We start from the raw sequence: 121,896 nt of genomic DNA, 5'->3' as shown, positions 1-121,896 counted from the left end.
CTTGACCTGCGGTGGTGGGTGTAAGGCTGGTGAAAGCCCCTAGGGTCCTTCAATATGATGCCAAGGTTAGCTGACAGGCTAACATAGACAGGCAAAATTCCATAAGAACCTACACTCAGATGAAGAGCTCCAGCTGGTCAATGGCTGCTGAAAGAGGAGAAGTCAGTGCCCCCAGTGACAAGCGCCCACATATGCTATCCAATCCCAAGGGCCTATATCCCCAGACACAATAGAAAACGGACCTAGTAGGTTGTATAGGATGTGTGCATCTGGGTGTGCCTGTATATGTGACCAAGTGTCTATTCTCAGTCACAATAGGAAATGGACCCAGTAGGCTGTATATAAATGTATGCATGTGGCTGTGTCGTGTATGTAACCAAGTCAGCTCAGCCAATAAGGTCTCAAGGGAGGGAGTGGGGATAAGTAAGAAAAAAGACAATTAGACAGCATTGTAACACGACCCCAGTCAGTTCTGAGGCTGAAGCAGGTTTATTTTTTTTCCAGTCTGCTTTTATATCATTCTGGGTGCACACAAAGAATATGGTAGTCTTAAGACATAAAGTAGTGAGGAACAAACAAGACATACACGAAGGTCCCATGATTACTGTATTCAGTCTTAACAAGACTCCTCAATTGACAAAGAACACATTTCTCAGCTGTGTTCATCTTGAGCCTACTTCTTGTCCTAGCCCAATGTCAAATTCCTGCCAAATTCCTAGAAGGCGACCCCCAAAGCTCTCCATACTACTTAACAGTAAAAAGAGTAGAGGTCAAGAATTTGGGAGGAGGGAGAGGACTTGAGAGTTGGAGGGGGAAGAAGGGCTGGGATTGATGTAAATGTATTGCTTATATGTATGGAGTTCTGAAAAGAAAAAAAAACAAACAAACAATCCCCAAATTAAGAATAATTTTTAAAGAGAAAAACACAAGACCACAGAAATATCTAATAAGCATGGAGATGGTTTTTGGATATTACAATGCTTAGTACAATCAATAAACCAATGAAGTGCACACATTCACAGTGTGCATGAGATGATCAACATGATGAAACAATACGCACATGGAAGAAAAATGTCGGCATCATAGGAATTACATTCTCTGACACAAAGCAAGGAAGTTACAAATTAGCAACAGAGGCAGCATTAAGTCCTCCCACACACTGAGCACTGCTAGTCATTCCTGAGTAAATAAATTAAAAACATCACAAAAGAAACCATCAGATATCTGACCATAAACACCAATACTTATAAAAGCTGTAGAATGAGCCAGCTAGACGGATCAGTGGGGAAGGGTGACCTGTTTCAAGTCCGAGGACCTGAGTTCAAGACCTGGCATCCATGCGGTAGGAGAGAACTGACTCGTGCAAATTCCCTCTGACCTCCACAAGCCTGCCATGGCACACGAATACCAAATCAACAAACAGAACCTGTTATGTTGAAACACAGGGGATTCTAATTTTAAGACTTTATTTTTTTCAAATGAGGAAAAGTTAAAGTTACTTATGTAGTCAATAAAAGAAGCTAGAGAAGGTACAACAGCGTAAACCTGAAGAAAACTAGGGATAGTGAATGGTGGAAAAAACAGACGTGACTGAAATAGAAAACAGAAGACAGGAGATTAAAAGGCAGTTCACTGGAAACAAAAGAGGCTTGGGCTGGGGAGGTGGCCGAGTGGAAAAAGTGCCTGCTACGTGAGCACAAGGACTTGAGCTTGGTACCCAAAATCCACATAAAAAACCAGGCACAGTGGCTGGTACCTGTAACCCAGCACTGGGGTGAGCTGAGTCAGGCAGATCCCTAGAGCTCATTGGTCAGTGAGAAAGGAGAGAAGAGTGATCTGGAAAGAAACCTGATGTCTATCCATGGTCTCCAAATGCGCATAGACACACACATGCACACACACATGCATGCACATGCATGCATATGCACACACACATGCATGCACACACGCTGACACATACCTACCACACATGCAACGTACCACACAGAACACACTGCACAAACTGGATCTAAGCCAACTAACCACCAAAACAAGAAAAACCCAACACAACAGACACATTTATGAGATTTATCAAGAAATAAAAGACCGAGGGAGGAGCCTTGCTCCGAGTTTGAGGTTCATATAAACTACATAGTGAGTTGAAAGACCTCCTCCCCCTGTGGGATGGTTTGATGGTTTGCATATGCTCTGCCCAGGAAGTGGTACTATTAGAGGTTGGACTAGGCGTGTCACTGTGGGTGTGGACTTTGTCCTAGCTTCCTGGAAGCCAGTGTTTTGTGGAAACCTTCAGATGAAGACGTAGGACTCTCAGCTCCTCCTGCACCATGCCTGCCTGGATGCTGCCATGTTCCCACCTTGATGATAACGGACTGAACCTCTGAACCTGTAAGCCAACCCCTGATTGCTGTCCTTATAAGACTTGCCTTGGTCATGGTGTCTGTTCACAGCAGTAAAACCCTGAGTAAGATGTGAGAGATTGTGCACGTTCAGGGTGGTAGGGCAGTAGACAATACCCTCCTCTCAAAAGGAGAAAGTCTTCAGGAAGCAGTCCTGGGAAGAAATAAGAACATATCAGGCATAATTACACACTTTAGAGATAAGGAAGAGGGAGAGTAGCCCTATCAATGAAACAAAGTATACAGGACACACTTGGCTTCTGCAGAGCATAAATCATTCAACTTGAAAGACTGAGTTAATCAATAGTCGTGCAATTAATGGAAAAGCTTCCAAAACACCCAAGGGTTTTATATAGAGATTTCAAAGAGACTTTTCAAAAAAAGTTACTTTAGTGATGTGTGTGTGTGTGTGTGTGTGTGTGTGTGTGTGTGTGTGCGCGCGCATGTGTATGGTGGTGGTGATGGTGGAGCACACCTTTTATCAGGAGGCAGAGGCAGATCTCTGATTTTAAGTCCAGTCTGGTCTACAGAAAAATTTCCAGGACATCCAGGGCTACAGAGAGAAACCCCGTCTTAAAAAAACAAAAGTATCACTTTAAATATATGGGTGATTTGCCTTTGCGGATGACTATGAATCATTGCTGTATACTGCTGTGTCAGCATAGGCAGGGGAGGCCATCCGTTAGAACCTTGAATCTGGAGTAATTGCGAGCCGCCCTGTAAGTGCTGGGAGCTGGACCTGGGGCCTCTGTGAGAGTAACCAGTGTTTTTAACTACAGAGTCATCTCTCCAGACAAGGAGAGATTCTTGAGAGAATTTCAAAATGGGAAAATTAACCTCTCAGGTTTCTGTTATCGTTTTAAAGATTTTTATTTGTTTTATTTTACCTGTATGGTTTTGCTGGCATGTGCACCATCTATGTGCCTGGTGTTGATGGAGGTGAGAAGGGCATCCGAGTTCATAGAAGTGGAGTTACGAGTAGTTGTGAGCCACCGTGTGGTGCTGGGAACTGAACCCAGGTGCTCTGAAGAACAACATGCGCTTTTAACCCCCAGCCATCTCTCTAGCCCCGGTTTTTGAGGTTTCTACTGAAAGGAAAATTATACAGATTTAAGGTTTAAAAATATGAAGTTAAAAGAATATGTTTCAAAATTCACAACCTCAGGGCTAAACACTGTGAAAAGCAAGTCCAGGCAGCCCCGCCCTGCCGCTAGAACTAACAGACCATAAAAGAAAAGGAATGCAGAACAGACCAGGAGTACCGGATCTGACTCACAGGCCACCTGGCAGGAAGAGATAAGCCCCCAGCCCCCGACATTCAGGACGCCCCAAACCTGCCAATGTGTATAGCTATACCTTATTACCTCATCATGTGAAATAGCCAATCATATGTGAACATGTCTATGTGCCTCGTTTGAACCCACCAATCCCCGTAACTATGCATCTGCTTCTGTACGCCCGCTTCTGCTTCCCCAAACCCTATAAAAGCCCCATGCTGGAGCTGCTGGGCGCGCAAGTCCTCCGAAGAGACTGTGTCCTGCAGGTACCTGTGTTTTCTAATAAACCCTCTTGCTGATTGCATCCGAGTGGCCTCGGCTCGGTCATTGGGCGCTTGGGACTCCTCCTGAGGGAAAGGTCCTCTCCGGGGGTCTTTCACTACAGCCTCCATACAAAATTAAGTTTTAAGAAAAGAAAACTCGGGGCTGGGGATTTAGCTCAGTGGTAGAGCGCTTACCTAGGAAGCGCAAGGCCCTGGGTTCGGTCCCCAGCTCCGAAAAAAAGAACCAAAAAAAAAAAAAAAAAAAAAAAAAAAAAAAAGAAAACTCTGTTAACTCAGTCTGCGATAGCCAACCTCGAGGTATACTCAATCCTGCTAACATGATTCACTGAAGAATGATACCCCGGACTCGAATGTATGTAAAAGCCAAGAGTGTTTTATGCTGCAGAAATCTGCTGGGGTCTCCCATTACCAAGATAGACAACCAAGTGAGCTCTCAGGCCTGATTTAAACACATTAGAGGATTTTAGGGTAGGTGACCTTTATCTTACTCCAAATCTAGGAATATTCCATTACCAGGGCTCGGGGCTGGAGACTGTTACTGAGGAAGTAGTCGGGGAAGTCTGGAAACTGCTGCTGACCCATTGTCCTTGCTTCAGACCAGGTGGCGGGGCGGCTTCCGAGGACTGGACTTGTCTGGGCTTGTCCAGTTCTGAACAGCCAATGTGAAGCCTGTTGTGGAGTTAGCCTAGCCTTCTCAAAGGGAGGGGCTGTCCAGCAGAACTAATGCTGCAGGATTTCCATGACACAGGGCAACAACACCATATCAGAGCCGAGTCCCAAAGAGGATCCAGTGTGGCAGAAGCCAGAGGCGCCCAACTGAGCCAAAGACACCTTGCAATGAACATTTGCAAATTAAGCTGCTTGTGTTAGCATTTCCTCTAGGCTCAGCCCAATGTTACCCAGCAACTGTTAGGTATGAGCCTGGCCCTCTATAAGGATTGTTTAGCTTCTCTCTCTCAGTGTCTTTCTCTTTTTCCTTCCCACTCCCCTCCCTCCCTCTTTCCCCCTCTTTCCATCATTCTCTTACCCTCCCTCCCTCTCTTCCTCTCTCTCCATCATCTCTCTCCCCCCTCCCTCCCTTCCTCCCTCTCTCTTCCAGCTCCCCGTCTCTTCATCCTCTCTTTTCACTCCCTCCCTGTTTTTCCTCTCTCTGATCCCACATGTCCCCAGCCAACTTCTTCCCGTCTTTCTCTCTTCGTCTCTCTCTTTCTGTCCTTCTCTGTTTCCTTCTCTCTAAGGCCCGTTGCTTGACTTGATTGTTTAGGGGGAACCCTCAACAGGGCCTGCCAAGGGACCCCCTCATGCCGCTTTAAGACTGGAGAGAAGCCCTCCGAGTCTTACGTTTGGGATGTCCCACTCACAGAGACACAGAGACAGAGATCGATGTAATAAATGAGAGGTTTACTAATCCAGTGCACTGGGGTCGTTCTGCAATCTGGGCAGAGGCGACCCCCAGGAACAAAGGCACACACTTTTTATACCTTTTAGGGGTATAAAATTACATCAGCAAGGTTACTGGCTAAGCATATTGACCTTTAAGTCTATTGGCTGGTAAGAATGACATAGATTCAAGTTCCACGAGGTTGTGGATCCATGTGGTTGGGGTTGTGGTTGTGACACTTCTAGAACAGGATGTTTACCCAGCAAATTCTTGTGGAGCTCCTTGGCGGGAAGTCCCAGGCACCTGATGTTTTCTAAGATAGCTTTTGTCTGCTTGGTTCCCACATTCCACACCGCCATTTAAACACAGTATCTTGGACAAAAGGATGTACTGTGTGACACGCGGTGACACACGGCAGCTTCTGCAGGAGCTGGGGACCGAACCCAGGGCCTTGCGCTTCCTAGGTAAGCGCTCTACCACTGAGCTAAATCCCCAGCCGAAATTTTTCTTGTTTATGTTTTGTTTTGTTTGCTTTCTTTAGGTGGGGGAGGTTGCCAGGGCAGAGGGCATCTGTGGAGGGATGTGGGGCAATGAATAGAATTGGGATGCATGATGTGAAATTCACAAAGAACCAATAAAAAAAGTTTAAAAAAAAATGTATGTTAAGGGAATTCACACAATCTCAGAAGAAAAAAAAAAAAAAAAACAAAACCCCAACCCTGCAAGTCTGTTGGGTTGACCGACCCACACGTACAGTACTAAGTGACCCTGTAGTTCTGCCTCTGTATTTTCAGTTGTTAATTGCTCTGTGGGCAGAGTCAGGTGCTGAGGAAGGTGTAAATGCTTGTCACTTTCCCGCCTGCCCCAAAAGAGGCATCTGTGAAATTATCATGTTAAGTCCTGCCATGGAAGAGGTCACGGAAAGCCATGTCACCCTCAATCTAACCGAAAGACAATATTAAAATACGGAGTGGGCACAGTCCTGTGTTGATCGGCTCAGAATAAGTAAGCTGTGTGTTAGTCAGGGTTCTACTGCTGGGAACAGACACCGTGACCAAGGCAACTCTTATAAAGGACAACATTTAATTGGGGTTGGCTTACAGGTCCAGAGGTTCAGTCCATCATCATCAAGGCAGGAGCACGGCAGCGTGCAGGCAGGCATGGTGCAGGAGGAGTTCTACATCTTCATCTGAAGGTTGCTAAGCATGATACTGGCTTCCAGGGAGCTAGGATGAGGATCTTAAAGCTCACACCCACAGTGACGCACCTACTCCAACAGCGCCTGACCAAACTGACAGCTCGAAGCCTGGATGAGACCGGAGCAGGGAGGTAGAACAATGAGAGCCACTTGGAGGAATGCAGTGGCTGAGAAGTTGGTTAAGTCAGAAGCCAGCTGAGAGACTGCTTCAGCAAAAAACGAAACAAAACAAAACAAACAAAAAATCCCCACAAAAACCCAAACCAAAACCAAATGCCAACAGTCTTATACTATATTGAAGGGCATATTTTAGATATCAAAACAGACCTGGCCTCCAAGTTCTTCCAGCATCCCTCAGTCCCTACCTTGGCTTACCCAGCTCCCAACCCTGACCTTTCTAGCCCAGAGGCTCTTCCCTATATAATCCAGATGTTTTGGTCCTCTCTCCCTCCTTCTAGCCCTCCCTCCCTCTTTCCCTCTCTCCCTCTCCCTCTTCTTCCTCTTCCCCTTTCCCCTCCCTCTCCTTCCCTCTTCCTATCTCTGAATGTGTACCCTTTCTCTCTTTCTCTCCACCCCCTCTCTCCCAAAGGCGATTCTCTTGGCCTCAATCCTTGAGGCCAGTGAACTCATATCTCAATCAAACTGCCTTGGAATTGGATCCTTTCACTGATAGCAGAGAGAAAAGAAAAAAAAATATATATCTCCATGCCTTTATTACTAAACCACGAATGCCGCCCCTCCAATGCCCCACAAGACATGTCCTCCCTCATATGTAGAATCTGTTAATAGCACATGCACATATGTGAACATATGTACTTGTAGATGCAGTGTAACAAAAAGGGTTAAATAAGGGACTGGGGACAGCTGAGTGTAGGTAATGGGCACAAGTTATGAAAGAGGGGATAAGCTAATTGCCGTTTTTAGTTCTAACTCTGTCATAGATTTTTGGTTTTGGTGGTAGAACATGCAAAATAACATATTTGGTAGTGAAAGGATAAAATCCAATGTGAAGCTCATCCCCAAGGGCTGCTCTAACTTTGGGTCTGGCTAACTTCGATGTGATTCTTATTTATTTGTTTATTTTTTGCAACAATTTTATAATAAAAATTTAAAAAATAATTGGAAAGGGTGATAAATTATTCTGCACTGGTGAAATGAGCTAATTCAAGCCAGATTAAAGTATATAATTGCAGGTTTATTGGGAATCAGTTCTTGGGCAGTGCACTGGTCCTAAGGAACAAGACCAGGGAAGTCACCACCGGGAGGGGGACAGAGGGCAGGGGAGAACAGACAGAGAGTGAGTGCTGCACACAGGAGGAGAGAATGCAGGCTCTCAAACTTGCTGGCAGCTGTTTTTACCTACTGAGCTGCCCCACTGGTCCAAGGTAAGAAACGTTTTAATGGAGGAAATGACAAAGCCTTGTGAAGAAATTAAAAAGAGCAAAAATAAATGAAGAAGCATGGATCAGAAGACTTGGCATCCTGCAAACTCCTGGCAGGCAAACAGTTTGTAATCCAATTAAGATTCATGGATCAGAAGATTGAACTTCCTGCTGGTGCCCCTACCAAGTAATCTGCAAATCCAATTAAAATTCTACCCAGTGAAGTTTCCTTTGGGACGGAACTTGACAAGCTGATCTTAAAAATTCACAAAGAAGATCAGCAACCAGATAATTTTGGAAAAGAACACAAGGCAACGGGGTAGAGAAGACTTAATCTCCAGGCTAAGGGGACGCAGTGGAATGGTGGGGGAATGGTAACGAGAGAGTGGGGCGGTAAAACAGAACACAGAGCCCTGCGTGAGACCCACGCACATATGGAGGAGATAGAGACACAGCAGCTGGGACCTCAAATCACAGGAGGAAGAAATTACTTTGAGAACTAAGCAGTGCAGGGCTGGGGAGATGATTCAGTAAGTGACAGTGTTGGTTGCCAAGCCAGATGACCCGATTTTAATACCTGGGACACACTCCTGGGAAGGCAAAAATCAATGGGAGAAGCTTTGGCATGCATGACACACACACACACACACACACACACACACACACACACACACACACCACACACACACCACACACACACACACACACACACACTCGCATACATACGCACAATCACACACGTGCCAGACACTCACACACATATACACGCTCACATACATGCACACACACGCTATATAAATAAATGGTTTTTTAAAAAGTAATGCTTAGGAAAGTGAAATGTAGAAAAACATAAAATTAGGTTTTTAATCTCCCTATCCACAAAGAAATATCTTCAAAGCCAATATTTAAAGCTTTTAAAAGATGATAGAGAGATCTTCATTATGTTTGGGCAGAAAAAAAATATCTTTTTTCTTCCCTTTGAGATTTATTCATTTTACTTTATGTGTAATGTTTTGCCTGCATTTATGAATGTGCACTGCACACATGCTTGGTGCCTGCAGAAGTCAGAAGAGAGTGTCAGGTCCCCTGGAACTGGAGTTGTGGATGGTTGTGAGTCACCGTGTGGGTGTTGAGAATTGAGCCCTGGTCCTCCTCAAGAGTGACAAGGTCTCTTAACTAATGGCCCATCTTCCCAGCCCCAAAAGATTTCTTAAACAGGATGTAAAAAAAGAAATCACATAAGGAGAGGGTAACATTTTACCTGCTTCACTTAGGTGACTCCCATTGAAAGTGCTATCGGACAGAATCGGAGACAAAACTCAAGATAAAAAATGAGTGTGCTCATCTCTCAGAAGACTGGTAGGTGAACTCAGGTACTTGGATACAGGACTTCTTCCCAATAGGATGACAGGACAGCACTGGAGACTGTGACAGAGAAAGACACAGATCAAAGAGAATGGCAGCTCCATTAATAATGGAGGAAATGAATATTTAAACTACAGGAGATACCATCTCAAACCCTCACACCAGAGGTGGAACCAGATGCTACCGGGTATTTAGGTAGAAGATAAGCAGAAGACTGATCGCTGGTGAAAGTATACATTGTTATACTTTGAACAAAGAACACTTTGAAAAATCATCTGGTCATGATTACAATACTTCAGTTCCTTAGGTCCTTCATTTGCACAGCTGACTTCTGCATTAGCTACATTGTTCATCCTCTGCGAAAGCTACAAGGTTGTTCATCCTCCCCAAAACCTGAAAATTATCTACCCAGCTATCTGTCCGAGAGAGAATAAGCCCTACAAATGATAACAGATAAATTTCAAAAGCTTAATGTTTACCATAAAACAAAACAAAACAAAACAAAAACAAACTAAAAATGACACATAGAGTCAAGCATGATGGATGATGCACGCCTTTAATCTGAGCACTCAGGAGGCAGAAGCAGATGAATCTCTGTGAGTTCAAGGCCAGCCTGGTGGACATAGTGATACTTTGTCTCAAAAGCCAAACCAAACAAACGTTAAAACGACACATAGAATATGACACATTTAAGATTTGTCCTTCATTTTGCGCATGTGTGTGCGTGCGCACCTGTGTGAATTCTCACACTCCAGAGTGTGCATGTGGACACTAGAAAGGGGCGTCAGATCTTCTGCAGCTGGAGTTAAGGGAAGCTGCTTACCTGTCCGGGTGCTGAGAACCAAACTGTGGTCTTCTGCTATAGCAAATGCCCCCAAATGCTGAGCCACCTCTCTGGCAGGGTAGGTATGACACATCTTACATGAAGTTCGATGACATGTAATAGGTACAGAATTTCAAATACATTATACAGTAGGAAGATGCAGTAGAAATATAAATGTCAGGACGCCACAGCTCTGGATGATGAGTGTTCGGATACCAGATTTGTTAATTTCTTTACTTCTTTGAAATATTATACAGAGGCTGGATAGAGGGCTTGTCAGTCAAGAGTGCTTTCTGCTCTTACAGAGGATCAGAGTTTGCTTCCCAGTTTTCATCTCGGGTGGTTCACAACTTCCTATGACTCCAGCTCCGGGGACCAGATGCCCTCTTCTGGCTTCCAAGGCCACCCTGCATACACATGGCGTGGAAAGATGTGAACTTTTCAGTTTATTTATTTTTGTTTTTTTGATTCAGGGTTTCTCTATGTAGTCCTGGCTGTCCTGGGACTCTCTAGTGAGACTAGACTGACCTCAAACTCATACAGATCCTCCTGCCTCTGCCTCTCAAGAGCTGTGTACTACCAGGCCTGGCATACAGATATACTTTATTTTTAATGTATGTGAATGTACTGTAGCTGTCTTCAGACAACACCAGAAGAGGGCACTGGATCCCATTACAGATGGTTGTGAGCCACCATGTGGTTGCTGAGAATTGAACTCAGGACCTCTGGAAGAGCAGTCTGCTCTTAATCATTGAGCCATCTCTCCAGCCCCATAATATTTTGAAAGTATTACAGAACACATAGTCTAAATCTACATAGCTCTCAGTCTGACGAGAATGACTTCTGAGTTCATGTGTGTTAGCATTTCTTCTAGGCTCTGCCCAACAATTATGTGGGAACAGCCAGGTAGGCCTGGCTTGCTATAAAAGGGACTGTTTGGCCTCTCTGACTCTCTCTGCCCCTTTTCTCTCTCTGACCCCCTTTGCTCTCTCTCACCCCTTTCTCCTTCTCTCCCCTTCCCTTCCCTCCTCCATGTATTCCAGGCTGGCTTCTTCTCTTTTCTTTTTCTGTCCTTCTCTGTCTCCTCTCTTCCTCTGTTTCTACTCTCTTCTCAGCTCTCCTTCCCATGCCCCAAATAAACTCTATTCTACACTATACTCATCCTCCGGCAGGGCGGGGTGGGGGGTGGATACCTCAGCATGGGTCCACTGAGGTAGCTCCTCCCACCACACCATACTGCGTTCTACAAAATCTATCAGCAGTTTTATAGAAACACATGAATGGGACTGGAGAGATGGCTCAGCGGTTAAGAGCACTGGCTGCTCTTCCAGAGGTCCTGAGTTCAATTCCCAGCGACCACATGGTGGCTCACAACCATCTGTAATGGGATCCGATGCCCTCTTCTGGTGTCTGAAGACAGCTACAATGTATCCTATACCTGAAATAAATAAATAATTCTTAAAAAAAAAAAAAAAAAAAAAAGAAGCACATGAATGTGGTCTCACAGCACTGGAATTCCTAGTATCGTGTCATTGCATTGTGAGTTCCCTCATGACAGGGATTGTAACTTCTCCCTTTATAGTCCCAGGATCGAGCAGAGCAAGAGGTTCAACCTTTGTGCATTGACTGACTAACTGACAGATTAAATGAGTGGACGCCTGTTGTTGTAAAAATATAGAAATAAAAAGGTAAAGATGTCTTTGACCCCGCTAGCTCTGGCACCGTAGTGTCCTAAGATAATCTGCTAGATATCTTGGCGGAAACATATCCCCACTCCTTAGCCACCCAGTGTCTCTTGCTGCTACACACGTTCCTACACTCAAACCCTCACATAAAAGAACACACAACACAATAATCTTTGACCCAATTGATAAGACATAATTGCCCACTTAAACATACAAAGCCCGGTACCATCCATCCCTTAGGAACATTAATAACAACCTGTAAATAAACAGCAGAATCTTAATGTCACCTGCCATGGCTTCTCACTCTTTCCTCTTCCTTTCTCTCCTTTTTCCTCTAGTCTCCTCCTCTTCCTTCAAACTTCTCTCCCGCCCATCCTTCCTTCTCCTTCAATGATAGGCCTCCTTCTATCCTGTACCTGCCCCTCACCTGTACTTTACAAATTCAATGGGGAGGTGGTTCTGGTGAAGTCACCTGAGTTCTGAGTCTGTGACTAGGCAGCTGTCCTTGGGGCAGTGGAATTAGCATCAAAATACAGATAACCTCAGGGCAAACCATGACAGATGTCAGGAGAAAGAGAACTGTAGAGAGGGAAGAGGGAGGAGGAAGATGGATAGAGTTGGAGAGGAGATGGGCAAGCCCTCTACCGACCAAGCCACATCTCCAGCCAGGAGCTGTTATATGAGCTCTCTCATACAGATCCTGTAGCTAACAATGCCAGCACCTCTGCAGTGTGTTTGTGGGAGATCTGGGTGGTAGGCAGCAAGAGTATAGTGAGAGGAGGGGGGAGCACAGCTTCAGGAGCTGCCTTGATCTCTGGTTTTTGAGGTGAGAGTGGATGAAGTAAGGAGGTTGACTAGGGATTAATTGAGCTGGGGAAGAGTGAGGCTGGGATTTGAGGTGGGTTCAGCCAATAGCTTTGATTTCTTTGAGGAAGTAGAGAAATGGCATATTTGTCATAGGTGACACAGGTAATAATAAAAGAAAGAATATTTGAGTTCTAACCCCAGTCATATATAGAGCACAAATGTATAAGTATACATTCATTCATAACAAGGGAGGTCAGGAACGTAACGGGGGACCCAGACTTAGTAGGCCCCCAGACTTTAGCACAACTGACTCCATAATGCCATTCAGACTGTAAAACTCAGCCCATGGACAGCACCACCCACCAACACTAAAACAAGGGCCTATCCCATCCAAGTCCATAGATCTGAGAAAGTCTCTAAATGTACTAACCTTGTTTTTTGGCTTCTGTAGTTCCACTTTTGGCTAACTGTTCTTGTTAACTAAAGTATGTCAGTATAGAATGTCAACACAGAATATGGTTTTTGTGCTTTAAAGCTCACCCTGAGAAAGGCTCAGGGTTACACCGGGATCCTGAACACTCAGTGTAGTCATCCACTGGCCAATAAAGAATTTTCTACTGGCCTAGATCTATGTTGAGCAGTCTTCTCCGGTGAATATACCTCACACATCAAGGAACAGTCAAAATAAACAATCTGAGACAGAACCCCTAAGCCTGAAACCCGGAGTGCCAAGCAGAGTAGCCACCATGCACAGGAAAAATCGAGCGACTCCAGGCTTGCCTGGGAAACCCCCCACAGTCCCATCCTGCAGACACCCTGCTCTGAGGTACTGTGGGGAAGAAGGTGGGCAGTCATTTTTGCAGTGGGCAGAGGCATGTCTCTACAGATTGCCTCCTGAGAACGTTCAGACTAAGATTTACATTTAGCTCAGTCTCTGGTGGTCCAGCAACTTCCTTATTATGAACCAACTGTGTGTAAGAAAGAAACCATAAGCACACCTGCAAGTATGGAAGTACATTAAACACCCCCCCCCGTGTGTGTGTGTGTGTGTGTGTGTGTGTGTGTGTGTGTGTGTGTGTCCCCTCTGCCTTGAAGAAGGGCTCAAACACATCCTGGCTTCACAGACGTAGCTCCTACCAGAAGTGGGGCTGGTAACTGAGGGGAAGATTTAGCACATTTTGTTGTTTTGAGGTGGGTGTTACTCTGTAGCTGGATACTGTTGCTTGCAGGCTCTGGAGAGGCTAGGAGACGTTAGTGCATCAGTAACACCAGTTCTCCAATTGTCTGGGGAATGTGACAAGACTATGACTCCCTTTGTATTCGAAGGGTGTGGGGCAGCCAGCAGATCCCTGAGAGGGAAGTGGAAAAGATGTAACCTGATTGTTTTGTCTGCGGGGTGGTGCGCCCAGTCAGCACTGGTCCACAAAAGGACTCTGTCAAGCAAGAACACTCTCATTACAAAGAAAGGACCCTGTGTGCGGAGTCTTTACTTAGTAATGTATGGCAAATATCTCTCCTCTCATTAGACATTCCACACCAAGGTGTTTGTGAGCACTCTACGGGGCTGGGCTGATTAACCAACCTGTGCTGGGAACGCTTGGCACACCCAGGTGTTCTGCATCTGGCGGGTACTCTCTTCTTTTCCCTCTGGGACGGAGCAGCTGCACGAATGAACTCCCCCATCGTTAGTGGTCTTACCACTTGACACAGTGTAAGTTACTCCCAAGCTTACAGAAGTTACAAAGAAACACCAGGAAGCCAAGGCAGGGCTGGAATGCTCCCCACCCCCTCTTTCTCTGCAGCTGGGCTTGGCGGGGCTGAGCACTGTCCTTAGAGTATTTGGCTTGGATGCCAGAGAGGGTGAGTCAGCTAACCAGGCACACTGCTCCAAGTCACATTCTGCCAGGGTGTTACCAGATGCTAAAACGGCCTGTCTCTCCTCCCAACCAAGTCCTCCAGGTCCTGATGAGCCCTGTGTGGCTGGGGCAGAGATGAGATGGAAAGTACTCATGAAGTAGCAAGGAGTTCCTGTAGTGATCTAGGTTCCCACATGTGTGCCCACCCCCATCTTGTCTGCCCGCCCCCATCCCCACCCCTGGTCTGGGGACCCAACTATTTGGGCAACACTTGCCTTGCCTCTTTGAGATCTCAGAAATTAAATTTTCTTCTCCTTAAGATCGAAAATATTTCATGTACATATGAGAAAGGAAAAGTGTCAGTGTGTTTAAGCATGACACAGCCTTAATATACATTTCCTATCAAGTACAGTATGAGTTATAAATGGGAAAATCTAAAACAAGAAGCCAACTTGTCCTGTGATTTTCTTTAAAATGAGAACAACAACAACAGCAGCCAAAATATCTGTCCCAAGAATGTTGTGGTGTGGGAGCGATGGCTCAGTGTCTGAAGGATTTATTTGCCTCAGCCTTGTGACAGAGCTCAGTGGGAGGAGAGAAACAATAGATTGGTTCTCTGACCTCCCTGACATGCACCATGGTGCACAACACCTTTATCCCATGAACACACACCCCCTTCCCCTCCCCCCAGCCCAGGGCAATCTGAATAAGTATGCAGAAAAAAAGATGGAAACGTTGTGTGAGGAAGATGCCCTTGAAGAAAGCTGTGCTGGAAATCTCATCTCAGGGACTGCTAGACTCTTTGCTCCCGAAACTGAAGGAGAGAGGGCCTGCTAGGCCAACTGCTGTGGTTGTGTGGGAAGTCAGCCAGTGGAAGGAAGCTGCCCACGGGAGCTGCCTTGTGCGCTTCCAGAGAATTTTCAAGGTATGCAAAGCATGAACTATTCTGGACAGATGTGGGACCTGCAATAAAAGAGAACTAGCAGGAGTCCCTCCCCCATTTTCCCTGTGTGTGCAGGATTGTTGGACCCCCTTTTTCTCTGTGTGTATGCAGGATTGCTGAACCCCCTTTCTCTCTGTGTATATGCAGGCATGGTTGGACCCCCTCTTCTCTCTGTGTGTATGCAGATCTAGTGGGAACCCCTCTTCTCTGTGTGTGTATGCAGGCCTGGTGAGTCTCCTCTCTTCTCTCTGTGTATATGCAGGCCTGGTGGGACCCCCTCTTCTCTCTGTGTGTATGCAGGCCTGGTGAGTCTCCTCTCTTCTTTTTGTATGAAGGTGTGGCACACAAGTGAATGTCAGCAGACAGATCTAAATGTCAGAGGGCAACTTTAAATCTCTTTTTTCTTTCCACTTTGGGTCAGGGGATGAGCTCATCCCTCAGGCTTGCAAGGCAAGCACTTCACTGGATGACCCTCCACACTCAGCCTTCCCTTTCTTTTTATAAAAACACTACCGCCAGGGTGAGTGGGATGGCTCAGCAGGCAAAGGCATTTGCCACTTAAGCCTGATGACCCGAGTTTCATCCCTGGAGCCACATGGTGAAAGTTTGATAAAGTTATTGTTTTCTAACAGAGGTAGGTAGCCTGTCAAAGACCAATATCCAAAATTGCCCCCACTTTCGATCTCTTCCACCTGATAAAACTTCTGCATGTCCCAAGGGCCTCTCTCACATATTCCAGGAACATGGTGGCATGAAACACTTTACCCCCTTCCTTCACTACCTTTGTGCCGATTACTTCAAAACTTCATATCCAGAAAGACTGTGAGCTCCTCCAATGTGGGGGAAAGGCATAATCATTCTGCATTAGAAAAAGAAGAAAACGAACCCACCAAATGATCCTCCTGGCACCTCGACCCCACTCACGCTGCCCTGAGGGCTTACTAGCCAGGTTTGAATTCTGTCAAGTTCTTTTTTCAAAACAAAATTGTCTTGCCATACTGATTTTGCTCTGTTCCTGTTTTTGTGTGACACCAAGATTCTTCTATATTTTTAACAAAAGGAGAGAGTCAATTTCACAAAGTCGTCCTCTGACCTCCACACATGTGCTGTGGCACTGATGAACTCTTTCCAGCATAGAGGCCTTCCCCTCATGACTTGACCTAATCCTAACTCTACTCCCTAAAGGGCCTACTTTCAAATACCATTAGCCTGTGAGTCCGAGGCTAGGTACGATGACAGAGGTCTTTAATCCCAGCATTTGGGAGACAGAGGCAGGTAGGTTTGAGGCCAGCCTGGTCTATACAGTGAGCTTCAGGATAGCCAGATCTACATGGAGAGACCCTGTCTCAAAACAAACAAACAAACAAACAAACAAACAAACAAACAAACAGCAAAGATCACAAAAGAAGCAAACATGAATCTGAAAACTGTGCTTCCAACTCGTGGGCTTTAGGGAACATAGTTGGGTCATAGCTGAGCCGGTCTTAGTTTTTGTGTAGACAGACATCATAGCTGAATGTCCTGAGGCTGAGGCTGAGGTCTCAGATGGCTATCTGAAAGGAGACTGGACATTAGCTAGTCCAGTCCAGGGAGAGTAGCCACAGACCAGGGAGAACTTTATGAGCAACAGGCTGACCCAGGAACCTCTGAGGAGGCATAAAAGTGCTCATGAGATAGAGGCAGATTCTCACATGTGCATGGGAAGGAAGCCTAAATCCAGCTCAAAGCTGTTGCCACTCATCCCCCAACTTTCATCCCCAGTGGGGCAACAATTTAGCTGTCATAACCATGGGGGTAGGCAGAGTGGAAAAGAGCTGACAGCTTCTAGATACCAGATTTAAAGTAAAAAGTTCAGAACTGCTACACTTTTAAAAATTTTAATGGATTTGAGTGCTTTGCCTGCATGTACATGAGTAGCCTTGTGTGTGTGTGTGTTTGCATGTGTATATGTGTGTATGTATGTGTGTGTGTTTGTATGTAGGTGTGTGTATATGTGTGTATGTGTGTGTATATGTGTATGTATGTGTATGTATATGTGTGTGTTTGTATGTATGTGTGTATATGTATGTGTATGTATGTGTGTATGTATGTGTGTGTATGTATGTATGTGTGTATATGTGTGTGTTTGTATGTGTGTGTATATGTATGTGTGTATGTATGTATGTATGTGTGTGTATGTGTATGTGTGTGTGTGTATGTATGTGTGTATGTGTGTATGTGTGTATGTATATATATAGGTATGTATGTGTGTATGTGTGTGTATGTGTGTGTGTATGTATGTATGTGTGTGTATGTGTGTGTGTGTGTGTGTGTGTACAGTGCCCAAGGAAGGTTGGAAAAGGGCATCAGTTACTCCTGCAACTGGAGCTCTGGCTAGTTCTGTGCTGCTATGTGAGTGCTGGGAACTGAACCTGGGTCCTCTACAAGAGCAGCCAGTGCTCTTAATCACTGAGCCATCTCTTTAGTCCCCCACACTCAGAATTTTGATGAATATCTTGCATTATCTTTGTAATTTCTGAACCAAATTTTGCAACCAAAATCAGCCACAGGCTATTGTCAGCTTCAAGAAAGCAAGAACAACACCCTCAGACCTGCCCATGTTGTGAAGCTCCAGGGTGAAGGTGTAAAGAAATAGCACCTGGGGCTGAGAGATGGGACATGATACTTGAAGTTGTCTGAACCTTTCCTCCCAAGCCACAGTGACTCACCTCACTCTACAATAAACAGCGCCATACCCTTTGAGGCAAGAGCTGTGTCGACAAATGGAGGAAAGATGAATGTGAAGGTCAAATTCTTTTCCAAAAGCTATGTCTTGCTGCTGATTATCTTGAACCCAATCTCCCAAGAAGTCAGCACCCACCCTGATATTTCCTTGGGGAGAGCAATGTCTTTGAACATCTCAAACAGGGGTTGTTTTGTTCAAAGAATCAGATCCAATGATGCAGCCTGACTGAGTTTCTACCTCTGCTGTGTAGCAATTGTATAGTTCCCTTCGACAGACTGAAACCCCTTTGGGGAATTACTCATAACAACAATATGTATCATGCAGGTAGTTAACGAAGGTGAGTATGGAACTCACACCTGTAATCCAGGTACTCAGCAGGCTAAGGTAGGAGGATCACTTTGAGTGTAAGCCTAGCCTGGGCTATATAGTGAGTTCTAGGCCAGCAGACCTGGGAAGAATAAGACTCTGTTTCAAAATAAAATTCAAGGAGAGAGGGAGGGAAGAAGAGAGATAGAGCGAGAGCGAGAGCGAGAGAGAGAGAGAGAGAGAGAGAAAGAGAGAGATTACCTATCAGGTTGAACCAACCACCCAACAGCACTTCCTGCTTTTATGGTTTTTGCCTTTATAAGCTGTCCCTGGGATGGACCCCAACATAAGAGAGACACCTGCACCAGTATAAGAAACTATTTGGAATAAGACTTCCATTTTGAGTAGTGGTCAAGTAAAGTTCAAGTCCCCAAGAACTCCCTGGGAACTGATATCCTCGTTGGCAGAAAGAGACATGTACGTGGGTAACTGACATCCTGGTTGGCAAGTTAGGACATGAATGCTAGACAAGGCAAGTCCCCTGTCACAGTTAAATACCCCCGCCAATGGGAGCAGGATAAGTGTACAACAAACACATGCTCCTGAGGACATCCTCTATTCCTAAATCCTGATTGGTGGAGTAAGTTGGCACAGATATTTGTGGATTTTTAGGCTTAAAAGCCCCGAAGGACCTTAATTCGATGTCGTGATTCAGTTCCTGAGTCTGGGCCCTGGCCTTGGCCAATCAGTCCTGCGGTATGTGCTCAGTAAACTATCCCTGTCTGACTGAGACTGGTGTTTATGTGACTTGCAAGGCGATTCCTGGACCCCCAACAAGAAAGTATGTGACTTATTGTTTATGTTAAAGGAGCATGCAGCTGAGAGGCTTTAGACATTTAAAGAGATGCTGGCTATTTTAAAGAAACCTAACTTTTAAAGACTGTTGAACTTTTTAAAAAAGTTATGTTTTATTGTGATGTTAATATTAATCTGAAATATTGGGGATAAATAAGAAAGGAAAGGCTGTGGTTTAATAATAATGTATTGGTGTGTCAAGTTGACAAGGGGTCCATTTTCCTGTTTTTTTTGGGGGGGGGTGGTGGTGGTGGTGGTGGTGGTGGTGGTGGTGGTTTCCTTTGATATTTTGAGACAGGGTTTCTCTGTGTTTCTGGCTGTTCTGGAACTCTCTTGGTAGGCTAAAGTGGCTTTGAATCCAGAGATCTGCTTGCCTCTGTTTCCTAAATGCTGGGATTAAAGGCGTTTACCACCACTGGTTGGCCCTGGTTGCTTGCTTTTGTTTTGTTAACTTGATACAAAGTGTCTGAGAAGAGAGAACTTTTTCCATCAGATCAGTCTCTAGGCAAGTCTGTGGGCATTTTCTTGATTAATAATTGATGTGGGAGGGTTCAGCTAACAAGGAGTGGTGCCACCATTAGGTGGTTCCAAGTTCTACTTCCTCCCATAGGGTGTCCAGGCACTGCTCCTGGAAGGATAAAGCAGAGCCTGGAGGGGTGGGGTCTGCAGGATGCTGGTCCAACTGGGTGTGTGGTGGTGGTGGTGGTGGTGAGGACTTATCAGAGGATTTTGTTACAGCCCTCTCAGATAATAGTTAATGAAACAGCTCTCTAAGACGGTATTCAATTAAATAGTTTGTACGCATACCCTTTATTTGGGGTGAATCAAGGGCTCCATATAAATCTTAGAGAGTGGGAAGGTTCTTCTTAGGATGAAGTTTCATTGGTTGGAACTTAACATGCTGGGGATGCCTCATTTGCATGGAGAGGCATTCCAAAGATCCCGGGTGCTTACTGAAGAGGTTCTTATCTGGAAAGAGAAAGTTGAACCTGTAATTTTGCCAAGGATTATGTGACATTCCTTAGGTAGAAGACTGGGGGTTGGCTCCCCAGATCACACAGAGAAGAGGAGAAGAGGAGAAGAGGAAACCCTGTTCCATTTTACGATGAGCTCAGGAGAGCTGTCTGGACATGGTAGACCACAACCTTAGTAGTGAGGTGCAACGCCACTCTGCAGGGGGTCCTGACTTCTTTAAGAAAGCAGGTTGAGCAATCCAGAAAGAGCAAAACAGTAAACAGCGTTCTTCCACTGTTTCTGTTTCAGTTCCTGCCTCCAGGTTCCTGCCTTGAGTGCCTGCCCTGACTTCCCTGGTGGTGTCAGCTGTAGGTGAAGTAAATTCCTTTTCCTCAAGTTGTTTGGTCATGGTTTTTATTACGGCAACAAAAATCTAAGGTGATGATGGTTTGTTTCCCCCAAAGTTCATATGTTCGAAAGTTAACTGCCAATGCAGTGGTGTTGGTTAGCGGACTCTTTAAAAGACACTCAGATACAGGTCTGGAAAGATGGCTTGCCGAGATGCTCTTCTAAAGGAACTGAGTTCAGTTCCCAGCCTATGTCTGGTGGCTTATAACCACCTGTAAATCCAATACTCAAGGATTTGACATTCTCTTCTGCATTTCTCGGGCATATATTCACACACACACACACACACACACACACACACACACACACACACACACACACACACACATTTTGCCACTCTGTCAAGCATTTATGAACTCTGAGTTGCTAGTTATTGTGTTCAAACAACACAGCTGTAGCAAGAAAAATCCTTCTGTTCCGTAATGTTCCCAGGAGTTTTATTTGCAGGCAAGCAGAACAGTAGCTTGAAAGACTTGAGTATATGACAACTGAAGACAGGAGTGTGATGTTAGAATCCACGGTACCTGTAGCAGCCTCCCTCTCTCACAGGCACCTATTGAGACATTGTCTTGAGTTAACAGACTTGCAGGTACATAGCCATGCTGCTCATCTCTGAGCCTTTCTCCAAGCCCCCATGATACTGTGGACTGTCTCTTTATCTGTGGCTTTAACGACTCTTCTAATAAACTTCTAGCCCTAACAGTCTGTCTCAGTGTCCCTCCCAGACCCCCATCAGAACCTTTCATGAGTGGATCTGTGACTCGGGTGGGCTTTCACTGAAGTGGATTTCATATGCCATGGCTTCTCTACCCTCTTATCTGGTAAGGCTCTCAATTTATTGGGACACTTACCATTTCTGGACGTAGTAAAACTGAATGTTGAGACAGGTATATGTGAGTTTTTTTTTTTTTTTCCTTTTTTTTGGAGCTGGGGACCGAACCCAGGGCCTTGCGCTTGCTAGGCAGGCGTTCTACTGCTGAGCTAAATCCCCAACCCCATAAGGTGAGTTTTTAGAGTTAGCCAGTATCACCTTGTTTCACTGGTATGATGGTAGTCACAAGTTCTGACTTTTGATCTCCCTACTCTTCTTGTAAGAAAACCAATAGTTTTCTATCAAAAATAACTATCCGACCCAGGGCCAATATTCTACAAATTTTCCCCTATCTTACAAAACTTTTATGCAAAGGAATTAAAATCTTTCCATCTCCTCCACCTGGGAAAACTTTTGTTTACACTCACTCCCCCACTCCCGCATTCCACAAACCTGGACACCTCCTGCCTTTCCTTCAGTTCCTTTGCACCAATGATTTTAAACCAGCCAACCCAGAAGACTGTGTGGAAAAGACACAGTCACTACCTGTGATAGAATGAACACTAATCACTGGACTCTGCTCTCAAGTACTGTGGTAGCTGCTGGAGTGGCTACAATAAGCTATGTTCCTCCTAGATGGCTTCTAAATGGGGATAGAAAGGGGACTTTGACCATCATTTACTTTTTAGGTTAAAATGACACTGGCCAGGCTCTCTTGGCTGTAGGTAAGTGCTGCTTTGAACAAAGCCTGAAATTCATTTATTTATTTATTTTTAATGTTTAAGATAGGGTCTCACCATGTAGCCCTGGCTGTCCTGGATCTTGCTACATAGACAGACTGGCCTTAAACTCGCAGAGATCCTTTGCCTCTGCCTCCCAAGTGCTTTTTGTCTTACCAAGAAGAAAACCATTGGTGGTAAATAGTTGTCTAAGTTGATCAAAGGTCTTGGTTGTAAAAGTGTGATTCTCATGAGCTTACCCATGACCTTGCTCTGCCTTATATAGATCAGTTCAAAAGGAATGTCTGTAGGGACAGCCTGTCTTCCAAATAGTCTGTCCCACTTGGGGCAAATAATTTCAGGAAGGGGAGACTGCAGACCCACACAGTAGCCCCTCTCCCGTCCCCCAGAGCTTCAACAGTTTCTCATTCACAAGTCCCTCACCCTGCTCCTGTAAAGGGTCACAGCCAGCCTTTCCCCCTGGCAAACCCCTCCTTGTTCAAGTACACCTCACTGTATGACCTAATAAACACAGGCTCATCTGTTGCGGTCAGTCAGTCTCTGGTCTCCTTCTGCCTTCTCTTTACGCTGCCTGAGAAATCTAACATCTGGTGCTGAAACCCAGGATGGGCCCTGGTCTGACCCCTCCGCTCAGAGCTCCTTTATTCTCTGTACTCACTGGTCCTGTACTCACTACTCTCAGTAGGTGGGGCCATCTGCCTCCCTTCTGTTTCATTCTGACATGCTCTGACCCCTGGGTAGGAGGCTTTTCTCCATTCAGACAAAACTCACATCCCACACAGCCAAAATGCTGGAGCCATGGTAACTTGCGGGACCTAATCCAGAGGTGACCTGGTAAGGTCTCAAGGGCTCAAGGGAGTGCCTTTTTTTTTTTGTCTTTCAATTTGAGACGAGGCCTAAGGTTGTGGGAGCTTTCCATGGGCCTTGGAGACTCACTAGTTTGAGAATTCCAGGAACTTTAGATGGCCTGGTGATCGCTTGACTCCTGGAAGGTTCTGAGTCTGGGGATGACCTCCTATTTTCCAGGCCTGTTTGGTCAATGTGACATTTGGGGTACTGGGCTGCATTTGACCACTGTTCCACATCCAACATGGGTTCTGAATCACCTATGCCCAAACTACTCCTTTAGCTTGGTGGGATAACAACAAACAAACAAACAAACAAACAAACAAACAAACAAACAAATAAACAAACAAGCCCACCAAAATCAAAACAAAACTCCTTTTGGAGATCTCAGATCAGCTACTCTTGCTAGGCTCTACCAATATGACTACAACATACATTGGACAATGGCTACTGCAGGCTTGAATTCAGTTCTTTTTTTTTTCTTCTCTCTCTCTGTCTCTGTCTGTCTCTCTTTCTCTCTGTCTCTCTTTGTTTCTGTCTTTCTGTCTCTGTCTGTCTCTGTCGTCTCTGTCTCTCTCTCTGTACACCAGGCTGGTCTTGAATTCAGAGATCCCCTTGCTTCTGCTGCTGCCTCATGAGTGCTGTGATTAAAAGGTAAGATGAAATGGAGACTGGGTTGAGGCCCCTTCCCCTACATAAGACCCAGCTCATCTTAACCCTTCTCATCCTGGGTCCTCAGCTCCTGCTTCTGGCCACATCCAAAGCCTCAACTCCAAACATCCCATCCCCCTTCTCTGAAAGTGCTCCCCTACCCTGTAGCCTTAAGTCAAGGTAAGTTCTAATCAGGACAGTGTGTGAAACAGGGCGAATAACGGCTGCAGAAGCTGAGGACCTACAGTGTGTGCAGAAACGGAGCAGCTGCTCCTCCACCCTCAGAACCCAGGCATCCTGGCACCTTTGCCAGCCAGTGATCCAGGAACTCATCTCAGGAAAGCCACAGAGTGCAGGGCAACATTTTCTATGCAGGGCGAGGATTTTATTTGTTTATTTGTTTGTTTGTTTGTTTTTCAGTAGAGTTCCTTGGTTGAGAGTTTTGGAAGGAAAACCTGGCATAGAAGTTACTGGGTCCTAATGCCCACTGTTTCCACTGGGTCTCCAAGCCTGGCTCCCCTGAGTATAGATTTGTCTGTACTTAAGGTTTCTTTATGACTTTGGTCTGACTTTGTTTCTGGCCCACCAAGCCTGGGTATTCTCACTTGTATTTTTATAGTTTCCTGTCTGATACCCTCTAGGTTACAGGTATTTATATATTGACCACTTGATGTCTTCATAGGAGAAAAACACTGCTTAAGATCTTCAGAAAGTTATCTGCCTTCATCTGTAGGCACACCAGGCTGGCTTTGAAGAAAATGACTCTGTCTATAATCCCTCAATTATAACGACTGCACTTGCTTAAAATAAGCACAACCGAAGGAAGAAGCAGAAAGGCGAGGTCACTGGCCCTTCGTCTTGGTGTCTGGCTGTGCCTTCCAATGCGTCCTATGCAATTAGGCCTTGATTGCACGATGCCTCAAGGTTTTCTGGAAGAACTGAAGTAACAGGCTAAAAACTGAAAACAGGGAGGGAGTCCACAGCAATGAGAAATCTGTTAGATAAACTTAGTAAAGGCCCTAGATATTGTCTAACACTGTCATCTCCCTTAGAAATTTTATTTTTTTACAACAAATGATGAATTTATTTGTTGCTGTTAAATCTCAGGGTGTTTAAATTTTTTTAATCAAGAGAGATTTATATACAAAAGTTTAAATGGCTAAAGGTAATTACAGATATCTAGTTCTCTGAATATTCTTCCTACATCTCAGTTGTGTTTACAAACTGTTCCCCCGTTCAAGGTCACGTATAGCTTTGAAGTTCTTACTAGGATGTAAACTGTTTCCCCCCTCCAGGATCTGTAAGACCATTGGGTTGGGGGAGAGGTTAAACTTTATAAAATTCTAAGCAGACAAAATGTTAACCTAATGCTAGTTAAAAACTGACATACGGTTGGTCTTCATTTGCTACAGCATGCTATGTATGTAACTGGGATTCAACTGTTGTTTAGGAAATAGGAAGAACAGTAAGCAGGGATGGCTTTGTTAACTTTGTTAAGCTTTAGCCATTTGGGAAAACTATAAAAACTATAGTAAGAATATTTACGAACCTTTTATTCTTATAAATATCTCCTTATGAGACCCAGTCTTACTGTCCTCTCTTGTGATTATATTCTTTATGATAAAATACTTTATGTAAAAGATCTAATAAACTAATTTACATTTTGTAGAACTATACTATAAAAGGACAAGGAAAATGGTTCCCAGATTCTCCATGGACTGTATCTATGACTTATGCTCATTTTAATACTAAGAGAGCTCCAATTCAAAAGTTATAAGTTTTAAGGTTCAAAATCTTTACAGCTATAAATTGTAAAGTCCTAATTGTGCTACATAGTTTTATGTCAATGAGATACAAGCTAGAGTCATCAGGGAGGAAGCCTCAATTAAGAAAATACATCCAAGCTGGGTGGTGGTGGCACTCACCTTTAATCCCAGCAGAGGCAGCCCTTACATAGAGAAACTCTGTCTTGAAAAACAAAAACAAAACAAAACAAGATAAAAAAACAATAACGACAAAAACAAAACAAAAAAGAAAAGAAAGGGTTGGGGATTTGGCTCAGTGGTAGAGCGCTTGCCTAGCAAGCGCAAGGCCCTGGGTTTGGTCCCCAGCTCCGAAAAAAAGAATAGAAAAAAAAAGAAAAGAAAAGAAAAGAAAAAAATGTTTCCATATGATCAGTTAAGAAAGGCTGTAGAAGTTTTCCTTAATAAGTGATTGATGGGGGAGGGCCCAGCCCATTGTGGGTGGTACCATTCCTGGGTAGGTAGTCCTGGGTTCTATAAGAAAACAAGTTGAGCAAGCCATGGAGAGCAAGCCAGTAAGCAGCACTCCTCCATGGCCTTTGCATCAGTTCTTGCCTTCAGTTTCCTGTCCTGCTTGAGTTCCTGTCCTGACTTCTTCTGAACTTCCTGACTTCACTGCTAGTGAACAGCAGTGTGGAAATGTAAGCCAAATAAATCCTTTCCTCCCCAGCTTGCTTAGGGTCATGGTGCTCTGTCCCAGCAACAGAAACCCTAAATAAGAGACTAATTTTTCCTGCCAGCTGCAGGTATCAGGAGAGCAGACCCTGCCCCTGTCCTGGGTAGCACAGTAGAGCTGGCCCTGGTGGGAAGGTATGGGTGACCCAGCCTGTAGGCTTAGATTTTTTTAAACCTGCTATAATTAGGGCTCTTTTACACTTCAACTTCCCTTCCAGTGCACTGACCAAAGGTAGGAGAAAAAGATAGTTAATAGGAAATAAGGTTGTGGACCTATTTACAAGTAGTTCTTTAGGGTGATTCCAACCTTCATTATCGGGATATCAACAGTCCAGTCCAATAGCAAACACCAAAGACAAACCACTAATGGTGTCCAGTCCAATTGGCAAACACCAAACATGAATTAGTAGCAGTGGCTTGATCCAGCAGAAACCTCAAGACTCCAAACCAAATAGGCACAAGTCAGAGGAAACAGCAAGAAGCAGCTGGACTATTGAGAGGAGTTCTTTGGCACGTTTCTTGTTACGAAGTCATGGCAGGCAAAGGTCAGCAATGATCAACAAAAACTAGAAAGGCATTGCAAGGTGTACCAGTGCAAGGGAGTCCTTGGCAAAGCCCAGCAAAGAGTAGCAAATTGTTGCAAGGCGAACCAATGCAAGTGTGTCCTTTCACTGTCTGTTGGGTTCTACTTATACTCTTTCCAAAGATCACACGCCCTCTCAGGTGTCCACTCCAGAAAAACATCACAGGCCTCCTCACGTGTCAGCTTCAGCAAAATGTCCTCTCATAAGACAGCTTCCAGAAAAACACCACACGACACAACTGAATCTCCAGAGAAACCAGAAATTTCCACTTTGCCAGCCCAAGGGCATGAGAGCTGGAGAGCTGGCCCTGCTCTTTCAGGCTCTGTGGTACTAGGTAAGGTGGCTGGGGCCATGCTGGAGAGCTTGCACTGGTTGTGTGAGTCCATGAGAGCTGGTAGGATGAACATCTCAGCTACCAGCCAGGACCAGATCCAGGGTTTGAGTTGGCCCACCCTAATATCTGCCCTATCTGTGAATTTCTGAAGTGCATGAAGAGTCTGGCCCTGGAGATCCAAAGCCGTAGGATCAACAGGGAAACAACAGAATATCCTAGAGGAGTCCTGGTGAGGATCCAATATCGATGGTGTAGCAGAAGTCAGAGGCCACAAACCAGACGCATAACTCATTGCAATGAACATTTGCAAGTAAAGATGTTTGAACAAATGGGTAGTGGGGGACACACTGAAACACGCTGCAGCTTCCATGGTGAGATTTTTGTTTATTTTGTTGTTGTTTGTTTTCTTTTGGGGGAGAGATTGCAAGGTTAAAAGGTGGATATGTGAAGGGATGAGTGGGGTTGTGGTACATGACGTGAAATTCACAAAGGATCAATAAAAAGTTTAAAAAGATACTAATCTTATGAGAGTTACTTATGTAAACTGTTGACGATAAGACAGAAGTTAATGATCTGTCGTCTTACAAATGATCAAGTTCTCCCAGTGTGCTCAGGATTTTGTTGATAGTCATGCTAAATACCAATGTAACTCATTTACGGAGACAAGCTTGGAGGCAGAGACAAATTTATATCTCTCATCATATAACCTTCTGTATATGTTGTCAGAGTTAAGCCTAAAGCAAGTAACTAAAAAAAAAAGTTTGAAGCAAAATGGTTTATTTAATGTAAGATGATAATTCAAAATCAGGTATATTTAAAAAACACTATTTATGAAAAATTGAATTCCTGAGTAAAATGTATTAAATTGAGAATACACGTGCAAGGAAGTCCCCAGGTTCAAGGAGTGCCCTTTTCCTAGGATGGGACACAATCCCCCTGCAGGAGATTGCATGCTTGCCTCATTACAGGATAAAGAAGCATGGGAAGTAAGAGCTTTAGGAAATAAGAGCTCCTGTCTTCAGCCGTGTAGCCCTGATCAGGAAAACTCTCTATAGAGAATGACAGGGGATGGATTCTCTTGTCCAATGGAGGATCTTGGAGTCTGTGTCCATATCCTAAATGCCTAAAAAAATATAGGGGCAAAAAATACTTTCTCTGTGTTCAAAATCTTCCTAAGAGATGGATGAGGATGGTATGGGACCTGCATGCTAGTGCAGTTGGTCAGAATAAGAATGGCCCCAACTGGCTTATATATATATTGGAATGCTTAGTCATTAGGGAGTGGCACTATGTGAAAAGGATTGAGAGGTGTGGCCTTGCTGGAGGAAGTGTGTCACTGGGGGCAGGCTTTGAGGTTTCAAAAGGCCACACTGCAGCTGTGGGCTTTCCCACCCATGCACAAGTTCCAGAAATAACAACTCTGAGACAGAATTATTTATGAATAATTGCCTAGGCCAAAAGCTTTCGCTTGTTCCTCTTAGCTCCTAACATAATTATTCCACTTATTCTATTCTGACTCCTGCCATGTGGTTAGTTATCTCTCCTTAGTGTAGCCATCCCATCTTCTCTACTCCAGAGTTCTCTCTCTCTACTGGAACTCCCACTTCCTATTTCCTGCCTCAACTCATTGGCCTATCATTTTTTTATTGACAGGTGATGTTTCCATACAGTATGCAAGAGATTCCCACTACATTTCCCTCTTTTAGTCCAATAAAAGTCTCTATCTCTTTCAATAATAAACTATAAACAATACTAACAATTATGAGAACTGTTAGGTAAGAGGACATTCACAATGTCCAATCCCTATGTGTTTGGCAACCTTGGAGAAAGTCTTCTATTATCTGTCCTATCTTGGTGAGTTCAGAGTTCTGTTCCTAAATCAATTTCTATCATAAAGTACATTACGAACCTAAAAACACCTCAGACCTTAAAACGTTTTCCTAAATTCTAAACAACTTAAGCTTAATTATGAGAACATAACTACCTAGTGTTCAACTCCATCAGAGGACAGGGAGGGAATCAACATTACCGGAGTATGCAGAAGTGTATAGGGAAGCAGACTCCAAAACTATAGAAATGTATAGGGAAGCAGACTCCAAAACTATAGAAATGTATAGGGAAGCAGACTCCAAAACTATAGAAATGTATAGGGAAGCAGACTCCAAAACTATAGAAACGACAGAGACAGTCGGCTGCCTAGACAGAGTTTCCCTCAGTCATTGGAGCATCGTCTTCAGCCTTCTGGCCCAGAATATCTGACAGACTTTTCTATGAAGGACTGCTTACCCTATGTTGGCAAAGCTCAGCAGCTGACTTCACTGCATGTTGTAAACTGGACAGCATATTGTCAGCACTTGAAGGGCAGTTTCTGCAGTGGCTAGCGTGCCATCTCTGAGGTAAACTCCATATGGAGGTCCTCTGATGCTCATCTTCTCCCTTGAAGTAGAATGGGGTGCTGCAAGCAGACCTGTCTCCTTGTCCAAAAAGAAAAAAAAGGTCTTTTAGTAACAATAAAACATTTTTAAATGCCATATTCTGTAGATCTCTGAGGTTTTTGAAGACCATCTATTTGTAGTTTACCTGAATAGGCAAACGTTGTTTGTTTCTAGCTATTCAACATCTGTTCAACCTTGGAAACACATTTCTGTAATAAACTAGACTAGTACCTGACATGACCACAAGTTTGACTGCTTAACTATTAACTTGCATTTATTAAATATCTCCATGGTAAGGGATCTGCAGTTGGGATCTTCAGGGGTCCTCCTCTGTCAAATCTGTATTTTACCAATTTGGAAGAAAGTCACAGGTTTTCTTTTACTGTGGAAAGAAATACAAAGCTCTCCCCAAGTGGTAACACATTTCCTTTCTTTCATTTTGAAGTTAGTACATCCTTAATATAAACAGGCTGATTTAATTCAGCAGTTTTTTCCATAATCCAATGTTTCTCAGCAGCTGATGTTTTTCTGATCATTAGAATTCAAGAATTTTTCCCCACCCCCTTAAAATTCAAGAATTTTAAAGTCAGTAATGTACTTTGTAATCTATCTCTGGGGTTCGTTGTCACTCCCCCCCCCCTTCTTTTTCAATTGCTGTCCTTTGGTATTTAGTCTAAGGAATGAATCAGTATCCAATGGGAATGGACTTGTGGCTAATTTTAGGACTGCAATCTAATGGTTAGGAAGGCAGGTGAAGGGACTTCTACAGGACCTGTCTGCAAAGCTTAGGCCTATTACAGAGTCCTTCAGTATTAAACCCAGCATTATTCCTGCCTGATCTAACAGTCAGACCATTACTGCATGCAGGTCATTGAACACCTGTAGAGTGGATGGTCAGATCTTTGAGACCTGCCCCTTGGAAAGGCAGGTGCCACATTATTCACTGATGGGAGCAGCTGTGTGCCCCATGGGATTAGGTCTGCAGGGGCAGCCATAGTGACACTCACAGGGGTAATCTGGGCCCAATCTCTGTCTCAGAGGACATCAGCTCAAAAGGCAGAACGGGAGGACTTGACTCAGTCACTAAGTTGAGGAAATGGTCAGGCTGTGACCATGTACTATGAGAGCCAGCGTGTGCCTTTGCCACTGCGTGATGTCACTGTGTCTTGTACCAGGAGCAAGAAAGGAGACTGAAAATAAGAGATCTCAGCCCCCTATCTGGTTGCCAGGAAGACTTGCCATCATCCATTGCCCAGGGCACTGGAAGGGGACTCGACTGAAGCCCGAGGCAACAGATTTGCTGATGCCATGGCAGAAGGGCAGCCACTGAGCCAGTGTGGCCATTACAAACGTTGGGCCCCAGCTCTGTTTTCTCACCCTCATGCTTGATCCAGACCTGCTAGATTCTACTACTTATAGGTAGAGGTCCTCATTCTGCATATGAGAAGGAAAATTGGGCTAGACTATGGGGATTTACTAAGACAGAGGACCAGTGGGCTCTTCCAGACAGGAGTGCGGCCATCGGTTCATTTCTTTGATAGCAATGACCTAATGGTGGACTATGAGAGTTACAGTAATGTTCACCGGGTTGTGGGAAGTTGTAGGATTATCATACAGGAAAACATTGCTTTGTTCGTCCCACACTGTCATACTAGGCATAGAGAAGATTACTGCTCTGCCCTGGGCTGTGAAGCTGAGTCTGGAGGCTCTTATATGGACTGGAGCGAACATAAAGACCCCTTCATCTTCCTTCAATGGGAAAGTCCTCCCTCCTCAGGCTTGCCAATCAGAATACAAACTTAAAACTTATAAGCCCTTCACTTTGAAGGTTAGGGCCTGGAATGAATTAAGTGCCAAGTGCTGGCTTCAGGGCAGATCTTGGGGGTTCATATTCAAATTGAGAGGTTGTGGAGATTTACCTGGTGTGAAATTCACTAGTAAAAAAAATGTCACCCTACCTGGTAATCCCCTAAACTCACTTACAAAAGCTGCTATTCCAAGGAACCTCCTCTCCTTCCCCCCAAAACCCTCATCACCAGTGAGAGTGGGCCAGTCCTCTGACACTGCTGAGAGGCCTATGGTGACAGACACAACTCTGTCCCTGCCCCAAAATAGACCCCAAGCTCCATTTTTTTCTTTTTAAAGTTTATTTATTTATTTATTTATTTATTTATTTATTTATTTATTTATTATAAGTACACTGTAGCTGTCTTCAGACACACTAGAAGGGGGAATCGGATCTCATTACAGATGGTTGTGAACCACCATGTGGTTGCTGGGATTTGAACTCAGGACCTCTGGAAGAGCAGTCAGTGCCATCTCTCTAGCCTTCCAAACTCCATTTTTGACCATGTCTCTGAGCTTGAGATTTTGAAGTTAGTGCATAGGCTTTGCTAGATCCTAGTCACCCCATGCACCCCATACCCCTTTTATGTAGGGGTAGTAGTCAACTTTTCTATCACCCCAAACACTGCACCATAAAAGAATCTCAATTGTAGTCCAGAGGAAACTAAGCTGATTTAGGGGAACATCCAAGGAAAAGGTGTTTGCCTAATCTCTTCAATTTATGATCCCTCAGAAGCCCCCTGTGGCCAAGTTTGTAATCAACAGGTCTGAACATATTGGTGAGAAGGCTATGTTGACTCCATGACAGAGCTTCAGATTGGTAGTTTTGAGACTAGGCCTAAGAATTAGGCAAGTCCAGGCAAGCCCAGGCAGGTAATTACTAGAAGAAACCCCAGGCTTCAGGCAGCTAGTCAGAACTGTCTTGCCATCAGAAGCTGCCCTGCCACTTGGCCTGAACCAAGAGCAATTGGTCAGCAACAGTTTCCAGACTTCCCTAGCAATATTTTCCAGCCCCCATGCCTCTGAAATGGTTCTGGAATGTCCCTAGAGATGGAGCAAGCTAACGGTTACCTACCCTGGAATTCCCCTAAGTGCTTTAAATCGGGCCTGTGAGCTCATTTGGTTGTCTCCCCATTTTGGAATAGTAGACCCCTCATGCTGGACTTATCCTGCAGAATAAAACACTACTATTTGAGACTGGGGTGTCATTCTCAGGTGAATCATGGACCCTTACATTAGCACATCCTTCCTGGTTCCTCTAGGGATATGGTGGGTCTGCATGTTTGGACTCAGTAGATGTACGGTGGCTATTAGGGGGACACTGAACAACAACAACAACAACAGCAGCAGCAGCAGCAGCAACAACAACATATATCTTTTAACCTATCCTCCTAAAAATTGACCTGTATACTGAAGAGGAAGGTAAAAGATGTTTTGCCTGCATTTAGAGAATACTCATTACGATCGCCAACAAGACCTGGTTAGATTAGATTAGAGAGAGAGAGAGAGAGAGAGAGAGAGAGAGAGAGAGAGAGAATGAATTGTAATTTTAGTCATAGTTCTGCCCCTGCTAGTGATGGCAGAAATTGCAGATGCAGGTATCTTGGGCAGGTCAGCCCTAATTATTCAAGATCAGAATTTTAAAACCCTGAGTAGTAATGTAGACCTGAAAGAACAAATGAAAGAGCCCCAAATTGGGACTCTCGCTCCAGTCTCGGGATGGCGGCATGCCCCAGGAAGCTCGAGAAGCCATTCATGGTGTAATAACAAGAGGCAGCTTTTTTTTTTTTTTTTTTTTTTTTTTTGGTTCTTTTTTTCGGAGCTGGGGACCGAAAGGAGGCAGCTTTATTAACGAGATCTCGGGCCGACACCAAGGTCTAGGGCCGACATGCCACGCCTCTCACGCAGGAGATAGAGGGCCGACGACCCTGAGCCTCTAAAGGTGGGGGTTTATATAGGGAAAGCCATGGAATTTCACGCGGTTACACAGGATTGGCTAATTCAAAGGACTCACAGTTACTTTTGGCGCGGGATTACATCAGCAAAGAGCACGTGCTACCTAGCCGCTCAGCAATGTGGGGTGGGATGATCCATCACACTCAGCAGGGGGATGACTCACCTCTAGGGAGTGAAGGAAGGGGAGGGGGTGGCTCCAAATGGTCCGGCAAGCCCTATAGTCTCCCTCAGGTACGTCCGGACCTTGTTTATGACTAACTTTTTGAAATTTAACTCTTCAGACCAAGATATACAACACCTAAAGGACAATCTGAAAGACAGGTAGATTCTTTAGCAGAAATGGTTTTGTAACATGGGCTATGTGTTACTCTTAAGGGAAGGAGGACTTTATGTGACTTTAGGTGAAAAATGTGGTTTTTATGCCAATAACTCAGGAATTACTTGGGAAACACTGGATAAGGTTCAGAAAAATATAAACAACAGGGCAAAAGAGTGAGCTGAGCCTCCCTGGGCGTCTATGGAAATTAGTTTAACTGAGTCTCCTAGCTGTGGGGGATAGGGAACCTGAAGTGGCCGCCTCTTGTAGCCAGGCAGGACTCCTAGTGGAGGGATAAGGACACCAGGCCACTTACAAAACCTTTGACCCAAAATGTGTCTTGCCCACAAGATGTTCAGGGTCAGAGATGGAGCAGAGATGGAGGTAATGGCCAACCAATGACTGGACGACTTTGAGACCCATCCCGTGGGTCCCTGCCTATGCCCGCCACTATTGATGGTAATAGCCTCTGGGAGGCTCCACCCAGTAGTCGATGGAAACAGATGTAGAAACCCACATACAAACATTGGATGGCGCTCAGGGAGACTTGTAAACGAGTTGGGGAAAGGATTGAGGGACCAAGAGGGAATAGGGATTCACAGGAAGACCAACAGAGTCAACTAATCTGAACCCTTGGGGGCTTCCAGAGACTGAACCATCAGGCAAAGAGCATATGTGGGCTGGACCTAGACCACCTCTGCGTATGTAGCAAACGTGTAGCTTAGTCTTCATGTAAGACCCCCAACAACTGGAGCAGGGTCTGTCCCTGACTCTATTGCCTGCCTGTGGTTCCTCTTCCCATAACTGGGCCTCCTTGTCTGACCTCAGTGTGAGAGAATATGCCCAGTCCTGCAATGACTTGATGTATTAGGGAGGGTTAGTACCCAGGTGGGAGCCTCCCCCTTCTTGGAAGAGAAGGGAAGGGAGAGGGCAGGTGTTGTAGGGGGGACTGGGAGCTGTGATTGGGATGCAAAGTGAATAAGTTGATTAATGAAACATCAGACCCTCCTGGGCCCCCTCAGTGTTTGCCCCCTGCTGAATCTTGCTAATGCATATGGAAGCTTTTGTTCTTAAGAAAAGAACATCCTTACCTTTGCTGTTTGAGTTAGTTCCTGTTTTTTGTTCCCATTTTATCCTGAGGCATAAACTTGTTTTTCCACTGTGCTTCCTGGGTTTTTCCACTCGGTGGACTTGGGGTATATATTCTGTGAACCTCAGAAAAGCCTTGGCATTCTCATAGCATGAATGACCCGAGTCTCTGTCTTTGGTTAAATCCCCCAGGCCTATGTCTGAATCTTGGTACCGTGGCGACATGCTGTCAGATACACACACACACACACACACACACACACACACACACACACACACAGAACCAAAGAGTGAGCTGAGCCTCTGACTGGTACTAGTCTCTTTTTTCTTGGACTCCATTGGCTCACCACCATTTTAAGTGCCCTAGCTGGGCCAATTCTCCTACTGCTCTCTGGCAGTCCAATCAGCTCACACATTCTACATTGGCTGTTAGCATATGTCAAGGAACAGGTCAGCTCTGTTAAGATATTGGCTTTTCGGGCTCAGTATCAACCTGTCCTTCAGCATGAATCAATGATATGGTCCACACAATAAAAAACCAGAGGGGAATGCAGGGATGTGACATCCATCACTCATCTGATAGCCTTGGGTTATTGCCTGCTCTGTCTCAGTCAGTTAGTGACACTGCCCCAGAGTGCTCGACCTGTGTAATAATTTACACACAACTCCCTGTAGTGTGGCTAAAGAGACTTAAACTTCACTTAAATCCCTTCAGCCCCCATTCTATTTGGCTCTAAATTTGCTGTCCTTCGACTAGCAGTAAGAACAAATTTTTTTAATCTGAATTTGAATTGAGTCTAAGCTTTGGTCTTCCCCAGTGGATTCAAACACCACAGCACACGCTCTTTGTCAAACGTACACTATGATGAACTAAATCATGTGATGTGAAACTTCCCGTCATCTTCCCAAATTTATAAACGTTTATAAATTTGCTTTGTTCTGGGGCTTGCTCTAGGGATTTTTTTTCCCCTCACAATTCTTCCCTGGTCTTCTCTCACTATTTGTCTTGGGGTGGCACTGTTTTCATTCATTCTCCTTTCTCTCCCCCTCCCCTTCCCTCCCTCCCTCTCTTCTCTCTCCCTCTGTCTCCCATTCATATTTTTTAAAATTTAGTTATTTGAGCATTCTGTATGTATCTTGATCCTATTCACCCATTTCTCAATTCTTACATCTACATCCCCATTCCATCTAATTTTTTTAAAAAACTCATCAAAACTGGTTGGTGCTGTCCAAATATTCTTGCATATAAAATTCTTACACTAGAGTATGGTTGACTTACTAGGGGCAACACCCTTGATGAAAACTGTCTCTCCCTCTGCCAGTATCTAACAATTACCAATAGCTTCATGTCTATGGGTGGGATTTTGTGCCCATCTCCCATCTTCCTGCTGGGATTTATTCTGGCTTGGGCTTTCACAGGTTCTGTGCATGCTGTTATAACCACTGTGAGTTCAAATGAGCATCTGTCCTCCATGTCCAAAAGACACTGTTTCCTTATAAATGACCAACTCTCTCCTCTTACAGTCTTTCTGCCCCTATTCCACAATTATCCCTGGGCCTTGGACGGTGGGTGCAGTTGTATGCTCCACACGGGACTGAGCATTCTGCAGTCTCTGGTCTCATTCTTAAAGAAGCTCCTCCTGGCTTTAAAGGGAAGCTTCTCCTTCCCTTTAAGATGGCAGTTTGGCCTCTCCTATCTATTGTACCTTTTTCTATCCAGTGTCCCCTCCTACACCTTAAGGCCTGGGCACAATTCAAGGACTATCTCTTAATAACCTGCATTTTCTGAAGGGGATCATGTGTCAGCTTCTCTTTCACAGACGGTTGCTGCTCTCTCTATTACTATATTGAACAATCTCATCTCCATATCTCCAATACCTACCATTTAGGCAGCATAAAAAAAAAAAAAAACCCAGAGGAACATGAGAAGAAAAGACGCTGCCTCACTCTTGAACCCAGTTGACACATTTGCCAGCACAGAACCAAGAATTCTAGCACGATCACCAGTTGTTTAGATCCCTCTCCATTTCCAGCCATAAACCTGCAGTTTTCTAGGAATCACCACAGAAAGCCCGTTGCAAGAAAAGAACATGTACTAACTTTGCACAAACTTTGGTTTGACTTTATAAGATTATAATTCTACCCGAAGCATCCCCAGAACCACCTCACATTTGTCCTTTATTAAAAGAGAAAGGAAGGAGGAAGGAAGGTTTCTGGATGAGCAAGAGGACATGAGTATTCTAAAGTCCAGCTGAGAGAAGGTTGCTGTTGTAGATATGAGAGAGAGTAAGAGAAGGAAGGTGCTGTTGTAGATATGAGAGTGCACAGTCACAGTGTACAGAGAGAGTCCAGAGCAGGGAGAGAGAGCAGTGGACTAAACATGACCAATAGACTGCACTGGGAGGAGAGAGGTAGGGAAGGGGGGGAGAGAGGAAGAGAAGAGAGAGGAAAGAAAAGAGAGAGCCAAGAGAACCAAACCAAACCAAAAAACTGCAAAGCAACAACAACAACAATAACAACAATAACAGGGAACCCACAAAGGGTGAAACCAAAATGGCAGGGTTTGCAGGAAAGAGTATCTGTGGAAGGGAAGGCTACAAAGCCCCTGGGCTGAGTTGGGGTGGGGGCATCATGAGAAGAGCTGAGAGGAGCCACAGGTACTGAGTGAGCTGAGAAGCCACAGTTAGCCATTTGTCCTAAGTTCCTTTGGGACCTGACAGTTTCTTAGCCCACTTTTGAGGTGAAACCTAAGAGCCGCCAGTGAGTAGCTCTGGCTAATGCTGGGAGAACCAATGTCTTATTCCCCCTCATCCTGTTTCCCTGCGCCCACCCCTGCTCTTAATTTCTTCTGAGTGCTTCTCTGTGTCTCAAACCCCACACTTATGACTGTATTAAAATATCTTTAAATACCATTTCCTTCTCTGCTGGCTACTCCGTCCTTAAATTCTGTTTATTGTTGAAGTCACAAATCCTGATTGGCCTGACTTGGTGTTTCTAAAAGCCTCAGGGATTCTGGAAGCTGGTTGTTAATCCTAAAGATGGAATGAGAAAGACCACTGACCCAAATCATCATGGCCAAATTAATTTAATTAATCCAATTATTTAATTAAAACAAACGTTATTTTATTCATGTATATGGCTGCCTCTTCCTAAGGTGGGTTTCAAGAGAGGACGGCAATGCTTTTATCGCTCCAGGTAGGGAATATCCAAATGGGCAATTTGGAGGGCAAAATGGGTGGGGTTACAGGAGCGGAACAGAACCCAAGCATAACAAGTTAGTTCCTCCCGAAACAAGGCCATGGTTGCTAAGTGGGCGGAACAAGATAGTCACAAGTGGCCCTGTAACATTTTGAAACTAAGGTAGGGTAGTAATATGGTTATTGAGAGGACTGAACTAGCCAGAGTCAGGCTGACGCCATGACAGGCTACAAAATGGCAATTTGGAGGATTAGGGCTAAGTTTCTGTTTTCCAGAAATGGAAGAGTCCAAAACAAGTCAATTCCAGTCGGAACCTGTAGAAGGTGCCCCCCCTCCCCCACCTAGCTTGAGCCAGTATAGTTAATCAGCAAAAGTCCCCTAAATCCCCCAGAGGCTTATTAATCATAAAGACATCCGTACCCAATCAATCAAGGGAAGGAAAGGTAAAAGTCACCCACTCCTGCCTTAACAGGCTTTAAATTGACCCTGCAGAGGCCACACCTCCGCCTTCCATCCCAGTGCATGGTGGACACATGCATGCAGGTTCTCTGAGGAGTAAGCAAACACTCCTTGCTATTGCATATTGCTTGAGTCTGTTGTATCATTGTTCACAAATCACAGACCCTTACAGTTAAAAACAACATTTGAAACAAGGACGTGGTTGCCGTCTCCTGAAACAGGCAATACAGAACCATTTGTAGTCAAGGTTACTGGTGGTGCATAACCCAATCCTTGATAAACATTTAATCGTTACCAGGGGTGGACCTCATTTGTCCTTACTATGAGATGACTCTTAACCCTAAGATGAGGCAGGCTGGTTCTTCATAGTGAGGTGGAAGTATAGACCCGCATCTCTCTGTCCCTTCACCAGTGACACTCGTGGGGCTTCACATTGGGATTCCTTCTAAAGCACTGATAGAAAGTTTCCCTTTGCTATTTGGTGACCTGTCCTCCTGATGTAGCTTACTTGTTACATTGGCTTCTCTGACTTTGCTTTTGGGGAGAGACCTATAGGCTTGGGTTTTCAAGACCCACTTTAAACACTTCAACCCCCTATCTAGTCAACTGCCCAAAGGTAGGGGAGAAAAGATGATAAAAGACAAGGGGATATGGACCTTAAAAGTAGTTCTTTGGGACAATTCCAGTCTCCATTTGTCAGGATACCAGCAGTCTAGTCTAGTAGTGTCAGGGTAGCAACAGTCCAGTTCAAAAGTGTCACCAAACACAAATCAGCAATGGCTGCATGATCCAACAGAAACCACCGGGTCTCCTCTGAATTGGCACAAGTCAGTGGGGGTGACCAGGACCAGCCGGAATGGCAGGTCTCTGTTGTGCCTCTTGCAGCAAAGTGACGATCAGCAAAGACACAAGACCAAGGAAGAGTTGCACAGCTAGCTATGCAAGCTTGCTGCCACTGTCCACTGAGTCCTACATCTGTCCAAACATCATGTGTCCCCTCATGGATCTTGCCTCAGCAAAACATCGTGTGAGTCTGCAACACACCTAGAAATTACCACTTTGTGCCCCCCTCTTTGTTCAAGGTTGTCTTTTCTCTAACACTAACAATTGACACACAATAAAAATAATTACACAAAACTAGAACTTTACATTATGTTTTAAACAAACAGCTTATTACAATATATTCTCCCATCCAAGTACTAACCAGGCCCAACCCTGCTTAGCTTCCGATATCAGACGAGATCGGCCGCGTTCAGGGTGGTATGGCCGTAGACTACAATATATTCTAATGAAACAACCTTACATTCCTATCACTATACAATAATTCAAATAAAACAACTTTAAATTTCTATCAATATAGAATGAAACAAAACAACCTTAGTTTCTTATCAGTATACAAAAAAAAAAAAAAAAGAAAGTCCAAGATAACCTTAAGTTTCTTTTTTTTTTTTTTGTCCAAGAATCCGAGTCTTTTTTATTGGAGATTTGAGATTGTAAATGTTGACAGTTATACATGGATAATGTTTATCGATTCCAGTTTTTCGATGTTATGGTGTGCTCCCCTCCTTTGATATGGTAAACTGGTAAGGTGTGTGCTGCCACTTTGATGTCCTGAACTGGGATTATTTATTTCTTGTGCCTTCTTGGGTATGACTAAATTCTTCAGGTTAAAGTTTGATTGGTACATAGAAATTGTTTAAATTTGTTTATATTTTGAATTGTTTTTCTTTCTCAGTTTATTGTAACTGACAGTTTTTCTGGGTAAAGTAGTTTAAGCCAACATGTGAGCCCTCTTACATTTTGGAGAAACATGCATTTAAGTCCTTCTGGTTTTTCGAGGGTCCATTGAGAAATCAGGTGTTATTCTAATGGGTTGGTTGTATTCATGTGTTACTCAGTCTTTTCCCCTTACAACTTTAAATTCCCTTTATTTGTTTTAGATACTTAGTATTTGATTAAGACCTTTGGAGGATTTCTTTTCTGGTGCAGTATTTTTTTAAATTTTTTATTAGATATATTTCTTTACTTACATTTCAAATGTTATTCCCCTTCCCGGTTTCCTGTCCATAAACTCCCAACCCTTCCCTTCCCCCTCCCCCATACGGGTATTTCCCCCATACATCCCCCTTACTGTCCCCCCATATTCTTCTGCACTGGGGGTCCAACCTTGGCAGGACCAAGGGATTCCCCTTCCACTGGTGCCCCAACAAGGCTATTCTGTGCTACATATGCAGTTGGAGCCCTGGGTCAGTCCATGTATAGTCTTTTGGTAGTGGTTTAGTCCCTGGAAGCTCTGGTTGGTTGGCATTGTTGTTCTTATGGGGTTGCAAACTTCTTCAACTCTTTCAATCCTTCCTCTAATCCCCCTCCCCTCCGCCCCACAAGGGGGTCCTGTTCTCAGTTCAGTGGTTTGCTGCTAGCATTGACCTCTGTATTGGACTTACTCTGGATGTCTCTCAGGAGAGATCTATATCCGGTTCCTTTCAACATGCATTTTTTAGCTTCATCAATCTTATCTAGTTTTGGTGGAGATATATATATATATATGCCACATGTGGGGCAGTCTCTGAATGGCCGTTCCTTGAGTTGGTGCTCTAAACTTTGCTTCCATATCTATAGATATTTTTTTCCCCTTTTAAGAAGGAGTGGGAGCATCTGCATAATGGTCATCCTTCTTCTTGAGCTTCCTGTGGTCTGTGGATTGCATCTTGGGTAATTCGAGCTTTTGGGCTAATATCCACTTATCAATGAGTGCATACCAAGTATATTTTTCTGTGATTGGGTTACCTCACTCAGGATGATATTTTCTTGTTCCATCCATTTGCCTATGAATTTCATGAAGTCATTGTTTTTGATAGCTGAGTAATATTCCATTGTGTAGATATACCACATTTTCTGTATCCATTCCTCTGTTGAAGGACATCTGGGTTCTTTCCAGCTTCTGGCTATTATAAATAAGGCTGCTATGAACATAGTGGAGCATGTGTCTTTTTTATATGTTGGGGCATCTTTTGGGTATATGCCCAGGAGAGATATAGCCAGGTCCCTAGGTAGTGGAATGTCCAATTTTCTGAGGAACCTCCAGATGGATTTCCAGAATGGTTGTATCAGTTTGCAATCCCACCAACAATGGAGGAGTGTTCCTCTTTCTCCACATCCTCACCAGCATCTGCTGTCACCTGAGTTTATTTATTTATTTTTTTTTCTTTTCTTTTTTTCCGGAGCTGGGGACTGAACCCAGGGCCTTGCACTTGCTAGGCAAGCGCTCTACCACTGAGCTAAATCCCCAACCCCCTGAGTTTTTTATCTTAGCCATTTTCACTGGTGTGAGGTGGAATCTCAGGATTGTTTTGATTTGCATTTCCCTGATGACTAAGGATGTTGAGCATTTCTTTAGGCATTTCTCAGCTGTGAATTCTTTGTTTAGCTCTGAACCCCATTTTTTAATAGGGTTATTTGTCTCCCTGCGGTCTAACTGCATGAGTTCTTTGTATATTTTGGATATAAGCCCTCTATCAGTTGTAGGATTGGTAAAGATCTTTTCTCAATCTGTCAGTTGCTGTTTTGTCCTAATGACTGTGTCCTTTGTCTTACAGAAGCTTTGCAGTTTTATGAGGTCTCATTTGTCGATTCTTGATTTTAGAGCATAAGCCATTGGTGTTTTTTGTTCAGGAAATTTTTCCCAGTGCCCATGTGTTCGAGACTCTTACCCACCTTTTCCTCTATTAGTTTGAGTGTATCTGGTTTGATGTGGAGGTCCTTGATCCACTTGGACTTGAGCTTTGTACATGGTGATAAGAATGGATCAATTTGCATTCTTCTACATGCTGACCTCCAGTTGAACCAGCACCATTTGTTGAAAATGATATCTTTCTTCCATTGGATGGTTTTAGCTCCTTTGTCAAAGATCAAATGACCATAGGTGTGTGGGTTCATTTCTGAGTCTTCAATTCTGTTCCACTGATCTATCTGCCTGTCTCTGTACCAATACCATACAGTTTTTTATCACTATTGCTTTGTAATACTGCTTGAAGTCAGGGATGGTGATTCCCCCAGAAGTTGTTTTATTATTGAGTATAGTTTTTGCTATTCTGGGTTTTTTTGTTATTCTAAATGAATTCGCAAATTGCTTTTTCTATCTCTATAAACAATTAAGTAGGAATTTTAATGGGGATTGCATTGAATCTGTAGAATGCTTTTGGCAAAATGGCCATTTTTACTATATTAATTCTGCCAATCCATGAGCCTGGAAAATCTTTCCATCTTCTGAGATCTTCTTCAATTTCTTTCTTCAGACATTGAAGTTCTTGTCATACAGATATTTCAATTGCTTGGTTAAAGTCACACCAAGATATTTTATATTATTTGGGACTATTGTGAAGGGTGTTGGTCCCTGGGGGTTCTTACTCTCCCTTTTGTTTAAATAAGCATCTCTTTTAAGATATGATTGGCTCTTTCTATAACCTATGTTGTCCTGTGGTATTGTGTGATATACTGGTAACATGCTTTATATTGTAATCTGCAATCAAAGTTAGTTTGCCCACTATGGGCCAATATCCCACAAATCTTTTCAACCTTATAAAGCTTTTATGAAAATATTTTTTATCTCCTCTGGTAAATTATTCTTCACCAGTCAAATGATCAATTTAAGTCATATTAGAATATATAGGCATGTTTATTAGATAGCTGCTCACCAACTAGTTGGTGAGTGCACCAGCCACACAGGAGGAGGTCAGTGAAGTCATCATGGGGAAGGAGAAAAGAAGGGGGGGGAGAAACAGAGAAAGTGCACTAAGTGAGGGGAGGGAGGGAGAGAGAGCCTAGATTATATTTGGAAGGGCTTCTTGGGAAAGAGAAGTGCAACCCTCAACTGGAAAGTTCAGGGGAGAGGTCAGGGTATGTCAGTTGTGCCCTGTAACAGGTAGGGACTGAGGGATTCTGGAAGAACCTGGAGTATAGATCTTCTCTGGTATGTAAAATATGCACCTCAGTTATTTGTCCTGTGTCTGAATCCTAACATGTGGTGGTGAGCACTGGTGGGTAGGGTATGTGTGAACGTTGCTGTGGCAATAGTCACAGGAGGGTCCTTGTTGCCTAGGGATGACATCATCGCTGGATTCTGAAACTGACTGTAAACAGCTTCTGATGCTAACATACCTCCTTTTTTCTTATCATAAAGGAAGGGGGTGGGGCAAGGTGGTGGTGGGGAAGCTGATGATGAAAGGGGAATAGGGGCATCAGATTTCTTAAATTGCTTCCTGCTGTCTAGGGCATCATCAGTTTTGTGGTACCTGACTTTCCGCATGGGATCCACTTGACAGTCATTCACATCAGGCTCCTCTGTGGACAGTGGCAGGTGTTAGCATTTTGTCTAACCTCTGCCCCACAGTTACCTGGCAACAGGTATGCTCTGCCCCACAGTTACCTGGCAACAGCCAGGTATGCCTGATTCACTATAAAAGGGACTGCTTGCCCACTCCTCTCTCTCTTGCTCTTGCCTTCCTGCTCCTGCTCTCTCCCCATTTTCCTTCCCTCCTCTCTCTTCACATGCTCATGGCCTCTCTCTCTCTCTCTCTCTCTCTCTCTCTCTCTCTCTCTCTCTCTCTTTCTCTCTCTGTCTCTACTACCCTCTCAACTCCCACCCTACTTACCCCACCCCACCAACCTTGCCGTGCCCTAAATAAAATGAAAACATTTTCTTGTAATATTTCTGTGTTTTTCAAAGAAACCAAATTCTCACTACAGGTCTTTTACCAATTTTGCACCAATTATTTTGAAACTAGCCAATCTGGAAAACTACGAGGACAGACCCCAGCTGATAGGGAAAGCACAAAGTTAGCACCTTCATCAGGCTGACACCCAGGTATACATCCTTCCTGATGTCCTTGTTAGCCCAGTGTGGTGTTTTTTTGTTTTTTTTTTTTTTTTGTTGTTGTTGTTGTTGTACTCTTTACAAAAAGAATTGCCTTGTCAAGCTACTGTTGTTCTGTTCCTGCATTCCTTTGTGTGAAAATGAGATTACTCTTTGTTTACAGCAAGTTGCGGGCTCATCCAGGATTTCAAACACATCTGGAAGAATGTTTAGATTACCTCCCTTGAAAGAAACACATCTGTTGTTGGAATGCCTCTCAGGTTTCAAGTGAGCTCTGCTCAGATTAGATCACTAAAGAAAGAAAGTTTCTCAGCAGTGTGGGAAAGGCTCTAGGGCAAATACTGCAGTGACCAAGAAAACTCTCTGTACAGGCCAAGGTAAGAACTCTTTGGCCAACTGGACATCTTGCAGGTTGTTTGAGAATCAATGAGTGGGAGGTCATACCTAAGGGACTCTAAAAGATCCTCTATCCTCAAAAGATACGAGAAATCTCTTCCTTAGGGACGGGTGTGTTGAGCTCTAATGAATGGGAACCGGAAATAATCAGGCCAAACCGTCTTCTAAGAAAAAGTAATGAGACAAATTCCTCCAGACAGGGGGCGTCTTAGCTACTGTATTAATGCTGTGGGAAGACAGCACGATCAAGGCAATTTATAAAAAAAGGCATTGAATTAGGTGCTTGCTTATACTTTCAGAGGGTTAGTACATCATCATGTCTGGGAGCATGGCAGCAGACAGGCAGTCACGGTGCTGGCAAGTTTCTGAGCTGACATACTGACTGAAGGCAGCAGTCAGATACTAGGCCTGGCCTGGGATTTAGAAACCTCAAAGCCCACCCTTGGTAACACATCTTCAACAAGACCTTACCTTTTAATCTTTCCCACTTTTAATCTTTTATTAAGTGGAATAAGCATTCGAAAAAAGGGACCTGTGGGGGCTGTCCTCATCCAAACCACCATGGTGGTAGCAACCGACGCCTTTGGCAGGCCTAGGGGCTTCCCAGCCCTGTCCAACATAAGTAGAATAAGAGTTTGAAGAAAGCAAGAGATCTCCATAACCCAAGTTTTACTTTCTGTCTCCTCTCCCTCTAGGCCGAGGTTCTCCCTTCTTTCCTTTAACCTGGTTCCCACCTCTGGGAGACTTTGAATCTGGTTTGGGAAAACGAAGAACAGTTGTCCACTCGGTATCACTGGGTCCCCAAGCAGTAGCTTTTCTAAATGGGTAAAGTGTCCCTCAAGAGTACTGGAAACATGGCTCAGCAATTAAGAGCCCTGGCTGTTCTTCCAGGAGTCCTGAGTTCAATTCCTAGCACCCACAACTATCTGTAATGGGATCCAAAGATGTCTTCTGGTGTGTCTGAAGACAGCAATGGTGTATTCATATACATTAAATGAATGAATGAATGAATGAATAAATAAATCTTAATAAAAATAAATAAATCTCAATTAAAAAAAGAGTACTAGGAGCTTTTTTTTTATTGGTTTTTATTTTTTTAAATTTACATTTCAGTTTCCCAGACATAAACCCCCTATCCCATCCCCCTCCCTGTTGGGCCCTACCTTGGGGTGTTTCCCTTCCCCCTCACTGAGCCTTTTAGCCTGCTATATAGCAAGAAGTTGTTTACACCCTTGGCAGCTGCTCTTAGCCCCTGATTTGGGGCCGGGACTTTCCACCACACAGACTTTACCTGTTTTCCTGGTTGGGGATTTTCACCTGCCTTGTTGTTTTTCCATGGCTTTTGCCTCGGGTATATAAGGAGATCTCAGTAAAGCCTTGGTGGCACTCTCTGAAAATGGGTGACCCGTGTATGTGTGTTCTTTCAATCCTACGCCCGATATTCACACACTGGTGGTGCAGGCGTTGTCATTTGGAGGTCCCACCGAGATCGGGAAAGAGAGGACAGCCTGACGGGATCGTTCCAAAAGGCCGGCCGGCAAGGAAGTGGCGACCACGGGGCAAAGCTGAAAGTAAGTAGCCTACAAAGGTTTTGTCTCAGCCATGGGAACTACAAGTTCCTCGTTATTGGTCGTAGATCAGCTTGTAAGTTTACTCAAACAACAAGGTACTGGTATTAAGGTAAAGACAGCCCAAGATTTTGTTAAATCTATAGAACAAGTCAGTCCTTGGTTTATAGCTAGTGGCAGATTGAATATTCCAGATTGGAAACAGGTTAAAAGGGACAAGGTAATAATGGTAAAATGTTTTTGTGTGTGTGTTCTTTTAAAGTTATGCTAAAATCTAGAGAAGCAAAGTCAGTTCTCATAGATGCTCTTAGTCTTTGGACCCTGACTAGAGACAGTTTACACCCTAGACAAGAGAGAGAATGGGGTTAAGAAAAACAGTCCTCCCGGACTCTCCACAGATGCTTTGGAGGGAAGGAAAATGAGCTTAAGCTTTTTAAGAGCTCTCCAAGGGACAGAAGGAAGGCAGGAGATGGTCCTGCCTCCTTGCTGGTATTGGAGAAGTGCTTATTTCTGATTCTGGGTCCTTTAGGTAGGATATATGGGTCCCTTTGGTGGAACGCCGTCTAGTTTTGTCCCTGTATATCTATTGTCTGACCTTAGTGCACCAAGCTGTCCATGAATGTCAATTTATGTTTTGGTTATGCTTTTCGTTGCTTGAATGTTTTGTGTTTCATGTATAAAAGAAAAAAATGGTTAAAACTTTAAATGCTGGTTGATTCACCCCTTGATGTAGTTTTTAACTCCTTTCAAGAAAGGAACAAATAAATAAAAAGCAGTTTCAATTGGCTTTTGGAGCCCTGCATCTGTAGCTAGGAGCCTAGGTCCGCTGGGGAAGCTCCCCAGGAGGCTGGCTAAATGTTTACACTAGCCAGATCCTAAGGGCACCAAGAGCTTCACAGCTTCTATGGTAATGGAACTGATGGCTGTTTCTCTTAGAAAACTCTTTGATTGTGATTATTGGACTCAACAGGTGACAAGGTGCTTCTCTTAAAATCACCAGTTAGAAAAGGTAAAAATGGTGTTTGATCTAAATATTAAAGATATGTGTAGTCACTTCATTTTTTGTTTCTGATTAGTTTTAGATGTATAATGCGCTCTACATGTCTTGGTTATAGTTTACTGGCTTTTAAGTTATTGGGTATGGTTAAAAATTTGTAACATTGGTAACACAGAAAGTTGGCTTAAAACTGGAGTCATTCTAGAGAGCCCACGGCATGAACCAACCCAGGGAAACAGGTCTAAATTGGAATAATACTTTACTATAATTCTTATCCTAGAAACCAGACTTATAAAAGAATTTAGGGCAATGTCTCTTTGTTGAGGAATTAGAGTCCACACAATCGTTCGTTCATATGCAAGAATTGGCAGTCAAACTTTAAAGCATGAGGAATGGACTTGGTGTTTTGAAAAGAATGGATTTTGGAGAATAGTTGGTTTGTTGGAGGTTTGAGTTTTGCTTTCCAAAGTTATGGTGGTGCTCTGGTGTTACAAGGGAAACTTAAAGATTGTGGTTAAAGATTGCCAGTATTACACTGGCTACAGTTTACAGTTTGATCACAGACAGGCTCAAGATTCTAACTCACACATATTTGTAATTAAGAAAAAATCAAACAGGTGGAGATCGTTACAGGATTTACAAAAGGTTGATGAGGCTATGGAACTTATAAGAACATTATAGCCTGTTTGCTCACTCCAACTGCTATTTCAAGAAATACATGTAGAATTATTATAGATTTAAAATATTGTTTTTATGCTCTTTCTTTACATCCTGGCGATTGTGAAAGATTTTCATTTAGTGAGCTTGCTTATAATTTTGGAGAGCCCATGAAATGATACTCTTGAATCACTCTTGGCCCTACATTATGTAAAAAAAATTTTGTCACTGTTTCAATACCAGAAGCTAAGACTTTGAATCTTTCAGTGTATATTATTCATTATATAGACATTTTAATTTTACTACAAGCCTTTACTCTTACAATGTGCGTTAAATTTTGGGGAGTAGCTGTTGCTCCAGAAAAGATTCAATATTCCTTTTCAATATTTGAGACATCGGTTATATCCTAGACAAATTGTGGCACAGAAAATTCAAGATAGTTTACTTTAAATTATTTTTAAAAAGCTTCTAAGATATGTTAATTAGCTAAGACCTTACCTTAAGTTCACCACAGAAGGAATTAAGCCTTTGTTTGATATCCCCAAGAGAGACACAAATTCTATTCCCCTAGACAATTAACTGCAGAGTGACTGAATAGCTTTATAGAAAGTAAAGAGAGCTAGATGTACAAAATTGTAAGATTGAGTCATGGAAGTATTTTAGAAAAAGAACCTGATGAAATACACCTTATTCCAAACAGCAATTTAAATTGGTTATCTAATGAAAAGGCAACACATGTAATTAGATCACATGTTCATTCTCTTGACTTTCCCCCTGCTTCAACACAGGTTATTGAATTACGTGCTGTAACTGCTCCTGTTTAAAAAAAAAAAAAATCAAGTTTTCAATTCGTATACTGATAGCCAATGAATAGTTTATGGTTTACAATTGATTAAAAAAATTTCCTCTTTTAGATTAACTGTTAACCCTCGAAATTTATAACTATTTATGCTAATACAACTAACTTAAGAGAAGTGTACTGTTCCTTTATAGGCTGTTTAAGAACTCAGACTGGATTGCCTCAGTGAGGACAAAGTCACAATAGATTTACATACTGGGCAGATTTTGGGTCTTGCATAGGAACAATTAGACAATCTCATTCTTTATATCATCACAATAGTAATGTTAGAGACAGTAATCTGGTATTTCTAGATTTATTTGTGACTATTGACACCTTTTTAGACTTTCTGGTTGCAACTGCTTTAACAGGAGAAGCAACTAAAAATGTAATTAGTCATTACATACTTTACAAGGAGTGGGGACAGCTACAGCTCCTCAAAAAAGTAGTAAAATACTTAAATGGAAAGATGAGGAAGGACATATAGGATATTTTCAACCCTTTATCATCGATAATATTCCTGTTAATCTATGGGGAAGGGATGTTCTTCATGATATGGGAGCTGTCTTGACTATACAACTTGCTCAAAGAATGATTATTTTACCTTATTGATCAAGAACAGGTAAATAATTTGATTAGAACTTTTGATGATTGGTCCATTTTTTTTTCATGTTCCACTACTAGTCAATTTGATAACCATTATCCTGAAAATAAAATTTGTCAGTTTTTTTTTTTTTTGGTTCTTTTTTTTTTTTTTCCGGAGCTGGGGGCCGAACCCAGGGCCTTGCGCTTCCTAGGTAAGCGCTCTAACCACTGAGCTAAATCCCCAGCCCCAATTTGTCAGTTTTTTAAGTTATACTGTGATCTTTCCCTCTATAGTAAAAAATCAGCCTTCTAAGTAAGGCCAGATTAGTTTTCACTGATGGTTTTTCTAAGGGTCCTTTCAGAGGGCAAGGTGGAGAAATTGACATTTGATTTCGTCTCCGCACAGTTGGCTGAATTAAAGGCCCTTCTTTTGGTGCTATCGTTTCCTGAAGAGCCCTACAATATTTATACAGATATGTTACACATGTACTTTCTTTTGAGAAATTGAAATTACAAGTCTTTGCCTTTATGAATGTGCCTAGGCAAATAAAAACCGATAACGGACAAGCAAAACATTTCAACAATTTTGTGCTTATTTTGATATTCTTCATAAAACCGGTATCCCTTACAATTCTCAAGATTGAGCAAGTGTAGAGCAAGCCCATTTGATCATAAAATACCAACTTGAAAGAATATAAGAGGGAAAGGGTATACAGCCCCTCCTACTAAATTATAAACTATTCTTTATATGTTAAATTTTTAAATTGTGGATAAGGCTGGTCTCTCAGCGGCTGACAGGCACTGGAGGAAGGACAGAGCACATAATGGTTTAGTTAAATGGAAAGATCTGGCCTCAGGAGCCTGGAAGGGACCTGACCCCGTCTTAGTCAGGGTGAGAGGATCAGCTCGCATCTTTCCCAAGGATGCTGAGGCCCCTGTTTGGGTTCCTGAGCGTTGTGTGCATCCGGTGGACGACAGTCCACCCGGAGATATACTGAAGCTTCATGAAGAATTCCTCGAACCTGATGCCACGGCACAGCCTGCTGTTATTACAACAAACCACGCAACAGGTAAAATGGGAGCTTGCACAAAGGTAAAACGAGTGATTCCTAACCTCACTTTTCATCTTAGAAGATAGTCCGTTTTGTTAAGAGTTTTATAAAGCCTCGTCAAATAGCTCCTTTTTTCATTCACGTTTACTTTTAGTAATGTTTCCATAGCTGATTTAAGTGTTACTGTTATCAATGCTAGTGTTATAGGATTGAGAGAGATTTTGTACCCCATTAGTCTTGTTAGAAATGATAGTTATTTGCCTCCTAGACCAGCACAGAGGTGCTGGCCTAGACCTTTAAGTACTACCTCTTGAAGTGTATCTGATATTTTTGAAACCTGCCTACATTTTTGCCCAATTAAGAGTAAAAATTTTCTGAAATCTGCGCCATGTGGGTTGGCACCCTTTCTTTTGGTTCAGAATGGGATTAAGGCAGTGTCAAGGGAGGAGATTCTCAATTGTTCTTCCAGGTCCTATCCTACTGACCAGTTGCCAGGAACAGGAAGATTCTGCATGGATTGTTTGAGTTCCTGGTGTGATCCCCATACCTCTGAATGAAGGCTGATTCCCAGTGGAACTCTACAGGCATAAAAGAGACTTTGGCATTACTGCGACAGTCATTGCTGCCATCACCATTTCAGCTACTGCTGTGGCCAGTGTGGCCATATCTCAGTCAGCAGTCGTTGTGGATATGTTGTCTGGAGAAGTCGCCACTACATTGACTGTGCAGAATAGTGTTAATATTCAGATTCAGTTGGTCATTCTTAATCTCAACCAACAAACTGCTCTCAATTGGACTTCCTCTGGGAAACCCATGCTATATCTTGTTCTACCTTTTATCATTTTGTGTGCAAGCTCTGTTCAGCCCCTTAATAGCAGCAAGGCTGTTGGGGATTTGAATGCTTATCTCGATTGCTCACTCTTAGCAGCTGCCCCTGGGCTGTTTTAAAGTACCAACAGATCCAGTCTCAGGCTGAAACCAAACAGGTTTGGTTTTCATTGGCCGGGAATAATCCATCAGCCCAAATTAGGCTCAGTTTTTACAAGTAGTTAGCCAAAGACGGGCAACCTTCTGGGACCATACTCGCCTAAGACAGAAACCCTGAGGCTGGCAGGGTTTTCAGAGATGGGAAAGAGTTTTGGAACCCCAGATTGATCCTAAGACAGGTGCTACTTAAAAAAATAAAAGAGGGGGAATTGTTGGGCCCTACCTTGGGGTGCTTCCCTTCCCCCTCACTGAGCCTTTTAGCCTGCTATAGCAAGAAGTTGTTTACACCCTTGGCAGCTTCTCTTGGCCACTGATTTGGGGCCAGGACTTTCCATGGCACCCTTCTTCCCCACTAAGCCTTCCAGCTTGTTGTTGTTAAGAAGTTGTTTATGCCCCTGATTGGGCACCACACAGACTTTTCCTGTTTTCCTGGTTGGGGATTTTCACCTGCCTTGTTGTTTTTTTCCACGGCTTTTGCCTCGGGTATATAAGGAGATCTCAGTAAAGCCTTGGTGGCACTCTCTGAAAACAGGTGACCCGTGTACGTGATTTCTTTCAATCCCGCAGACCTATGCCCGATATTCACACACTGGTGGCGCAGGCAGCATCACCTCCCCTTCTTCAAGGATGTTCCCCTCCCATCTCCTTCCACTCCCCCTCCCCCATGACATTCCCCTACACTGGGGGTCCAACCTTGGCAGGACCAAGGGCTTCTCCTTCCATTGGTGCCCAACAAGGCCATCCTTTGTTACATATGCAGCTGGAGCCATGGGTCAGTCCATGTATAGACTTTAGGTAGTGGTTTAGTTCCAGGGAGCTCTGGTTGATTGGCATTGTTGTCTTATGGTGTTGCTCTTTCAATCCTTTCTCTAGTTCTTCAAACAGGGGTCCCGTTCTCGGTTCAATGGTTTGCTGCTACCATTCCCCTCTGTATATGTCACGCTCTGGCTGTGTGTCTCAGCAGACATCTATATCCAGTTCCTGTCAGAATGCACTTCTTTAGCTTCATTAATCTCATCTAGTTTTGGTGGCTGTATATATGGACCACATGTGGGGCAGGCTCTGAATGGCTGTTCCTTCAGTTTCTTCTCCAAACTTTGCTTCCATATCCCCTCCTATGAATATTTTTGTTCTCCCTTTTAAGAAGGAGTGGGAGCATCCACATTTTGGTCATCCTTCTTCTTGAGTTTCCTGTGGTCTGTGGATTGTATCTTGGGTAATTCGAGCTTTTTGGCAAATATCCACTTATCAATGAGTGCATACCATGTGTGTTTTTCTATGATTGGGTTACCTCACGTAGGATGATATTTTCTAGTTAATCTATTTGCCTATGAACTTCATGAAGTCATTGTTTTTGATAGCCAAGTAGTACTCCATTGTATAGATGTACCACATTTTCTGTATCCATTCCTCTGTTGAAGGGTATCTGGGTTCTTTCCAGCTTCTGGCTATTATAAATAAGGCTGCTATAAACATAGTGGAGTATGTGTCTTTGTTGTATGTTGGAGCATCTTTTGGGTATATGCCCAGGAGAGGTATAGCTGGGTCCTCAGGTAGTGGAATGTCGAATTGTCTGAGGAACCTCCAGACTGATTTCCAGAGTGGTTGTACCAGCTTGCAATCCCACCAACAATGGAGGAGTGTTCTTCTTTCTCTACATCCTCACCAGCATCTGTTGTCACTTGAGTTTTTATCTTAGCCATTCTGGCTGGTGTGAGGTGCAATCTCAGGGTTGTTTTGATTTGCATTTCCCTGATTGTCCGCGCCTGCACCGACACGGTACCGAGAATCGGGCTAAAGCCTGTGGGATTAAAGAAACACACACACACACACACACACACACACACACACACACACACACACACACACACAGGTTATTCGTGTCAAGCCAGGAGAGGAAGAGAGAGAGAGAGAGAGAGAGAGAGAGAGAGAGAGAGAGAGAGAGAGAGAGACTGACTCCTGTAGCTTTATTCACCACTTATATACCCAAGTCTCCAGGTAGAAAATATCTGGGAAGCACAGTGGGAAACCCTGACTCGTGACTACCTGGCTCATGACTTCAGTAACAAAAGACCGACTATGAGACCTGAATTAATTAGGGAGAAATCCGAAAAGACCAGCCTAAATCTCAAGGACAAAGGCTGAGAAAGCAAAAGGCAGAAGTAAATTGACCACTGCCCAGGTGTGGCCCAGGTGTGTCGGTTCCACATGCATCAGCAGGCCTCAAAGCATCATGCCGTAAATTCATGGGAGAGACTTTTGTCCAACAATCTCAAGACTTTATGGCCATACAGCCCAGAGTCATGGTAGCCACCTTGAGCTATGCAGTCACAAAGCGGTCAGGCCCAAATCCAATACAGTCCCTACACCTGATTACTAAGGATGTTGAGCATTTCTTAGGTACTTCTCAGCCATTCGACATTCCTCAGCTGAGAATTCTTTGTTTAGCTCTGAAAGCCATTTTTAATAGGGTTAGTTGGCTCTCCAGAGTCTAACTTCTTGAGTTCTTTGTATATTTTGGATATTAGCCCTCTATCAGATGTAGGATTGGTAAAGATCTTTTCCCAATCTGTTGGTTGCTGTTTTGTCCTAATGACAGTGTCCTTTGCCATGCAGAAGCATTGAAGTTTAATGAGGTCCCATTTGTCGATTCTTGATCTTAGAGCATAAGCCATTGGTGTTTTGTTCAGGAAAATTTCCCCAGTGCCCATGTGTTCGAGATTCTTCCCCACTTTTTCTTCTGTTAATTTGAGTGAATCTGATTTGATGTGGAGGTACTTGATCCACTTGGACTTAAGCTTTGTACAGGGTGATAAGCATGGATAGATCTTCATTCTTCTACATGCTGACCTCCAGTTGAACCAGCACCATTTGCTGAAAATGCTATCTTTCTTCCATTGGATGTTTTTAGTTCCTTTGTCAAAGATCAAGTGACCATAGGTATGTGGGTTCATTTCGGAGTCTTCAATTCTGTTCCACTGATCTACTTGCCCATCTCTGTACCAATAACATAATTTTTTTTTTAAAAATCACTATTGCTCTGTAATACTGCTTTTGAGGTCAGGGATGGTGATTCTCCCAGAAGTTCTTTTATTATTGAGTATAGTTTTTGCTATCCTGAGTTTTTTGTTATTCTATATGAATTTGCAAATTGCTCTTTCTGACTGTATGAAGAATTGAGTTGGAGTTTTGATGGGGATTGCATTGAATCTGTAGATTGCTTTTGGCAAAATGGCCATTTTTACTATATTAATCCTACCAATCCATGAACATGGGAGAGGTCTTTGCATTTTCTGAGCGCTTCAATTTCTTTCTTCAGAGACTTTTGAAGTTCTTGTTATACAGATCTTTCAATTGCTTGGTTAAAGTCACACTGAGGTATTTTATATTATTTGTGACTATTGTCCTGGGTGTCATTTTCCTAATTTCTTTGTCAGCCTGTTTCTCCTTTGAGTAGAGGAAGGCTATTGATTTGTTGGAGTTAATTTTATATTCAGTCACTTTGCTGAAGCTGTTTATCAGGCTTAGTAGTTCTCTGGGGGAACTTTTGGGGTCCTATCATCTGCAATTAGTGATATTTTGACTTCTTCCCTTTCAATTTGTATCCTCTTGACCTCCTTTTGTTGTCTAATTCCTCTGGCTAGGTCTTCAGTACTTATTGAATAAGTAGGGAGAGAGTGGGCAGCCTTGTCTAGCTCCTGATTTTAGTGGGATTGCTTCAAGTTTCTCTCCATTTAGTTTAATGTTAGCTACTGGTTTGCTGTATATGGCTTTTACTATGTTTATGTATGGGTCCTGATCTTTCCAGGAGTTTTATCATGAAGGGGGTATTGAATTTTGTCAAATGCTTTCTCAGTATCTAATGAAATGATTATGTGGCTTTTTTTCTTTGAGTTTGTTTATACAGTGGATTACATTGATGGATTTCCATATATTGAACCATCCCTGCATCCCTGGGATGAAGCCAACTTGATCATGATGGATGATCATTTTAATACGTTCTTGGATTCGCTTTGTGAGAATCTTATTGAGTATTTTTGCATCGATATTCATTAGGGAAATTGGTCTGAAGTTCTCTTTCTTTGTTGGGTCTTTGTGTGATTTAGGTATAAACGTAATTGTGGTTTCATAGAAGGAATTTGATAGTGCTCCATCTGTTTTCTATTTTGTGGAATAATTTGGACAGTTTCGGTATTAAGTCTTCTATGAAGGTCTGATAGAATTCTGCACTAAACCCATCTGGTCCTAGGCTCTTTTTGGTTGGGAGACCTTTAATAACTGCTTCTATTTCTTTAGGAGCTATGGAACTATTTAGATGGTTTATCTGTTCTTGATTTAACTTTGGTACCTGGTATCTGTCTAGGAAAATTGTCCATTTCCTCCAGATTTTCCAGTTTTGTTGAATATAGGCTTTTGTTGTAGGATCTGATGATTTTTAAAATTTCCTCAGTTCTGTTATGTCTCCTTTTCATTTCTGATTGTGTTAATTTGAATACACTCTGTGCCCTCTGGTTAGTCTGGCTAAGGATTTATCTGTATTTTTGATTTTCTCAAACAATTAGCTCTTGGTTTTGTTGATTTTTTTTTATATATATATATTTATTTTCATTTCTACTTGGTTGATTTCAGCCATGAGTTTATTTCCTGCTGTCTACTCCTTTTGGGTGTATTTGCTTCTTTTTGTTCTAGAGCTTTTAGGTGTGCTGTCAAGCTGCTGACATGCTCTCTCCTGTTTCTTTCTGCAGGCACTCAGAGCTATGAGTTTTCCTCTTAGCACAGCTTTCGTTGTGTCCCATAAGTTTGGGTATGTTGTGCCTTCATTTTCATTAAATTCTAGGAAATCTTTAATTTCTTTCTTTACTTCTTCCTTGACCAAGTTTATCATTGATAGTGCATTGTTCAATTTCCATGTATTTGTGGGTGTTCTTTCCTTAATGTTGTTATTGAAGACCAGCCTTAGTCAGTGATGATCTGACAAGATGTATTGGGATTATTTCTATCTTACTGTATCTGTTGAGGCCTGTTTTGTGACCGATTATATGGTCAGTTTTGGAGAAGGTACCATGAGGTGCTAAGAAGAACTTCTATTCTTTTGTTTTAGAATGAAATGTTCTATAAATATCTATTAAGTCCATTTGGTTCACGACTTCTGTTAGTTTCTTGATATCTCTGTTTAATTTCTGTTTCCATGATCTGTCCATTGATGAGAGTGGGGTGTTGAAATCTCCTACTATTTTTGTGGGAGGTGCAATGTGTGATTTGAGGTTTAGTACCTTTCTTTTATGACTGTAGGTGCCCTTGCATTTGGAGCATAGATATTTAGGGTTGAGAGTTCATCTTCGTGGATTTTTCCTTTGAATATGAAGTGTCCTTCCTCATCTTTTTTGATAACTTTTGGTTGAAAGTTGATTTTATTCGATATTAGAGTGGCTATACCACCTTGTTTCTTCGGACCATTTGCTTGGAAATTTGTTTTCCTGCCTTTTACTCTGAGATAGTGTCTGTCTTTGTCCTGAGGTGTGTTTCCTGTAGGCAGCAAAATAATGGGTCCTCTTTACGTATCCAGTCAGTTAGTCTATGTCTTTTTATTGGGGAATTGAGTCCAGTGATATTGAGAGATATTAAGGAATAGTGATTTTTGCTTCCTGTTATTTTTGTTGTTAGAGGTGGAATTATGTTTGTGTGTCTTCTTTTGGTTTCATTGCAAGGATATTACTTTCTTGCTTTTTCTAAGGTGTAGTTTCCCTCCTTGTGTTGGAGTTTTCAATTGTAGGGCTGGATTTGTAGAAAGATATTGTGTAAATTTGGTTTTGTCATGTACTATCTTGGTTTCTCCATCTACGTTAATTGAGAGTTTTGCTGGATATAGTAGCCTGGGCTGGCATTTGTGTTCTCTTAGGGTCTGTATGACATCTGCCCAGGATCTTCTGGCTTTCATAGTCTCTGGTGAGAAGTCTGGTGTAAGTCTTATAGGTCTGCCTTCATAGGAACTTGACATTTTTGCCTTACTGCTTTTAAAATTCTTTCTTTATTTTGTGTGTTTGGTGTTTTGATTATTATGTGACCAGAGGAATTCCACTTCTGGTTCAATCTATTTGGAGTTCTGTATGCTTTTTGTATGTTTATGGACATCTCTTTCTTTAGGTTAGGGAAGTTTTCTTCTACAATTTTGTTGAAGATATTTACTGGCCCTTTAAGTTGGGAGTCTTCACTCTCTTCTATACCTATTATCCTTAGGTTTGATCTTTTCATTGTGTCCTGTATTTCCTGTATGTTTTGGGCCAGGAGCTTTTTTGCATTTTACATTATCTTTGATGGTTGTGTTGATGTTTTCTATGGTGTCTTCTGCCCCTGTGATTCTCTCTTCTCTTTTATTTTGTTACTGATGCTTGCATCTATGGCTCCTGATCTCTTTCCTAGGTTTTCTATCTCCAGGGTTGTCTCCCTTTGTGCTTTCTTTATTGTTTCAATTTCCATTTTTAAATTCTGGATGGTTTTGTTCAATTCCTTCACCAGTTTGGTTGTGTTTTCCTGTAATTCTTTAAGGGTTTTCTGCGTTTCCTCTTTAAGGGCTTCTACTTGTTTACTTGTATTGTCCTGTATTTCTTAAGGGAGTTATTTATGTCCTTCTTAAAGTCCTCCATCATTATCCATATCCAATTTTAATCCATAGCTTGCTTTTCCAGTGTGTTTTGGATAATCCTGTATTTGCTTTGGTGGGACAACTGGGCTCTGATGATTCCAAGTAGTCTTGGTTTCCGTTGCTTAGTTTCCTGTGCTTGCCTCTGGCCATTAGGTTGTCTGCAGTGTTAGCTTGTCTTGCTGTCTCTGACAGTGACTTGACCCTCCTGTAGGCCTACATGTCAGCACTCCTGTAGACCTGTTTTCTTTCAGCCAGATCTGGGAACAGAGAGCTCTGCTCTCAGGTGTGTATATGTTCCTGGTGACTGGCTTTCTGGCATCCTGCCTCTGACTGCTCCTAGGTCCCTGTGCCCAGGGGGCACAGATGGCGCTAGGCAATTTCCTCTTGGTTCGGGAATGTGGGCAGAGATTAGTCTCCTCTGAGTTCTCAGGAATGTCCACATTTCTGAGGGTCTGGCTCTCTCCCCCTTGGGAATTGGGTGCAGGGAGCTGTTTGATTGGTTCAGTTCAGTTCCAGGTGCATGCCAGAACCAGCAGGTTCCTGCAGCTGACTGCTCCTCTATTCCTGTATCCAGAGGCACTATGCAGTTTCCTTTTGGGCCAGAGATGTGGGTAGAGGTGGGCAGAAGTGGCAGTTTATCCTGTGGTCTCAGGATTGTCTGCACTTCTGGCTGTTCAGCACTCTCCCCCATGGGATTTGGGTACAGGGAGCTGTGGAATCAGTTCAGTTCTGAATTACTAGGGTTTTAAGTTAGAATTAAGTATTTTTAGCAAATTGGGTTCTCATGGACTTAAATTTCCGATACTGTGGAGGATCACAGATCCTTCTGATCTCAGCCAACACCATTTTGAGTGGAACAAAATGACACCAAGGTCAGTTTCTCCTTCCCACTTCCTCCATGTGCCCCAGAGCAAACAGGCCCAGCTATGGAATCTGGGCACACCTCCCCATTCTTTCCACCACCGTCATGGGTTCCTTGTACATAGAATCCAAGAGGAAATTAAAACAAGATCCAGGAGATGGCTCCTGGTGTCCACAGATACAACTTTATGGTACATAGACTCCTCCCCTTCCTGGAGTTGAGAGTGTGGAATTCTTTCCTCTGTTTATTTTATTATTTGGGATTTACAAGCCTGAGGTTAATTTAATTCTGTTATATCTACATGTCTTAGTTATGGTTCTACTGCTGTGAACAGTCACCATGACCAAGGCAGCTCTTATAAGGACAACATTTAATTAGGGCTGGTTTCCAGGTTCAGAGGTTCAGTCCATTCTTGTAGCAGAGGAATTATCTGTTCTGAGTTCCCAGTGGATGATCGCACTTCTTGCCACCTGACAGAGTTCTCCGGATTTACAAATGAAAGACACACACACACACACACACACACACACACACACACACACACACAGAGGCATCATTAATTTCAGTATGCCTTACTTGATCAATGACTGGGCTTCTCATACACATGGGCCTTGAAGGAGCAGAAAGGTCAGGCTTAAGAACCCCCCCTACATGTAAGAATCTGGGATTGTGGCCCCACAGGCCATTTTCCCTGATTGGGTCTGGGGTAGCAGAGATGAAATACAGATTTTAAAAGGTGATAACTCAGGCTAGAGAGATGTTTCAGAGGTTAAGAGCACTGATTGCTCTTCCAGAGGTTCTGAGTTCAATTCCCAGCAACTACATGGTGGCTCACAACCATGTGTAATTGGATCTCATGCCCTCTTCTAGTGTGTCTGCAGGCAGCTACAGTGTACTTATATATAAAAAATAAATAATATTTTTATAAAAGGTGATAACAGGAATATTGAAGGGGAAAATGGGTTAGCCACATGGAGTTAGGAAGAAGCCCAGCTGTTGAGCTAGTAAGACATATTACAAATAATGCTGTGTATATATGTGTGTCTTTCATTTAAGAATCTAGAGAACTCTGGCCCCTGGCCAGAAGTGTGATTACCTGCCAGTAAATCAGAGCAGATTAATTACTCACAGCTACATAGTATCAACAAGGTGGGAGCATGGCAGCATCCAAGCAGGCATGGTGCAAGAGGAACTGAGAGTTCTACATCTTTATCTGAAGGCCAATAGGAGAAGCCTTGCTCCCATGTAGTTAAGAGGAGGTCTCATAGTCCATCACCACAGTGACAAACATTCTCTAAGGGCATACCTACTCCTATAAGTCCACACCTCCTAATAGTGGGCCAAGCATATTCAAACATTCTGCTCCCTGGCCCCCCATAGGCTTGTTCAAATACATGAGTCTATGGGGGTCATACCTAGCCATAGCATACTAAAAAATACATTTAATTTGACTTCCAAAGTTCCCATAGCTTATAGCAGTCTCAACAATGGTAAAAGTTCATGGTTCAAAGTCTCTTCTGAGATCCATCCAATCACTTAACTGTAATCCCCAAAGAAAGATTGGAAACCCGGTGGGTAAACTCCAAACTCTGCATCTCCATGTCTGATGTCAAAGTGGTTTTCAGATCTCCAACTCATTTTTTATCTTTGACTGAAACAAACTTCTTTCTCCTGGGCCGGGCTGGTTCTACTCCCTATTGGCTGCTTTCCTCAGCAGGTATCCCACAGCTCTGACATCTTTATTACCTTGGGGTCTCCAAGGCAACTTCATCTTCACAGCTTCTTGTTCCAATGTCTGGGATCCACATATGATCTTCTTGGCTTCTCCACAGGGCTTTGATCACTTCTCCAGCTCTGCCCTCTGTAGCACTCTAGGCTGTGGTTGACTCCACTCCACTGCTGCTGCTGCTCTTGCTGGTCATCCCATGGTATTGGCATCTCCAATATGCTGGGGCATTCTGATGCAATCAGGCTACTTGGCCATCAACTGCAACTGAGGATGCACCTTCATCAATGGTTTCCTCTGGGATCTCAGGCTGCCAAGCATCAGCTGCTCTTCACGACTCCTTAATGCCTTCAGAACCAGTACCATCTGGGTGACTCTTACACATTACCAAGTTCATCTGTAGAATGAAGTACAACTTTGGTTCTCTCTGGAACACGGTTTCTTTGTGCTCTCAGAAAACACTTCCCAGAAGATTTTACCTCAGTGATGCTGGTCTCTTCTTAATTATTGCTAATTTCTTAGCTCCAGCTAACCGGCATCATTTGTCTCCGTGTAGTCCCTTTTATTCTTTACCACATGGCCAAAGCTGCTGAGTTCTGCTGCTTGCTGGAGCTGGAACATTGGCCCCCTTATTCTATTACAAGCTTTCTGTTTTCAAACTACTTCACTGCCTAATCTTGGCTCTCTTGGAATGTGCTTTGCAGATTGACCTTGAACTCAGAATCTGCATGATTCTGTCTCCTGATTGCTGGGATTAAAGGTGTGCACCACCATGACTAGACTTAAAATTTTTGTCAGTTAGAACCTGTGCTGTCCCATGCTTGCATTGAACTCAGAGATGTAGCATGAATTTTTCTCACACCACTTTCAATAAGATTTCAACCTAAGGTTTCCTCTAGCCCAGCAGCCACCAGAGGTAGTGGAAAAGAAAGGTTATTAGGATATGGGGAAAATGGATCTGTTTAGAAACAATTCTTTGGGGCAATTCTAATCTGCATTGTTCTCAGTCCAGTCTACTAGCAAACACCAAACAGATGTAGAAACCTCGAGGCTTGCTAACTGACCCTAGTCCATGGAAGTGGCAAAAAGCCTTAGGAACCTCACAAGAAGTTCTTTGGTGAATTTCTCTCTATGATGTTACCACAAATGAAATTTGCAATGCCATATAAGGTGAACAAATACATGTGTGTTGTCAGCAAAGATTAGAGAGAGAATGAAATAAGTTTAAAGAAATAAGACACATGAAGATGAGAGGCACAATGACACAGAGCTTCCAGGCTCTATATTACTTACTGTAAATGGTTTAAAGATAGAAACTAAAGAGAATGGGATAAGTGACTGTGATGGTGTGAATGTGCTTGGCCTGTGGGAAGTGCTGCTATTGAGAGGTTATGGCCTAGTTAGAGGAAGTGCGTCATTGTGTAGGCAGGATTTGAGAGCACCTCCTGTTGAAGCTCCACCCAGTTCCTGGGTGCCGCTGTATCATGATATCTGTTCTGTCTCCAGCATTGTGTCTCCCTGGATGCTACCATGTTTCCTGTCATGATAATAATGGACGGAACCTCTAAAACTATAAGCCATCCCCAATAAAATGTTGTCCTTTATAAAAATTACCTTGGTCATGGTGTCTCTTCACAGCCATAGAGATTGGAAACCCATTCTGACCCATTACCAATTATGACTAGTATCACATCAGTAATCCCCCTTTTCATCCTGATAACCAAGATGGTTTCTTATGCTATCTCAAAAGAGGGCGAGGGAGGGCACTTAGAGGTACAAGAAAAAGGGAACAAAACTTATAAGAAAAATTAGAAAAATTCTCACATAAAAATGAAGAAAATACTAAGATGATAGAGATATAAGAAAAGGGAAAAAGATGAAGAATGGAGACAAGCCTTGGAGGAAAAATGTAGAAAAAAATTATAAATATAATTGAGGGAGATACTAAGATAGAGACAGGAAAGAAGGCTAGAACTTATAGCACAACCTTGTAACAAGTCTGCGAAATGGCACTCTATATGTGTTAATAAATCTAAAATGATTTTCCTAGCCTTGTTAAGGGAATTAGAAGGAGATGAAAGATATTCATAGAGTCATCAAGAGTATGGATGGCGACCTATAGAGACACAATATTTTAAAAGATTTAAAGGAACCAGTAATTACCTATGGAATACATTCACCATATGTCAAACAGATACTTAACTCAGCCATACAAAAGCATAAAATTCCAAAAGATTGGAGAGATTTGATAACAGCCATTTTAGAGCCTGCCCTTCAATTACAATGTCTAGCATGGTGGAAAGGTGAGGCTTCACGCATGGAGAAGTGAACTAGGACTAGAGGCATTGTTGTCCAGGTGAAGATCTGTGTTCTGAATTTCGAGTACAGATTACACTTGGTGATGCTGTCCTAGAACAGTGTTGTGCAATAGCCTTAAATGCTTGGAACAAAGTTGAATAATAGGGACAAATTGAATCAGTTACAAAGATAACCCAGGTTTTAAATAAATCTTTCACTGACTTTTTTACAAAGATTAACTACAGCTCTGAATAGAGTACTATCAGATCCAACTGCTAGAGGAATTTTAAAGGAATCTTCAGCCTTTGAAATGCTAATGTTGAAAGCAAAAAAGCTAGTAGACCTTTAAGGGCCAGATCTGCATCTGTTCATGAGTGGATTAAAAGCACTATGGATATAGAATCTAATGCTCACAATTCAGTTATGATTGGACAATTATAGGAGATATAAAAACTCAAAATATCTATTGCTGTGGCTGTGAAAGATCAGGTCATTCCGTAAAGGATGATAGACAAACAGTTCCTAAGAATGTATTCTTATAATAATAATAATAATAGTAATATAAATAACATAATAATAAAATATTAAATATATAATAATAAATAATATAATAATAAGTGAATGATAAATGATATAATATATAATAATAAAATATTGTTATTTATTATAATTATTCAGGGACAAAGTTTCCTGTGAAATGTAGATGTGGAAGAATTGGACATAAGGCTCATGAGCATAGGTCAAACAAATGTATTCAAGGCAATTCCTCAATGTCAGAAAGCTAATGGACTTCACTCAAGGTCTGAAAAAAACCAACATTAGCCATTCCAAAGAAAGACTTCTGAAGAACAACTAGAAAAGTCAAAGCCTGACAGGACAGAGCTGCTAAAAACGTAAACAAACCACTTAACAGAGATGAACTGCTTATATGGATAAAACAAATTCTAAAGAAACCAAGAACTAGATATTTTGATAAACTACTATAAATGATAAGGGACTGAAGTTAAATTTACAGTTTGAAGGAATTGAGATTGAAGGACTTGTAGACACTGGAGCAGGTATAACTATAATATCACAAAATTCCTGGAATGCAGCTCACCCGTTTCAAAGGTCATCTAACAGCTCTTAGGAATTGCACTGTTGTCTCAGGTAAAACAAAGTCTACAATGCATTCAATGTGTAGGACCAGAAACTCAAAGACAAAAATTAAAACCACATGTGGCTAATAGAGTCATAAATCTATGGGGAAGAAATCTATTGCAACAGTGAGAAGCACAGATTAGCATTCCCCCAACTTTATAGAAAGGCTATAAAAGAAGAGCTGTTCCTAATAAAGAAATTTTACAATGTTATCAAAGGCAGTTGAAAACTGTCTAACCTGTCCATAAGCAGGACACAACAGAGGCTGATTCTTCAACTTTATATGGGGGAGTCATTGCTGGTAGATTACCAGTTACCCTACTACTAAAGTGCCAAAATGACAAACCTGGTTGAGTAGAACAGTGGTTTAAGACAAAATGAAAGTTGCAGGTACTAGAATAGCTAGTCTAAGAGCAGTTTGATGCTCAACATGCAGAGAATCCACCAGCCCTTGTATGTCTCCCATATGTGTCATTAAAAAGAAATCAGGCAAGTTGAGGGTATTGATAGATCTGAGAGCAATTAATGAAATCATTCAGCCAATGGGCTCTTTACAGCCTGGAATCCCATTGCCCTCCTTGTTACCTAAGGCATGGCCTATTATAGTGATTGATTTAAAATATTGCTTTCAGAATCCGTTTGCATGAGCATGATAGGGAGATGTTAGCTTTCTCGATGCCTACTTTCAATAGAAGTTGTCCAATAAAGAAATATCACTGCAGAGTCTTGTGTCAAGGAATTTTGAATAGTCCTACATTACAACAACATTCTGTACCATACTCATTAGAAATAAGTTGTAAGCCGTTTCCTCAGTCCATAATTTACCATTATATGGATGCTATCTGACTGACTGATTCAGATGCAAAATACCTTAGGAAAAATGTTTGAAGAAGTAAAAAGAATGTTGCCTGGCGAGGGATTACAAATTGCTCCTGAAAAAAAATATGAGGAGACTTGACCAGAAAGGTACAAATCAGGAGAATCCAATAGAGAACTCTTAATGATTTTCAAAATTATTGGGAAACATTAATTGATAAGGCCCACCATTGTATTAACTACCCAAGAGCTAAGTAATTTGTTTCAAACCTTACAAGGTGATAAAGACTTAAGTAGCTAAAGAAAATTATCAGCTAAGGCTGAGAAAGAATTGGCTTTGATAGAAAAGAAATTTCAAGAGTCCCATATAGATTATAAGGATCCAAAGTTAGGTTGTATTTTAATTATTTTACCTTGTATTCATTCTCCCACAGGAATTCTAATACAGAGAGAGATTATATCTCAAAATTGGTATTTTTCATACACAAAGAGAGTAAAAACTTAAAGACTTATATAAAAAAGTTTTATGAATTGATTCTGAAAGGAAAAATGAGACTTCATCAAATAGCAGGAATAAATCTATTAGAAATTGTGGTACCTCTTACTAATGCAGAAAATTGCCTCATTAGGGGCAGAAAATGAACATTTTCAGAGGTCTTGTAGTAATTTTTTTTTTTTTGGAGAAATTAACAACAAGCATTCCCAAAGCAAGGGAGTTTAGTTTATAAAGAGAAGTAATTGGATTCTCCTCCATGTAGCAAAAATTCTAGTGTGCCTACATTCTATACTGGTGCAAGCAAGCTGGGAAAGGCAGAGTATAAGTCAGAAAAAATAAATAAGGTGACTCAGAGCCCTTACAATTCCAATGTTTAAAAAAAGAACAAAAACAAAAAAAAACCCCCAAAACTGTAGCTGTGTATCATTCCTATGTATTATTAAATTTTCCATGAAAATAGTTATTTGATTCTCGATGTGTAGAAAGAGTTGTTTTACTTATAGATACAGCTGAACTTATTTAGGATGATTTAAAATTTACTACACTGTTAACTACAACAAGCGATCGGGAGTAGAAATCAGCCAGTGTAAAAGATACATATCAGATCATATACGGGTTAACCAGGTAATGAAGAAATCAGCTATTAGTAAGAAATGTGCCAGAAGCTCCAGAATTTCATTAAAAAAAAATCCAAAAAAATCCTCACCCTGTTAAGAGAAAAGGTTTAAAGAAAGATTTTTCTATCACTTGACAAAAAGGCAAGAAAATTATAAGGAAATAACCCTACTTGTTATTCGTATAGCCAAACTGCATTACCTGCAGGGAGGAACACAAAAGGCACCCAAAGAAATGTGATTTGGTAAGTGGATGTGTTTCATTTTGCAGAGTTTGGAAAATTCAAATATGTACCATACCATAGGCACATATTCAGGAGCTCAATGGACTGCTGCTTTAAGCTCCGGAAAAGCCTGGTTTTATCGTGACACATTTATAAGAAGTTATGAGAGTACCTGCACACACTAAGACTGACAATGCTTCTAGTGAAATGTCACTAGTAAAATGAAATTGTTTCCATATTATAATATAAAGCATATTATGGACACACCACACAATCCTACAGGACAAGCAATTGTAGAGAGATCTAATTGTTCTTTAAAGGAAATGCTGAACAAACAGAAAGAGCTAGCAGAGCCCCCAGAGATAGATTATGCAGTGCTTTATTAACTTTAAAATTTTAAATGCTAATGAGCAAAGGCAACAGCTGCTGAGAGACATTGGCTTATGGAAGTGACTGCTGAACTAAACCAGCCTGTTCACACTAACAATGTCCTAACCTCAAAATGGAAGGAGGGAAATGTGTTATGCCGGGGGAGAGTTTTGCATTTGTTTCCACAGGAAAAGTTGTGGGAGCATTGCCCCCATTTCCCAAGAGGTGGGATGGATGGTTTTTGGTCATTTGATTGGTTTGCCATTATTTAAGTGGGGTTGGTTGCAAGTTGTTAATGGTCTTGGTGAGAGAAAAAACAAAATAGCGGAGGTTGGATTATGGAATGTCTTAGATGGAAAATGGAGAGAGGGATTTAAAAGAAAAAAAGGGTGGGATATAGGAATAATACATGAATAATAGCTATAAAGTATAGATTATTGAATTGATTCTTCAACTATAGAGCCAAAAATCTTACATTGATATAGGGCTTTGTATATTGATACAAAATTAGGGTTATATTTTGTTACATTGGTATAAATCTTTGTATAGTGATACATAAAAAATTATATTTTAACGTACAATGTACATATGTTTCAATTTCTTTTTTTATTCGATTTTTTGAATTTACATTTCAAATGTTATCCTCTTTCTCGGTTTCCCATCCATAAACCCTCTCCCAACCCTCTCCCCCTTCTTCTATGAGGGTGTTCCCCCACCCATCCACCTTTTAAGGTATTGAACCTATGTAATTCATTTAGAACGATATAATGTTCCAGTCCTTGGAAACTGCTGTTATTACGAACTATTTAGGATATTTAAAAGTTACAAGTGTAATAGTTAAGCAGTCAAACTTGTGGTCATGTTAGATACTAGTCTAGTTTATTACAGAAATGTGTTTCCAAGGTTGAACAGATATTGAATAGCTAGAAACAAACAACGTTTGCCTATTCAGGTAAACTACAAATAGATGGTCTTCAAAAACCTCAGAGATCTACAGAATATGGCATTTAAAAATATTTTATTGTTATTAAAAGGCCTTTTTCTTTTTGGACAAGGAGACAGGTCTGCTTGCAGCACCCCATTCTACTTCAAGGGAGATGATGAGCATCAGAGGACCTCCATATGGAGTTTACCTCAGAGATGGCACGCTAGCCACTGCAGAAACTGCCCTTCAACTGCTGACAATATGCTGTCCAGTTTACAACATGCAGTGAAGTCAGCTGCTGAGCTTTGCCAACATAGGGTAAGCAGTCCTTCATAGAAAAGTCTGTCAGATATTCTGGGCCAGAAGGCTGAAGACGATGCTCCAATGACTGAGGGAAACTCTGTCTAGGCAGCCGACTGTCTCTGTCGTTTCTATAGTTTTGGAGTCTGCTTCCCTATACATTTCTATAGTTTTGGAGTCTGCTTCCCTATACATTTCTATAGTTTTGGAGTCTGCTTCCCTATACATTTCTATAGTTTTGGAGTCTGCTTCCCTATACACTTCTGCATACTCCGGTAATGTTGATTCCCTCCCTGTCCTCTGATGGAGTTGAACACTAGGTAGTTATGTTCTCATAATTAAGCTTAAGTTGTTTAGAATTTAGGAAAACGTTTTAAGGTCTGAGGTGTTTTTAGGTTTGTAATGTACTTTATGACAGAAATTGATTTAGGAACAGAACTCTGAACTCCCCAAGATAGGATAGATAATAGAAGACTTTCTCCAAGGTTGCCAAACACATAGGGATTGGACATTGTGAATGTCCTCTTACCTGACAGTTCTCACAATTGTTAGTATTGTTTATAGTTTAATATTGAAAGAGAAAGGGGTTGGGGATTTAGCTCAGCGGTAGAGCACTTGCCTAGCAAGCGCAAGGCCCTGGGTTCGGTCCCCAGCTCCGAAAAAAAAGGAAAAAAAAAAAAAAAAAGAAAGAGAAAGAGACTTTTATTGGACTAAAAGAGGGAAATGTAGTGGGAATCTCTTGTGTACTGTACGGAAACATCACCTGTCAATAAAAAGATGATAGGCCAATGAGTTTAGGCAAGAATAGGAAGTAGGAGTTCCAGTAGGGAGTGAGAACTCTGGGATAGAGAAGATGTTGATGGTTGCACTGAGGAGAGGTAACTAACCACATGGCAGGAGTCAGAATAGAATAAGTGAGAAAATTATGTTAGGTTCTAACAGCAACAAGCGAAAGCTTTTGGCCTAGGCAATTATTCACAAATAATTCAGTCTCAGAGTTGTTATTTCTGGAACTTGTGCATAGGTGGGAAAGCCCGCAGCTACAGTGTGGCCTTTTGAAACCTCAAAGCCTGCCTCCAGTGACACACTTTCTCCAGCAATCTCCCAATCCTTTTTAAATAGTACCACTCCCTGATGATTAAGCAATCAAATATATGTGAGCCAATGGGGGCCATTCTTATTCAAACCATGCGGGGCAAAAGGCTTGACCAGTTGAACTGGCATGCAGGTCTTATACAATCCTCATCCATTAGGAAGACGTTGAGGGCAGGGAAATTGTTTTTGCCTTTATATTGTTTAGACATTTAGAATATGGGCACTGACTCTGAAATCCTCCACTGGGTGAGATAACCCATCCAGTCATGTGAGCGGGAAGTACTGTGTGTTGAGGTTTGGTCTGTTGCTATGTATTGTAATGCTAAATTTTGTACCAGAAGGTCTAGGCCTTGGAATGAGAGATATCTTACCTTTACAAGCTCTTGTGCAAATCTTGTTTCTCAATTTAAAACTATTGGTTAAAAGTTGGGTACAGCAGATTACTGGGAGGATTAGAGGTAGATGGATTTTGAGTTACCTGGTTGTGGGTGGAGAAGGGAGAGAAGGGAGAAAAGACCGTGAGGAGGAGGAGGAGGAGGAAAATGTGAAGGGCCCAGCCAGCTAATTCTATTTTGTGTTCACAATCCATCTAATGCCCTGTCCTCAGTTTGAACTTGGTAACTAGAAGAACCACGGCCGGTTCCAGGAACCAAGACACCTCCCAAGTATCAGTCACTCCACCCTTGAAAAGCAGAAATACCCAGTGTCATCTCCAGGGCAAATGACTCACGTTATAGTAAAGAGGTTGTAGTAAAGTTTACGATGTTACCTAAAATTTTATGGAAGGTATGATTTCTAAGATGGCAGCCAGGCTTATAATTGTCAAACTGGAAAGCGTCTTACCCAGCTTAAACTGTATAAAAGGCAAGGCTGACACCAGCTCAGGACCCTTCCACAGCCATCCACGGGGTTGGAGAAGTTGGAGAAGTCCGAGCTCGAGCTTGAATAAAGACACAGACGCTTTGCTTTTGCATACAAGTTGGACTCCTGGGGTCTTTGGTGGTCTGTGGGCACCTGAGGTCTGGGCATAACAAGAACTAGAGAAGAGAAGAGGAAGCTGCCATGAGGGGAGATGGACCATGAGCATGTGGCCAGGAGAAACATCAAGTATCTGGGGTACACTGCTGGGCAGGTGGCTAGGTCAGCAGTTAGAAAAGTAGATTAAGGGTTATATCCCAGTAATTTTTAAAGCCAAATAAAATAACCATAGCCTGAGTTTCATTTTTGTAGGTTATTCAGTGAATAAGTTTAAATTGGTTTTCCTACATTTTGATGTACTTTATAATGGGCATAGCACCAATCTAATTCTGAGAGAAGTTATCAGGTAGAGAGAGCAAAGCCCTCCCCAAATATGCAGTTTTGAGGCTATTGCAGAACAAAAATCAGACACTGTTTGGGACCAGTGAATTGCAGTACCCTGGAAGGTGTGGCATTCCCAAAGGCTTCATGATACCCTAGCACCAGAGCCCATGGTACAGAGATCTTCAGGGAGGCTCTTTCCCAACACAAGGAGCAATTGCCTGTTGGGACACAGCCCAGCTGCTAGGCTAAATGCTGCAGCTGGTTTTCCAGCATGCATTTTCTCACTAGCACCGTGATCTGATCCAGGAGTTTGGGCAACCGCCCACCCACCGTGCTCACCTTTCCATGTTCCTGAGTCTAGGTCGGACCATGGGCAGCCTATCACCACTCTCCCAGCCACTCACACCATGGCAACTGAAGCCTAGAATTGGCACACATGTTGCCTCTTGCAGCCGGGGCCTACACTCTGAGCCAGCCAAACCGGGGTCTCAGAGGTGAGCTCACACCAGTTTTCCAATAGGAAAAATGCCATAATAGGCCATGCATGGGAGACAGAGGCAAACACTGGCTTGGGAGCAACAAGAGTTTGATGAGACAGACTGACTCCATGACAGACTTCAAATTGGCAGCTCAGGAGATTAGGCTTAAAAATCCAGGCTTTGGGCAGCTAGTCACACATGCACAAGTGGTTGCCGCAAACATATAAAGGACAGAGGACAACCGTGGGGAGGGGTGGTTCCTGGGACTAAACTCTTTCTACCATGTTGGTCCCAGGATAGAACTCAGGTCATCAGGTTTGGTGGCAGGCACTTTTACCCACTAAGTCATGTCATAGGCTCCATGTATAGGCATATTTGGGCAGCTTTTAGCCTCTAAATGGTTAGAAGTTCAGCTACTTTGATTGGCTAAGGATAAGTGGCTTGGTTACAGATTTATAGTTATGTTATGTTACAGGTTATTTACAGATCAAGTGGGGTTGGTTTTTAGTGTATGGGAGGAGTTTTAGGTCAAACTTATTGTTGACTTTTAAAGGCCATTTTTATTTGGGTTTATTGTTGCATATCTATGACAGTTAATTTTTTATTTGATCAGATTTGGAACCCCTGGGGGACACACTTCTAGGCATGTCCATGAGGGTGTCTTTCTCTAGGGATTTAACTGATGGTGAAGGACTACACCAAATGTGAACAGTGGCATCCAGTGGACTGAGGTCCTAGACTGAATAAAAAGAGGGGAAAAAGAAAGTCTGAACAGCAGCACTGGCCTTTCTCCTTCCCAACTCTGGGCAGATGTGACCAGCTGACTCATGCTCCCACCACATGACTCCCTCTGAGGACAGCCTGTGTCCTCTTCAACTGTGAGCCCAAATAAACCCTTCCTCCCTTAGTCTCTTCTCAGGTGCTTTGTCACAGTAGTGAAAAAGTAGCTAATGCATTTCTCCACTGAGGTATCATGGGAGGAAAGGGTTCACTTCATTTATGTGCTTCTCTTTAGAAATTGTGATGCACAACAGGCTTCACATCTATGATTTGAAATTTGCAGTAACCAACCCAGGAAGTCAACCTGCTACCCACCAAAGCCTGCCCTGGGAGTTAACCCAGGAGCCAGAGCAGTGGGTATAGGAAATCAACCCTTTACCCATAGTCACCAGCTCAGAAAGCCATCAACCACCTAAGATAGAGGGCCCAGGGGGTCAGTGCACTATCTACAATGTAGACATGGATATTAGTAATCAATTTCAATTAATCAGTCCAGGAAGCCAAACAATAATGCCTGCCACAACTGACCCTAAATGGCAAGGGCCTGACTAAGGAGACCTAACTAATAACTTTCCTGGTTTTAACCTCATTTTAATTGCAGAACAACCAGACAAAACCAAATATAGACCCTGGCCACCCGCATATGATGCCATTCTCCCAGTTAGCACATTTCCAGATTCCCTAGACTAACAACCTCAATCTGGACACACTAAGCTCCCTCTGTCCCCCCATAAACCTCTCTCTTTTCTCCGTGGGCCTTGCAGTCTTGGTATAAACACATGTTCACCCAGTGGTGGCTGCCACCCTTGCAAGCTAAGAACTGTCTTCCACTATTTGACTGGTCTCTGTTTATTACCTACACAAGTTGATAGTTTATTCCTTCAATCAGCTACTTAATTTTTTTTACATTTTAAAAAGTTGTATATTTCATCTTCTCCAAGAAATTTTTCTAAAGTGCAGTCCACAAGAACAAAAAAAAAAAAAAAAAAAAAAAAAAAAAAAAGGAACAGATTTTCGGTAACAGGTTTTGTTATAAGAGACATGACAAGGACAACTGTGATCACAATACTACATATTTTTCTCATTCATCCATCCATCCATCTACCCATCCACCCACCCATCCACCCACCCATCCACCCACCCATCCACCCACCCATCCACCCACCCATCCACCCACCCATCCACCCACCCATCCACCCACCCATCCATCCACCCATCCACTCACCCATCCACCCATCATCCATCCACCCATCTACTCACCCATCCATCCATCCATCCATCCACCCATCTACTCACCCATCCATCCACCCATCCATCCATCCACCCACCCATCCATCCATCCATCCATCCATCCATCCATCCATCCATCCTCTTTAATCTCGCTCACTGTCCCCCCTACTGGACTTGCTCCCACCATCCTTCCCTCCATCCCCTCCTTCCTTTCTCCTCTGAGAGGGCAGAGGCCAAGTACAGTCTGAAAGCTGCTGGAGTAGCCTGGAGCTCAGAGAAGGGAACAAATAGAGAGGATCATATGCCAGGACTGAGGGCTCAGAGTAGCCTCTGGCCAGGCCCCATCTTTGCTATGGGATAAAAAGAGGCATCTTCGGGGGCTGGAGAGATGGCTCAGCGGTTAAGAGCACCCTACTGCTCTTCCAGAGGTCATGAGTTCAAATCCCAGCAACCACATGGTGGCTCACAACCATCTGTAAAGAGATCTGATGCCCTCTTCTGGTGTGTCTGAAGACAGCTACAGTGTACTTATATATAATAAATGAATAAATCTTTAAAAAAAAAAAAAAAAGAAGAGGCATCTTCTAGACAAACCAAGGAAGAGAAGCCAGAGAAGAAAGTAGGAGTACATTGTCAGGCAGTGGCCAGACATGGTCACGCTCCAAAACACAAGATTCTCACGAAGCCTTTCTTACTGTCCCTCCCTTCTCTTCATATCCCAGATAAAAATGCTTCCAGAATTAAGGAGGCGCAGCCCTCAAATTAGTGGAACTGATTTTGCCTTTTCCCACCAAGTTGCACCCAGCTTTTGATGGCTACGGACATCTTGGTACAGTGGAACCAAAGTTTATTCCTGGATCACATAGAGCATTCCTGTGAGTGTACACCAGTGAAGACTGCTACACAATGTTCACTGTCCCCCACCTATTAAAGCTGTACCCTGTCACTTCACTGAATCCCCATTAGCCTCCCAACCATCATTCCTGGGTGACTGAAGACACTGCTAGTGTCCTTCCTTCTCTCAGGGTGCCTGACCACACCAGTCCAAGTCTTCACCCTGGTAAAACAGTCCCTTCCCCTGCAACCCATCTCTGAGGATGCAGAACCCTGGGCCTCTCTCAGAGATTCAAGTGCAGCATTCTCCCACTCTTGCAATTTAGACTCTGGGGTGTTGGGACTGTAAGACAGGACAGGGAGAGGCACTTGGTTTAATTATCGTATACCAGAGAAAGGATGCCAGCAATGTGCTTAGTTTCTTTTCTAAACCAAATTCTTTGAAGATCTCGTATAGCCAGAATAGCCTCCATGTTGGCTTCTGAATTGCTAAAGAAATCAAATTCAGGGCTGCAGGTGTGCTAAGAAAACACTACCATAGTGCTGGTCTTTAAATGAAAGGAAGAAAAGAAAGGGAGGAAGAAAGAAAGGAAGGAAAGAAAGGAAGGAAAGAAAGGAAGGAAGGAAAGAAGGAAAAGAAAATAAAAGAAAAACAGACTATAAAGTTTTGCCAGGTGAAATGGCATACTACTGTAAGCCTAACAAGCTGAGGCAGGAGGACAGCAAGCTCAAGGCTAGCCCAAGAAGAAACATTTTGCCTAGGACTTGGATCTAGCCTGTGAGCAGTGCAGGGACCCAGTTCAGTCAGGCTCTCCTTGGCTTTGTTCCCGGGCTCCACCATCGCCCTCTTGTTAAAGGAGGCATCTGGCCTGAGAACGAATGGTTCTCCCTCTGGCTCTCCTTAAGGTGAGCAGTCTCTCAGCTCACCTCTGCTCAGAGGACTGGATGAAGGGTGAGGCCATGCTCAGCCCTACGGAGTGAGCTACTACCCAAGAGTAGAGTGCATTCCAACCTGCCTTGGGATGGACCACACCTGTTGATAAGTTTTGGAAATTAAGATAGGGTAGCAGCTTCATTACATAATGTGAACCACTCATCCTGGAGTGGCTCCAAGGACCTGCTCCTCACCTGGGGAGACAGAGGATGCTCTGTGGAAATGTTACATGTTCTGCTTGGAGGCCAACCAAGGAGACAAATCCTTCCTCATACACTTTGTAAACAAAGGTTCACCCAATCTGAGAGGAAGAAGGAAGACAAATTGATGGTTTAACTGATTGCTTCAGTGATTAGGACATGCAATAGTTACTTGTGTGTAAGCTCTTGGGAGATATCTAACCTGAGGGGTTAGAGCAAGAGAATGGTTCAGTGGTGAATGGATGAGCTTACTAACCGTGTAGACACACAGCCCTGCATGTAAACCACCTCTTCACACACAGTGCTCACACTGAACTTCTCTGACAAACCCACCAAGGAACTGCAGGTTGCATGGTAATACAGGATGGTTGCAAGCAGGGGAAGGCACACAGTCAGGAAACGAAGCCTCCTAAATGCTGTGTTTTTCCAGGCATAAAATAGCAATTTCTTAATCTCTGGACCTTGTGCTTTTACCCTCATTCTTAGCACATAAGCTTTGAAAACTAAGGTAGGGTGACAGTCTAATTACACAAGGTCACAAAGTCATGTTTCGCCTACTCATTCAGCATAACAGGTAATTTCTGGCAAACTTCCTGAGACACCAGATGTGCAAACAGAAGCAAATGACAAGGACGCGTGAATGCACTGAATGGAGTAAGAAGGCACACTGGCCAGAAAACTGCTCAGTATGACTGGCAAAGGCACTGAGTCAAGAGGACAGGACGGACGTGCAGCTGGCCCTTACCAGTCATGTTTCTTAGGCTATGAAACAGATCATTTGCTCTGTGTTTAACTTGTGGACAATTTGGGGAGAGAGATACTCTAGTTGGCACTGAGTAATCACTGAACCACCATCTACCTACAAAGACAGCAGTTGCTTAGGGCTCATATACAAGCATAACAACATATGATTTACCTGCAGGCTGATAACGATCAGAAAATCTGTTGTTCATTTAAGAGCAGAGCCGTAACTGAATGTAATCTTTAATGTTCATTGTGGGGAGAGACGGTCAATACCCTGAGGAAGTGCAGTGATGAGCAACCTTGGAGGAGGTTGAGGGAAACACTCTTTTGCTTTGGATCAGGTCAGTTCTGTTGTTGGATATGATATGCAACGTGGAAAATAAGAGAGTAGAACAAGACCACTGCAACAAACTTAAACCCACAGCAGCCACTCATCTTGGCCAAGATGAGGGACACTGCTATCCCTGTGGCCTGTAGACAGAACACTTTGCCTGTGCAGACATTAAAGAGAGTTCTTCATTTGCTGGGTCATCACCAACACAGAGGTGATGGTGACATGCTGCGAATTCCTTTATCTATGTGCAACAGGAAAGCGCCAAGCCTCACAATTGCCCTGCCAACACTCACACATCAGGAACTTTTGACTTGGTGTTAATTTTTTAGTGATCTGCAAACCTGGGTTGCAAACAAAGCACACTTGAGACTCATCTGTGGCATAGACACTCTAACAACACTGGGTAAGGAATCCTTGTTATAATGGAGTGGATTTTAGTGGATGCAAGTGCTCCCCAGGACTTCGTGTGCACCATCATTGCTCGTGAAGACCTTCGCACTGTGGCTCTCGTCCTTCTATTTCTCCCACCCTGCTCTCTCGGGGATGACTCACTCCTGACTAGACTGCTGATACAGGACAGCATAATCAGGAAGTCAATAGAATAAAGATTATTCCATTAATTTCTGTTAGTTGTGCCAATAACCTCTCATTCCTGGTATTTTTTTTTTATTTTTCCTATATTAATTTGCTACTAAACCTATAGTCTTCAGGCCTATTTCACTTCTGAGGTAAGTAAATAAAAAAACAATTAAAGCATTGTATAGCATCCTTAGGTTTACCATCTACTGAGCTAGCTTGTTGGCACCTAAATTGTACATTGCTGTTTTTAAGACTATGAGGTTAACTTGAAATCCTTTTCCAATTGAAGGACTTGAGATCATTGACCAGACATGGCCCACAGGTTAGAATTAACAGTAGAACACACAGGCCTATTTAGGCAGTACTTGGGAATGTTAACCAAGGGAACCAGTTGAATAATCTTTCAAACCAACTCATATTTTGTTGTCTCTTCTGTTCCTTATTGAGGAAGCTGGTTCTGACTTCAGCCGAAATGTTTCTAATTACCCCAGAATGATTGTCATAGAAACAACACTGCTCCCCGAGGGCCGTACATGCCCCTCCTTCCTTGAGGAACAGCAAGTCTAATGCTTGTCCATTTTTCATGACTACTTAAGCTAAGGAGCCTGCTTGTTCTAAAAATGAGATGGCTGAATGTAACTGAGCCAGATCCTTATCTACCTGTTCACTTAACATTCGGAAATTCTGTTTCCCTGTAATTAGAACAGCGGTATCTATTCCTGCTGATCCTGCAATACCCACCCCAGTCAACACTGGCATTAAAAAGGGTGCAGCTCTCTTAGAGAAAGGGCTAGGAGAAAGACCCATGTGACCCCACCCTGCTGTCCCTCCATAATATTTGGTTTGTGGTACCACACCAACAAGCACATGTAATTCAGGTTTTTGTTTATTTGTGAAATGAGCCATAGATAGACAAGGGGAAAAGCCTGGGGTACAAGCAAATCAAGTGCCTTTGGGTACTGCTAGAAGATTAGTCTTTATCCTTCTAAGGGAATTGGACAATTTTATCACATGCTTAAGTTAGGAGCATGAAATACACCTGAATAGAGTGATGTTGTCAATGGATATTTTTGAGACCTAAAACAAGTCCCATTTCCTTGCACATGTCTACCAGGGAAATGGAAGTCTCCCAAGGACAGGTGCCAGTATCATCCAGAGAGACTGATTTGAAGAGTTGGAAGGGTCAATAGTAGCTATTCCTATATAATAAGGGGGCTTGGATCCAAACAAAACCAGCAATCATTAGTCATATTTGGTCTAGAAGCATGAAGAAACCTGAAAGTAGTTTCTATGATGTTGACTAAGGGACCCCCATGTAAAGGTCTCAGGGATCTCAGAAGGAGGGAGGACAGCCTGAGAGGGTGGCCTGGTCTGAGGAAATGCCTGGGGGAGGGGTGGGAATATTCAACTCTGGGTCCTGGGAAGTTGCAGTACTTTTGTTGTAGAACCGGGTTTTGGTGTTTGTGCCAGAGGTCCCCATTAGGCATAGAAACTTGGGTTTTGCCAATTATTGGATTGTAAAAAACATTCCAGGGTTTATCCCTGACACATAAGTTCTGAATCTCCAGGTGTGTCCAATCTACTAGTTAGCATAGGAGGGAAGGGTCCCAAGATTTGAGAGTTATCACCAAGGGATTATAAGCCTTAGGAATCTTACAATCTGAATTAGAAGTGAGCCTTATATCCATATAAGGATCACAGTCCATTTCTATCCTGGGGTCCATGTTTTGCATACCCAATGATGGCAAAACCATTGTAGATTTTTTGCAATCAGCAGAAAAGTGAGTGCATGTGGACCCTGTTTCTGCTGGGCATGCATATAATTGATCTTGTCCTAAGAACAGTTCTTTTGTTGCACTGTTAGTCCTGAACCTAGTACGTTTATGTCCAGGCATGTGTAGCCCAGTCCTGAAAGTATAAAAATGAAGGCTGGTAAGCATGAGCATTTTGAGGCTTGTTGTCAAGTTCTGGCCGTAGGTTACGAAGGTCTATAACAATTTTTGGAGGCTAGAGTAATCATCAGGGTATGGATCACTTACAACTCTACCAGTTTTAGTATCAGACAGCTTCCAAGGTCAAGTTTTTTTGGCTTATAGTTATTAGGTCTCATCAGTTCTAGTGTTGAACAAGGAGTTATCGTTCCAATTTTAGTATATGTGCTGCCGAAGCAAGCACGAACAAGGAGTTATCATAAGTATAAAACAGTGGTCAATCTCTTACAAGTCTTCTCTTTGGTGGCCCTCTGAGTGTAACTTGCTGTCCTTAATCATTTTGAACTTTGTCATGCTCTTTTGGCTACTATCCTTAACTTCAGTGGGTCCTGTGGACAAGACTGGACAGTCCATTGTTGGGTAGAGTTCTCATGTTTCTGAGAGGCAGACTTCAGATGGGAATGGTAGATCCAGGTATGGATCCTATCGACCTTGACTGCTGTGGTGGTTGTCAGTGTCTCAGTGTAGGGTTCCTTCCAGTGAGGGACCAAGGATTCTTTATGGTGTTTCTTAGTCAGAACTAAATCTCTAGTCTGGAACCAATGAGGGGGTGATTGGTGAGCCTTGTTTATGTAGGTGTTGAACATAGGCATGCAGACCAGTCTGGATTCACTGGAGTGCCTGGATTGACAAAGGATATCATGATTAGAAATCTAAGCTAGCAAATCTGTCTTTATATAAGGAAGGATTGGAGGGGGCCTCCCAAACATTATCTCATAAGGAGTTATTCCATCTATATAAGGAGTGTTCCTAACACTGAGGAGAATGAAGGGAAGGAGAGACACTCAGTTATTGCCAGTCTCTTAGGTTAATTTAGTTAAGGTCTCTTTAAGGGTCCAGTTCATCCTTTCTACCTGGCCTGAACTTTGGGGATGGAATGTACAATGAAGTTTACAATTTATTCCCATGTTTTTGCTAAAGTTTTATTAACCAGAGAGATGAAGGCTGGTCTGTTGTTAGACCCCAAGGCCACAGCAGTTTCAAATGGAGGTATTATTCCCTCCATGAGTTTTTTTACTTACAGTTTGAACAGTTTCCTTCTTAGCTGTAAATGCCTCAGTCTCCTGAGAGGGAATCTATAAATACTAAAAGATATTTGTAACCAACTTTTTCTGTTTTTATCTCAGTGAAGTCTATTTTCCAGGAGACTGCTGATGAAGGGTCCTCCTTCTTTTTTAGCATGAGTTGGGCTTGTCAATTGGCAAGAGTGTCGTCTAGTAACAATGCCCTACAATTCCTTGGTCAACCCCGGGATAGAGAATGTTTTAGATATTAATTCTTTCATCTTATTTACTCCCAGATGCATGCATGCTGGCATGGAGATCCTAAACCAAAGTTCTGCTCAAAGTTTTTGGTAGAATCTTTCTTCCATCTGTTGTATGTCATCATCTGTCTTTTGTGTAGGTATTAAGTAGGAGCTGATGAGCCTGGTCATCTTCTTTAGAGTAGGTTGTATTCTTAGGTAGGATCGGGTCTGGGAAGATGTCTGGGACAATGTATGATAGCCAATTTCTTTGGGAGCCATAGAGCATCTAGGAGATCTAGGATCTCCTGTTTGTTTTTAATTGTCTTTCATTCTACAGTCAATAGTCCCCTCTCATTGAATATTACCCTGTGAACATGTGCAGGGGCAAAAGCATATCAACTGTCAGTGTAGATATTAACTACCTTGTCCTTGCCCAATTTAAGAACCTCAATGAGGGCTATTAATTCTGCCCTTTGGGCTGATGTTCCACTTGAGAGGGGAGACACCCATACTGTCTTGTCCAAATCCACCACTACTGGCCCTTCATAATTGGTGCCATCTTCCGTATATCTGATTCTATCAGCGTATATGGTGAAATCTGCATAGGGCCAGGGCCTGTCAGTCAGGTCTGGCTGAGTTCCATGTACATGTTGCAGGGTTTCCAAGCAGTCATGGCTTGGTGGTTTTCCCAAGTTCAGACTAGATAGCAGGGTGGCAGAGTTCAGTGAAGTACTAAGGGCAAATGATACTTGGGTATGGTTAAACAATGAGATTGATAGAGACATAGCCAGGCATTTGAAATCCAGTAGTTGGGGGGCCCTTGAGAACTTCCTCTATGACATTATAGTTAGAGATGTCCCAAAGTTAATTTGTCTGCATCTTTAGTTAGCAGGGCAGTGGCTGCTATAATCCTCAAGAAGTTTGCACATCCTATTGCTACTAGGTCCAATTTCTTAGATAGGTAAGTTACTGGTCATTGCCAGGGGCCCAGGTTTTTTGTGAGTACCCCTTGGAAATGCCTTGACTTTCACCCACAAACAAATGAAAGGGCTTAGTCACATCAGGCAGACCCAGAGCTGGGGAGATCTGCCAATTTCAGTTCTTGGAAAGCTTTATTTTCTTTTGTCCATATGAAAGTTTCTTCCTGCCCCCTAGTGGCCCCATAGAGTGGGCTTGCTATCTCAGCAAAACCTGGTATCCAGAGCCTACAAAACCCAGCTGACTCCAGGAATTCTCATACTTGGTGCCTGGTCTTAGGTGTTGGGATGGCTAGGATGGTTTCTTTATGGGCTTAAGAAAGACTTCTTTGATGCTCTTGAGCTAGAAACCAAAGAAGGTCACTTCAGATACACAGATCTGAGCTTTCTTGGCTAAGACCCTATAGCCCAGTCTTTGCAATGTTTCTAGAAGAAATCTGGTTGCTTCCATACAACCAGATCAACATCAGTGTTGGCCAAAAGCAAATCATTCCCATACTGGAGCAAAGAAACATACTTAGTATGCCACAGTACATGGCATAGTTTGCCTATACTCATATAGGAGTGTGGAGAGCCTTATAAAATTGGTGAGTGAGTTTTTAAATCCATGTGGCAGTCTTGTCCAAATCAGCTGTTTGCTGAAACCATCCTCTAGGTCTTGCCATTCAAACACAAAAAGTGTCTAGCTGTTCTTATCTAGGGAAATGCTAAAGAAAGCATCTTTCAAGTCCAAGACTGTCTGTCGGGTGGTAGGGATCTCAAGAGTGTATGTAGGTTTGAAACTGTTGGGTGGATATCTTCCACCATTTTATTTACCTCTCTTAGGTCTTGCACTGATCTATAATTTTGTCCTCTAGGGTTTTTAATTGACAGTAGGGTGTCCCAGGAAGAATGACAGGGAATCAGGATCCTATGACCATGAAGGTTATTAATGTGGGGTCTGATATCTACCTTGAAGGGCCTCACCCTGATAGGGCTTAGTAGTAACTTTCAGACTTACCAAAACAGGAGGCAAGTGAGAGGCCAGACCTAGAGGATTATTTTCAGCCCATACCTGGGATATCAGGTTTATGTGTTCTTTTAGGAAGGGCAATAGGAAAGAGTTATTCCCACAGCATCCAGGAGTGGCATGATCTGAACTGTCCTCCTGTTATGTCTGGCAGATATTGAGTCTACAATTGGGATTAGTAGAGGCTCTTCTCCATGGATTACTCCTAATTTAGGGAAAGGGAAACACCAACATCCAAACTCTTGACCATCGGCAGTACTAAAGAGATTTGACATGTTTTAGACTGTAGGGCACTGTGGTAGAGATGAGGTATCAAGGTTGTGGTTCTGTTGCAGTCTAGGGAACTTAGCATTCTTTAGAAAGTGTCTTGGATGTCTAAAACACTTTGCTGTACCAAGAAGAGGGATAGAGAAAAGGTATGAGAGCCATGGCAACACTAGAGTCGGGCAGCTAATGAAAGATGAAGTGAGGTTACTTGGCAGAATCACTGTAAGTGGTAATTGTGAATTAGTTCCAGGGAATACACATAGCCAGCAACCTTTAAAGCAGCCAGGTTGGGTGACATTAAGGAGCTGGTAGGCTGAGGTCAGGTTCTGAAGCAGAAGATGAAATGTGACAGGTTAGTGTCATTTATGAGGGGTGGAGGGTGTCAAGGAAGTAAGGACCTTGGGAGGAGTGTTTGATTACTTCTGTTTTTCCTATATTTAGAGGTTGGACAATTGAGACATATTTTCTCTGGATGTGAATAATACTTTTTGGGGACCCAGATTGGTTTTTATGGTAGAGCTTACCAACAACTCCTGTTTCATACCTGTGATTCCATAGGTCTTGAATATAGAAGAAAAGTGTCTTGCATCATTGATAGAAGAGGTGATTGGGGGTTGGGGATTTAGCTCAGTGGTAGAGCACTTGCCTAGGAAGCGCAAGGCCCTGGGTTCAGTCCCCAGCTCCGAAAAAAAAAAAAAGAACCAAAAAAAAAAAAAAAAAAAAGAAAAAAAAGAAGAGGTGATTGGTCTGTGATCCTAACATATATATCTGGCAAGACAAATATGGGCAGCCCTATATTTGTCAGGCCATTTTTTATAATCATCTTTTGTCTGGTCAAAGAGGAAGCAGAAAAAGAGGTTGTAATATTTGGATGGGGTGGTAGATGTAGGGATGACAGCAATTTGGATTGGCTCCTGGTATTATTGTTTATATATGCTCAGCCCAGGGAGTGGCACTATTAGAGGGTGTGGCCCTCTTGGAGTAGGTGTGTCACTGTGGGTGTGGGCTTTAAGACCCTTATCCTAGCTGCCTGGAAACCAGTATTCTACTAGCAGCCTTCAAATGAAGATGTAGGACTTTCAGCTCAACCTGCATCATGCCTGCCTAGATGCTGCCATGTTCCTGCCTTGATGATAATGGACCTGTAAGCAGGCCCAATTAAATGTTGCTCTTATAAAAGTTGCCTTGGGCTTCAGTGCTGGCTGGAGTCATGCTATAGTGTTGTCTAATTGTCTTTTTCCCTTCCTCCTCACTCCCTCCCTGTTGAATGACTGAGTAGGCTTGGTCACGTGATGTCACAACATTGGGGCTTGAGTGCAAGGGGCTTTGTGAAGGATACCTCAGAATTTGAAGTGCACACAAAGGAAAATAAAGAAAATATGACCCAGTGAATGCTGAAGGAGCTCGGTGGCTGCCAGAAAGGCTGGTGCAACAATGGAACAATCCCACATTCCTACTGATTCCCTCACTGATGATGATGATGATGGTGGTGGTGGTGGTGGTGGTGGTGGTGGTGGTTCTGGTACACAGTGCTATCTACTGGGCCTATGTTCCTGACCCACTACTGATATATCTGTCAGTGTGGCCTAGACTGGAGATTATTGTGACCAATAATAATCTTCAACTTCTTGGTTGTACTTAGACAAGGGAGCCAACTTATAATAAGATCATGGCTTTCAAGGCATTTGGTGATGGGATTTCTGTTTGCTTTGTGAAAAATAGTATGAATGATATGTATATTGTTGTGTTTGCTCAAATTTGGAAGAAAAATGTTTCACAAACTGTAACTCAAAGCATAAAGATGGGCATGCCTAAATATTATGAGGCAATCTGACCTATTCTCGTGAAATATGACCTTCTGAATCTGACCCAACAAAGAAGGTAGATCTGGCATTTAACAAAATATAACAAAAATAATGTTATAATTAATGTTATAAATCAATGTTTCCAATAATATGCAATTATTGATTGGGCTGGTTCAATCAAACATTGGACAATGGATATGTCTGTAGATCTTTGGAAATCTGATTCAGGCAATTTCCAATGGCATATTTGGAAGTTAGCTACAGCTTTCTATGAAGTTACTACATTTATAGTGGACGAAATAGGGACAGGATCTGGATTTTAGTGTTGTACATGTGTTAAGGCTCCTAATCTTTTATTGATTGGTCATGTTAAAATTACTTTTGTTTCTTCTGTAGTATTTAATGTGAGTTTTATTGATTGTACACTTTCTAATTGTGTTAGTGTATTGAAATCTCACATGTCTGTTATGGTGGCCTATCAATCAAATTATGTTTTATTGCCTGTGAGTTTGACAGGACCTTGGTATTCTGAAAAAGAATCTTACAAATATTGGAAGAAATGACTCAAGCCTTAAGCAGAAGCAAGAGAGTAGTGAGTTTGATTATTGCTGGTATAATAGCTTTGATTATATTGATAACTAGTGCCATAGCTTCTGCAATTGCTTTGACACAGAAAGCTAGGATAGTCACTTTTGTTAATTATTTTTCAGAAAATGTTACTATTGCTTTAAGTATTCAAGAAAATTTAGATAGGAGTTTGGAACAACAAGTTGATACTCTTTATAATACTACTCAAATTATTGGAGAGGAGGTTCGGAATTTAAGAATGAGAAGCCATCTTGAGTGTCACACTAAATAATAATGAATTTGTGCACTTCTAAAATTTACAATGACAGTCACTATAATTGGGAGAAAATTCAAAGACATGGGCAGGGTATTTGGCATGACTCTAACACCTCTCTGGATATTTTAACTTTGCATACCAAGATTATGAATTTAAAGAATGCTACTCTGCTGAATAATATGATTTAAGATCATTATTTCTATCTTGGTCAAGCTTTGAAAATGACATATAGTTTTACTATGTTGGCCCTTCTTGTCCTGGGAATACTTTTATTCCTGCCCATTTTGATAAAACTTGTCTTTAACAACATCATCATGTCCGTGGCCAAAATACATGTCTTGAAACTTAAAATGAATCCCCACTAGTTTAACAAGCTGGCAGTCAGTGACTAGGGAGATTCTGCAGAGCCTTACTAACCTAAGACAGAAATGCATGCCTTGGATAATGCATTTTCAATGACAGGTAAAAAAAGACATTTTTTGTCAGGGCAACCTAAGACAGGTGCAGTCTTGTTTATGAAATAAAAAAGGTGGCGATGTAGGGAGTCCTTAGGGTAACTATAAGGAAACTGGCAAGAACATTTGACATTGGGACAGGACAAGGAAGTAAGCTCAAGAAAAATATAGCTGAGGAATATATTCCCTGTATCTTGATCATCTTGATTAGTTTCTGAATGGAATGACCACAGGACCTTTGTTTATGCCTAGTTTGTTCCTTGATTACTTTGTTTATGTCTCTTTTGTTTTTGACCAAGAACTAATCCTATTCTTTGTATGTACTTAGAAGGGTATAAAAACAGATTATGGAAAAATAAACTTGTTTCAGTGCTGCTTGGAGCTGGGATAAAAAAAAGAGTTGCCTTGGTCATGATGTCTGTTCACAGCAGTATAACCCTAAGACACCTGACATGTGGCTATGGATCAGTTTCCTGACACTATTTTGAGAGACTGTTTGTTATCAGTGGGGATTTCTTGAACCTTGAATCTCCAGATGTAAGGGCTAACCTGGATGGAAACAAACAGCAGGGGGAGGATGAGAAGCCCATATCTAATCCAGTGGGGTCTAGTGCAACTCCAAAGTAGAATCTCATTTTTCTGGGATTGGGGACAAGGTGGGTGGTCCTGACATCTCTGGAGTTTAAGGGAGTAGGATTCTTTTGGGGTATAGGAAGAAGAGTCATTTTGAGGTGGAGGGGTGAAAGGTTTGAGTTGAGACAGGTGGACCTAGTGAGAAAAACCCTCAAATTTGGCAGCTCTGGGAGTCACATGAATTACTTTGAAGTGGCCTTGCCATTTAGGAGAGAGAGTGATGATGATGGTCTGGAGGGGAGAGAAGAACCTGGTCTCCAATGTTGACAGGGAGTGCCTTGGGGGCAGTGTGTGGCCACGGTAGACAGTGTGCAGCAAAGTTCCATAGGAAAGAGTGGAGGAAGAAAAGAAAAGAAAAAAGAAAGAGCAGAGGTTACAGAGTAATGGGATAAGTAGGTAAACAGAGAGAGGGATCATTTGGATGAAAGACCAGAATTTAGAATAGGACATCCATATATGAGCTCTAAAGGTAAGTTGAAAAGAGGTTGCTTGGGAGAGCTTGTAACCTAAAAAGAGCCAGGGTTAGGAGTTTTACCCAATCAAGATGAAGTTCCTGTGACAGTTTGACAAGAGTGGTTTTCAGGGAGTGGTTATTTCTTTCTACCTTTCCTGAAGACTGGGGGTGATAGGGAATATGAAAATGCCAGGGGATGTCGAGGGCTTGATAGAGTTTGAGAAACTTGGGAGGTAAGTTTGAGAACATTGTCTGACTAGGGGGAGGCTGAACTCCAAATTAGGGGATGATTTCTGGAAGGAGTTGATGAGAGACTGTCTGAACCCTTTTGTTGGTGGTAAGGTATGCCTCCAGCCACCCTCAGAAGTGGCCACCAAGATCAAGAGATACGTGGCACATCTGACAGTGGGCATGTGGAAAGAGTCAAGTTGCTAGTCTGTTCCAGGAAGGGAACCTCTAGCCTGGTAGGTATGTAAAGGGGTGCTATAATGCCTGGAGTTGGAGTCTGCCATCTGACTGATTTTGTAAGAGGCAGTGATAGATTTTTAAGAAATGTAACTCCTCAGGAGTAGGCTGTAGATGGGTTTCAACAAAATAAGACAATGCTTGGCTGTTAGGATAAAAGAGCTGGTGGAAGATAGGACAGAGTTTGACGAGTATCAGGGTGTAAGAGGGGATGGCGGTTGTAGTGTAAGAATGTCTTGTAGTGGGTGAAGACGAGTCTAGACCTCTAAGAGCCACAGCTCTAGCTGACTCATTGGCTCGGTTGTTTCCCTTGGAAACAATAGAGTCATCTGTCTGGTGGGACCTGCAGTGGACAATTTCAATAGCTGTGGGGAGGTGGGAGGCCTTTAGCATGGCCATAATTTGGTTTGTATTAGTTACCGATCCTCCTTTCGTCATACGTAACCCAAGCTCTTTCCAGATAGCAGTGTGGGACAGGAGGCTATGGAAAGCATATTTGGAGTCTGTATACATGTTGAAGGATTGTCCCTGTGCCAGTTGAAAGGCACAGGCAAGAGCTATTAGTTCAGTCTGTTGGTTAGTGATGTGGGCAGGGAGGATCTGTGCCTCAACCACCTCTGTGTCTCACACTATAGCATAGCCAGCTCTTCTGGATCCTTCATGTAGAAAGGAGCTGCCATATGTATACCTGGTATCAACTGCCTGAGGCCTTCCCACATGTGTGAAGGATGAGGTAGTAGTTTGTCTAAGGTTTCAGTGCAGGAAGGAGATAGAAAATGGTTAGTATTTGGTTGAGGGAACTGTTCGAGACTGAATTAGATTCTTTCTATCTAAGGTAGTAGCCTTGTGGGTTTGGGTAAATGTAAGTTCCAAACAGGTGACCTGAGAAGTGGAGAGTTGGACTTTAGAAGGTGAGACCCTGTAGCCTCAACTGGACAGGAAATTTAGAAGAGCAGAGGTGTCAGCTTGGCTAATTTCTAGAGAGGGCTACAGAGAATATATCATCTACATAGTGGACAATCTTAGATTTAGGGAGAGTCAAAGAAAGTAAGTGGAAGCCAGGGACTAGCCAAATAGGTGTGGGCTGTCCTGGAATCCCTGAGATAGAACAGTCCAGGTGAAAAGTGGGTGTCAGGGTCAGTCCAGGTAAAGGCAAAGATGTTCTGTGACTGGGCATCTAGAGGGATGGAGAATCTAGGAATTTGAGATCTAGGATCGAGAAATGAGAGGGTCCTGAGGGAATTGTGGAAAGAAGTGTATAAGCCACAGCAGGATAGAGAGGGACCATTGCAGAATTAATGCCTAGTTAGGCGATAGCTTCCATTAGGTTTCTTTAACTGCTAGCATAGGGGTGTTAAAGGAGGAAGAGGTAGGACAGAGAAGTTTTTTTTTCCCTTGGGAGTTCAGAGATATGTTAGGCTTAAGTCCTCTGAGGCTCTGGAGGGCTGACAAAGGAAATTACATATTAGAGTGAGTAGGTTGGGTGGCTAGAAGGAAGAGGAGAGGGACTGCTGGAGATTTTGGATTTAAGCAAATGCGGGGAGCAAAAGGCTCCCACTTTAGCTAAAAGGTCCCTTCCTAATAAGGGAACAGGACACATTAACATTACCAAAAAATAATGGGTGAGAAGAACATCCCTAAAAATGCAACTAAGTGGTAGGGTCTGGTGGGTTTGGTAAGGCTGTCTCCCTACCTCAACAATAGGGAAATGAGAAGGACAGGTGGGTCCCAAAAACTCTGTCAGGACTGAGTAAGTATCCCCAGTGTCCAAGAGGAAGGAGATGGGTCACCAAGATACCATAATGACCACCTAGGCTCCATGATGTTTATGATAGTCGGGTCAAGGGAGCTCAGCCCTCTTCAGTCATCCATGGCCAAACCTAGAACATCTGGAGGGTGACCTGGGAGTGATGTCTCTCTGTCATCAGCGGCATGAGGGCAATCAACAGCCCAGTGTCCCTCCTGCTGTGACTTTGTGCATGGCCTTGGTGGCTTGTGGGGGTTAGGTCAGGCTCTTGACCAGTGACCCTTTGACCACATTTAAAACAGGGGCCTGGTGTAAGGCTGGTTTTCCTGTTTATCCTGGATGACCTCTTGGAGCTTTTTAAAATTTACTGAGAGCAGCCAGAAGGCAGTTATGAATTGGTCTCTAGCTAAAATACTATCTGGGGTATTAGAATTCAATTGAGGATCCTGGCCAGGCACCACCTCAGGACCAATTGGGTATGATGTGTTGGTTTGATGAACTACTTCTGCATGTATTCTAGCTTGTTTCCAAACTTGCCTGTGCTCCTCAGAGAGTAAATTATTACTGAGAATCATATGAACATCACAGAACGTCAAACTATAAGATTGAGTGATATATTGAAATTCTTCCACAAAGGTAGAGGTGTTAGAGGTAGAAGATCCAAGTCTATTTTCTATTTGAGAAATGTATTCTAATCAGATCATCTGCCCCAGACACATCCCTTGAAGAAAGGACCAGAGCTGGGTTAGGCTCAGTAGGGGAGAAAGTTGGGGTGTGTATGTGGCTGTAGATAGAGAGTGAGTGATTGGTGGGATGAAAGTAGGTGCCGGTGTAAGCTAGAGAGGTCTATAGCTGTCAAAGGATAGGAGGGTTCTGGGGAAACTGAATAAGGAGGCTCTGGAGAAGCCTGGTGAGAAGAAGCAGCTAAGGAGGCTGGGGAAACAGAAACGATTGAGGACACAGGTCAGGGATGGTAAGAGGGAGGGTCATCAGCTGGATCAAGAGTAGTAGGAATTTCTTCTCATTGAGATTTCATAGCTAATAGGAGTTGAGATGGAGAACAGGAGCAGCAAAGAGAGGGTTTGGAGCCAAGAAAATGCCTGGATATAGAGAACCTCTTTCCACTCCTGGAATCCCTGAGATAGAACAGTCCAGATCGCTTTAAAATGCTAGGATCAGAAGTGCCGCTCAGCAGCCATTTGGAGTCATTATCTAACGAGTAACGGGGCCAGACTTGATTGCAACGGTGGATACGTTTGGAAGCCTTTAAGTCAGATGCTAGTTTTAGAGGTTGGAGGAGACATTCCAGTAAGGAGCCTGGAGATATGGGTGAAGACGAGGCACCTGTTAGGTGAGTAGAAGCTAGCAGTTTGACTGTCCCAGCGTCCCAAGGACAAGTGCAGTAGCTAGAAATGACAGATGGGCCAGATCACCAGGTCATCATAAGGTGACCTGGGCGGGGCTAGGGAGGGGGCTGAGCTTGGACCAGCACCAGACTGGTGACAAGGAGAATGGTTCACCCAGGCCTGAGGGGGTTTGCAGCAGCGAGAAAGGAACTATTTCAGGGAAGAGAGAAACATCTCACCCAAGGGAAAGCGTCCTAGAATGAGGAATCAGGGAGAAAGCCAGTCATAAAGACCATGGATAACTCCATCCCTGGAACCACTAGAGGGTAGCCAGCTCTCTTTTGGGACCAAGGACCCGGTGTGCCGACTAGGGTGGGACGCTTACCAACTCATTGGTGTTTGGATGGAGGGGAGCAATCTGATGACCGGTAAGTGAGCCCATGTAACAGATGGGCTTGTCAGGGTGATGTCAGGCCTGTGGGTGTAACCCACATTGTGGTGGTCACTCCATGTGGTGGTGGGTTCCATGCCCCTCTATCCCTACACGGTGGGACTGCAGTGTCTCACGGCATCAATGTTAGAAATGGGGGCAGCGTGGTCCTGAACAAGTCACATCATGCAACAGGTCTCACTCACATGGGAGGTTTGTTGGGAGGGGGACAGAGGCAGCCTCTGGAAGAGGGTGGAGGGAAAGAGAGAGGGCGGCAGGGAGGTTGAATCTTTTATTTTGGCTATGACACGTGTACATTGGGACATGCAGTGGCACATGTGCAAAGGGACGGACACAGGACACCTTAGAGATGACATGTCTGTTGCTGAGTCCCGGAGAGCTGACCATAAAGATGCAAGATTGTTGTAAAGTTACTTCTAGCTGTCCACAGATGTGCCTGATGCTAACATTAACAGCAACTCTTGTTAAAGCCACGAAGCTCTCAGATTATTTCTAGAGACATCAGTTACCAGGAAGGAATGCTTGCCATCATCATCATTATTCAACATTATTTTAAAGCTCAGCTGTACTGAGACAAGGGATGTGAACGATGGGTTTACACATTGACAGGAATCTGAAAGACAGAAAATACTGGATTTGGTAGTCAGATCAATGTTCCCAATACTCAGGAAGCTGAGGCAGGAGGATCAAGAGTTTAAGGTTAGATTACAGAGTGACAGACCATCTCAAATAAAATAAGATTAATAAAAAAATCCACTTTCTGAAACATAAATAAGATTAAATAAATATTTAAAGATCATAATAAAAAAATGGTAACTAGGAGAAGCAGGCAGAGACCAGAGTCTAGCTGGGCTGGGCCAGCAGGGCCAGCCTCCTGGAGGAGAAAAACCTAAGCTATGGCCTGCAGCAGGGCAATGGCAATCCAGAGGGAGTAGGGTGTGTGTGTGTATGTGTGTGAGTGTGTATGTGTTTGAACATGCCTGTGCATGTGCTTGTGTGTGCGCACTCATGTGTTTGTGTGCATGAGTGTGTGTATGTGAATGTGTGTGCATGTGTGCATGCATGCAAGCATGCATGCTGTGTATGCATGTGTGTGTGTAAGAAAGTCATTGTGGCAGCTGTTAGATGGGGAACAGGACAGAGAAGAAAGGTAGAACTATTCTGAGAACAAGAAGCCATTGAACACCTTCAAGTACATTTATATCTTTAAAATTTGATTTATGGTTTGGGGGGGGCATGTAACCCAGAGCTTTGTATAACCTTTATCTCTAAAGAAAACCTCCAGTTTTTGAGTCATGTTTTAAGAATTATGTCTTTTTGTTTGTTTTTTGAGACAGTGTTTCTCTGTGTAGCTGTCCTGAAATTCTGCAAACCAGGCTTGCCTGGAACTCAAAGAGACTCGCCAATCTCTGTTTCCTCAGTGATTAAAGGATTATACCACTAGCACCCCAGCAAGAACTACTCTTGTCTGCTTGACAGGGAGGAAGGAAACAGAGTTGTGGAAGACCAGTTAAACAAGGCTGTGGCCCCCACAGAACTGTACCATGATGAGGCTTAAAGAACTCATTGGTATTGAAAGTGAACGGTTGAGGCTGGAGAAGGCTCAGCCCCTAAAATCAGCTCTGATCCTGTGTAAGAGCAGACCCTGCTCTTGACAGCAGATCCATGACTGTAGCTCCAGCCTTCTCTTGTTTAATTAGGGGAATTTAATCTCTAGTAAGTGTAATCTGTGGGGGGCTTTGGTTTATTTTCAGTGCTGGTGACTTGCAGAGTAAACCACTCACTCAGCTATACGTGTTTCAAGATATGCCCCGCCCCCCTCTCTCTCTCTATATATATATATATGTATGTGTGTGTGTGTGTGTGTGTGTGTGTGTGTGTACTTTTAAGAACATAATTTTCCTTTTTCTTTTTCTTTGCTTCTCCTTCCCTTTGTCTTGTGCTCCAGGATCTTGAGGGGCCCATGGAGACTGATGATTTCGAAGTGGGTTTTGGGTACTAGCTTTCCAGAGTCTGGGAGGAACCCATGCACGTATCTACACAGACTCACAAGTTCCATCCTCCTGGTCCAGAAACTATCCGAGTCTTAGGACCAATTTTAAATACTAACTACAGTCCCCTCCACAGCCCGCCTTCCACCATTTCCTCACAAATCTTTGTGGGCTCCGCATTTCTTAGAAGTAGAAGATTTCCAGTAAGTGAAGCTGCTGTTGGCATGGCTTAGAAATTTTGTGCCCCTGCACACCCCCAGGAGTGTGCCAGAGGGAGCAGCAGGCTGTGTGGAAGAAGAGGACTAAGAAGACAGAGGGACAACACGGAGGAGAGGACAGAGGCGAGCTCCGAGCGGAGCGCACAGCTGTGTCTGACCCAAGCTGGACTTCAGCAAGTCTGCTCCTGCCTGGATGAGCCCTGGGCTCCACATCCCTGCTTGAGGACCACCCAGAGAGTCTCCAGCAGGGTCAGAATCCCTCTGCAGCAGAATTTCAGAGAAGTTAAAATCCTCCCACTAGAGGGCACCGATGCGCCTCGCAGAACCGAGAGACTCGGAGGAGCTTCTGGGTCTGAGCCAGCCTTCTGGGGTGAGGGGGAGGATCTGGTGCCTTTCTTGGTCAAGGACCCTCCAAGTGCCTCCATAGTCACACCCATGCACCCCGGAGGCTGCAGGAGACCAGACCTACAGGAGCTGAGTCAGTCCTACGGATCAATGAGGTGACAGATGTCAATCACCTTAACATCTTGCATTTGGGGGTCTTTGTGCCTCTCTAGTCTGTATCCTGCATGGTCCCTTTGGCTGAATGTTAACTCTTCTATTGAATTCTTTGCTGGCTGCTGCACTATTGACAGTTCTATATCTACTAGCTCATTAAAAAAAGAACTCTGATGTTGCTTGCGAATTTTCCATATCCTTACATTAAAATGTAAATTCAGCCTTTGTCGCCATGGACACAGTCAGCATCACTTCGCCTGTATCGAATAGGCACAGCAGCTGCGATGCTCGGGAATGCGATTCTGTGGTCCACAGCTTCTATCCGTTTGGCCCCCTGGCTCTTCCCCCCTCACATGCTCCATGTAGCACATGCTATCCAGACGTCTGTTTGGAATTACTGTTTTGGGAACAAATCTGAGGGAGGATCTTTCTTCCTTCTCCCAACACCTGAGGGCACTAGGCTACCTGGAATAGGGCTTGAAAATGTACTGTAGGACTTAGGAGTCAGTACCCACTCCCAAGTGTAGACTTAGTCCAGTGCAAAGAGTCCACTCTGCTCGATGGCAAACACTCCCATCCCTATGGTTCCAGCAGCTCCTAAAAAGTGTGGCTTTTCTCTTGTGGCTCAGACACAGTGGCAACAGTAGGCCATGGGCAACTGCTCAGGGTCCTCTGAAACCCAACCATAAGCTTGACCTGTGAGTCTCCCTTCCCCCTGTGGGTGATCTCACCACAGCAATGTTCCCCTCTCTCTGTTCTGTTCTCCTGCCCCTCTTTCTAAAAAATGTCCTTGTTGCTGGAAGTCATACAGCTTTAATCTCAGCACTCAGGAGGCAGAGACAGGCAGATCTGTGAGAGTTCGAGGCCCATCTGGTATACCTAGGGAGTTCCAGGACAGTCAGAACTCTGTGGAGGACCCTGTCTCAAAGAACAAAACAAGACAATATATTCTTGTCCATACGTGTCCATTATACAGGACTATGGACTAGGTTATGACGTCTTCATACATGATTCATGGATTTCCATCACCTTCGTCTGCTTCTGCCCCTTCCATTCCCTTTTCCTCATCAACCAACTTTCAGTACTAAGATGAGGGTTTGCTGTCTCTGGCTTTTGTAGTTGTCTTGGGAAGGACAGCTATTTCAACGTTTCTAGTTTCGGGAAGCAGATGACTGGATCTCACCCTGTGCAGGACTTGAACTTGGATCCTTTCTTAATTCACTCACTGTTGAGTTGCAGAGAATACTACAGAAGACACTGATACACACAATTGCCTTCACCCTCAAGCCAACTCTGATTCTTCCAATTGTACGTACAGCTTCCTCTGACTGGTCTGGGGTCCCGCAGCTGTGAGCTTGCATTGTACATTGTTAAGATTCTGTAGGCATGCCTTCTCTTCCCTTATCTCGTGATTGCTTTTCTTTTGCCCGAGCAGAGGAGTTTCAAATTGTTCTTCTTTTTCTGTCTTTTACATATTATTGTTGGTACTCACCTATTCTCCTTTACCCATGGCCCTTCTTTCAGTCTCCTCCCTCCAAAGGTAACTTTGTTATGGTAATAGACAGCTATTGTATTGTCTTTAGCTACTGGGAAGCCCTACAGAAAGCTGTTGCTGCAGACCTCCATGTTCTCTTGTGGGCTGGGTGGGGATTTCCTATAGAGAGGATTACTTAGGCAGAGGCAATGCTCAGGAAGGACTCATTTCCACCTAAACCAACAGGGCCACACTTTCTAATCCTTTTCACAGTCACCAGTCCTTCAGTGTTGCAAGGCTGACCAACGGCTAAGTCCTTCCAGCTTGGTGTCAGCTAGCTTTCAAATGGAAACCAGTCAGCACACGCCAGTGCTCTATTACTTACATTTCTCTGATTCCTCAGTATCTTTTCATAGGCTTTTCAGCCTAGATTTCTCCTCTGTTTGCCCGTTGGTGGATTGCCCATTTTTCTTTTATAAATGAAATGTGTCTGTGTGTATATCTGTACAGCACAATGAGTACAGGAGTCTGTAGCGGTCAGAAGATGTCAGAGCTTCTGGAACTGGACTTACAGACTTTGCTAGCTACCATAGGTGTGCCTGGGAATGGAACCTGAGTTCTCTGCAAAGTTGGCAAGACCACACGTAAACTGCTGGTCCGTCTCTCCCACCCTCTCTGTTTCTTTATGAAAGTTACCGTCTTACTCTTTTGCTGTGAAGAGACACCATGGCCACAGCAAGTCTTAGAAAAGAAAGCATTGAACTCGGGATCATTTACAGCTTAATCTGTTGTCATTGCTGGGTCATGGCAGGGGCATGATACGGAAGACAGATTTGAGAGCTACATCCTCATCTGCAGGGTGGGGACTAGTGTGGGCTTCTGAAACCTCAAAGCCCACCACCAGTGACATGCTTCCTCTGATGTGTGGGATGATGTCACAGGTGAGGCAGGTACAAGACAGAAGGAAGCCTGTCGTTGGACCAGAAGGAAGGATGGGCAGGAGAAAAGTTTGAAGGAAGAGGAGGAGACTGGAATGGAAAGAAGAGAGACAGGAGGGACAAGGAGAGAAGCCGTGGCAGGAAAATATGGCAGGTGACGTTAAGATTCCATGCTGTATCTTCACAGGTTGTTACGAATGTTTTTAAGGGATGGATGTGTATTGGACTTTGTATGTTTAGGTGGGCAATTATATCTTATCAATTGGACCCAAGGTTATTGTGTTGTGTGTTTTTTCATGTGTAGATTTAAGTGTAATGGAATGTGGGGTGGCTGGTCTGGGCTACCACGGAGCTGGGATGTGTGTTTCTGGCATGGAAACCTGCCAAATAGGTAGAGAGATTGCTGCCAGGCTCAAAGAGAGGCCTTTGGCAGTGTGATATGGGATGGAGCAAAGCAGGTGAGAGGCTTTGCGGACTGAGAATTAAGTTATCCAGCAGATATCTTGGGGTACCATGGTGCCAGACCTAGTGGGGATAAAAGACAAGCTTACTTTTTCTCTTTATTTTGTATATTATTACAACAACACTGATGTGTTTACCAAAAGATAAAGAGAAGGATATGTTTTAGTGGATATGTGGTGAGGTGTGGGAAAGGCCTTGAGGGACTACACGACAGTATAGTATAGAATAGAGTTTATTCAGGGCATGGGGAGGGGAGTTGAAAGGGTAGTAGAGACAGAGAAAGCCAGAGCCAGAGAGAGAGAGAGGTAGAGAGAGAGGGGTGGGAGTAAGAGAGAGGGAGACAGAGGGGGAGAGAGACAGAGAGATAGAGACAGAGGCAGAGAGAGAGAGAGAGAGAGAGAGAGAGAGAGAGAGAGAGAGAGAGAGAGAAAGGGTAGCCACATGGAGAGAGATGGGGGAAGGGACAGGGGAGAGAACAGGAGCAGGAAGGCAAGAGCAAGAGAGAGAGGAGGGGAGGGGTCAAGCAGCCCCTTTTATAGTGAGTCAGGCATTCCTGGCTGTTGCCAGGTAACTGTAGGACAGAGCTTAGACAAAATGCTAACATCCTCCAACAGGGGCACACCTTTTAATCCTTTTCATGTACTGTCATTCCCTGCTAACAAGGCTACAAATATGTAAGACTATGGTGGCCACTCTTAGTCTAACTCTTCTTCAGCTCCAGGAAATCACACCCAGAGCCTTGCACCATAGTTGGCAAGTACTTAAACATTCAGCAATATTATCAGTCCTGAAAAACTTTTAAAAATAGAGATCTCTGCTTCTTAATACAGAGATCTTGCTGTGCTGTGATGTAACTCTAAGGTCAGGGGTAAGGTCAGTTCCCTCAGGTAGTCAATGTAGTAGGAAGCTTCTACTTAGGAACATCAGTGGTGGGAGAGGCTCTCCTCATGAGTGACATTAGAATCATGGAAGGGTTCTTAACCTTTCCTTTCCACCAATTTATGCTTTTGGTAAAAATCTACAGACAAAACATAAAATATGCCCCCAAACCATTTTAGGCATACAGCTAATGGTGGAAAGTACATTCACACTGTTGTGCACTCAAATACCTTCTATCTCCATATGTCTTCCATTTTCCCAAGGGGAACCCTACACTGCCCAATGATGTCTATGCCCATCTTCCCCAAGCTTCTGTTACCTAACATTCTACTTTCTGTTTCCATAGATTTGGCTGGATCCTTCATAAGTAGTATCATGAGTTAGGCATGGTGGGGCTAGTTGGTAATCCCAACACTTTGGAGGCTGAGATAGGAGGGTTTCTGTGATCGAGACCAACCTGAGCTACAGAGTAAGTTCCAGACTGGTCTGTAGTTGGCCTGTACTGTACTGTGCTGTACTATACAGTGTATGACCTTCTTCTCAGGAAAACTAATTGAAATGATGTGGAAGTTATCCTTTGTGTCTTTATGGTAAGTCTAAAAGCATAAACACTTAAATCTAATCCTAGGCCAGTTAAATGAGAATGTTAGAGGGTGACCTTCAAACCCTGCTGGTATTATTAAAGACTCTCAGTGAGTCTAATGGATATCCATGAGAAACAAGTGGACTGGAGGGCTTGAGTCACATTTGCCTTTGAGCTCACTTGGTTGTCTCTCTGTCTTGGTAATGGGCAACTCCAGCATGCTGGACTTTTGCAGAATAAAACTCTTTGCGTTTGCACACTATTTAAGTCCAGGGGATCATTCTTAGGTGAATCATGGACCCTTACATGATTCCAATCTTCGTTGTTCTCAGTCCAGTTCACTAGCAAACACCAAACATGAATCAGCAGCTGCAGCCCAGTCCACTCAGCAGACACCACCCAGGAACCAGCAGCTACAGTTCAATCCAGAAGAAAACTTGAGGATTGCCAAGTGCCTGAGTTTGAAGAAGCAGCAAGACACCACAGGAGCCTCATGAAAAGTTCTTTGGTGAGTTTCTCTCTATGAAATCACTCAGCAATGCAATGCAAGGCAGACCAACACATGGGTGCTGTCCGTGAAAAATAGTGAGGCAGAGCAAAATGGACAAATTCGTGACCTCCACTGTCTGGGGGGGGGGGGTCGTAGTTATCTTCCTTCTAAACATCGCATGTTCTTTCATGCATCTGCTATAGCGAAACATGCTTTCACTTGTGTCTGCTTCAGGAAGACATTCTTTCACATGTGTGCGTTAGCAGTACATTCCTTCCCCTGTGTCTGCCTCAGCAAAACATCCTTTCCTGTGTGTTCCAGCAAAACATCGTTTGACATAACCAACTTTCTGAAGAAACCAGAAGTTTCCACTTCACTTCTGCTGTTGAGGTCTGAGGTCCTTCTTCCACCTGCTTCCCTTGCTGCTATGGGCTGAGCCCTCTGTAGCCCAGAAGCAAAATAAACAAAAAAACAAAAACAAACAAGCAAAAAAACAAAAAACCAAAAAAACCCCCATGCCCCCATTACAGAGACTTGAAAGTGAGTAATATGAACACCTCCATGGTTAAAACTCTGTCTTCCTCAACATGGACTGGATTATAAAATGACATGGAATGGGTCTTAAACAAAAGCTGGTAACTTCCTGAAGTTCTGAGGCCAGAAGTGCAAGCTCAGGGCAGTAATATATTTGGGTTCTGGTGAGAGCGCTTCAGGTTTCATGGTTGGGTTCTGGTGAAAGCACTTCAGGCTTCATGGTTGTGTTGTAGGAGAGTGCTCCAGGCTGTAGATAGTCACTTTGTTGCTGTATGCTCCCCATGGTTTTTCTTTTTTTTCTTTTCTTTTTTTTTTTTTTTTTTTTTTTTTTTTGGAGCTGGGGACCGCACCCAGGGCCTTGAGCTTGCTAGGCAAGCGCTCTACCGCTGAGCTAAATCCCCAACCCCCCCATGGTTTTTCCTTAGTCAAGAATTCCTACTCTTCTCAGCGCTGATTAGGTTTGTTTTGTTTTGTTTGTTTGTTTTTGCTAACAGATTGATACAGCCCAGGCTTGCTTCAGACTTGCTAATGCTGGCCTTGAACTCTTGATCCTGCTGCTTCCATTTCCCAAATGCTAAGATTATTCAGATTATCTCTGAATTCTGAGAGTCCCTCTCTTATGACATTTATCTAAATCTAAATGTAGATGCCTCCCAAGAAGTCCCACAAGTAAGTATTAGCATATTGGGAGGCTCAGGCTTAAGCACGTCAATTCCTGGGAGTTGCAATCAATCAGTCTTTTCCAAGTATTTGTTATTCACTACTTGACCAGTGAGCTTAATATCTTCAATGTCATGTGTATTAGGAATAGTTCTTCTGAATTCTTTATATTCTTTGCCCATTTGTCTATTACAGTGTTCAATTTTAACTTTTTTTTTTTTTCACTTAGGAGAGCACACTAGGTTGTAAGAAGGCTAATACTTTGTTACATATGGGGTAAAATATTACGGCTTGTTTCTATTTTGAAAATGTTGCTTTTAAATTTTAAATTGTTATGTGGGTGTGGTATATGTACATGCTTATGGAGATAGATGCACCTGTGTGTACAGATGTGTGTGTACATGTGTGGGGAGACCAGAGAACAATGTTGGTTGTAGTCCTCTATTGGCAACAGTAGGTTCTCCTTTAGGATCAATGCCCTCACCATTGAATATACTCTTAAACAAAAAAAATTTTTTATAGCCATAATCTTACAATGGTAGATGCCATCATATTTTTATGCACAATTGTGGGTATGATTTGTTATATTGATACAGAATTTTGTATATTGTTACAATGTACACAATTGGCACAATGGAAAGTCTTTGTATATTGATACACATTTTATGAGTCTTTCTTATTTACATTTCAATTGTTATTCCCCTTCCCGGTTTCTAGGCCAACATCCCCCTAACCCCCCTCCCCCCTCCTTCTATATGGGCTTCCCCTCCCCATCCTCCCCCCATTACCATCATCCCTCCAACAATCACGTTCACTGGGGGTTCAGTCTTGGCAGGACCAAGTAGCCCAGTCCTTTTTAATAGTTGCTGTTACAAGCTGTTTAGGATGATTAAGTACTACAAATCCATAGTCAGATAATCAAACTCCTGGTCATATTAGATTCTAGTTTAGTTAATTACAATAAAATGTATTCAAGGTTATTCAGATAGAGAATTGCTAAGAATAAACAATGTTTGACAATCCAGATATTTTAAAAAAATGCCTCAGAGATCCACAAAATATGGCATTTAAAATTATTTCATCATTAAAAGTTTTTTTGACTATGGAACAGGCCTGCTCCTGACAATACCGCTATTCTACTTCAAAGACGATGAGCATCAACAAACATATGGAGTTGCTTCAATTGTGGCAAGCTAGCCACTGGGCAAAGAAAATGCCCAAGTTTCAACTATAGACAAATCTGTCCAGAAAGGACAAATGGAAGCAGGGAAGTTGATACCCAAGCTCTGCCAAGACAGGCTAAGCAAGTCCTTCATAATTCCTGCTTCACAAAAGGTCTGTAAGATATACAGAGCCAGAGGCTGAAGATGGATGCTTCAGTATTATAGAGACAATATTGGGGACTGTCCAGGAAATCACCTGTCTCTGTCATTTTTATAATTTTTTGGAAGTGGTGTCCCTGCACTTCTGCATATTTATTCTTTCTGAGGTCTTTGACTGGGTTGAAGACTAGATAATTATAGTCTTACAATGAAACTTAAGTTGTTTAATATTTAGGAAGGTATTTTATGTCTAGGAAGATATATTTAAGTTAATAATGCAAGTTGGGACAAAAATTGATTTAGATACAGAGCTCTAAACTCACCAGGATAAGATAGATAATAGAACGCTTTCTTCTGAGTTTCCAAATATAAGCAGACTGGATTTTTGAATGTAGCTCTCACATAATAATTTTCATAATTATTTTATAATTGTTCCTACTGTTTGTTGTTTATTGTTATAAAAGAAAGGTCTTTTCTGTGTGGACAATAATGAGTAATTGTTGAGGATTGGTCTTTTGCTATGTGTTGTAATGCTAAGTACAAAGTCTGGTTGATTCCAGGGAAAACAAGATCATCACCACATATACCAAGTGATACTATGTAACCTTCTCCCTTAATTTAAAACTATTGGTCAAATAAAGATGCAGACAGCCTACTACTGGGCAGAAGAGAGGTAGGTGGGGTTTTGGTTCCTGGGCTTGGGAGTCTGAGAAAGGACCACATAAGAGGAAGAGGGAGAAGGTGGAGAGAGAAGACAGCATGGAGTAGGAGACTGTGGGAATGGTCCATGAGACCTGGCCGGTCAGAGTAAGAGCAGCCCAGGCAGAACATGGCACGTCATATCTTAGGGTTATTGGCCAGGAAGTAGACAAAATAGTCATAGAGGTTCAATCTCTGCCCAGCTCTAGTGCTTATTAAGGCTTATTATAAATATAATAAAGATTTTGTGTCTTTTATCTGGGAATTGAATGGTCAAAGGTGAGGTAGAAATGACTGATTGAGATTAATATTTACTACAACAGATCCCCTGGAGCTGAAGTTACAGGGAGTAGTAAACTGCCCCCAAGTGGGTACTAGGTCCCAAACTGAGGTCCTCTCTAAGAGCTGAAAAAGCTCTCGACATTGAGCCATTTCTACATTTTCCTTGTTGGAGGATTTAAATGGGAGAAATATTTAATATAATGAGATTTAATTTTATTTAAGTTTTAATTAGATTTGAATATTAATAATCCATATTTAAATGAGAGAACTATACCATGCCTGGCACCAGCAGTCAGTAATAGTCACTCCAGAGTGTCCCGTCCTGCAGGACAGTCAACAAGGGTCCAGAGGGTACCTGGAAGAGAATGGGGAACAAGAGACACAAAGAAGGACGCCAAGACAAGCGTCTGATGAAGATGACGATTTTAATGCTTGCAAGCTCTGGTTATATATAGTAACAAGGCTGGGGGAAGAGGAAGTCTTCAGGGGGGCTGGGAGACCTTGATGTACTAGCCAATAGGGTAGTTGGATCACTCTTGCAGGATGTTGGCCTAGGTCTTGTAGGAAGTTGGCCCTAACAGAAGGTCATAAACCGTGGGTCTATAGGAAATTGGCTCTCGGGAAAAGGTCACAAGCCCAGGGTCTGTAGGGGTCTGTAGGAAGCTGGCACTTTTGCAAAGGTCACGAGCCCTAGGTCTGTATGAAGGTAACTCCTAACAAAAGGTCATGAGCCTCCACTTGGCAAGTCTGTTTGACCACCAGATTTGTATCTGTGCCTCTGGCAAGTGTTGTTACTGAGCCATGCAGACCACCAGATTGGTATTAGCACTTAATGTAAGTTTAGCTAGAACATTAGTTTTTTTCCACTGAGCTTTTCCTTTAGGTGAACTTTCATATCTTCTTTTTCTGTCCTAATTAGCTCAATGTTGGGGTCTCAGGCAAGTCAGCTCCCCACATCTCCCCCTTCTCTGTAATAAAGGATGAAAGGCCCCTGATATTAGTGCTCCAGGGTGGCAGGTAGCTCAGCAGTGAAGGAATTTCCCTTTTATCCTTTTGGGGTAGCGCCTGTCTTGGGATCGATCAAGGAGCCCAGCAATCTTACCCATCACTGGATATCCTGTCAGCCTTCAGGGCTCCTGTCTTAGGTGAATGGGTGTCTCAAAAGTTGCCCATCTTTATCATTCTACCCAGCATGGACTGAGTGAGGGACAGAGAATCATGATCAATGTCAGTGCCAAGGTTGAAAGGTAAAGGAGGCTATCTTTGCAAGAAGGGCCAACATTAGGCAGTCCAAGGGCAATATCACCCAGATTGGGTTTGAGTGGAGATGGGAGTTGAGACCGAGCATTCTTCACCTAAATCCTCTAAAGCTAATCTATGATAATGTACTTGAATAGGTTTCACTGCTAAATCATCTACTTGTTGTTTAATAAAGCTAGTCAAGTGATTAAAGGCCCAGGGGCCAAAATATATGAGCAAAAGAAGGTCAACCAAGGGCCGTAGAAAAGATGGAATAAGGGTGGTCAGGCAAGGGGAGGTGGAAAACCAATTTTGATACCAGCTCTCACCTTTCTCTCTCGCTCTCTACCTTTGTTCTAGGCCTTCTCTTACTTTTTTCATGCTTTCTTTGACTAGACCTGTCTTGTCCACATAGAAACAGCATTCTTCTTTTAGGGCTGCACACAGGCCCCCCCCTTGTTGAAGAAAAAGCAGATCAATGCCTCTACGATTCTGAAGGACCACTTCAGTGAGGGAGGAAAGGGAATCAGTAAGATCATCCACCCCCTGTTGAAGGTGTTGAACATCAGCATCAATGGTAGCACTCAATTCTTGGTAGCGGCTGTTTGAAAGAACAAGTGATGAAATTCCTGTCCCAACAACCAGAGCTCCCAGTCCTAATAAAACAGAAATAGTGATGGTGGAGATGGGCTCATACCGCTGTCAAGAGGGGCCTGGGGAAGAGTCATGAGACTGGTCCCAAAGATGAAAAAATTCCTCAGAAGGATAATAAACTAATCGAGGAACAAGTTGGACCAAAACACAAAAATCAGAACTATCAGTAGAAAATGCTTTGGTGGCCAATCAAGGGGTAAGTTCTTCAAGGCTTATCCACCATGTATTGTTTTATGGTAGAAGGTAACTAGAATCTTTATCTGGGAAAATGGTCTGATTGCAAAGATTGGGTATATTGGGTGGGGGTGTTGCTCCCAACAACACACAATCCCAAACCAGACACTTGTGAAAGTGAGAGGCCATTCCATTCCTCTGTCTGCCAGCGACACAAATGGGAATTATTGGTAAGGACAACATCAGCATCAACTGCAAAACCTTCATAAAAAGGAGGCTGGGAATGATAGCACAGTCAACAATCATCTACCACAGAGGGAGAAGTAGCATTGATTGTAAGAAAAGTCTGATTAATCAAGGTAAGAATCAGACTCTTGGTCTCTGGAGAAGAATATGTGGCCTGGGAGATTAAGGGGGTGGCTGCAATCGAAGGAAAAGTAATAATTTGAGAAGAGGTAGGGGATCCAGGCAGAGTGGGAGGGGGTCCAGGAGGGACCCAAGGAACCAAAACAGGATTAGGACCAATGGGAATGGGAACAGAGGAATGTACTGGTCCTTTAAGTAATTTTATAGTGAAGGTAAGACCATAATCAGTCCCAGCTCGATAAATTCTTAGACCCCAGGTATACCCTCATGACCAGTCTTTGGACTTTCCTTGTTTTGGTGAACTGAATATTGAGAAGGATGCACCATCCTCGTGTGTGGTGGTGTCTGAGGCCCTACCTTGGGAATTGGGATAGGTTATAGAGGCATGAAGAAGTGGGGTGCCAATAGTGGGGTGCCAGTGGTCTCACCCCCCCAGGAGCAACAATAGAAATCACTTAAGCCACCACAACGGTGAGACAGAACCCGGTCTCGGTGTGGACCAGGGCAGACATAGAACTCCTGACCAGATAGAAGTGAGCGTTTGTGAAAATTGTTGCATCCAGTTATTTGTTGTTCATAGATTTGTCCGCTGTTGCCCTGGGCCAGAAGACCTATCTCTGGAGCCTTGTCTAAATCAAAGGACTCTTCTAGTCCCTGGGGGACTGAAGCAGCTAGAGCAAGCTTACACAAATCTGGAGTCCAACTAGGGGACCACCATGGTGTGGTAGTGATCTTGGAGGTGGCCCAAACTGGGTCGTGTCTATCAGAAAGGACTACCCATGTAGAATTCCAGAGGAAATGCCTACTATTAGGCGGTTGGGGTTGAGGTAGATTGGGTTGTGTCACCACCAGCTGGAACCAAGGGAGGATCACCAGGATCTTTGTGACAAGCAGCATCTGAAAAAGAGAGAGAGGAAGTCTCAGGAGGAGACGGTTGCTCCATTCTGGACAGTGATGAATTAACAGTCCTAATAAGTCTTTCTGGCAGCCATTGTGGGCAGCATTTTCCTTGTCATAAATACAAGCAGAGCCTCGGTCCCATATAAGGACCAGATCAGGACCTTTCCATTGTCCTGTGAGAGGATCCTTCTACCGCACCAAGGCGTGTGAGACTTAGGATGCCAAAAACGGTCTGCTGTTGATCGACCCTCTACATCCAATGAGAGAAAATTAAGCACAAATAGGGCATGACTGAGTCTATTTTGAGGAGTAGGGGAGGAATAGGTGTCTGTGGTAGCACTTAAATGATGAAGCATGTTTCTTAGGGTCTGATGGGCACATTCTACTATACCTTGTCCTTGAGGGTTATAGGGAATGCCTGTGACATGTTTAATATCAAATTGAGTACAAAGTGTTGAAATTTAGCCCTACTATAGCCAAGACCATTATCTGTTTTGATAACCTGTGGCTTTCCATAGTGGACATACATTGTGAAGTATGAGTAATGACATCTCAAGATTCTTCTCCCGTAAGGGGGGCAGCATGAACAAATCCACTATAGGTATCAACAGTAACCTGAATATATTTTGACCTGACAAAATAGGGGAAATGAGTAACATTCTTTTGCCATCACTCACCAGACTGGTGAGGAGGCAGAGGGCATCCCTGACTGTCAGTCTCGGCCCTACATTCTCTTGCCCAGTGGCGTCCACGATGGCAACGAAGGTTGCAAACCTAGGGTGTGCGGATGGAGCAACACCCATCTTTCCCTGCTCTGTCAAGTTAGTTTTTTCTCTTTGATTCACCTTGGGATAAGGACATTCTCGCATAAAATGGCCCACCTGTTTACAATTAAAGCAGGTTTTGGGAGTGTTTGACACCCCAACGCACTGTAAGGCAGCGCCAATTGCTAGTCCAATAGCATGACTAGTCCCTGCGCCAGCACATAGGCAAACGTATTCAGCTAAGGGCTTAGAACAGTGGTGTTTTAAAATATCTTGGCAGGCTGGGTCGTCTTTCTCAAAGGCAAGTTGTCTCATAAAGGGATTCTCAGGCTCTTGTATGCCAAACAACTGCTCATCCATTTCAGCGAGTCGGCTGATGAAGGCACTGTATGGCTCATCAGGTCCTTGAAGGACCTTAGTCAAAGTGGCAGAAGTGCCGTTCTTTGGAGGAAGGTTTTGTCCAGGCAGCCAAACAGGCCTGATGGACCTGGGCTAACAGGACTCGGGGGAACAACATTTGTGCCTCAAGGGTATGATATGGTGGCTCCCTTAAAAGTTTCCCTGCAGCACGAGTGATTTTTTGTTTCGATTTCTTTTATTGCCTCAGCCATTTCAGATTTCCATAAAACAAACTCTCCTCTGCTCCAGGTGGCTCTAGCCAGTTGGGAAAATTCCCGTGGGGTGAGCAACCCTTCTGTCCCGGACTCAATCAAAGCCAAGGTAAAAGGAGCAACAGGACCATAAGTGGAAACAGCAGCCTTAAGTTTTTCTAAGACCTTAAGATCTAAGGGCCTATAAAGATAATAAGGCGGGCCCTTTGGGGCCGGATCAGTGGTGGTGGCCGCCTCCTCGGGGGAATCTTGGGTCTCAGGTTCTGGTTCTCCCTTGAAGCCTTCCTCTGGCTCAGAAAGCTTACTAGGCGTAGAGGGGTGATCTGGAACACGCGCACCACTACGTAGTGACAAGGGGAAGGCCAGAACAGGGCAGCTAGGCTTTGTCTTCTGTTTTTTTGGTGGCTAAGCCATGCGGAGGATGAGTGACTGGGAAGGAAAGATCAGACGATTCAGCCTCCAATCCCTGAAGAGCCCGCAGTAGTTGGACCTGCTCTTTTTTAGTCTCAACCATATAGAGTAGGGAAGTAATGTCTGCCGTTACTCCCTGCCGTGCCACAGCCACGAGTGGCGTGAGGCTAAGACCAAATCTAAAGCACCATACCACAGGAGCCGGATGTAGATCACTCCTGAGAGACACAACCAGAATACAGCAAATACAGAGGCAAATGCCAGCAGCAAACCACTGAACTGAGATCGGGACCCCTGTGGAAGGAATCAGAGAAAGAACTGGAAGAGCTTGAAGGGCCTCGAGACCCCATATGAACAATAATGCCAAGCAACCAGACCTTCCAGGGACTAAGCCACTACCCAAAGACTATACATGGACTGACCCTGGACTCTGGACTCTGACCTCATAGGTAGCAATGAATGTCCTAGTAAGAGCACCAGTGGAAGGGGAAGCCCTTGGTCCTGCTAAGACTGAACCCCCAGTGAACTAGATTGTTGGGGGGAGAGCGGCAATGGGGGGAGGATGGGGAGGGGAACACCCATAAAGAAGGGGAGGGGGAGGGATTAGGGGGATGTTTGCCCGGAAACCGGGAAAGGGAATAACACTCGAAATGTATATAAGAAATACTCAAGTTAATAAAAAAAAAAAGAAAGAATAAAGGGAGGCAGAAGTTCACCACTCTTTAGTTTCAGGGCTGGGAGAGCTCCAGGCAGATCATGACAACAATCTCCTTCATAGGCAGCTACCTCAGCTTCCAAGTCAGCCTCCTCTTCTGGGGACAATGAACCATCACTGAGGGTTGTCAAGACTGGATAGAAGGCCTCACGGAGAGGGGCCGAGGGACATGAGGGGGTTATTAGCTGGCAATGTGTCAGCTTTATTAGAACCACAATCCTTACCACCTTCAGAAGTAGCCTCCCCCATATTAATAACCACCGAGGAACATGAAGAAGGCTGAGGGGGCTCGGTTGTAGGTGGGCGAGATGCATCTTAGAGAGCTCTTTCTCCAGTCAGATCTTGTAAATCTGGCTATTGTGGGGAGGTTCTAATAACACCATTAATTAAGGACCAATAACTAAAGGCAGTAACAGGAATCATTTCAGGACTGAAGACTTCATAACAATCTTTAAAACAATCACCAACTCTTCAGCATTTTTCATCAATTGTATCCTCTAAGGAGAACCAAGGGCAAGTGTCTCCTACAAACTCTAGACATTTTCTAAGGTGTTTATGTTTAACCCGAATTCCTCATGTCTTGAGAGATTCCTTAAGACCAGAAACAAAAAGCTCTTATGTTGAGAGTGCTTGTCCCATCACTCCAAACTGAGATCTGCGATGTTCAGGGAGAAACACACCAAGTGGCTGAACTGAGATTGGGCTGTCTGCGGTAGCCAGAGGGGAAAGCAAAGGCTCCGAGGAAGAAGAAAGACATTCATGGGGGATGATGTTCTCCACCAGGAGACCCCCCAAAAGCCCCATGTTACCCCCCAAAAGCCCCATGTTGGGCATCAATCGTCCCGTCCTGCAGGATAGTCAACAAGGGTCCAGAGGGTGCCTGGAAGAGAATAGGGGGCAAGAGACACAAAGAAGGACACCAAGACAAGCGTCTGATCAAGGCGACCATTTCAATGCTTGCAGGCTCTGGTTATATAAAGTAGCAAGACTGGGGGAGGAGGAAGTCTTCAGGGGGCCGGGAGACCTTGATGTACTAGCCAATAGGGTAGTTGGATCACTCCTGCAGGAATGTTGGTGCCTAACAGAAGGTCACAGCCCTGGGTCTGTAGGGGTCTGAAGGAAGCTGGCACTTTTGCAAAGGTCACGATCCCCAGGTCTGTATGAAGGTAGCTCCTAACAAAAGGTCATAGCCTCCACTTGGCAAGTCTGTTTGACCACCAGCTTTGTATCAGGGCCTCTGGCAAGTGTTGTTACCGAGCCATGCTGACCACCAGATTGGTATCAGCACTTCTGTAAGTTTAGCTAGAAAATTAGTTTTTTTCCACTGAGCTTGTCCTTTAGGTGAACTTTCATATCTTCTTTTTCTGTCCTAATTAGCTCAATGTTGGGGTCTCAGGCAAGTTGGCTGCCCACACCACAGTTCCTCTGCCAAAGCATTTTGGTTCTCCTCCCGCTTCCCAGTCCCTGATGGACTGGGGCATGGGGCTTAATGAAAGGCAGGGCAAGCCCGATCTGTACTCCCTGTCACGTGGTACAGAAGCTGAAATCTCAGTCCCAGTAAGTCTCAGGCAGGAACACTCTGAGATGACTAAAAAGCACATTACTTAGAGGTCCTGCCCTGGGAGTGTCACAGATATTCTTTCTTAAAAGAGTGTGGCAGCGCCAGGCTGCTGTTGCAGGCCCCAAGAATCTCTTGTGAGGCTTCTGAGGAAGCCAGTGAAGGTGTACCTCATCTGTTGGCTCTGCTCCTCTCCAGATTCAGCACACAGAAGAGCAATGGGAACCCTTGAAGGACACCTGCTGTCAGGAGTAGGCTTCCTCATGTATGCGTTCTATTATTCGTCACTAACATCCTTGGCCCTGCTCCAGAAACAGACGGTGCTCAACCACCTCTTGCTTCCAAGGAAGCTGCTGGGACACAGGTTGATTTGGCAGGTATCCTATGAAGCCGTGATGAAGGTGATTGTCCCCGCTTTTGGCATTATTGGTGAATACTTCTACCCTCTAGGGGTCAACCGTCTGAAGATGATAGACTGGAAGGATCCTCGAAGGCTGTTCATTTTCAAGGACAACTGGCAGCATGTAACCATGTTTGGGTTCTTTATTCTCAGTGGCGTAGTGGACATTGTGAGCCAGGCACAGCAGGCACGTTGGAGTATGAAACTGGAGCGCGCCGCCGAAGCCCTGGCTTTCTACGTGCTGGGATTGCTAATGATAACCCACATTGAGAACAAAAATGCCTTGGAGATCCGAGTGCATCTTCTGTTAGTGTTGCCTGCCTTCTTGCTTGCTCTGGTGCTCACGGTGGAGATTTGGGTCCCTGACAATGCCCCACTCTGGGTCCTCAAGAGCTGGATGGGGCTGGTGTTGAGCACCTGGATGATGCAGATCTGTGAGATGTATATACCTCTCACTGGACAGCCCTGGAGGGCAGACAACCCTATGGACCTGGCATTTGTAGCCATCTTCTTCTGCTGGCACCTGGCCTTAGGGGTTGCCTTGCTGATTGCCATCTATGGCCTCTGCAGTCTCTGGCATCGTCACGCTTCTTCTTGGACAAAGACCCTCGGGACTAAGTACCAGCGGTGCCCTACGGAATCCGGTGGTGAAGAGCTGGAAAAGCTCAGTGCAGAAGCTGTGCCACAGGACGGAGGTGTGTAAGAAGAGAAGCTGTTTGGAGTATGCATGCACAGCCTCGAGTCCATAGCTTCCCATCCCAGGATCTAACTCCCTTATCCCCAAATGAACCTTGTATCTCCGAGGATAATGTCTTAGTTATCACTTTGTTCCATTCAGGTTAGTCTCCCACCTGTTTCCTTATCTATATGGTTTCTGGTTACTCATATGGAAAGAACAAAATGGCGCTTTTCTGTAATAGCATTTGGTAAATTCTCTTATTAAGAAATAAAAGAAAGAAAGAAACTTAAACTGAGTAAGTCTACTTCTAACTACCAAGAAAGTAAGGAGGAGGCAGAGGAGGCAGTTTACCAAGGGTTAAAGTCAGGAGAGCAAAAGAGTCCTGGGTGGAGTTCTCAGGAAGGTGGTTGTAGTAAGGTGATTAAAATGTAATTTTAAAGCTGGTGAAATGCTCAGTGTGTAGAGGCACTCACTGGCCACAAGCCTACCCCTGAGACCCACAGTGTCAAAGGAAAGACTTTGAATGTTGTTCTCTGACAATTCTGTGGCATACAGACACTAAAAATAACAGGATTCCAGGGGTTGGGGATTTAGCTCAGTGGTAGAGCGCTTGCCTAGCAAGCGCAAGGCCCTGGGTTCGGTCCTTAGCTCAAAAAAAAAAAAAAAAAAAAAAAAAAAAAAAAAAAAAACCAAACAAAGAAAACCAACCCAGGATGTCAATAAAATGTTTAAGTAAATTTAAGGTCTGTGTGTATATTCCACAGATAGAGTGTGCTTAGTGTGCCTGAGAACCTGGGTTCACTAGCCCTGCAAAATAAAAAACAAACAAACAATTCGTACTGCTTTGGGTTTTGCTGTGATACAAAACAACTTGTTCCAGCTCCTTCAGAAAATCTATTATGTTTATTATATCCTGTGTGAATACTTCTGGAGAGAAACCGAAGAAAAGCTTGGATCTTACTTGAGGAGAATGGACTGGGGGAAGAATGCCATGAGGTAGAGATGGGTATCAGTGATATTTATGGGTGTCTTCAAGTGAGATACAGACACCAAGCACCTGGATGTTTACACACAAGGCAGGATAGGAGGGGGTGATGGTCAGCCAAGTGGAGAAAGGGTGGTGGGAGAAGCAGCACGTGAAGCCACTGCGTTTACCTTCCCATACATCCAGAAATGCTCTCCTCTGATCAGGGAAAGCTTCTAGAAGCACAGAGGTTTGCAGGCAGCAGACACAGCAGCCATTTAAAAACGCCTTAGGCATCAAAAAGAAGCAGAGCGTGAACCACGGTCTCTGGAGACCATCAGAGAGGGGAGCTGGGGCTCTAGCAGTCCACGCTGGCCAGGTGTGAATATTACAGGGGTTTCCTCCTGAAACAGGACCCAGGCCTCTGGACCCCACACCCCAATCCTCCTCTTCCCAGCAGGGCAGGAACCAATCCAAGCAGAAACTATTTTCTACCGAAAAATACCAGAGCCAGAACCTGCTTCTCCCTGTGAAAACTTAAGAGTTGAGTCTCCTTGTCTTACACTATGCTTACAACCCTGGGGGCAGTGTTCATATTGTCACTGATAATTTATATATCCTGAATATTCACAGAAGTGAGGATTTGAATTCTTTTCCCTAAAAACTGTTCTCCAAGTTGCAATTGCTTTGTACTCGAAAGAAGCTGGCTCTGCCTCACTCCACAGGCTTAGCACAGCCATGCTGTCAGGATGAATCAGACAAATCCATCTCTCTTAGGTTGGGAGCACACTCTCTGTAAGAGGGCAGTGTCAAAACTTGTCCTTATTCTCTCTGAGAGCAAGAGCGTTGAGAGGCACTTGCTAAATTCAATTCCTTGGTTGAGAAATATAAATGTGGGACTTTGGCAGTAGCTAAGGGATGATGTACTTGCATAGCATGTCAGGGGGCCTTGGCTCCATTCCTGGCACCACACAAACAAACAAATGTGTCAGCAGATCCTAAATGTGGTTTAGAAAAGGGAATTAAGTTAACAGAAGATAAGTGTAGAGCCGGAGGCAGGCATACGTTACCTAGTCTGACAACTCATTTCTCTGTCTGCATATCTGGACCCTGAGGCTGAATTTTTGCGTTCCTAAGTTTTATACAAATAGGGATCTCTAGGTGGTGGTGACTGGTGTAGCTAGGACATTCAAAAGCTACCTGAGACCCACACTCACTGTAAAGGTCAATCTTCTTATTCAAATACTCTTATTCAAATTTTTGTTTTTGTTGTTATTGTTTTGTTTTGTTGTTTTCGAGACTGGGTTTCTCTGTGTAGTCTTGGCTGTCCTGAACCTCACTCAGTTGACCAAGTTGGTCTTGAACTCAGACCCAAACTGGCTAATTCAGCCAAGCCCAGTTGACATAAAATTGACTGTCATGCCCAGCATATCAGAATGTGGGCACGTGGCATGATTTCTATCAGCTTGACATTTTTAGAAAATTTCTAAAATTAAAAACAGTAATATAATTTTAGAGAAATTTCATCATTAAGACTCTGATTATATGTAATATGTAGTATTATATATGTAACTCATGTAATATGAGTTGAACTTTGTTTCCAAGCTTTGTTTAGTGGGGGAAGGACTTACAAGGTGACAGATATCTTTAAAAATTAAAGTTCAAGAAATGCTTAATTAAATTAATTATAATTAGTTAATAATGGATAAGTTTAAATAATTTCCAATTTAATTATTAAATGAATGGTTAATAACTGGGATATTAAATCAAATATTCAGTAATTTAATTATTAGATTAATTAATACATTTTAATAGTTAAGAAAATTATTACTATGCATTTTATATTTTAGACATCTTAGAAAATGTTGAAAAGTATTTTGAAACTTATTCAATACCATAATCCCAGACCGATTAATGCCAAGATGGGTGGATGATACAGCTTTCTTAGTAGCAACACAGGTCATGCTTGGTGACTAAGATAAAATAAGTCAAGAGGCTTAGACCCATCCTAAAGGTGAAGAAACCGAGAGCGGGAATCTAGTGTTATGGGAAGGAACTGAGAAAGGATGGCCATAAGACCAGGAAATACAGCTCTAGGTTGGGAGGGGGATCCTCGAGTCTCAGCGGTCACTTTTTGATATCAAGGAGGATGAGAAGAAAGGCACTATGTAGTATGACCTTCAGAGGAGGACATGATCAGGGTTCAATAAGGAAAATAACACTGAAAGACAGGCGTGCTGGTTCACACTTGCAATACCAGCAGCTGACAGGGTCAGCCTTTGTGGACACTCTCGGCTCCATGAGCTCCTGATTCAAAAATAGCAAATAAAAGAAACCAGGAAAATGTTGGCTCCTTGAGCTTGCCAGCATGAGGCCTGAGTTTGAACCCTCAGCACACATGTAAAAGGTTAGACCTCAGCATTCAGGGGCAGAGACAGGCAGACCTCACTGACCAGGCAGCCTAGCACAAATGCTGAACTTCTGGTTCAGTGAGAGACCCTGTTTCAGAACAATGAGGTAGAGATGGATAGCGGAAGACACCCAATGTTCTGCTCTGGCCTCTGCAAGGGCACACATCCAATCTCTCTCTCTCTCTCTCTCTCTCTCTCTCTCTCTCTCTCTCTCTCTCTCACACACACACACACACACACACACACACACACACACACACTGACGCCAGTTAAATTTAACAAAGAATACTAAACAAAAAAGATTCTAGAGTCAGGAAGCACTGCAGACTAAAGATGTCTAAGAATGTCTCCCTCCCAATATAGGTTATATCTGTAGCCAGAGAACAGGAAATGGCAGACAGAAATATCTTGGGCTCAGTCAGTAACGTGCCTACCATACAAGCATGAGAGTCTTGGTTAGAGACCCAGCATCCACAAAGAATCATGGATGGCAGCACACATCTGTAAGCTCAGAACTGTAGGGGTTGAGGCACGTGGATCCCTGGAGTTAGCTGGCTAGGGGATCTAGTGAATTAGCATGTTCCAGGTTAAGTGAGAGACCCCATCTCAAAAGCTAAGGTGGAGAACAAAAAGATACAAAGTTAGTCTCTGTCCTTCATATGCATATATACATACATGCAAATAGACACACATGTACACATCCACACAAACATACACACTCCCCTCCCAACACACAAGAAGGCAATAACCTCACTGGCTGAAGTTGTCGCTTCATAAAGGCATATTTCAAAACAATTTTGTTACTTTACTTAATGATTTGTGTGTGCATACTCATACATGCACATACTCATGCACAAGTGGTTGTTATGTGCAAACAAATGACAGAGGACAACTTTGAGGAGTTGGTTCCTGGGAGTCAATTCTCTCTTTATACTGTGTGGGTTCCAGGATTGAACTCTGGACATCAGGTTTGGTGGCAGGCACTTTTACCCACTAAGTCATGTCATAGGCTCCATGTATAAACTTTTTGGGGGTGGCTTTTAGCCTCTAATTGTTTGGAACTTCAGCTGCTGGAATTGGCTAAGACTAAGTGGTTTGGTTATAGAGTTATAGTCAGTTTATATTACCATTTGTTTACAGATCAAGTTGGGTTGGTTTTTAGTATATAAGGAGTCTATTTTATATTTTTAAAATTTAATTTTTTTACTTATTCACTTTATACCTCACTCACTGCCCCCATCCTGTTCACCCCTTCCCACAATCCTTCCCCCATCCCTCCTCCCCTTCTCCTCTGAGTAGGTGGAGGACTCCTGGGTATACCCCCATTCTGACACTTCAAGTCTCTGTGAGGCTAGGCACATTCTCTCCCAGAGGCCAGACAAGGCAGGCCAACTAGAAGAGCATATCCCATGTACAGGTAACAGCTTTTGGGACAGCCACTGCTCCAGTTGTTCAGGACCTACACAAAGACCAAGCTGCACATCTGCTACTATGTTCAGGGAGGCCTAAGTTTAGCCAGTGTGTGTTCTTTGGTGGTTCAGTCTCTGAGAGCCCCAAGGATACAGGTTAGTTGACTCTGTTGGTCTTCTGTGGAGTTCCTGTCCCCTTTGGGTCCTTAATCCTTCTCAAAATCTTCCACAGGAGTCCCCAAGCACCATCTACTGTTTGGCTGTGGGTGTCTGTATCCATCTGAGTCAGCTGCTGGGTGGATTGTCTCACAGGACAGCCATGACAGGCTCTGGTGTGCAAACATAACAGAGTATCATTAATAAAGTTAGGGATTGGTGCTTGTTCAAGGAATGCATCTCAAGTTGGGCCAATTATTGGTTGGTCATTCCCTCAGTCTCTGCTCCATCCCCTATGCCTGCATTTCTTGTAGATAGGATAAATTTGGGGTTAAAAGTTTTGTGGGTGGTTTGCTGTCCCTGTTGTTCCACTGGGAGTCCTGTCTGACTACAGAAGATGGCCTCATGGGGATCCATATCCCCAGTACTATGAGTTACAGCTAAGGTAACCCCATAACTGGTGACCTTAGGGAGTCTGCTTTAGATCAAACTTATTGCTGAAGTTTAAAGGCCAAATTTATTTGAGTTTAATGTTGCATATCTATGGCAGATAATTTTTATTTGATTGGATTTGGAACCCCTAGGGGACACACTTCTAGGCATGTCCATGAGGGTGTCTTTCTCTAGGGATTTAACTGACGATGAAGGACTACACCAAATGTGAACAGTGGCATCCAGTAGACTGAGGTCCTAGACTGAATAAAAAGAGGGGAAAAAGAAAGTCTGAAGAGCAGCATTGGCCTCTCTCCTTCCCAACTCTGGGCAGATGTGACCAGCTGACTCACGCTCCCACCACATGACTCCCTCTGAGGACAGCCTGTGTCCTCTTCAACTGTGAGCCCAAATAAACCCTTCCTCCCTTAGTCTCTTCTCAGGTGCTTTGTCACAGCAGTGAAAAAGTAGCTAATGCATTGCTCCACTGAGGTATCATGGGAGGAAAGGGTTCACTTCATTTATGTGCTTCTCTTTAGAAATTGTGATGCACAACAGGCTTCACATCTATGATTTGAAATGTGTCAAAACCAACCCAGCAAGTCAACATGCTACCCACCAGAGCCAGCCCCACGACTTAGTCCACGACTCACAGTAGTCAGCTGCTGCATGGAGGATCTCATGGAGCCAGAATGGCATCCATGTTGGCTTGTTCGATGATGAAGAGACCAAACCCAGGGCTTCAGGCAAGCTAAGAAGACACTATACCAATGGAGCCACAGCCCTAACCTTTCAAAAATGAAAGATGAATACAGACTATAAAGTTTGTCCAGGTGAAGTAGCATTATACTGTAATCCTAGCACTTAAGCTGAGGCAGGAGGACAGCAAGCTCAAGGCTAGCCCAAGAAGAAACATTTTGCCTAGGACTTGGATCTAGCCTGTGAGCAGTGCAGGGACCTGACTATGCCTACGTCGTCACAATACTGAGAACCAGGTGTAGCCCTGTAAGATTTAAGAAGAAACACATACTCTGGTCATTCGTGTTAAAAGAAGGCCATCCAAGCTTTACTGAGATCTCCCTATATACAAGAGGCAAAAGCAGTGAAAAAGTACTAGAACAGGTGGAAAATCCCCAACCAGGAACCAGAAAATAACATCATGGAAATCCCGGCCCCAAATCTGGGGGGTGGGGGGGAGAGCAGCTGTCAAGGGCATAAACAACTTCTTGCCACAGCAGACTGAAAGGTTCAGCAAGGGGGAGGGGAAACACCCCAAGATAGGGCCCAACAGGGACCCAGTTCAGTCAGGCTCTCCTTGGCTTTGTTCCCGGGCTCCACCATCGCCCTCTTGTTAAAGGAGGCATCTGGCCTGAGAACGAATGGTTCTCCCTCTGGCCCTCCTTAAGGTGAGCAGTCTCTCAGCTCAGCTCTGCTCAGAGGACTGGATGAAGGGTGAGGCCATGCTCAGCCCTACGGAGTGAGCTACTACCCAAGAGTAGAGTGCATTCCAACCTGCCTTGGGATGGACCACACCTGTTGATAAGTTTTGGAAATTAAGATAGGGTAGCAGCTTCATTACATAATGTGAACCACTCATCCTGGAGTGGCTCCAAGGACCTGCTCCTCACCTGGGGAGACAGAGGATGCTCTGTGGAAATGCTGCATGTTCTGCTTGGGGGCCCAAGGAGACAAGTCCTCCCTCATGTACTTTTGTAAATAGAGGTTCACACACCCAACCTGAGAGGAAGAAGGAAGACAAATTGATGGTTTAACTGATTGCTTCAGTGATTAGGACATGCAATAGCTACCTGTGTGTAAGCTCTTGGGAGATAGCAAAGAAGAAACCAAGGTCCCTGCCCCTGAGGGGTTAGAGCAAGAGAATGGTTCAGTGGTGGATGGATGAGCTTACTAACCGTGTAGACACACAGCCCTGCATGTAAACCGCCTCTTCACACACAGTGCTCACACTGAACTTCTCTGACAAACCCACCAAGGAACCGCAGGTCGCATGGTAATACAGGATGGTTGCAAGCAGGGGGGACACACAGTCAGGAAACGAAGCCTCCCTACGGAGCTATATTTTTTCCATGCATAAAATGCCATTTTTTCCTTGGGTATTGTGGTCCCTGTTGTATAATTGATACTTGTTCGTAAAGACGAAGCATATAGAGATGTAAACAGAGAGCTACTGAGCTGACTGTGAAGTGCAGGTAGATTTGCTGACAAGAAAAATCCCAATAGGATCATCAGTGGTCTTTGAAATGGTGAACCCAGGAAAGACTTGGATCACAAAATTCAATCTTTTCTCTTTTTTCCCTTCTACCTCCCCTCCACTTGCACCCCCACAATCTTTTCTTGATGTATGTCATTGATTCTTCCCTAGACAAATTGATTCTTGAAGATGAAGAGATAGGCTACCATATTATGAGCACAGGTTGCTCTTTCAGAAGACCCTGGTTCAATTCCCAGCATCCACATGGTGAATCACAAGCATTTCTAACTCCAGATTCAAGGGATCTGACTCCCTCTTCTCTCCTCTGAAGACAACAGGAACACATGTGGTATACATACAGACACACACTTATATACTGTTAAGCCTGAAAGTCACAAGGAGAAAGACCAAATCTATGGTTGTCTAATTAAAGCAAGCTTTATTTTAGGGATACACCCAGGACTAACCAGCCAACTATCTCATTCTTAGTTGGGATTTTTAGATAGCAGCTCCTTACTTATAGGGGGGGTGGTGCTCAGGACAGCCTAGGCTTATGGTGAGATCCTGTCCCACACACAACCTCTGAGCACCAAGCCTGTACCACCTGTTACCTGCAACACCACCATTACCTGGGATTTCCCCCACAAGATTCTCAACACGAGTACCATGTTCCGTGCAAACTCCATCTCAGTTTACAGTGCCAGATGATTAAGTACATAACTTATCTACTATTCAGTGTGTGGGAAAGAGAGGAACGTAATCCTTCTCTTTATGAGTGCAAGGACTCTTCCCCTGCCCTGCCTGTAATGGGCTCAGTTCTGCCACTTGGGTCTTCCTGTCTCTCCACCTAACATTCTCCTCCCAATGACATGAACCCAGCAGGCTTCCACTTGCCCTGCCACCAGTTCCCCTGAGCAGAGCCTGGAAAAGCCTGAATCCTCTCTGGATAGGCTCAGCCTGTTCCAGAAGTGGCTTAAGTCTTCATACTCTTGTGAAGCACAGGCAATTTCAGAGTCGTGCTGGCTCACGATCGCTGGGCCGAGCCCTTAGTGTCAGGCCTTGTCAGGTCCTTTGTCTGGGATCTGAATCACACATCACTAGGTTATACATCTCTGACAATCCAGGGCCATGATTGGACCAAGTTGTCCCTAAACCCAATTGCAGAGGGCCTGGGGCATGAAGGGTGAGAGTTACTACTTGCTTTCCTCACTTGGGATCTTTTTACCTGGGCCTCAGAGAATAGGGCGGGCACATTTTATTGGGCTTGTGAAATAGAAAACCAAACCAAGATAATCTCTCTCTCTCTCTCTCTCTCTCTCTCTCTCTCTCTCTCTCTCTCTCGGAAAGGGGGTTAACATAAAATATAAGAGAAAAATGCTTACCTTTCTGATCCCCAAACCCTTGAGTTCCACACAGTCTGCCAGTATCCTTCTTGTACTACAAACCTCCCCAAAATACCTGCTAAGCCCCTGGGCAGGGGTCATGGAAGTTTATCATCTCACCTGTCCCAGTTGCCCCTTCTAACCCCTCTGACACTGAAGTGAGCTGCCTGAGGACATTGTCTCATGGCCATCTCACAACTCCCTGGCCCCTAGAGATTTACCTGGGTGTCACTTGCTTCTAAAACAGAAAGCTTTGAGGTACACAACTGCCTCACAGCATCCCCCCGCCCCAGTCTGGCCCAAGACCCTCCCCAGTCTCGGTAATACCAGCCCACTGTGAACCACTGCCCTGTGCTCCAGCCATGCCCTGCTTGTCTAGCTCTGGGCCCCATTCATTCTGCCATCTTCACATTTAGAAGTGACATGGACATTTCAAGGTCTGCCTGTCCCACCTACCAACAGCTCAAAGGTTTCTCTACTTCTCTATTTATTACGTATACTGTGGGCCTACACAATAAAAAGTATACACCAGGAATGTGACAGTAGTCTCAAAGTATATTCACAAGTTTATATAATGGATAACAGGTAATGCAGATGGCATAATTACATAGGAAACAATTGAGCAAGTATCACCCCCCTCCCTCCCTCCCTCCCTCCCTCCCTCCCTCCCTCCCTCTCTCCCTCTCTCCTTTCCTCCCTCTCTTTCTGTGTGTGTGTGTGTATGTGTGTGTCTGTGTGTGTGTGTCTGTGTGTGTGTGTCTGTGTGTGTGTGTGTGTGTGTCTGTGTGTGTGTGTGTGTCTGTGTGTGTGTGTCTGTGTGTGTGTTTTCTTGAATATGGTTGCTCTGGTCCTACCCCCTCTTCATATAGATCTCACATCCATAATGAAGAACAAAAGAAAGCAGACAGCAAGAGTAGGCACTAAAGAAATCCCTACACATGAAGCCCCAAATAGGGAAGCTATGATTCTGGGATTCAGAATGCCAGCAGGCTGTGTACTGGGGAAAGGTCGGGGGAGCCTTTGGTGTAGCTCGAAAGTTCTGTCTGGAGCTCGGGGCTGGTCATGTGGGTGGACACCCATGCAAAAATGTTTCAAGCCGTGTGAGCAGTATTAGTGAACTTTATTGCCTATTAAATTATACATCAATCAAAGAGAACAACAAAATCTGTCAGGAGTGGTACCTCATACACTTGTAATCTTCATACTTGAAAGAATGGACAGGAGGGTAAAAAGTTCAAAGATAGTCTGAGCTACTTGTCCCAAACAAACAAAACAAAGTGCAACAAAACAGTAGCTTTACTGGGCACCCTCCTTTCCTGCTGTACTCCCTAGATGGCAATCCTTTCTTCCGGTAGTGGTCAAGGGTCTCATAAATTACCAGGAGCCTGCCAGGCCTGGAATGGGTTGAAGGGGGACACAGCGTTGTACATAGTGGTAGCTTTAAAGACTGATGGTCTCTGGCCTTCTATCACTTTAACTACACTGTATGCTGCAGCTAAGGGCTCCTAAAAATATCCTAAGAAGTTACTTGCTTATTCTGAGGTTAAAACCCACACGTTTGGGCAATTAACACCTGTAGTCTAACAGTGGGGATTAGGTAAAAAATAAATTGCTAGGGCTTTTTTCTTGCTTGCTCAGAAATGTCACCTCTCACTTGTTAGGAGGGAAGGAGGTTTGGAGCAATAAACTTTCACTGAACCAAGAGGAGAAAGACATTTGCAAAAGGAACAACTTTTACACAAGCAAATTTGCATAAACTCACATACATTCATATACAAATTCATGCACACAGAATCACACACTTTCATGCATTCCAAACAGACCCAGCTACTTGCTTATCTCACAATTACATCCATACTTACATATGCATATGAAACAAAAGCCCAAGTACCAGTACAGAAAGAACTCATATTGGATGAAAAATGAGCTACAACCTTTAATGCATAGGGGAAAGAAAAAGCTTCTACCCTTTTATTGATAAATAAATTAAACTACGTCTATAAGAAAAAAAAGCTTTGTACTCTTTAGTAAGACTAAGCCTGCCTTTCTGTTAAGAGACCTGTTCCGTCCATGTTAAGGAGAAGCCTGCCTGCTCCTTCTGCTCTCTCTTCTTCTTTGTCCCTCTTTCTCTCTGCATTCTGTGTATTGTTCTCTTTTTTGGCTGCTGCCCTAATGTCTTCTTTATTTCTCAGGGAAAGTAAAATGGGGAAAACCTATCAGAGTATATGCACTAAATTTTGTTGCACTTCTAATTTCTGTTACTCTACTCTGCTGTCCTCCTCCTTCCTCCTCCTAATCTTTCTCACTCCTTCTAATCCCTTGTCTAACTCCTTCTGCTGTAAATGGATGCAATGTAATCATTCCTAGTTTTTTTTGTACCTTTTCTAGGGGAATAGAGCACATGATTTTTCCAAATGTACCCTGTCCCCTCCCCTTTCTACAAAAGTTCACTAAAAGTTCAAACTGAAATTCAAATCATAATTTCAATAAGAAGTTTACAACAGAGAGAGATGTTTACACATATATCCATTAAAAGTATATATCTGGCTAAACATTAATTTTTCTCTCACTGGTGCCACACGTTCATAGAGTTAAAGATTATACTTTTTATTACCATTGAAGTTTTGTATAGATAAACCCAGCCAATATTCTATCCTCTGTCCTTGCACCTATAATAAATTGTTAGTTTCCTTTTATGACCTTTGGCTAATTGTTTTACTACCTCTTGAAATGTGTTCAAAGTTGTAATGCCTGTTTTCTATCTCAAAAGCAATTAACACATGACACATGAAGACCAGCAGCTTTCTAATTGCAATTTGCATTATCAGAGAGAGCTTTAATAGCAGTCCTGTTACAAAAGGGCTTAATAATTACTAGTATAGTTTTAGGAATTCTTATAGGATCATCATCAAGAATTAAGAAATCATCTATTTGTCTATACAGCACCACTACAATATAGTACATTTTCATTGATCTGCAGAAATCTGCCCAATGAGGTAGGCTAATATCTAATGATATATCTCTATCGCTAAATCTAGATATAGATACAGAAATATCAAGAAAGGCATATCAGATGCAAGAAGCAATCATGTAATAAAGTCTCTTTGGGACCTTGCCTCCTCATAGAGCTCATTCATCACAGACCATGCAAAAGTTGTGGGCCAGTTCCACCTTAGCCTATCCTAGATGGCTAGTGATACTAGATCCATTTTCTTCTTGTCCGAAAATGGTTTATTCTGGAAATGGGTTTGGACCGAGAACTACCAATGGGAACTATAATCATCTTAAGCAAAGGACTCAAGTTTCAGAGTTCCATACATTGTGGTGGAGCTCTTGCCTTTTGGGACTGTGACTGATGCTACGCTGCTGTCTTAGGGTTGCAATTGGTATAAAGAGACACCATCCCACAGCTCCCTGCTCCCAAACCCCGTGGGAGAGAGAGAGCTCATTGCCCAGACAGGTGGACATTCCTGAGAC

At 43.4% G+C, this 121,896-nt stretch overlaps 1 protein-coding gene and 3 long non-coding RNA genes across 6 annotated transcripts; 2 read left to right on the top strand and 2 right to left on the bottom strand.

The window, feature by feature from the left end:
• Nucleotides 1-5,336: 5,336 nt before the first annotated feature.
• Nucleotides 5,337-14,350, bottom strand: LOC120095698 (uncharacterized). The gene is made up of 4 exons (XR_015633762.1): nucleotides 14,181-14,350; nucleotides 10,107-10,513; nucleotides 9,180-9,343; nucleotides 5,337-6,644 (listed from the first exon to the last, which is right to left on the bottom strand). It is a non-coding gene; the product is annotated as an uncharacterized LOC120095698 (long non-coding RNA).
• Nucleotides 14,351-20,074: 5,724 nt separating this feature from the next.
• Nucleotides 20,075-43,773, bottom strand: LOC102550088 (uncharacterized). The gene is made up of 3 exons (XR_015633675.1): nucleotides 43,678-43,773; nucleotides 29,375-29,562; nucleotides 20,075-20,252 (listed from the first exon to the last, which is right to left on the bottom strand). It is a non-coding gene; the product is annotated as an uncharacterized LOC102550088 (long non-coding RNA).
• LOC120095697 (uncharacterized) lies at nucleotides 33,495-92,831 on the top strand. Of its 3 annotated transcripts, XR_015633672.1 has the most exons (5): nucleotides 43,706-43,789; nucleotides 44,132-44,249; nucleotides 44,422-44,635; nucleotides 46,116-46,225; nucleotides 67,582-67,769. It is a non-coding gene; the product is annotated as an uncharacterized LOC120095697 (long non-coding RNA). The 3 variants fall into 3 exon arrangements; XR_015633674.1 differs by lacking the exons at nucleotides 43,706-43,789; nucleotides 44,132-44,249; nucleotides 44,422-44,635 and adding exons at nucleotides 33,495-33,555; nucleotides 91,901-92,831; XR_015633673.1 differs by lacking the exons at nucleotides 46,116-46,225; nucleotides 67,582-67,769 and adding an exon at nucleotides 45,350-45,712 and having other exon boundaries at nucleotides 43,656-43,789.
• A 15,541-nt stretch (nucleotides 92,832-108,372) lies between these two features.
• On the top strand, nucleotides 108,373-109,744 carry Teddm3 (transmembrane epididymal family member 3). The gene has a single exon (XM_087577376.1). The coding sequence runs from the start codon at nucleotides 108,593-108,595 to the stop codon at nucleotides 109,475-109,477; it is 885 nt and encodes a 294-aa protein (XP_087433502.1). The 5' UTR covers nucleotides 108,373-108,592; the 3' UTR covers nucleotides 109,478-109,744.
• Nucleotides 109,745-121,896: the final 12,152 nt, after the last annotated feature.

This window comes from Rattus norvegicus, chromosome 11 (genome assembly GCF_021556685.1).
Source record: "Rattus norvegicus strain SHRSP/BbbUtx chromosome 11, alternate assembly SHRSP_T2T, whole genome shotgun sequence".
NCBI lineage: Eukaryota > Metazoa > Chordata > Mammalia > Rodentia > Muridae > Rattus > Rattus norvegicus.
This window is presented reverse-complemented; position numbering and strand designations above follow the sequence as displayed.

What these genes read in the sequence shown, in the direction of transcription:
- Teddm3 (XM_087577376.1), top strand. Translation starts at nt 108,593, where the DNA reads ATGGGAACCCTTGAAGGACACCTGCTGTCAGGAGTAGGCTTCCTCATG.